Below are 122,670 nucleotides of genomic sequence, written 5' to 3'. Positions count from 1 at the left end.
GGCTTCTCCCCCTCTCTCTTCTCTTCCCCCCTTTATATATCTTTTGCATAAGGCGGGAACTCTTTGTCTCTCTGGGTTTCCACCCCCCCTCACTGGAAAAGCACCAGGTTAAAGATGGATTCCAGTTCAGGTGACATGATCACATGTCACTGCAAGACTTCATTACTCACTTGCCAGCACACACATATACAGGAAGACTCACAGGTAAATACAGCCATCTGCAGACAATGGGAGTCATCAAGATTCCAAACCATCATTAATGGTCCACACTTTACACAATTACAATAGGCCCTCAGAGTTACATTTTATATTTCTAGTTTTAGATACAAGAGTGGTACATTTATACAAATCAGATGATCATACTCAGTAGATTATAAGCTTTGTAATGATACCTTACAAGAGACCTTTTGCATGAAGCATATCCCAGTTACGTTACATTCACTTATTACCGTATTTTCTCTAAAACCAGCTCAGTTACATTATATTGACTTATTATCAAGTTTTTATAAAACCATATAGACTGCACAACGTCACACCCTCCTCCTGAACTTACTGCCAGAGACTTGGACACTGACCATGGCGGAGGCAGTATACCTAAAATTCATTTTTGGGCTCCCCTATGGGGCAGACACTCCTGTGTCCCCCAAAAGGGAAAGAGACCCTGACCCAGCTGTAGGCTCACAGCTTCCAGCTATGAGGGACCTTTCGCTGGCCAGCAAAATCCCCCCCCTTTCACTCAGGTTGGGTTTGCTTCCAGCTAGAGTCCTTGGGGTTTGTTCCCACCGCAGCAGTCACCAGGACCCCAACTTCCAGCTCCAGGATACATGTCTCTGTGCACCTCTTCCACTCCATTACAGCCAGGTCATGCTTCTGGGTCTTAATTGCTTTGTCTCTTAAGTCCAGGCTGGTGGGCAGCCTTTTCTTTTTCCAGGTCAGGCTTTCCCCAGGCAAATTGTACATCAATTTCCATTTATCTTCCCTTGAGACCATCACTTGATGAGCTGGGATACCACAGAGAACACCCTCCTGCCAGAACAGGCACCCCTCCACTCCTGTCTTGCTAAATTAGACACCCCAGTCAGCTTCAGCACAGACAGAGGTTGGGCCACACCCATCTGCAGTTCACTGAAACTGAGATGCACTCAGCTCAGGGGCTTCTTAGTTAACAGAGACATTCCCAGCGCCCATTGTTCAGTCTTTCTGGGCAATTTGCAACTTGTGTAGTTTTAACTTCTATTGATCTTCATTCTTACTTATTTTGCTTCCTTTTCTGTCCCTACTTCCCTTTCCCGAAATAAGCAAACAGAAAATAACAAACCAGTAACCACTTTGTCTGTTTTCCAGCCACCACACTTAAAACTCACTTAAAATCACTACCAGTATCTCAAAGCAATCAGCTGTGCACAGACCCTGCTCGACTACGCCACTGTGACGGGTTGGATCACAGAAACCCCCTTGGGAGCTGCCACCCAATGTGCCAAGACTACCCCTGCTTCTGTTTTCCCTGCCAGCTCAGGACTCCAGCACCCTGTCTTGCTGAGCCAGACACTCCCGTCTGGCTCCAGACACAGACCCAGGGTCTGAATCACTTGTCCCAAAGCTGCAAGTTTACCTGAAAACAGCTCGCAGTAGCGCGCTTGTCTTTAGCACTCAGATGCCCAACTCCCAATGGGGTCTAAACCCAGATAAATCCGTTTTACCCTGCATAAAGTTTATGCAGGGCAAACTCATAAATTGTTCGCCCTCTATAACACTGATAGAGAGATATGCACAGTTGTTTGCTCCCCCAGGTATTAATACATACTCTGAGTAAATTAGTAAATAGAAAGTGATTTTATTAAATACAGACAGTAGGATTTAAGTGGTTCAAAGTAGTAACAGACAGAACAAAGTAAGTCACCAAGCAAAATAAAATAAAATGCGCAAATCTATGTCTAATCAAACTAAATACAGATAATCTCACCCTCAGAGATGTTTCAGTAAGTTTTTCTCAGACTGGACACCTTCCAGGCCTGGGCACAATTCTTTCCCCTGGTGCAGCTCTTGTTGCAGCTCAGGTGATAGCTAGGGGATTCTTCATGATGGCTTCTCCCCCTCTCTCTTCTCTTCCCCCCTTTATATATCTTTTGCATAAGGCGGGAACTCTTTGTCTCTCTGGGTTTCCACCCCCCCTCACTGGAAAAGCACCAGGTTAAAGATGGATTCCAGTTCAGGTGACATGATCACATGTCACTGCAAGACTTCATTACTCACTTGCCAGCACACACATATACAGGAAGACTCACAGGTAAATACAGCCATCTGCAGACAATGGGAGTCATCAAGATTCCAAACCATCATTAATGGTCCACACTTTACACAATTACAATAGGCCCTCAGAGTTACATTTTATATTTCTAGTTTTAGATACAAGAGTGGTACATTTATACAAATCAGATGATCATACTCAGTAGATTATAAGCTTTGTAATGATACCTTACAAGAGACCTTTTGCATGAAGCATATCCCAGTTACGTTACATTCACTTATTACCGTATTTTCTCTAAAACCAGCTCAGTTACATTATATTGACTTATTATCAAGTTTTTATAAAACCATATAGACTGCACAACGTCACAGCCGGTTTCAAGCGGAGTGCCCCAAGGGTCGGTCCTGGGGCCAGTTTTGTTCAATAGCTTCATTAATTATCTGGAGGATGGTGTGGACTGCACTCTCAGCAAGTTTGCAGATGACACTAAACTGGGAGGAGTGGTAGATACCCTGGAGGGTAGGGATAGGATACAGAGGGACCTAGACAAATTAGAGGATTGGGCCAAAAGAAACCTGATGAGGTTCAACAAGGACAAGTGCAGAGTCCTGCACTTAGGATGGAAGAATCCCATTCACTGTTACAGACTAGGGACCAAATGGCTAGGAAGCAGTTCTGCAGAAAAGGACCTAGGGGTTACAGTGGACAAGAAGCTGGATATGAGTCAACAGTGTGCCCTTGTTGCCAAGAAAGCTAACGGCATTTTGGGCTGTATAAGTAGGGGCATTGCCAGCAGATCAAGGGATGTGATCATTCCCCTCTATTCAACATTGGTGAGGCCTCTTCTGGAGTACTGTGTCCAGTTTTGGGCCCCACACTACAAGAAGTATGTGGAAAAATTGGAAAGAATCCCGTGGAGGGCAACAAAAATGATTAGGGGTCTGGAGCACTTGACTTATGAGGTGAGGCTGAGGGAACTGGGATTGTTTAGTCTCCAGAAGAGAAGAATGAGGGGGGATTTGATAGATACTTTCAACTACCTGAAAGGGGGTTCCAAAAGGATGGATCTAGACTGTTCTCAGTGGTACCGATTACAGAATAAGGAGTAATGGTCTCAAGTTGCAGTGGGGGGGGGGGGTTAGGTTGGATATTAGAAAAAACTTTTTCACTAGGAGGGTGGTGAAGCACTGGAATGGGTTACCTAGGGGGGGTTGTGGAATCTCCTTCCTTAGAGGTTTGTAAGGTCAAGCTTGACAAAGCCCTGGCTGAGATGATTTACTTGGGGATTGGTTCTGCTTTTAGGAGGGGGTTGGACTAGATGACCTCCTGAGGTCCCTTCCAATCCTGATATTCTATGATTCTATGTTTAGTATCAGGTGACAAGACCACCTGATCTAGTAGTGTCACAGTTACGTCCCCGAATGCCTTCTAGGATTAGTATCTTCATAGTTTTGTTGTTCCTTCCTGATGGCTCATTGAATTTGATGGCCTGTTATCTGGTGGGTGTCTTCCCAGTACACACCCAGTTGTAATTGTTACATAGTCCATATTTCTAACTTTAGATAGAGAAATGATACATGCATACAAATTGGATGAACACATTCAGTAAATTGTAACCTGCCCAATGATACCTTACAAGACCCATCTTGCATAAAGTATATCTCAGTTATGTCATATTCATATCATAAGCATATTTTCATAAAGAATATGGAGTGAAACATCACATGCACTTTCCACAGTTGCCGCTTTATCACTTAACCCACACTCTATATTTATAGATGCATAGAGTTTAAAGCTGGAAGGGACCATTTGATTATCTAGTCTGACCTCTGGTATATCAAGCAGTTACATTTCACCTAGTTACCTCTGTATGGAGCCCAATAACTTGTTTGGCTAAATCATCTTCCAGACAGGCACCTAAGCCCAGCTTTTCAAAGGTGTTTGAAACTTCTTTTGAAGTTTCCATTGAAATGATTCCATTGAAAAGATTGAAATCAATGCTTAGAAAAGGACTTGGTGCTGTAGAGAGGTGAGGGAGGGTTCCATTGAAGTCAATGGAAGTCAGGAATATCAACATCTTTGAGGATTTGGGCCCCAGTCTTCATTCAAAGTCTCCAGCCAAAATGAAGACTCCATCACTTCTCTTTGTAGTTGGTGCCAATTAACCTTCATCATTAATGTGTGCCTTTATTTCTAACTTGAATTTGTCTGGCTTCAGTTTCCAGCTATTTGTTCTTGCTATGCCTTTCTCAGCTAGATTAATGAGCCCTTTAATACTGTGTATTTTCTCCCTATGAAGGTACTTAGACACTGTAATCAGGTCACCTCTTGATCTGTTTGATAAGCTTAACAGATTTTGTTCCTCCGTGTCTCACTGTAAGGCATTTTTTTCAGCCCTCAATTACATTTTGTGGTTCTTTTTTGCATCCTCCCTGATTTTTCAACATACTCCTTAAAATGTGGACACCAAAACTGTACGCAGTATTCTAGTAGTGGTCTCACCAAGGTAAAATCATCTCTCCACTTACTGCTTCCTGTTTACCTGTCCTTCTAATGTTTTAAAAAATAAATAAAATGCAGTTGTTTTCCCCTCAGTATTGACACTTACTTACAGAAGATGTAAAATGCTGTGGGATAAAAGGTGCTAATTAATGAAAACTATCCCAATGTACTTTGTTTTACTGGAATGCAGTGAATTGGAATGGCTGCTTTATTGGGTTTCAGGGTAGCAGCCGTGTTAGTCTGTATCCTCAAAAAGAACAGGAGTACTTGTGGCACCTTAGAGACTAACAAATTTATTAGAGCATAAGCTTTATTGGGATGACTCCAGATCATTCATTGAATTAGTCTGACTGAGTAGTATAGTAATAGATGTTAACTGGGACAGTATTACCCTGTTTCCCCGAAAATAAGACAGTGTCTTATATTAATTTTTGCTCCCAAAGATGCGCTAGGTCTTATTTTCAGGGGATGTCTTATTTTTCAGAAATGAAAAATGCCTTATTATCGGTGGATGCCTTATTATCGGGGGGATGCCTTATATTACAACGAGAGGCAAAACTGTAAGTAGGCCTTATTTTCGGAGGATGTCTTATTTTCGGGGAAACAGGGTAGCATACATCTTGCTTAATGGAACTGCATTTCACTAGGACTAAGGAAGTGGCATGTAATCTGAATTGCAAAGCTCTGCTCTTTAAAGCTGAAGTTGCCAAAGACTAAGGGAGAAGCTGTCTTAATATAGGTGCTGACACTTTCCATGAAAACTTCTTACTGCAGCACTCTGCTGCATGGAGGAGCCCACCACCTGAATCCCTCTCTGCACAAGGCCTGGCAGTATGGGGGAGGGACAAGTGGGACATAAGTTCTAGAAACTGTAAAATAGTGAAACTGGCTCTTCACAACAACAGCTATATTGAGAACATTTTATTTTCCCTTCAAGCTACTTACAATCTTAGCCCTTAACACCAGGTGAACAAAATGGTTTCTAATTCATATATACAACACTCTGTAAGATTCTATCTAATATCTTTGAATGTTCCCAGTTGGAGTTGTGGATCTAGCAGAGCTCAAAGGGGTATCAGATCTGCTGGAGGATTTAATAAGCCAAGTTCCCCACTGTATGGCTGATTTGTGCTAGGCAGGTGGCCTGCTTTGGCCCTAGAATTGACTGGCCCGAGGAGGATCACCCATATGGGATGATCCCCTGTAGTGTACAGCCAACAGTGGGGGCTCCAGCTACTTTTTCCTACCCCAGATGCCAGTGTGGCAGGGAAAAGGGAATGTGGCTAAAGGTAAGGTGGCAGAGCCAGGATCCACGTATTCCACATCAGTCCTCAGCTGTGTTTTTAGCCCCTTGAAACTGTTTACTGTTGCTGCAAGCTGGAGCAACCTAAGGGTTGCATTGCTGCTTGGATATTACTGAGTGGGGGTGGGCACATAAGAACCTAGGAAAGAGTGGCCAGCACAGATGCTGTAGCAGAGTTAGAAGAGTGCAAAGGTGAGCTTTAAGCCACCTTTGCACCACCAACCCCAGGACCTGCACTCTGCACCAGCCACACCCCAAATCTGGGGCTACAAATCTAAGAAACCTTGTAACCTGTGCCAAGGCATGATTCTAGGATGTATTGACTCATGTGAACTACCTGTAGGGAGAATTTTTCAAGGCCTGTTTAGCTTGCCTACTCTCTCCAGTGAAATGATTCCAGTGCCATTTAGAAGTGCACTAAAAAAGGTAGGGGGAGGAAAGATTGCTCGTAACTCAGAAGCTGGGCTGGGCAAATCAATAGACCATGGAAGTTTCCCTGCACTCTGACGGGAATGAGAGACCATTGTAAAGCCTAGCCTTTGCACCTGGATCACTTTAATGAATTTCCTAAATTCTGCCAGATGTTCTTGTGAAGGCCTTAAAGCTTGCTAGCAGCTGATGAAGCTTGCATCCATTCCAATGGCTAAGGAAATTAATGCCAAAAGTCAGCATCCTGACTCCTCAAAAATAATCCTGTGCAACAGATCTCATAAAAGGCTCTTGAATGAAACAAATGTGAAGTTCCTAGGCCATGAGGGTAAAGAGTTTTCCAAAAGTGAATGACACCTATATTTTGTTTTAGTCCAAAATCTCAAATCATGTTGTCTAATCTACCCTAAATTAATATTTCTCCTCATAAGAACATCAGAGTGATTCTAGGATCACTTGCTGTCTGGTCACCCTAATTACATCCATAAAACAATAAACAGCTTCTAGGCAGGTTTATTTTACCAGGCAGCCACCAATCCTCCATGTGGAGACCCTGAAAGAACTAAAGTACGTCAGGCCATTTGTGCAGGGCCTGTTCCGCTTGGTCATAGTCTCATCATGTACTGAGTGTGAGTGTCCTTATACAAGATGGTTACGTTATGCAGTCTCAAATCCTTTGTGTTCTTAGCTTTGTTGAAAAAGATCAAACCAGTCTCTGGTATTTCTCCAGGAGGTGAAACTTGTTACCCGTAGAAGGGATATGCTTGAAATTGAAGGGATATGCCCCAGTGACTTTAGAGCAGGATTCTCAAAGGTATTAGGTACCTAACTTCCACTAATTCCCTTTGAGGATTTGGGTTGTTAGTTCATGCAGGAAACCCTGTGTCACTGTACATTCGTGGGTCACAATTGAGAATACCGTGGAAGTTGGGAAAAACGCGGACATCTTAGCCTTCCAGGAAGAGCAAGAGTCAGGCTAACACTAGCTCTAATAACGTGAGATTTCATGCAGGGTCTGGGCGAGTGGGAAAAACTGTGAGAGGTTATTTTGACCTTGTGTTAGATAAGAATGGAACGCAGACTGTAGCAGAAAATTGCTAAGAAAAGTAAGATATCAGGATATGTATAAACAAAATGCAGTTGTTGATCATTACTGTATGTAACAAAGGGTATAAATGCTTGCCCTAATTGTTTATCTAAGAGAGACCTGCCTCGGGAGGGGAACCCCTACCGGTGAGTACTCTCCCTTTGCAAGTGTTAATGAAAATAAACTGCCTCTGACATGTTACAATGTAGAACCAATGTGAATGAAATTGTTTTTAAGTTATCCACTGTACCATTGTAACTTCTGTTGCCTACATTGTAACTTTCATTACACTTGCCATTTTGCCTACATTGTAACTTCTGTGCCATATTGTAATTCAAACCCCATTTTAAAACGCTTACTCCATTTTGTAAGGGCTTGCTGCAACCTTCATTTTTGCAAACCCTGCTGTAATTTTATTAGTCTAGTTAAGATGTGTGAATGAGGGATGTATGGGTGATAGAATCAACCTCCAGCACCAGCCCGTCCTGATGAGATAAAGTCCAAATACCAACGGCTGAAGAACTAGACAACAGCCCTAACTCAAGCAAGAAGCATCCACCTTAAAAAGAAACAACAGAAGGAAGATCAAAGCCAGGTCCCAGGCTGACAGTCACGCCTGCAATTGACGGGTGATCAAGTACCAAACCCAGAGGCGGTGTGACACAGCGAAACCTAGAGACTTTGAATCCAAAACTCCTATAAAAAAGAAAGGGTGAGATGAGAGACTTTGGGTAACGTTCTGCTATCAACATCAAGGAGCATCGGTGCGCGCCCGACAGAGACCCGGCTCCTCCTCGTGCTCAGCTTTCCTGGCCAGTTAGCTGCCATGAGCTACAATCCCAAACTGCGAACTCAAACTACAATCAGGACTGGTAACTATCAGCAGCTGCAGAACATTTTGGTGTGTGTGTGTGTGTGAGAGTGTGTGTATAAGCATTGAGGTATTTGCTAATAGTTACAGATTAATAATAAATGTGGCATCTTTTCCTTGACCCCTAAAACGATCCGGTATAAATTTGTGGGATTACATTATTGGTGGAGAATGCAAAAGGGGGAGCAAGCATAGAATCCACAGTTATTATAAAACTGGTGTGCACACCGCCAGCTTTAGCAAGCCTGGCACTATAGGAAAAAGAGTGTAAACTTTCAGTTAATTAACCAAACTCTGAAGGATATAGGAGTTTAGGTTTAAATTGTGTTATACAGGTACATACTAGGAAAAAGAATGTAAACTTTCAGTTAAGTAACCAAACTCTGAAGGATATAGGAGTTTAGGTTTAAATTGTGTTGTAGAGGTACATACACCTTCAGCCGTAGCAGGACTGAGCTAAAGAGGAGAACTTAGTGTTTCTCACTCTGATCCGGGGAAGGATCTAATCCGGGGAAGGATTTGTATAATTGGAGTATGAACCCTCGGTGGTAGCAGACAGAGTAATACAGAGGGAGACTTGGTGTCTCTTCCTCTGGCCCAGAGAGGGTTAAGTTGTTCCTTCAGGAGTTAAAAAGGGAAAATTGCTATTTGTAAGTCACTCCTTTAGGAATTGGAGGTTATAGTATTCTGATATTTATCAGCTTGGTTTCCTGTGTTGTACTTGGCTATGGCAAACTTGTTAGGGAAAATGTTTAGGAAGACACAGTCTAAAGACATCTTTAGAGAAAAACAGGGAACGCTGTCTTTTGTCCAAGAGCCCATGTTGAGTCTGAACTTTTGATGAGCTTAAACTTAACCCAGACTTGATGTCTCTGTCTGAACTTTTAATCAAAGCTCTGACCTGCGAACTACTCATGACACCCCCCTCCCCTTAAGTAGCCATCTCCCCTTTTCTCTTTCTGAATTTACATTTTAACCTGTTTTATCCTGTAGAATCTTGATTGATTATACATGACCATTATGATCTGTTAATCACTTTGTTTACTTCTGTGTATAAATATTGATACTCACCCCTAATAAACTTGCCACACTTACTCTGAAGCCTTTCAAGCTAAGGATAGTGTGAGCCCGTTGATCAACGAATTAGTGTCTGGTTTCTGACAGATTGTGAGCCCATACCAACTCCGCACGAACTCGGGTGCTGGAGAGGTGAGTGAGGACTTGCTTTTTTACCTAACAATTTGGGGGCTCGTCCGGGATTTCCTTCTGGTGCGGTGCCTCTGTCCAGTGGTCAGACCACTCATATACGAATTGGCAGGCGCCACGGGAGATTTCTCCCAGCCAATTCAATACTGAGGGGTCGTGTACTGGACAGCAGGGTAAACGCCAGTTGGAGGGCTCCTGTCAGACACCATGGGTCAAGGGACTAGTGTGCCTCTTGAGAGTCCGTTGGGGATTGTAAATAAGTTATGGAACGAAGGGAAACTCCCAGTACAGACAGGAATGTCTAGGAGGAAGTTGTACACACTGTGTGTAAGGAATTGGACTGGGTATACCGCGGTATTGGCCGACCCGGAGATGAGGTGGCCTTCGTATGGCTCTTTCGAACAGGCTGCCTTAAGAGGAGTAAGGAGCCAGATCGAAAAAGACCATCCGGGACAGTTATGTTACTGGTTTTGTTGGGACACAGCAGCAGAGCTGTGGAAATCTTTAAAAATTATGGCAGTCAGGTATTCTCCCGAGAGTGAACCCCCTCCATGTTATTTCGATGAAGGGTGTAAACCACGGCGTGTTTTGACTCGTCAGTTGGTCCCCACTGCACCTGCCCCTATTCCTCCGCAGGGGGACTCTCTCCAGGGCGCAGAGGGGAATCTGCAGGACTCCAGATCGGAATCTCTGCAGAGGGATAAGGGGGAAATGGAAGGGCACACCTCGGGAGGAGTAATTACTAGGCAAAAGATCAAGCAGATGCAGCAGGTTGCATACCCCTCCCCTGGGGACGCCCAGAGGGTCCGGTCGCATCCACAGATACTTACACCAGGGACGAATACACCCCTGCACCACCAGCTCAGCCCGTTCCCCAGGCCTGGATCAACTACGGGCAACAGCAGCAGCTGCAGCTAACTCAGCCTCCTCAATGACGGTACCCCGGGGGCGAAGGCAAACAATGTGATGGTCTTATTTCCTTAATGTCTTTAGCCGGCTCCTTCCTCACTTTCTCCCCTCCCAGCAAAGAGCCTCGTCTAACCCTTTCAGTCCAGGGACTGCCTGTCTCCTTCCTCATTGATACTGGAGCTACTTTCTCTCTTTTAAATCATGCCCCCTCTCCCTGGCTATCCTCTGAGGTTAAAACTGCAACTGGGGTGGAGGGCAACCCACAGTCTTTGGGACTCACTTTGCCTCTAAATGTTATTTATGCTGATAAATGTTTTTCTCACCGTTTTCTTTTTTCCCCAGCTTGTCCAATCCCTTTGATGGGCCGGGATTTACTCTGTAAGCTTGAGGCTACTTTAACCTGCACTCCTGAAGGGGTAGGATTATTGATGACAGTGTTAGGAGATTCGGCCCCAACTCAGGGTAATTGGGGAAAAAAAAACCCTCTCTCTCCCCTGACCTCACTGACTTGCCTTTAACCCTCTGGGGAATTTCTGACACTGATGTTGGCCTGCTCCTTTCGGCAGAGCCAGTAAGGATTCAAGTGAAGCCCTCCTTAACCCCCCGGCAGTCCCTCAATACCCCCTGTCGCTGGAAGCCCGGGAGGGCATCCGCCCCATTATCGAGGGATTCATTACACAAAAGCTAATCCGCCCTCAGCGCACTCCCTGTAACACCCCTATACTGCCTGTCAAAAAGCCTCCTAAAAAGGATGGAGACCCTATTCGCTGGCGCTTTGTACAAGATCTACGGGTTGTTAATCAGTATGTGGTCCCTCTTCATGCAGTAGTTCCTGATCCAGCTACTATCATCAGCCAAATCCCCTGGGATGCTAAGTAGTTCACTGTTATTGACTTAAAATCAGCCTTTTTCAGCATTCCTGTGCACCCAGACTCTCAGTATCTCTTTGGTTTCACCTGGGAGGGACAAAGTTATGTCTGGCAACGACTTCCTCAAGGCTACAGAGACAGCCCCACGATTTTCAGCCAATGCCTCCGCCACGACTTGGAAGGCTTCACCAGTCCGCAGGGATCCACGTTAGTCCTATACGTAGATAACATCCTATTAGGTAACCGCGAAGAAGCTGCCCTCCGCATCGATGGTAAGGCACTTTTATTATACCTACACACCAGAGGCCACAAGGTAGACCCTAACAAGATTCAGTGGGTCTCACAGAAGGTCCGATATCTGGGCTTCCTGTTAACCCCAGAGGGAAGACAAATGGACCCAGTCCGCATAAAGACTATCCAAAACTGCCCTCTGCCAAACACCAAGAAACAACTTCGAGGTTTCTTAGGATTAATTGGCTTCTGTCGCCCCTGGTTACCGTCCTGCGGGGAGTTAAGCAAACCGCTCCACCGACTCACTGCTAACCTTGCTCCTGACCCTTTGCAGTGGTCCCCGGACACAATCCAAGCCTTTCAGTTACTCAAGGACAGTGTGGCCTCCTCCATGTCTCTCCGCCCCCCCAATTATAGCAAACCCTTTCACCTTTTTGTCCACGAGAGGGGTGGAATTGCTAGTGGCGTCCTTACCCAGTTGAGCGGGCCCCACCATTTCCCGCTTGCTTTTTACTCTCAGCAGATTGACCCTGTCGCTCAGGGAACCCCATCCTGCACCCGGACTCTGGCAGCAGCTGCCCTGCTGATCACAAAGGCAAAGAGCCTGACCCTGGGTCATTTTACCACGGTTTGGACCTCTCATGCCTTGTCAGCCCTTCTGCGTAGGGGCACAACCCAAGTCTTTTCGGCCCATCGTCAGCAACAGCTAGAGGCCGAACTCTTAGAAGACACTAACCTAATTTTTGAAAGGTGTGGGCCCCTTAATCCAGCTACCTTGCTTCCTGACCTGCCAGTCCTCCAGGATCAGCACGACTGTGTGGAAGTAGTTTATAGCATCTTACAGATAAGGGACAACCTGTTTGACGTGCCACTGGACAACCCTGATTGCATCCTCTTCTCGGACGGAAGCTCCTTCTATGTTGATGGCAAGCGTTTCACCGGTTATGCAGTCACCTCTGAATGGGACATTCAAGAGGCCGCCTCAATGCCAGGCAACTGGGGAGCCCAAGCTGCCGAACTCTATGCCCTGGCCCGAGCTTGCCAGTTGGCCGCTGGTAAGACCGTTACCATTTTTACTGATAGCAAGTATGCTTTTGGAGTTGTGCATTGTCACATCCACCTCTGGAAGTTTCGAGGTTTCCAGACAGCTGCCGGTAAACCCATTCAGCACCTCCCCCTCATCCACAAGCTTTTGGACGCCCTCCAAGAACCCTCGGTCCTGGCTGTAGTTCACTGCCGGGCCCATACTAAAGATGATAGCCCCGTCACCCGTGGGAATGCCCTGGCTGACGCCTCCGCCAAGACGGCTGCCGTCTTACCCTTAGCCATGCCCACGTTGGCTATTGCAGCCTCCTCCTTTACTCCACTGCACCCCGTACCAGTACCCGCTGCTGAACTACAGTCGTGGGAGAGCCTCGGAGCCACTCTGGTCAAAGGGACCTGGCTTATGCCGGATGGCCGAGCCTGCCTCCCTCGCTCCACATACCCCGTGGCAGTTCGCTGGCACCATGATAAGGGGGGTCACTACGGCACGCACGCCCTTGTGGACACCATCGCTCGCTTTTGGTATGCTCCAGGCATTCAACCCTACTGCCTGTCAATAGTGAAAGCATGCAGCACATGTCAGCGTAATGGACCTGCTCCGCCTCTTAAAAAAATTAAGGGTGGAAGACCTCCGCCTGCTGCTCCATTTCAACATCTTCAAATTGACTTTGCAGATATGCCAAAGGCTTTTGGAAAAAAGCACCTCCTTGTTTTGGTTTGCCCTCTGACTTCCTGGGTCGAAGCTTTTCCTACTGCTAATTGTACTGCTGCCACAGTGGCGAAGATTCTCCTTAGAGACATTGTACCCCGTTTTGGCATCCCTCTCGTGCTTGACTCAAATCGTGGACCTCACTTTACTGGTCATGTCCTTGGCCGTTTAGAACAAGGACTGGGCATTTCACACTCCTTTCATACACCCTACCACCCCCAGTCTAGCGGGAAAGTTGAGCGTATGAATAGGGAGCTTAAGTTTATATTGGCTAAATACTGTCAGGAAACAGGGCTAAAGTGGCCTCAGGTACTTCCCTTGGTCCTGTTTCACCTTCGTACTCGCCCAACCCGTGTATTGGGATTATCCCCCTTTGAACTACTCTATGGACACCCCCCTTTCAAAGGCGGGGCGCTACCACGTGCTGATGTTTCACTATTGGGAGGGGATCATATGACCGCGTGCCAGTTTCTCTCCCTACAGGCTCGCCTCCATACCCTTTGGAAAGCCTCGCAGTTTTCCCAGACCGTGCCGCTGGAAGAACAGATCCACCCGTTCCAACCAGGGGACTTCGTCTGGGCCAAAAAGTTCATTCGTGGCGACACCCTCCAGCCGAGGTTTACTGGACCCCACCAGGTTCTTTTAACAACCCAGACGGCAGTGTTCCTGGAAGGACGCAAATCCTGGATCCACCACTCCCACGTCAAGCCAGCCGTAGTGGACCACAGTGACGGACCAGCAGCTCTTGACACCACTGAGGACACTGCCTCCGACCAGTGGACCAGCTTACCTCTTTCAGACATCAGACTTAAATTGACTCGGCAAAAATGAGAGGACCTTTTATTCTGACAACTGTATGTTTTTTATTATGCCTTTTTAGTTTATTTTCTGCTTATGAAGATAATGCTTTTATTAGATATTCCCACGAGGTTAAAACTCGTATTTTAGGAAATAGAAGTAATTGCTGGGTATTTACTCAATTTCCAGTAAATGCAGAACAGGGACTCCCCTTCACACCCATTCCCCTGACCACTGCTAATATGACTTGGATGCCACCGGCTAAAGTAAAAGATCCAGTCCAACACAATCTTACATGGGACAAAACAGGAGTGCCAATTAACAGATATCTCAGGGTAACCAATCAGACAGGATCACTGTGTTTTGTTAAAGAAAAGGGGTCAACTTTTGTGGGAACAAGTAAATGCAACATGTATTTTAATGGCACCGCTTTTAGTAAAAATCTTGGCTTCAAGCCTTGCGCATCCCACTTATCCCACATGTGGATCCCTCACCCCAATCCAACTTTTTCATGGGTGGGCAGGCCTTCAGAGTCAGCTTTTAAGAAGCCCTGCTCAGATCACAAGGGTGTCCAACTAATTGCTAAGGGACGTACGATTGCCTTCTACAACTGCTCAGGCAGTACTACCCTGCCCTTTGAAAACACCACTACCAAATTGTGCCTCTGCAGTTCGCACAACGACCCCTCTGCGTTACCAGGGGAACAGTGGTCCAACGGGTGGTGGGTTACCTCCTACTTTGAGAAATGGAATACCCGAAACGCATTGTATGGAACATACTGGGTGTGCGGGCCCAAAGCTTATTACTTTCTCTCCCCTGATTGGGCAGGGTCATGTTATTTGGCATGGCTAACACCGCCTTCTCGCATCTCCCTCACTCCCCCTCATTTTCCCCACGTTCGTAACATCCGTGAAACCTTCAGAGATATTAATATCCGTGATGGTTTGTCGTGGCAGCGGTGGGCTGGTCTCATTAGCTTGAGGGGTGGTGTCATCCGTCTACAGGGACTACTAGAATCTTTAACCAATGAAACTGCGACCCTATTTGAGAATCAGGCTGGGGAAATGTCCCAGCTGCGCCAGTTAGCTTTGCAAAACCGAATGGCTTTAGACATAATGTTAGCAGCCCAGGGAGGAACTTGCGCCCTCATAAATGAAGAATGCTGTGTTTTTGTAAATGACACCTACTATGACACTTTTCAATGTACCAAACATCTAAGGGAAATGGCTAAGAACTACTCCTCTGGCCAGCCACCTTATGATTGGTGGGGAGCCTTATGGAATTGGCTGCCTGGATTTGGGTGGGTTAAAAAACTCTTGGTGGGTATTGTTGGGGCCATAGTAATCCTTATAATACTGTGTTGCTGTATTCAGTGTGTCCCCTCCCTCATAAACTCATGTAGGTCAGTTTATTCTTTTCCTACTTCAGCCAAGGGCCTTACTCTCTTCGAGTTGGCCCAGGCTGAAATTGCCAAGCGGCCCTTGGCTCCTTAAAATGGGGTGTAGCTTTTGGTAAATAGTTATCCCAAAGCTACAAATGGAGGAATGTTGAGTCTGAACTTTTGATGAGCTTAAACTTAACCCAGACTTGATGTCTCTGTCTGAACTTTTAATCAAAGCTCTGACCTGCGAACTACTCATGACACCCCCTCCCCTTAAGTAGCCATCTCCCCTTTTCTCTTTCTGAATTTACATTTTAACCTGTTTTATCCTGTAGAATCTTGATTGATTATACATGACCATTATGATCTGTTAATCACTTTGTTTACTTCTGTGTATAAATATTGATACTCACCCCTAATAAACTTGCCACACTTACTCTGAAGCCTTTCAAGCTAAGGATAGTGTGAGCCCGTTGATCAACGAATTAGTGTCTGGTTTCTGACAGATTGTGAGCCTATACCAACTCCGCACGAACTCGGGTGCTGGAGAGGTGAGTGAGGACTTGCTTTTTTACCTAACACCCACACCCTTTAAACAAGTACTACAGAGGTTTGGACATAGCCCGTGGACGGAAGGGGGGCTGGGAGATGTGTGTACTATTTCAGATTTGGAGGATAGGCTGGCAAGGTATATAATCCTGTACAAGCCTACTCCAACTAAAAGGGATTCACCAGCAATCTGGCTTTTGTGGGACGCATGCAGGGATTTATACTCCCGCTTGGCATTCTGCCAGGAGGAGAATGCCTCCCTGCATGAAAAACTCACTCATATGGAAAAAGAGGCAGAAAGATAGAAAGTGGTAGCGACAGGGGTGCAAAGCCAGTTAGACCTTCTCCGGGAGGCAATCAGGGAGGGCAAACAAAGAGAAAAGAAGTTAGAGGAACAGGTCGGGAAAAAGGAAAAAATAGAAAAAGAGAATCAAATATTGCAAGGCATGGTAAAGAGGTTAACCATAGAACAAAGTAAAGCTCTCCCCGCTAATCACAGCCGATGCGAGTCCCTTATCCAGCACCTTAAACAAAGGCTGGGATTTGCAAACCGCCAGATAGCAGCGGTAACGGCAGGAGAGTGGGACTTTGATCCCCAGAGTGACGTCCCTGACTGGGAAGATGCCCCGAGGAAATCTAGCGAGGTGTGGGAAAGAGAGATACGGAGCAGCAATCCTGAGCCCCAGGGGCCGATTGCAGCCATTAACAGAATTACTGTAACAAGAACAGACACAGCTCTCCAAGCAATGGCAAAAATGCTTGGACCCCTTAACCGGGAAAAATTTTCAAAATGGACTCTGCGTGTGCTGCAATTGGCAGGCAGAGAAGATTTAACAGTCCCTGAACTTAAATGCCTCATGACCGCCTGTGCAGCACCTGAATTACAGGGAGTCATTGATCGGGTGATAAGAGAAAACAGGGAGAACAATACCTTCCTACCCCTGTTTGCAAGCCTAGGGGAACAAATGGGTCGCCGACATCTAATGATACAGGCGGCTAACATGATGCAGGAACCTAATGAAGACCCCAAAGGGTATCTATCGCGCTGGGGACTTATGCAGGTCATGGCAGGCATCACCCACCCTGAAGATGCCCAAGGAGCCCCTGCAAATAACCCTGACACTGTAGCATACGGCACAGACGCCCTGAGGGACTGTGCTGCAACTCTTCTCCCTTACTATGCCAATAAGCTCAGCGTCTGGGCACCTAACCAGCCCGCGAGCATGACTGAGCTCCGGGATCTGATCAAACAGATCACCACTCATTCTGGCCCCGCACTCCAAATAAAAAAAAGAAAGGGCTCCCTTTGTGGCCGCGCTTGAACAAATAACTTACTCCAATGAGAGTGGTAATATGGGAATAGGGGGCTCCCGAGGTCGCTACCGTGGACGGGGAAATCATAAGCCACGGGGACATTATTCATGCTCAAACCCCCGCCCTTCTGAAAAAAATGATAATTTCCAAAGAGTTGAGGGACAGAATACTTATGACTCCACGATCCGCCGATTGGCCTGGCGGGCAGTAATGCGACAGGGAGGTAATTGGGAGCACTGGGACAAAGCCCCAACTCGAGCTCTAGTCCAAGAAGCCCTACAAGCACAAGAGAATCAGGAGCATGTAACTAGCATAGCTACAATTGCCCCCCCAAGCAACCGGGACTAGGGGGGCCTGCTGGACATGAGCACCCCACATAATACAGGAGCGCAGCAATGGGGGCTCATCGGTAAAATGTTCTGGGACTCTGGAGGGAGACCGCACATTTATGTCCAGCAGGAGAACAGCGCTCCTGCACTAGCTTTGATTGATACTGGGGCTGCTGTCTCTTTAATTAAAACTGCCCCACAGGCAGGGGAGAGAGTAAAACAAGTCACTTTAAAAACTTTTCAGGGAAAGCCAAGCACAGGCTGGGAATGGGCACAGGTCCCATTCTCAATACAAGGGTTTAAAACAAAAGGGAACTTAATTCAGACCCCTGACATGACTGACGAAATTATTTTAGGAGCAGATTGGCTGTATCAAAACAACATAATAATCGATTTACCTGGAGGCATATTATGGAAATTAGAAATCCCCTCCAACTGCTCTCACCAGGAAAAGCAGGATCTCATTGTAACCAAAGGGGGAGGTAAACTCGTTGCTGCTCTCACTACAGAGCAAGCCGAGGAGTGGCGCTCAAAATTCCCCACGCTCTGGACTCAAAGTAAAACAGACTGTGGAAAGATCAATGCCTGTGTTAAGATCATAGGTGAACTGGTACCCCCTCAAAAACAATACCCCTACCCAAAGGAAGCAGAAGTCCAACTGATACAGACGGTACAGGACTTGGAACAACAGGGAGTTATTAGAAAAACTAACTCTCCTTTTAACTCTCCCGTATGGCCAGTTCTAAAGGCAGACGGAAAGTCCTGGCGGTTAACTATAGACTATAGGAGGATTAATAAAGGGTCGGTACCCATGGCCCCAATTGTAGCAGACATGACACAGGTTATACAGAAAGTACAAGCCACCTCCAAATACTTCTCAGTGATCAATTTGGCTAACTGCTTTTTTGCTATACCCCTACACCCAGAGTCCCAGGATAGATTTGCATTCACCATAAACCACCAACAATTTATGTTTTGCCGACTACCACAGGGTTTTCAAGATTCCCCCACTATTGCACACAGACATGTGGTAGATATGTTGGATCGTCTGAGACAGCAGGAAAGATCATTTGTCTTCTCCTATGTTGATGATATTCTGATTTTTGGGGACACCAGGGAACAAGTACAAAAACTTACTGAAAATGTTTTGGCATTAATCCAAGAAACAGGGTTTAAGGTAAATTTAGAGAAAGCACAATTGGTGCAACCACAGGTCACTTACTTAGGTATAGTGATTGGGAAGGATCAAGTGGATCAGCGCAAGGTGAAAGCATTACTGGATATGCCTGCCCCTACAGATGTGCACTCTTTATGAGTTCTGCTGGGTGGGTTCAATTTCCTAGGGCCACATATCCATAAATATGCAGAGATTACACTTCCCTTATGGAAGTTATTAAAGAAAAAGACACAATGGGAATGGGGACCAGAACAAGAGTCCGCCTTAAATACCTTAAAACGAAAGGCTGTCTCAGCCCCGGCTTTAGGCTTCCCTGATGAATCAAAACCCTTCGTTATCAGACTAGCTGCAAATGAGTTTGCATTGGCAGCTACTCTCTTACAAAACAATGAGGAAGGCAAACTAGTGCCTGTAGCATACGATTCTAAAAAACTTCAAGGTGCTGAGCTGAATTTTGACCCTTGTGAGCGTGAATGTTTAGCAGCTGTTTGGGCAATCCAGTCTTTTGAACCTCTCACAAGCACAGCACCTATCACAATTCAAAGTACTCATACTCCTCTCAAATATATCTTATCTGGCAAATTGATCGGGAGTAAGGTTTCCAATACACGCATGGCTCAATGGACCCTCATCCTGGTCAATAGAGGGGTCGTTACCGAAACAGTATCTAAACCTGATTTATTGACTCATGCTTTAATTGAAAAAAGGGACTAAGCATGAATGTCCCGAAATTACTTTAGAACAGAGAATTGCACTGGTGGAGGCACCCCCCTTAAGGGATTTAGACACAGTAGGGCAGGAAAAGCATATCTGGTTTACTGATGGCAGCTCGGTAGTAATTAAAGGGAAACGGCATATTAAGTATGCTGCTATAAACTTAGAGGAGGAAGTGATTCAAGGGTATTTGAATCATGGCTCAGCACAACATGCGGAGCTCCATGCCATATATCAAGTGTTAAAGTTATATGAAACCTCTCCCAGACCAATCTATATCTATGCAGACAGTGATTTTTGCGTGAAAGGCATACAGTATTGGATGTTTGACTGGCAATGGAATAATTGGCAGGGAGCAGATGGGAAGGAGATAGCGTACCTAGACAAATGGAAATGGACCATGCTTGGGTGACAAGAAATCCCAATCAGTTAAAAATCCGGCACGTTAAAGCGCACAGCAGAGAGCTCAGTGCTGAAGCCACGTGGAACAGGCGAGCCGATGCTCTCGCTCGGCAGCAGAACGTAGGGGTTGTAACTAGGAGTCAGAACCGCGCTAGCGAGCGCATTTCTGACACTCTGCTGCCATCTAGCGATGTAAATAATCACTGCAGCCGGACCCCGGGAAAGACGGAATGGCAGGAGCTAATCAGCGTGGCACATCAGTTCATGCATGAGGGGACAGAAGGGACCTTAAGGAGGCTAAGGCAGGTAGCAGACTGGGAAGGGGTGGAGGATGATGTAAAAATTGTGTGCAAAAATTGTGTGCGCTGTGCAAAGGACAAAGCCCGTCCCCCGCACTGGCAACCAATGATGCACCAGAGACGGTTGGGACCATGGCACAGAATACAGATGGATTTTATTGATAAGTTGCCTAGAAGTAAAGAAGGATTCCAATATTTGCTGGTTATTATAGATTCATTTTCAGGATGGGTGGAAGCATTCCCCACTAGAGATAACAGTGCTAGAACTGCAGCTAAAAAGCTCTTCACTGAAGTGGTGTGCAGATATGGAACCCCTGAGATCATAGACTCAGATAATGGAAGTGCATTTGTGGGACAAATTTTCACAATGATGTTACAAGCCCTAGGGATCACCCAAAAATTCCACATTCCATACCGACCCCAGTCCTCTGGCCAGGTGGAAAGAATGAATCGCACAATTAAAGAGGCACTGCGAAAAGTAGTAAACCATACTGGTAAGGACTGGCCTGAGAAACTACCTCTGATCTTAGCTGCCATTCGCAGTAGTGACAGGCTGAGAACTAAGATCCAGCCATACCAAATTCTTTTTGGTCAACTGATGAAGTTAATGATTGATCCTGAACATTTTACTATACACCCAGAGGATCATCCTACGGCCAACCAAAATGATTATTTCCAATGGCTAAAACAATTACAAGAGGATAAAATCACATTGCAGTACAGGATCAATCAGGCTATTGAACATATGAATGAGAAAATGCAAAAACAAAGAACCAATGAACCCTCTTTATGGGAAGTTGGAGATCAAGTAATGTATTTAAAATTGGGTAAGAAGGATCACACCTGAGAATCTAAATGGGTGGGTCCATATTCCATAGTTGACCGTCTCAGTCCTCTGGTATATCACATTGAGAAAGATGGTAAACTTAAATGGGTCCATGTATCCCAGATAAAACTGTTTTCTTAATAGTATGTGCTTCATCCCTTTCAGGGCCGGCTTTAGGCCGATTCGGCTGAATTGGGCCCCGCGCCAAGAGGGCCCCACGCTGCAGCTATCAACCCCGCCCCCAGCTCACTTCCCCAGCCCCTCCTCCCCTCCCCTGAACGCCCCGCCCCCTCCCCTGCTTCCCGTGAATCTCTGAAGTCTGAAAAGAAGCAGGGGCGGGCCAGCAGCACAAGGTAAGCTGGGGTGGGGGTGGGGGTGGGGGCGCGGCCCGTTCCCGCAGGCCCCAGCGGCTCTGGCCCGGCCCGGTCCCCGCGGCTCGGGTCGGCTCTGGCCCGGCCCGGTCCCCGCGGCGCGGCTCGGCTCGGGTCCTGTCCCCCCCCCCCCCGCGGCGCGGCTCGGGTCTCCCCCGCCCCCCCCCCCGCGGCGCTGCTCCCCCCGTCCCGTCCCGCGGCGCAACTCGGGTCCCCCCCCCCCTGCGGCGTGGCTCGGGTCCTCCCCCCCGCGGCGTGGCTCGGGTCCCCCCCCATCCCCCCCGCGGCATGGGTCCCGTCCCGGGTCTCCCTCCATCCCGCGGCGTGGCTCCCCCCCGTCCCCCCCGCGGCGTGGCTCGGGTCCCCCCCGCAGCGCGGCTCCCCCCCAGGTCTCCCCCCGTCCCGTCCCGCGGCGCGGCTTCCCCCCCCGTCCCGCAGTGCGGCTCGATTCCTGGGGGCGGGGCTTGCAGCAAGCCCCGCCCCCAGGAATCGGACCCCGCTCTTGCTAAAGTCGGCCCTGATCCCTTTGTAGGTATCACTGGCATCGAATCCCTTATAAGGAATCTAGAGTGCTTCAGCTGATTGCCTCCAACTGGAATACTGGTATTATAAACTAATCAACAATTTTATTTCCCTCTCACAAACTGCACAAGCGTTTACAGGAGAACTCTGCTGGAAGCAAAAATGTTACTATTTTGGGGATTTCTGACACAATTATTCACTTTGGGGACATCCAATGTGCATTGGGGGATCCAGTGGTTCAATTTTACCGCTGGAAACCAGATCCAAATTGTACCAATATCTAACCATACGTTACATGGACCCTTTGAACTACTTACATTACATGTCTGGGTAAATATCACACCTTATGACCATGATTGTATATTTGAGGTTAGCTCACCTACCCAGCCTATAGTGGATCACAATCATCGTCACCCCGTCCTCCCTGGATACCATACATTCCCACCCTTTAAACCAGGACCCCTAGAGATCCGGACAATAACAGTATGGGTAAATGAAACCAAATTAGTAGGAAGTACAACAGTACTGTTTTTAAATGGTCCACAACCCATAAAAATACCCTGCCCTCATTTGCTTAAGATGCAGCCTCCCATAGAGGCACAAGTGGCACCATTAATTGTAACCCTACACCTTTCAATAAACTGGACCAGAAATAATTTAACTCTAAGTCGGCCAGAATGTGCACACTATAGCTCCCCCCTCTTTGAAGCATGGTTCAAATCCTTACAACCAGACCATCCCCTCCCTCGTCAGCGACGAGGGATAACAGATACCTTGTTAGGAGGTATAGGAACAGGGACCGGAATTCTAAATTCGGTAGATCTAGAAGCACTGAAAAATAAGGCCAGTGTGGTGGAAACATTGCATCGTACTATTGCCCAGGGACAAGAGCACCAGATTGCTGAATTGGTGCAAACTGGGGTAGACACAATGAACTTGCAATGGCATACTTGGAAACACGTTAATCAGGCGTTCTGGGCTCAATATGCCACCATGAGGGACATAACGAACAAAACAGCATTAGCATTATGGTGTTCTGAACAACAAATATTAGCTATTATGCTGACAGAAAGGGAAATGGACTGGGTACGAGCTAAAGATATGACAGTCTTAACTCCTCTGCTGATAAAACATAAAAATAACCTTTTCCTCCCTTATGTTTCTGGATGGTACAAGGCCCTGGAATCAAACGTGTATACATCAACCCTCATGGGGCACATCACTATACAAGTAATACGGGTCCAACCACACAAATATAAAGTTACTCTGTGGCCCTTCATAGCCCTCCCAGTTCTTCAGGGCAGACATCTTTGGGCTCCTCGATTGGTGGGAATGTATTTAAATGAACAAGGGGAAATCATAGACCATCGCTTGTGTTCCAAGTGGACTGCACAACAATGGGTATGTCCCACCTTACCAAAATTAGAAGAGCCCTGCTCCTTACAACATAAAAGCTTGGCAACTTGTTACTGGGGTGAACTAAATAACGGTACCACAAAAGTGTATTTTGATAGAAAAAGTTGTGCCTGTGCCATTGGATTAGAGAGGCTTGTATGGCAAGACAAATACATCTCAGAACTGCCTGTAAAACAGTGTATGTGTAATATCACTATATTAAAAACTCCCACCCTAACCTATTACTTCCCAACTCATGAGGATAAAGGAACTAACACGCTGAAGCCACACGGACCCAGGTTCAAACACGCAGTTTGGCTATTTTACATCAGGGATCTGAAATATTAAGAGTATCTGCACAAGCGGAGCAAATCATGACGCACCATTGGTATGATATTTTAAAGGGATAGTCCCCATCCTGGTCTTCAACTTTAACAATTATGTTACATCCAATTGTTGTTTTCTTTATTCTAATAAGCTTAATGTTAATCATAATGTGTGGTATGTGCTGCTGGATGAAAAGGCTCTACTTTAAGCTAAAACCACAAGCTCACATTGTTTCCCAATATATAGCCTTAAAACAATTGCATAAAGTGTGACCCATTCAATACCCCTGGATTGAAGGGTCAAAAGGGGGACAATGTAGAACCAATGTGAATGAAATTGTTTTTAAGTTATCCACTGTACCATTGTAACTTCTGTTGCCTACATTGTAACTTTCATTACACTTGCCATTTTGCCTACATTGTAACTTCTGTGCCATATTGTAATTCAAACCCCATTTTAAAACGCTTACTCCATTTTGTAAGGGCTTGCTGCAACCTTCATTTTTGCAAACCCTGCTGTAATTTTATTAGTCTAATTAAGATGTGTGAATGAGGGATGTATGGGTGATAGAATCAACCTCCAGCACCAGCCCGTCCTGATGAGATAAAGTCCAAATACCAACGGCTGAAGAACTAGACAACAGCCCTAACTCAAGCAAGAAGCATCCACCTTAAAAAGAAACAACAGAAGGAAGATCAAAGCCAGGTCCCAGGCTGACAGTCACGCCTGCAATTGACGGGTGATCAAGTACCAAACCCAGAGGCGGTGTGACACAGCGAAACCTAGAGACTTTGAATCCAAAACTCCTATAAAAAAGAAAGGGTGAGATGAGAGACTTTGGGTAACGTTCTGCTATCAACATCAAGGAGCATCGGTGCGCGCCCGACAGAGACCCGGCTCCTCCTCGTGCTCAGCTTTCCTGGCCAGTTAGCTGCCACGAGCTACAATCCCAAGCTGCGAACTCAAACTACAATCAGGACTGGTAACTATCCAGCAGCTGCAGAACATTTTGGTGTGTGTGTGTGTGTGTGTGAGTGTGTGTATAAGCATTGAGGTATTTGCTAATAGTTACAGATTAATAATAAATGTGGCATCTTTGCCTTGACCCCTAAAACGATCCTGTATAAGTTTGTGGGACTACAGCAACCAACCTAAGAGCGAAGACTGTTTTATTCCTCCTGTGACGGGTTGGATCACAGAAACCCCCTTGGGAGGTGCCACCCGATGTGCAAAGACTACCCCTGCTCCTGTTTTCCCTGCCAGCTCAGGACTCCAGCACCCTGTCTTGCTGAGCCAGCCACTCCTGTCTGGCTCTAACACAGATCCAGGGTCTGAATCACTTGTCCCAAAGCTGCAAGTTTACCTGAAAACAGCTCACAGTAGTGTGCTTGTCTTTAGCACTCAGATGCCCAACTCCCAATGGGGTCTAAACCCAGATAAATCCGTTTTACCCTGCATAAAGCTTATGCAGGCCAAACTCATAAATTGTTCGCCCTCTATAACACTGATAGAGAGATATGCACAGCTGTTTGCTCCCCCAGGTATTAATACATACTCTGAGTGAATTACTAAATAGAAAGTGATTTTATTAAATACAGTCAGTAGGATTTAGGTGGTTCAAAGTAGTAACAGACAGAACAAAGTAAGTCACCAAGCAAAATAAAATAAAATGCGCAAATCTATGCCTAATCAAACTGAATACAGATAATTTCCTCACCAGTTCCAGAGTGCTCCCTTTTACAGGCTAATCTCCTTTTAGCCTGGGTCCAGCAATCACTCACACCCCCTGTAGTTACTGTCCTTTGTTTCAGTCTCCTTCAAGTATCTTGGGGGGGGTGGAGAGGCTCCTTCTTTAGCCAGCTGAAGACAAAATAGAGGGGTCTCCCACGGATTTAAATAGACTCTCTCTTGTGGGTGGAGACCCCCCCCTCCTCCCTCCTATGCAAAGTCCAGCTCCAAGATGGAGTTCTGGGGTCACCTGGGCAAGTCACATGTCCCTGCATGACTCAGTCTTTACAGGCTGAAGCCATTGTCCACATGGTATCTTGCATGTCTCCAGGAAGACTTCTCATGTGGATTGGAGCGTTCCAAGATGCATTGTTCCCCAAGTGTTTCCTGATCAGGTACTTAACCTGGTGAATTCCTTCCTAAAGAAGCTGACCAAATGCCTCACAGAGCTTACTTAGAAATCAAGCAAGCATACAGCCCAAATTCTTAACCTCAAGTGGAAAATGATATATATGTACAAATAGGATGAATAGATATAGTAGACCATAACCTTTACGGAGATATGTTACGTGGCACAGGCGGCACAAAACATATTTCAGTTATATCATACATACATTTATAAACGCCCCCCCATAAAGCCTTATGGGGTATGCTGTCACACCTCCACAATTTGGTGCCGTGACTTAGATGGCAACGCCCTTTGAGACAGCGACAACTACTGCAGACTGTTCCCCTGTGAACCCCATGGTGCCATAATAGAGGTAAGAGACCTTTTGAAATCTCTATTGGGGTGTTGCAGGAGGACTGCCTGTGGAGCCGTCTGTCCCTTTGGGGCTCACGCCATCTGAACTTATTGTTTTGCAACAAGACCAGATGCAGAGCGGTTCTGAGGAATTTGTTGCGGCCCTCAAGTAAGGTTAGTCATTGCGGTTCTGAGGAATAGTTTTTTTGCCGCCCTCAAGTAGGTTAGTTTGATGTGGTGCTGGGGACTTAGTTTGCCACCCCCAATAAGGTTAAGGTTAATACTCCGGTGCTGAGAGGTTTTTACCACCTCAGAAATAAGGGAAATGTTGTATTGAGTCCGGACATAATGAATTAAGATTATTGTTAAATGAGATGCATTGAGATATGGGGAATGAATGTGTGTGTGTGAATGAATGAAAAATGGGGGGTATGAGCTGCTGACTAGGTCTAAAACTAAGCTGACTCCAGCCACCCCAGGGCTACCCCATGTGGGAGTTCTGAAAGCAAGGGCGGTCAGCCGAACCTTTTGACCCAGCGGATAGGAATTTGCACCTTACTTTTGAGCCACTGACCCCAGTGGACCTTTTCCCAGGGAGGTGAGAGAGTGAGAATTTTCTTTAGTTCATGAGCTGCTGAGCAGACAGGAGTGTGTGGGAAATCCTTTCTAGCTTATGAACTGCTGACTTAGCGGACAGGGTGCCATCCCCAGAGAGTGTGAGACCTTTCTTTAGCTTATGAGCTGCTAGCGGACAGGATGCCCTGTGTGATTGGAAAATGGATGGGGGACAGTTTAAGAATTCCCCCTCACCACCAAAGGGCACCCCTGCATATTACATGTATGTGCACTGTGGCCCAAGGACCTGCAGGTATTTAGAAAATTGGAATTTTTACACTCATGATCCATCCTAACAATTCCCACTAGAAGGTAGCTTCGATCTAGATAAAATCATATACCTCAGAGGAACCCTTACATCATCAAAAGCCTCTGATACGCAGTGGGAGCAATTTTTCTATTGGTGGGAGGAAGCTACAACGAGACTCCATGAGTCTCGAATGTGGAGTTTGAAGGACTCCCAGGAAAAATTAAAAACCCAAGTACAGGATTTGATAATGAAATGTAAAGCATCCAGATGCCTCCCCCACCCAAACCACTTCATCAACCTCCTTGGCTCCTTTATATCCCCAGTTAGTTAAGGCTGAAAGGGAGGAGGAAAAGGAATGGGTTAATTTGAAAATTTAGCTTGGCCTAGAGATAAAGAGAAAGCTGCTCTGCGTTCAGCGTCAAGAATCAACACAGTCTGCCTTGATCTGCATGCCAAGCACCAAAAAACCCAGCTGGCTGTGAAAAATAAAGACAGAGGCAAACAAAGGCAACACAAGTTACAGGACTGAGATTACATTTGCAAAGGTTGGCCGCCCAGTGAGACCCAACAGTCTGCCTTTGCGGCCCTGGAGTCGGTGTGGTTTGGGGACGCTGAAGAAGCCACAGGCAGCCAGTCTGGACTGGAATACTGAGCAAAGGTCTCTGAAAGGGACGCTCCAAGAGACCCCAGGGTGGAAAAAAACCCAAGAGTGGAAGCAAGTTGGAGATTTTTTGCAGCATACCTCTGGACAACCCGTGCACAGGGTAATCTCCCATCTACCTCTCTCTCTCTCTGTCTCTCCTACCCCCGGGCCTGGCCAGAATGGGCACTGAGTTTGTGAGTATGAAAGAAGAAGGTTCACGGTGGGTCTACCCTCGATCATTGCAGGACCAGGCAATAAAAGGAGTTGGGGAAAAGGGAAGAGATGTGTACCTGACAGCTAGAGAGAAAATTGAACAGTTAAAACACCAATTGGCTGTGCGTTCTGTCCAGGTGGTAAGCCTCACGGGGGAGGACTCAGGTAGCCTTGTGAGTGATAATGTTTAAGAACAGGACCAAGAGGGGTGAGGGTTAGTTGAGAAGCCCACCCTCCTTGCTGAATTGGTAGTGAAACGAAGCCTGTGCTCATGGAAAAGAATGATGCAGCAAGGGAAAAAGGATCGGGCCCAGACAAGAAGGCAGAGAGCAGAAAGAAAAAAAATGGGTAATGGGTTGGAAACCTTGAAGGCATGGTGGCAGGACTAAGGGAAAGCAGTAAATATAGGCATGGGGAATTTAAACCCCTGGAACAATAATTTGAATGGTAAAATCTGAGTTGATTGGGGTGTTGTTTTGGGACAATAAGCAAGTGATTTAAGTGTAACCCTTCTGCCCATCTAAGTTGGCAGCAACAAGGGCTGGGTTCTGTATCTAGGGGTTCCGTTTCAATAACACAATGCAAAACCGGCTCGAGCCCCCACCCAGTGACCTGGGACAATTACATACCACCCCCTGGGCGCCCCTAAGAGGCAATACTTCCCCTCTCGCAAACACCGAGTCTGAGTGTAACAGGAAATGTTTAATAACATGAGGTAACTGACATCAGCATTAAATTGGAAAAAACACCACAAACAGGATTCATAACACAAACCATGAGCAAAAAACCCACCCCAGCAAGTTGGGCTGTGTCCTTTCCCTTGGGTTCTTGGAACCAGCAACCCAAGGTTCACCAAAGTCCCAAAAGTCCAACAACCCCCCAAAGTCTCTGTCCCTGGTCAGTGCAGCCCCAGAGTTCGGGGGGGGGGAGGCACGCAGGGTGTTAAGGGGCACCTTACGTGATCCGAGGCCGACGGGGTTCCGCCGCAGCCTTCACCACGAGCCGCTCCACTCCACCAGCTGCCCCGTGAGCTGCTCCCGCCATCCCACAAACTGCTCTGGCAGCTGCTCCACTCTGCTCACCGACCTATGAGCCACTCAGCTCTGCTCCACTTCCGCCATCCCTTGGGCCGCTCCCACAAAGCTCCGCTCTGCTAGCTGCTCCTCCAGCCGCTTAGCAATATAGCTTCAGGCTCCCCCACTAGCTAACACAGCCTCAGTGATCTCAGCTCTTAGCAATTTCAGCTCATAGTAGTAGGGGAGCCCCAGTGCTAGTGCACCCATCAGGTACAAATACCTGTCCCCATCCTCTCTCCAGCCACTGGGTTTTGTAACCCATGCCCTTTGTCAAGGAAGTGCTACTTAGGTAATGGTGAAGGACTCCCTCAGTCCTACTGTCATACAACAGTTCCACTGGCCTTGATTCACAGAATCAGGGTAACAAAACTTTATTCTTCCTGCCCCAATAACAGAGAAACTGGGGATCCCACACCAGCCAAAGTAACCACTTTGAGTTGCTGTTGTTTCATGCCAGGCGAGTGGGTGTGCCTATGCAAACAAGATCAGCCCCTGGAGTTCTTTTCCACACTTGCCATAATTCACCACCAGATGTCAGGGTAGAGCTCATCCTGACTCTGCTTACATCCTCCCCCCAGCCGAAAATTTGTCGTCCCGACAAATCACACTCCCTATTATACCAACTCACTGGTTCCCTCCAAAGGGCCTCAGATAGCCCACTTTAGCTTCCACAAGCCTGTGTGCTAAACATATTGGTTCCTCACTAGTCACCCCAGGTGCATCATAAGTCAACCGTTTTACTGGCCTTATTACCCTGTCTCGTCTATTGAGAATCTCTGTTGCCGTGGTTGGGGGGACAGCCTCTTGAACGACAGATGGAGTGGTTTCCTTTGAGGGCCCCTCGGCTACTGGCATAGGCCCCTGCATTTCTAGTTCTAACAGTGAAGGGTCCAAGGTGCCCAGGACATCCTCCACCTGTATGTCTCCACTGTCCAATAACCTGTGTGTGTCATCACATGGGGGTTCCACTAGTGGCTCAGGGGTGTCAGGAATGGGCCTAAATACTTCTGCCATGGGGTTTAGGGCAGAAGAGGAGGAGCTCTCTTTTTATTCAGCTGATCGAGATTGAAATCTTGTCTCCATCCCAGGATACACCATGGTTGTGTCTTCCTCCTCAGACTCACTCTCGGATGTGCTGCATAGGGGTAGGTTAGCTGCAGGGGGCTGGCTGTCCACGTTGGAGGGCAGCTTTGGTCCAGCACCTTCGTTCTGCCCGGTTGCCTTGTTGTGGCCCAACTCATAAGGGGTGCCTACCAGTTCTCCCACAGGGAGCAAAAGGTTTCTATGCACTGTCTTTATCTGCCCTGGACCCTCTTCAGGTTTAATCTTGTAGACCGGCAGGTCTCCTAGCTTTTCCATCACCAAATAAGGTATTGCCTTCCATCTGTCAGCTATTTTGTGTTTGCCAGCAATACCCAAATTTTGCAGCAGGACTCTGTCCCCTGGCTGGAGCTCTTGTAAACGTACCCTAGCATCATATCGCTGTTTGTTGCGGTCTGCGTTCTTCCGAGCAGCAGATGTAGCTAAGTTTCAGAGTAACAGCCGTGTTAGTCTGTATCCGCAAAAAGAAGAACAGGAGTACTTGTGGCACCTTAGAGACTAACAAATTTATTAGAGCATAAGCTTTCGTGGACTACAGCCCACTTCTTCGGATGCATATAGAATGGAACATATAATGAGGAGATATATATATACACACATACAGAGAGCATAAACAGGTGGGAGTTGTCTTACCAACTCTGAGAGGCCAATTAATTAACAGAAAAAAAACTTTTGAAGTGATAATCAAGCTAGCCGAGTACAGACAGTGTGATAAGAAGTGTGAGAGTACTTACAAGGGGAGATAGAGTCAACGTTTGTAATGGCTCAGCCATTCCCAGTCCTTATTCAAACCGGAGTTGATTGTGTCTAGTTTGCATATCAATTCTAGCTCTGCAGTCTCTCTTTGGAGTCTGTTTTTGAAGTTTTTCTGTTGTAATATAGCCACCCGCAGGTCTGTCACTGAATGATGATCCTTTACTCTCACAGATCTTGGGAGACAGACCTGTCCTCGCTTACAGACAACCCCCCAACCTAAAGCAAATACTCACCAGCAACCACACATCACTGAACAAAACCACTAACCCAGGAACCTATCCTTGTAACAAACCCCGATGCCAACTCTGTCCACATATCTATTCAAGTGACATCATCATAGGACCTAATCACATCAGCCATACCATCAGGGGCTCGTTCACCTGCACATCTACCAATGTGATATATGCCATCATGTGCCAGCAATGCCCCTCTGCCATGTACATTGGCCAAACCGGACAGTCTCTACGCAAAAGAATTAATGGACACAAATCTGACATCAGGAATCAAAATACTCAAAAACCAGTGGGAGAACACTTTAACCTGTCTGGTCATTCAGTGACAGACCTGCGGGTGGCTATATTACAACAGAAAAACTTCAAAAACAGACTCCAAAGAGAGACTGCAGAGCTAGAATTGATATGCAAACTAGACACAATCAACTCCGGTTTGAATAAGGACTGGGAATGGCTGAGCCATTACAAACGTTGACTCTATCTCCCCTTGTAAGTATTCTCACACTTCTTATCACACTGTCTGTACTCCGCTAGCTTGATTATCACTTCAAAAGTTTTTTTTCTCTTAATTAATTGGCCTCTCAGAGTTGGTAAGACAACTCCCACCTGTTTATGCTCTCTGTATGTGTGTATATATATATATCTCCTCATTATATGTTCCATTCTATATGCATCCGAAGAAGTGAGATGTAGCTAAGTGATAAGCATCCCGCAGCTTTTCTCTTAGTCGGGATACATATTGCTGATGAGTTTCATAGCTATCTCCATCCTCTGATACACCAAAGCACAGGTCTATGGGTAATCTTGGTTCTCGTCCAAACATTAAGAGATATGGGGTGACTCCTGTAGCATCAATCTTTGTCAGGTTTCAGAGTAACAGCCGTGTTAGTCTGTATCCGCAAAAAGAAGAACAGGAGTACTTGTGGCACCTTAGAGACTAACAAATTTATTAGAGCATAAGCTTTCGTGGACTACAGCCCACTTCTTCGGATGCATATAGAATGGAACATATATTGAGGAGATATATATACACACATACAGAGAGCATAAACAGGTGGGAGTTGAGTTGTCTTACCAACTCTGAGAGGCCAATTAATTAAGAGAAAAAAAACTTTTGAAGTGATAATCAAGCTAGCCCAGTACAGACAGTTTGATAATAAGTGTGAGAATACTTACAAGGGGAGATAGAGTCAATGTTTGGATACAGACTACGGCTCAGCCATTACAAACATTGACTCTATCTCCCCTTGTAAGTATTCTCACACTTATTATCAAACTGTCTGTACTGGGCTAGCTTGATTATAACTTCAAAAGTTTTTTTTCTCTTAATTAATTGGCCTCTCAGAGTTGGTAAGACAACTCAACTCCCACCTGTTTATGCTCTCTGTATGTGTGTATATATATCTCCTCAATATATGTTCCATTCTATATGCATCCGAAGAAGTGGGCTGTAGTCCACGAAAGCTTATGCTCTAATAAATTTGTTAGTCTCTAAGGTGCCACAAGTACTCCTGTTCATCATTCTTTGTGGCATTGTAGGCGTGCACCAGAAATGCGACATGTTGGCTCCAGGTTGCCTTCTGCTCTGGCTGCAAAGTCCCCAACATATCTAATAGGGTTCGGTTGAACCTCTCTGGCTGAGGATCACCTTGTGGGTGATAAGGCGTTGTCCTAGACTTTTTAATTCCCGCTATCCTCAGCACCTCCTTCAGAAGATGACTCTCAAAGTCCCGCCCCTGATCCTAGTGTATCCGGGCTGGAAATCCATAAACTGAGAAATATTTCTCCCACAGTACTTGAGCAACAGTGGTGGCCCTCTGATCACGTGTGGGATATGCTTGCGCATATCGCGTATAATGGTCAGTCACTACTAGAATGTTCCCAATATTCCTCTTGTCTACTTCTAAAGACAAGAAATCAACGCATACCAGCTCCAGAGGTTTGTTGCTGGTGATGTTCTTCAGATATGCAGCCCTCGTGGGCAGAGTTTTCCTTTGAACACATCGAGCGCAGGTCTCACATTTCCTGTGAACATCTTCAGCCATCCGAGGCCAATAGAACCTACTACGAATAAGTTCCAGGGTCCTCTCCATCCCTAAATGTCCAAAGTCATCATGCAGAGCCCTCATGGCCAGGGCTCTGTACTCTTTTGGCAGCACTAGCTGTGCTCGTTGCTTTTGTAAAGGGTCTGTGATCACTCGGTGTAGCACTCCCTGAATCAGTTTTAGTTTGGTTCATTCTCTCAATAGTAGTTTACCCTCCAGGTTAGGTGGGACAACCACAGCTGGGCTTCGCCCCTCCCTTTTTGCAAGCAGTGTATCACGAATGTCAATATCTTGCAGCTGGGCTTCCTGCCAGTCAGCCGCATTGAGCATGGGCAAAGGAGATTGGTCCAACGCAATATAGTTCACTGAAGCAGAAGGCACGCATTCAGGGGGCAGGCCCAAAGCTTCTGCAGCACATCCATGAAGACTCTCCTGGGACTCTGGTTCCCAGCGACTCACACTGCAAATAGCCCTCACTCCATCTGTGGGTATCACAGCAACTCCTGGTGCCTGTGGACGCCTGGACAATGCATCTGCATCTACATTGCTTCTCCCTGATCGGTATTGAATGCTGAAGTCATAGCTAGCCAAAGCAGCCACCCATCTTTGCCCTGTAGCATCCAGCTTAGCACTTGTTAACACGTAGGTCAGTGGGTTGTTGTCCGTCCACACCTGGAACTGAGCACCATATAAGTAGTCTCGAAATTTCTCAGTGATGGCCCATTTCAAGGCCAAGAACTCCAGCTTGTGGGTGGGATAGCGAGTTTCACTATCAGACAGTCCTCGGCTGGCAAAGGCTACAGGTTTACGTCTTCCTTCCACTTCCTGGTACAGTACTGCTCCCAGACCCTCCAAACTGGCATCAGTATGCAGGATAAATGGCTTGCTTGGGTCAGCAAAGACTAGGACCGGAGCATGAGTTAGGCATGTAATGATTTCTTGAAAAGCCCTTTCACATCTCTCATCCCACCGTGGCCCAAATGGTTCGAAGGGACCATAGTGTCTCTGCACAGGAGGCTTTGGGGACCTCCCCTTATTCTTGGTCTTAGATTTGTTCCTGCTGGACTGGTATCCCCTGGTAAGATCATTCAGAGGTTTTACAATCGTAGCATAGTTCTTCACAAATCTGCGGTAGTAGCCACTAAACCCAAGAAAGGTCTTGAGTTCTCTGTAGTTACTTGGACATGGCCATGTAGTGAGGGCTTCTATTTTATCGGGATCAGTACTCACACCCTCTTGGGACACGATGTGACCCACATACTTCACTGAGGTCCTGCAGAACTGGCATTTGTCAATTGAAAGCTTCAAACCATAATCCTCTAACCTATCAAGCACTTTAAGAAGTCTTTCTTCATGCTCCTCCAAGGTTCTTCCAAACACAATCAGGTCATCCAAATAAACTAACACTTGCAGTAAATTCATGTCTCCCACAACTTTCTCCATAAGACGTTGAAATGTGGCAGGTGCTCCAGAAATCCCTTGGGACATGCGTTCAAACTGATAAAACCCTAATGGGCAGATGAAGGCTGTCTTCTCCTTATCTTCTTCACCCAGAGGGATCTGGTAGTATCCACTCCGAAGATCCAACACAGAGAACCACTGGCTTCCCAGCAAACAGTCTAAGGCATCTTGGACTCGGGGCATTGTGTACTGGTCAACCACAGTACGGCGGTTTAGGGTGCGGTAGTCAATACACATCCGGATTTTCCCATTCTTTTTACGGACCACCACAATGGGTGAGGCGTATGGGCTGCGGGACTCTGTAATGATGCCATTCGCAGCCAGCTCCTGAAGATGTTGTCGCACATCTTCCATCTCAGAGAGGGCAATCCTCCTAGATCTCTCCCTGAAAGGTCGAGAGTCATGTAGTCTGATGTTGTGCTCTACTCCTTTTGCACATCCCACATCCCACTCATGCAATGAGAACACCTTGGATCTTTCACAAAGTTTCCTCCTCAGGCGATCTTTCCACTCCTCGGACAACGGTGAATCTCCAAAGTCAAACTTTGCAGGGTCTATTGTCGGAACTTGAGTCTCACACTGCGGTTTTACAATTGATTCAGGCTCGAAGAGATCTGCTATCTTTTGTCCTTGCTTCACAACAACATCTCGACTTGTTTCATTAGCAATCAGTATAGTCACCTTTTCCTGGGCTTCAGCAGGTAGGGTTATGACTCCACTGGGGACCAGCACTCCTTCCGGGAGCTCTCCTTCAACCGACTGCTCTACCATTGCTAATGCCCCTTTACTGCCTTTCAGCCGGGTACTCATGACAAGCACTTCTTGCTCCGTCCTTGCAGGCACTACTAAGGGCGTTGTGCCCATGTACTTCAGTGCCCCAATCGGTAGCTCAGATGTCTCCTTTTTAGCACCCTCAATCTTCCTATAGGCTTCAGCACAAAGCGTATGGATCATCAGGGTATTCAGGTACTGGTCCCCAGCCCGTCGTCTGCAGTAATCCGCGAGCACCTTGAAGAGACTGGAGTTGGTCCCTATCAGCACAGACACATCAGAGGTCCCTTTAGGGTCAGGGCATATTAATGCAGCTGTGTCCACCTCTTCTCTTACCCCAGCAACCTCCTCTGGGAATTCCAGGTGCACTATGACATACCCTTGGTAGGGGTATTCATCCATGCTGAGGCCACACAGACCAACGCCAGTCAGTGGCTGTATAGGCAGGTGCCTAAGCATTTGTTGGTAGAATGACTGAAATATAATAGTCACTTGAGATCCAGTGTCAAGCACGGCTTTACACTCCTCCCCTTCAATCTTCACCATGACCTCTGCTCGAGGCCCTATCAGTCCTGTGGGGATCCCAGCTGGACGGTCTGTTCTGGGGGAATCTTCAAATCCTGCAGGCCTGGGTGGTCCCCGTCCCCGACTCTCTGGCAGCTACCGGATCTCTCCCAACTGATCCTCAGCTTTCCATACACTAAGAAGGGGTTTTCTTCATTATGGCACTTGGCAGCACTGTGTCCATCCTGACCACATCGGTAGCAGAAGAACTGTCCTTTCCCCCTTCGCCCAGATGGGATGGTGGCTCTAAATGCTGACTTCTCCATCGCCACAGTCAGAGGCTCCTTATTCCCGGAAGTCTTAGCTCGGTCAATGGTGCTTTGCAGTTCAGCTATCCGTTCTCTCAGTACCTGCACTTGTTGGGCAAGTTCCTCTGTGGTGCTCACCATCAGTACACTGGCCGTTTGCAGTGGTGTTGTGCTGGCTGGCTCTAATGTTTGGGCTTCCCAAAACTCGCTGGCAGCCTGCCTTTCTTCCTCTTCTCTGACCTCCTTTATCAGCTGGGAATAACTTGGGGGATGTTCCCGTCGTTCTCTTAGCCGGAGATGGAGTAGAATCAGGTTTTGATACTGAGCTCCTCTTACAATTTCATAGAATCATAGAATATCAGAGTTGGAAGGGACCTCAAGAGGTCATCTAGTCCAACCCCCTGCTCAAAGCAGGACCAATTCCCAGCTAAATCATCCCAGCCAGGGCTTTGTCAAGCCGGGCCTTAAAAACCTCCAAGGAAGGAGACTCCACCACCTCCCTAGGTAACGCATTCCAGTGTTTCACCACCCTCCTAGTGAAATAGTTTTTCCTGATATCCAACCTTGACCTCCCCCACTGCAACTTGAGACCATTGCTCCTTGTTCTGTCATCTGCCACCACTGAGAACAGCCGAGCTCCATCATCTTTGGAACCCCACTTCAGGTAGTTGAAGGCTGCTATCAAATCCCCCCTCATTCTTCTCTTCTGGAGACTAAACAATCCCAGTTCCCTCAGCCTCTCCTCATAAGTCATGTGCTCCAGACCCCTAATCATTTTTGTTGCCCTCCGCTGGACTCTTTCCAATTTTTCCACATCCTTCTTGTAGTGTGGAGCCCAAAACTGGACACGGTATTCCAGATGAGGCCTCACCAATGTCGAATAAAGGGGAACGATCACATCCCTCGATCTGCTGGCAATGCCCCTACTTATACAGCCCAAAATGCCGTTAGCCTTCTTGGCAACAAGGTCACACTGTTGACTCATATCCAGCTTCTCGTCCACTGTGACCCCTAGGTCCTTTTCTGCAGAACTGCTACCTAGCCATTCGGTCCCTAGTCTGTAGCAGTGCATGGGATTCTTCCGTCCTAAGTGCAGGACTCTGCACTTGTCCTTGTTGAACCTCATCAGGTTTTTTTTTGGCCCAATCTTCTAATTTGTCTAGGTCCCTCTGTATCCGATCCCTACCCTCTAGTGTATCTACCACGCCTCCTAGTTTAGTGTCATCTGCAAACTTGCTGAGAGTGCAGTCCACACCATCCTCCAGATCATTAATAAAGATATTAAACAAAACCGGCCCCAGGACCGACCCTTGGGGCACTCCACTTGAAACCGGCTGCCAACTAGACATGGAGCCATTGATCACTACCCGTTGAGCCCGACGATCTAGCCAGCTTTCTATCCACCTTACAGTCCATTCATTCAGCCCATACTTCTTTAACTTGGCAGCAAGAATACTGTGGGAGACCGTATCAAAAGCTTTGCTAAAGTCAAGGAATAACACATCCACTGCTTTCCCCTCATCCACAGAGCCAGTTATCTCTTCATAGAAGGCAATTAGGTTAGTCAGGCACGACTTCCCCTTCGTGAATCCATGCTGACTGTTCCTGATCACTTTCCTCTCCTCTAAATGTTTCATAATTGATTCCTTGAGGACCTGCTCCATGATTTGAGCCAGTCCGGTCCGATCCATCTGTTCAGCAGTCACTGCACCCCTCATGACAGCTCTCTGAAGCAGTCTCTCCAGCCTCTGTTTATAGGCTGAAATCTTCTCGCCAATTTGCTGTCGGGAATTAAGGAACTTACAGTAACGGTCTTCAGGGCCCTCTACACTCCCAAAGGTATGATCAAGGGCCTCCAGGCAGTCCTTCACACTGACCCCATGGTCAATGAGCTTCAGGGTGCGAATCACATCTAATGCTGGGCCACTAAGGCTCTCTATTAGACATCTTCGCTTTTCTGCATCAGGTACGGCCCACTCCTGCAGCATTTCAGTGGTATGCTCCAACCAGGGTTCGAACTCCTCTGCCCCAGCAAATAACCTTAACTCACGACAAGAGTTTGACCTAGCATGGGACAACACAACCTTTTCCAATATTTGCCCCAGTGCTTTTGCCCAATCATTGGCTGAGGCTGTGGCCCCTGAGCTAGAGGCTGCAGGGCCAGGGCCCAACAAACCTGACATATTAGCCATTATACAAACAGTAATTTCCTCAAAATATAAACACAATTGTTTCCCAATGCAGTGGAACACTCAACAGGTGCTTGCGAGGGGTACTGACCCAGGGAATCCCGGACGAGCCCCCAAAAATGTAACCCTTCTGCCCATCTAAGTTGGCAGCAACAAGGGCCGGGTACTGTATCTAGGGGTTCCGTTTCAATAACACAATGCAAAACCGGCTCGAGCCCCCACCCAGTGACCTGGGACAATTACATACCACCCCCTGGGCGCCCCTAAGAGGCAATACTTCCCCTCTCGCAAGCACGGAGTCTGAGTGTAACAGGAAATGTTTAATAACATGAGGTAACTGACATCAGCATTAAATTGGAAAAAACACCACAAACAGGATTCATAACACAAACCATGAGCAAAAAACCCACCCCAGCAAGTTGGGCTGTGTCCTTTCCCTTGGGTTCTTGAAACCAGCAACCCAAGGTTCACCAAAGTCCCAAAAGTCCAACAACCCCCCAAAGTCTCTGTCCCTGGTCAGTGCAGCCCCAGAGTTCGGGGGGGGGGGGCACGCAGGGCGTTAAGGGGTACCTTGCGTGATCCGAGGCCGACAGGGTTCCGCCACAGCCTTCACCACGAGCCGCTCCACTCCACCAGCTGCCCCATGAGCTGCTCCCGCCGTCCCACGAACTGCTCTGGCAGCTGCTCCACTCTGCTCACCGACCTGTGAGCCACTCAGCTCTGCTCCACTTCAGCCGTCCCTTGGGCCACTCCCACAAAGCTCCGCTCTGCTAGCTGCTCCTCCAGCCGCTTAGCAATATAGCTTCAGGCTCCCCCACTAGCTAACACAGCCTCAGTGATCTCAGCTCTTAGCAATTTCAGCTCATAGTAGTAGGGGAGCCCCAGTGCTAGTGCACCATTGGCACAAAGTGAATTCAGCTCAGCAGTCAGTAACTAGACTTCTAATGGAATCAAATTTAGCTCTGATATTCAACAGTGGAGAGAGGGGATAGTGCAATTGGTGTTTCAACTCGGGGGGGGGGGGGGGGGGGCATCCCATCAGGTACAAATACCTGTCCCCATCCTCTCTCCAGCCACTGGGTTTTGTAACCCATGCCCCTTGTCAAGCAAGTGCTACTTAGGTAATGGTGAAGGACTCCCTCAGTCCTTCTGTCATACAACAGTTCCACTGGCCTTGATTCACAGAATCAGGGTAACAAAACTTTATTCTTCCTGCCCCAATAACAGAGAAACTGGGGATCCCACACCAGCCAAAGTAACCACTTTGAGTTGCTGTTGTTTCATGCCAGGCGAGTGGGTGTGCCTATGCAAACAAGATCAGCTCCTGGAGTTATTTTCCACACTCGCCATAATTCACCACCAGATGTCAGGGTAGAGCTCATCCTGACTCTGCTTACATAAGGAAAGAGAGTGAGAGGTTAACTCTGTAGTTGCTGGAGGGAATTATCAGTTGAACGTTGTAACAGTGTTAAAGAAAAAGAATTCTTGGTTTCTTTGCAGCCATTCTGGAGGAAAATGGGCCCTTTTCCAAAGAAATGTCTGTAAATAAATCCAGGCAAAGAGACTATGTAATTAAAATCATTTGGCTATGAACATTTTAGTTGGATTAGAGAAAACATATGGGGTGTCTATTGGAATTTAACAACCCAACATGTATGAAAGGAATGTCAAGAAAAAGAACACGTGTAGTGTATATTGTAAAAGGGGTGAGGAAAATGCAAATATGCAATGCAACTTAATTTAGGGTTACCATTCGTCCCAATTCCCCCGGACATGTCCGGCTTTTTGAGCTAAAAATAGCGTCCGGGGGGAATTTGTAAATGTCCGGACTCCCCCCCCATGCAGAGTGCGCGCGGCTAACAGGGCAGCCGGCTGGATGGTGCCACTTACATGGGGCTCCGACAGCCAGAGAGAGCCCCTCCTCCGCTTCCCCTGCAGCAGAGATCATTCCCTCCCTCCCTGCATTCGCAGATCGCCTCCCGCAGTCTGGAGCTCCTCCCCGGCTCCTCCTCCATTGCTGCCCAGCGTGCTGGGATGAACGGCTCAGGCCATTCCTGAGCACGCTCACAGAGACATTAGGTGAAGGCCAACAACAAGGGGGCCAGGGGGTCGGAGAAGGGGCAGGGATAGGGTTACCACATTTCCACAAGCAAAAAAGAGGACATTGGGGGGAGGAGCTCCGCTCTAGCCCCGCCCCTGCCCTGCCCCCATCCACTCCCTCCCACTTCCCACCCCCTGACTGCCCCCCTCAGAACCCCCAACCCCCCCACTCCTTGTTCCCTAACTGCCCCCTCCTGGGACCCCTGCCGCTAACTGCACCCTAGGACCCCACCCCCTATCTAAGCCGCGCTGCTTCTTGTCTCCGGACTGCCCCCTCCTGAGAACCCCCACCCTAACTGTCCCCATGGACCCTACCTGTCCCCTGACTGTCCCAACCCTTATCCACACCCCCGCCCCCAGACAGACCCCCGGGACTCCCATGCCCTATCCAACTGCTCCCTGTCCCCTGACAGGACCCCCAGAACTCCCGACTCATCCAACCCCCTCTGCTCCCTGCCTGCCTCGACCCCTCTCCACACCCCTGTCCCCCTGACAGCCCCCCCCCGAACTCCCGACCCATCCAACCCCCCGTCCCTGTCCCCTGACCAGGGCCGGCTTTAAAGAGCCCAGGAATCAGGCTGCGCTCCGGCCGGGGTTGCGGGGCTTGGGGCTGGGCCGGAGGTGCTCGGCCAGGGCTGGGCCAGCATGCTCGGCCAGAACCGGGGCTGCTGCCCTAGGGCCCGAGGCGGGCCAGACCGGAGCTGCTGGGACCGGAGGTGCTCGGCCGGCTGGGCTGGCGCGCTCGGCCGGAACCGGGGGCCGCCGCCTTGGGGCCCGAGCCGGGCCAGAGCCACTGGGGCCAGGGCCGGCGTGCTCGGTTGGAACCGGAGCCACTGCTTAGGGGCCTGAGCTGAGCCGGGCCGGAGCCGCTGGGGCCAGGGCTGGAGCCGCTGGGGCTGCCGGGCGCCGCTCAGCCAGGGCCACGCCTCCCCAGAGCTCTCCTCCTCGCGTCCCCCCCAGCCTCAGCCCCAGCTTACCTGCTACTGCCTCCCGCCTGCTCCTGCTTTTTTTCAGACTTCCCGCGAAGATCTGATTCGCGGGAAGCAGGGGAGGGGGAGGAGCAGGTGGGTGGAGCATTCAGGGGAGGGGAGGAGGGGGAAGACAGCTGCGGGGCTGGACAGCGTGGTAAGGCTGCAGGGGATGGGGGAGCCAGGAAGGGGCTTTGGCTGCTGAGTGGCGCTTGGCCGCCGCTTTTCTGTCCATAAATAGCCGACCGGGGGGAAATCCCGGACATTTTTAGATTTTTAAATATCCCCCCCGGACGGCAATTTATAGACCAAAAAACTGGACATGTCCGGGGAAATCCGGACATATGGTAGCCCTAGGCAGGGAGGTTTTGGAGGGGGCAGTCAAGAGACGGGGGGGGGGGTCGAGAATTCGGAGGGGGGCTTTCTGGAGGGGGTGTAGATAAGGTTTTGGGGAGTCAGGGTACAGGTGGGGGTAGGGTCCTGGGGGGCAGTTAGGGTGGGGGGGTCTTAGGAGGGGGCAGTTAGGGGACAAGGAACAGGGAGGCTTAGGTAGGGGGTGGGGTTCTGGAGGGCAGTTAGGAGCAGGGGTCCCAGGAGGGGACAGTCAGGGGACAAGGAGCGGGGGGGGGTTGGGAGTTCTGGGGGTGGGGCTGTCAGGGGGCAGGAGTGGGGAGAGGGATCGGAGCAGTCAGGGGACAGGGAACAGAGGGGTTTAGATGGGTCGGGAATTCTGGGGGGGCTGTCAGGGGGTGGGGAGTGGTTGGATGGGGCATGAGAGTCCCAGGGGGCTGTCTGGGGGTGGGGGTGTGAATAAGGGTTGGAGCAGGTACAGGTAGGGGGGTAGAGTCCTAGGGGGCCAGTTAGGATGCGGGGAGAGTCTCAGGAAGGGGCAGTCAGGGGACAAGAGGCAGGGAGGCTTAGGTAGGGGGTGGAGTCCTGGGGGGCAGTTAGGGGCAGGAGTCCCAGGAGGGGGCAGTCAGGGGACAAGGAGCTGGGGAGGAGGGTTGAGAGTTCTGAGGGGGGCGGGAAGTGGGAGGGGCAGGGGCAGGGCTAGGGCAGGATGGGGGCGGGGCTAGGGTGGGGCTCCTCCTGTCCTCTTTTTTGCTTGCTGAAATATGGTAACCCTACTTAATTAAAAACTTATTAGGCTTCAAGGGGCTACAATAGGCGGTGTTTTCCTTTTTGGATTACTGTGTGTTTTTGAATACAGGAGTTAAAGGTAACAGGCAATCAGAACTCTGGTAAAAGCTAATGAAAGTTTTAACCTGTGAATGGCTCTGGACCTAAAAGGAGCCAGAAAGCATCTGTGTGCTAATGCAAATTGCCAAACTGATAAGGTAGAAGCCACTGAAACCTGGCCTGCCTATGAAACAAACACAGAAAAATATGGGGGTAATTCCTCTGTCTTGCCTGCAATCAGCAAGGGTATTTGTATAAGGAAGAAATATTTTAAACAATGACTGATTGCCCCAGAAGGGGTAGAAATATGTTTTTGTCTTTTAGAAAATTAGAGAAAGCTAATGTCAGCTAAAGAGCAATCCAACATACCATGCATTTACTGGCACAATAGAAAATGTGTTTTGTGTCCTGTGTCCTTGTGGTGTTTTGTCTTGTGGCTAGAGTTGTTGTGTTTAATTTTCTACAGGACAGCCTAGTTTAAAACCAAATGGAAGGGTTAGAGCTAATTGCAGATACTTGTTTATTCAACTTGGAATACAAAGTGGTTTGGATACTATCAGGAAATACTAAGGTTTTGGTCCCAGGACATCTACATCGAGCATATCACTGGCCACCGCCAATACCGAGAGTGAGCCGGGGAGACCTCGTGCACCCACACACACCCCCTGCTGGACCCTATCCCCTGAGCCCTAAACCCACCAAACCTAGCTGAATCCCGCCACGTGAGGGTCACCCCACCCCCATTACCCAGCCCGCTTACTTATACTCATGACTGTCTCTACCTCCCGTATGGGTGTTAGACCCTCACCGCTTATCGACTGTTTCCTGATCCCGCCCACCGGTTACCCACCCCTCATTGGGGACATTGCAGTGTGTATATACTATGTGTGCTGCCCAGCCCCAAAACACCAACATACCCCTATACTCTGTATGTTACCCCCAATGACCAATAACTAACGCTTCAAATTTTCTGTATCGTTTATTTTTTTTCTAAATATTCTCTAATAAAATTTATATATGTGACAGAGGCTGCGCAAAGCTGAGAAATGTTGTTGGAGTACTGCTGGGTGCACTTTACACCCTGATTACCTTTGTTTATCTAATGGAGACCTGCCTCCGGAGGGGAACCCCTGCCTGTGAGTACTCTCTCCTTCCAATGAAAATAAACTGCCTCTGACATGTTGCAACCACACTAAGGCCTGGTCTACACTACGGGTTTAGGTCGACTTTAGCAGCGTTAAATCGAATTAAGCCTGGACACGTCCACACGACGAAGCCCTTTCTTTCGACTTAAAGGGTCCTTTAAACCGGTTTCTTTACACCACCTCCGACGAGGGGATTAGCGATAAAACCGGCCTTTGCGGGTCGGAATTGGGGTAGTGTGGACGGAATTCGACGTTATTGGCCTCCGGGAGCTATCCCACAGTGCTTCATTGTGACCGCTCTGGACAGCACTCTCAACTCAGATGCACTGACCAGGTAGACAGGAAAAGACCCGCGAACGTTTGAATTTCATTTCCTGTTTGCTCAGCGTGGAGAGCACAGGTGACCACGCAGAGCTCATCAGCACAGGTAACCGTGATGGAGTCCCAGGATCGCAAAAGAGCTCCAGCATGGACCGAACGGGAGGTACGGGATCTGCTCGCCATATGGGGAGATGAATCAGTGCTAGCTGAACTCCATAGCAGTAAAAGAAATGGCAAAGTATTAGAAAAGGTCTCCAAGGCCATGAAGGACCGAGGCCATAACAGGGACACACAGCAGTGCCGCGTGAAAATTAAGGAGCTACGGCAAGCCTACCACAAAGCCAGAGAAGCAAACGGAAGGTCCGGGGCAGAGCCGCAAACTTGCCGCTTCTATGGCTGCATGCCATTCTAGGGGGTGCAGCCACCACTACCCCAACCGTGTGCTATGACTCCATCAATGGAGAAACACACAGGGAAGACGGTTCGGGGAACGAGGAAGATGAGGATGGAGGTACTGTAGGTAGCTCACAGCAGCAAGGAAGCGGAGAAACCGGTTTCCCCAACAGCCAGGATATGTTTGTTACCCTGGACCTGGAACCAGTAACCCCCGAACTCACCCAAGACCCTCAGGGCACACAGGAGACCTCTGGTGAGTGTACCTTTGTAAATATTTGTAAACATTACACATGGTTTAAAAGCAAGCGTGTTTAATGATTAATTTGCCCTGGCAATCGCGGCCAGTACATCTACTGGAAAAGTCTGTTAACGTGTATGGGGATGGAGCGGAAATCCTCCAGGGACATCTCCAGAAAGCTCTCCTTGATGTACTCCCAAAGCCTTTGCAAAAGGTTTCTGGGGAGGGCTGCCTTATCCCGTCCGCCATGGTAGGACACTTTACCACGCCAGGCCAGTAGTACGTAGTCTGGTATCATTGCATAACAAAGCATGGCAGCGTATGGTCCCGGTGTTTGCTGGCATGCAGACAATATCCATTCCTTATCTCTCTTTGTTATCCTCAGGAGAGTGATATCATTCACGGTCACCTAGTTGAAATGGGGTGATTTTATTAAGGGGACATTCAGAGGCACCCGTTCCTCCTCTTCTGAACAGAAATGTTCCCCGCTGTTAACCACGCGGTGGGGGGAGGGGTGAAGTGATCATCCCAGAGAATCGTGTGTGTGTGTGTGTGGGGGGTGGTTTACTTGTGTTTGTGCCGCATGTTAACCGGGAAACCGCAGCCCCTCCTTTTACATTGAAAACCCATTTTAAACGGACAACCCAATTCATCCTTGATATGGGAAATGCGCTGCTGTTTGAAACCTTTCCCGCATGTTAAGAAGGTTAAAAAAGCCAAAACACTGTGGCCTACCATGGCTGCCTGCAAGCCGAAATATGCGACCTTGTAATGAAAGAGTGTACCCATTGTTCTCTAAAATGTGTCTTTTTTAACCACCTCTCCCTTCTCCTCCACCAGCTGCAAATGTTTCTCCTTCGCAGAGGCTAGTGAACATTAGAAAGAGAAAATGGAGGACGAGGGACGATATGTTCACGGAGCTGCAGATGTCCTCCCACGCTGATAGAGCACAGCAGAATGCGTGGAGGCAGTCAACGTCGGATATGAGAAAAGCACAATATGAACGAGAGGAGAGGTGGCGGGCTGAATGGCGGGATGAAAAGAGCAAGTAGCGGGCTGAAGACGATAGGTGGCGTCAGCTTGCAGACAGACGGCAAGAGTCAATGCTCCGTCTGCTGGAGCATCAAACTGATATGCTCCAGCGTATGGTTGAGCTGCAGGAAAGGCAGCAGGAGCAGAGACCGCCGCTACAGCCCCTGTTTAACCAACAGCCCTCCTCCCCAAGTTCCATAGCCTCCTCACCCAGACGCCCAAGAACACGGTGGGGGGGCCTCCGTCCACCCAGTCACTCCACCCCAGATGATCGCCCAAGCATCAGAAGGCTGGCCTTCAATAAGAGTTAAAGTTTTAAAATGCAGTGTGTCCTTTTCCATCCCTCCTCCCCCACCCATCCCAGGCTACCTTGGCAATTATCCCCCTACTTCTGTGAGGAACTAATAAAGAATGCATGAATGTGAAAAAACAATGACTTTATTGCCTCTGCAAGCGGTGCTCGAATTGGGGAGGGGAGGGTGGGGTGGGGTGGTTGGTTTACAGGGAAGTAGAGTGAACTGGGTCGGGGGGGGGGGGTTTGGAGGGTTCATCAAGGAGAATCAAACAGAAGTTTCACACAGTAGCCTGGCCAGTCACAAAACTCGTTTTCAAAGCTTCTCTGATGCGCACCGCGCCCTGCTGTGCTCCTCTAACCGCCCTGGTGTCTGGCTGCGCGTAATCAGCGGCCAGGCGAGTTGCCTCAACCACCCACCCTGCCATAAAGGTCTCCCCCTTACTCTCACAGATATTGTGGAGCGCACAGCAAGCAGCAATAACAATGGGGATATTCTTTTCGCTGAGGTCTGAGCGAGTCAGTAAGCTGCGCCAGCGCGCTTTTAAACGTCCAAATGCACATTCCACCACCATTCGGCACTTGCTCAGCCTGTAGTTGAACAGGTCCTGACTCCTGTCCAGGCTGCCTGTGTACGGCTTCATGAGCCATGGCATTGAGGGGTAGGCTGGGTCCCCAAGGATCACGATAGGCATTTCAACATCCCCAACGGTTACTTTCTGGTCCGGGAAGAAAGTCCCTTCCTCCAGCTTTCGAAACAGACCAGAGTGCCTGAAGACGCGAGCATCATGTACCTTTCCCGGCCATCCCACGTTGATGTTGGTGAAATGTCCCTTGTGATCCACCAGGGCTTGCAGCAGCATTGAAAAGTACCCCTTGCGGTTTACGTAGTCGGTGGCTTGGTGCTCCGGTGACAAGATAGGGATATGGGTTCCGTCTATGGCCCCGCCACAGTTTGGGAATCCCATTTCGGCAAAACCATCCACTATTGACTGCACGTTGCCCAGAGTCACTACCCTTGATATCACCAGGTCTTTCATTGCCCTGGCAAATTGGATCACAGCAGCCCCCACCGTAGATTTGCCCACTCCAAATTGATTCCCGACTGACCGGTAGCTGTCTGGCGTTGCAAGCTTCCACAGGGCTATCGCCACTCGCTTCTCAACTGTGAGGGCTGCTCTCATCTTGGTATCCTGGCGTTTCAGGGCAGGGGAAAGCAAGTCACAAAGTTCCATGAAAGTGGCCTTACGCATGCGAAAGTTTCGCAGCCACTGGGAATCGTCCCATACCTGCAGCACGATGCGGTCCCACCAGTCTGTGCTTGTTTCCCGGGCCCAGAATTGGCATTCCACGGCATGAACCTGCCCCAGTGACACCATGATTTCCACATTACTGGGGCCTGTGCCTTGTGAGAGGTCTATGTCCATGTCAATTTCCTCATCACTCTCTTTGCCGCGCTGCAATCGCCTCCTCGGCTGGTCCGGGTTTCGCCTTGGCATGTCCTGGCTCTGCAAATACTCCAGGACAATGCGCGTGGTGTTCATAGTGCTCATAATTGCCGCGGTGATCTGAGCGGGCTCCATGATCCCAGTGCTAGCTATGGCGCCTGGTCAGAAAAAAGGCGCGAAACTAGTATCTGATGGACTAGGAGAAGGAGGGAGGACGGGAGGGAGGGAGGGCCGAGTGACGACATGGCGTACAGGTACAGGAACAGGGAATTAAAATCAAGAAAGGTGGCTGTGCATCAGGGAGAAACACAAACAACTGTCACACAGAATGGTCCCCCCAAAGATTAAACTGAAAACCCTGGGCTTAGCAGGCCGTTGATTTCACGGAGGAAGGGGAAGCAAATGAATACAGAACAAATCTATTGTTTACATCTTAAGCTGGCAGCCGACGGTGCAGCATGAGTGATAGCCTCTGCAGTACGATGACGACGGTTACCAATCGTAATATATCATCGTCTACCAAAAGGCAAGGGGCTGCTGCTGTGTAGCAATGCAGCCCCACGTCTGCCAGCCCCACGTCCGCCAGCACCCAGATCGCCCTCGGCCTCTTCTGGGTGCTTAGCAGACAATACTGGGCAATTGGCAGAAAATAGTATACTACGACTGGTAGCCATCATCATCGAGACAGTAGCATGTCTGCCCAGGTGCCCATGATTGACAGCCACTGCTGTACGACGACGACGGATACCAGTCATAAAATACCATCTCCTACCAAAGGGCAAGGGGCTGGTGCAATGCAGCCCTACGGCTGCCAGCCCCACGGCTATTACTCATGCTACACCGTCTACCACCAAAAGGCAGTTAGCAGCTGCTGCTGTGTAGCAATGCAGTCCCACGTCTGCCGGCACCCAGAGGACATATGGTGACGGTGAGCTCAGCTGAGCTGAGCGGGCTCCATGCTTGCCGTGGTATGTTGTCTGCACAGGTAACCCAAGTAAAAAGGCGCGAATCTATTGTCTGCCATTGCTGTGACGGGGGGGGGAGGGGCCTGACGACATGTACCCAGAACCTCCCGCGACACTGTTTTGCATCATCCGGGCATTGGGATCTCAACCCAGAATTCAAAAAAAAGGCGCGAAAGTAGTATCTGACGGACTAGGGGAAGGAGGGAGGGCGGGCCGAATGACGACATGGCGTACAGGTACAGGGAATTAAAATCAAGGAAGGTGGCTGTGCATCAGGGAGAAACACAAACAACTGTCACACAGAATGGTCCCCCCAAAGATTAAACTGAAAACCCTGGGTTTAGCAGGCTGTTGATTTGACGGAGAGAGGGGGAAGCAAATGAATACAGAGCAAATCTATTTTTTACATCTTAAGTCGACGGTGCAGCGTGACTGATAGCCCTCGGCATCTTTCTGGGTGCTTGGCAGCAAATACTGGGCGCTTGGCAGTTAGTGTATTACGATGGCCTTCAGGCCTATTGCACGATCTGCTGCTCAGGGAAGACTCTGCTAATGTGCGATGAGCCAACTTGTAATAGGACGGTTACCAGTCGTAATACACCATCTACTGCCAAAAGGCAAGGGGCTGGTGCAATGCAGCCCCACGGCTGCCAGCACCCAGATCGCTGATGAAGGCTACCAGTCTACTGCACCGTCTACCGCCAAAAGGCAGTTAGCAGCTGCTGCTGCTGTGTAGCAATTCAGTCCCACGTCTGCCAGCACCCAGAGGACATATGGTGACGGTGAGCTCAGCTGAGCTGAGTGGGCTCCATGCTTGCCGTGGTATGTTGTCTGCACAGGTAACCCAGATAAAAAGGCGCGAATCTATTGTCTGCTGTTGCTGTGACAGGGGCGGGGGGGGGCCTGACGACATGTACCCAGAACCTCCCGCAACACTGTTTTGCATCATCCGGGCATTGGGATCTCAACCCAGAATTCCAAGGGGCGGCGGAGACTGCGGGAACTGTGGGATAGCTGTGGGATAGCTACCCATAGTGCAATGCTCCAGAAGTCGACGCTAGCCTCGTACTGTGGACGCGGTCTGCCGACTAGAGCACTTAGAGCATTTTATGTGGGGACACACACAATCGGCTGTATACAACCGATTTCTATAAAACCGGCTTCTATAAATTCGAACTAATTTCGTAGTGTAGACATACCCTAAGAGTGAAGACTGTGTTATTCTTCCACAATACCAAATTCAGTTCATCAAATGAAAAGTTCTGATCTCAAAGGATCAGCCACACACCCAGGTCAATATATAACTCAGATCTTACTCAATAATCACATTGTTGCCAATTCTGTAGTATCTAAAATCTAAAGGTTTATTTATAAAAAGAAAGAAAGAAAGGTGAGAAGTATGTTACAGGTATGTTAGCAACAAGAAGAAGGTCAGGGGAAGTGTGGGACCCTTACGGAATGTGGGAGGCAATCTAGTGACAGATGATGTGGTGTGACGAAGTGGGACTGTTCCTAATGTTTCCTCTGAATACTGTGTGGGTGCCTCAGTTTCCCCTATGCATTTCTTAAGTCTCCAGTGTGCATAAATGGCTGACACTCTGTATCCTGGCAACAAATGCCTGGGGCCCTTCCCCCCTGCAAGGGAATAGCTAAAGGTGAACAAAGAGATCAGGTGACCTCCTGGCCCGGGAAAGAGACAAAGGCCAGAAAGGAGGGGCTGGAAGGGGTTTCAGTTTAGAACTGGCTGGGGATGGAAAGTGAGGGCAGATGGGGTTGTCTGGGTTGCTGGGCCCCAGAATGGACCTGGCTGAGGGGTCCCGTTCTCTGGACCTACAAGCTCTGTTTTTGATCGTGTTCCTGTCATCTAATAAACCTCTGTTTTACTGGCTGGCTAAGAGTCACGTCTGACTGTGAAGTGGGGGTGCGTGCAGGACCCTCTGGTTTCCCCAGGACCCCGGGGGAAGGGGTGGTATGGGGGTGGGACGAGTGTGGTGCAGGGGCGGAGCCAGGGGCAGGGGTGGGGTCAAGCACCCACCGGGAACAGTGGAAGTTGGCGCCTATGCTATAAAGTGGATAGAAAGCTGGCTAGATCGTCAGGCTCAACGGGTAGTGATCAACGGCTTGATATCTAGTTGGCGACTGGTATCAAACGGAGTGCCCCAGGGGTTGGTCCTGGGGCTGGTTTTGTTCAACATCTTCATTAATGATCTGGATGTGGGATGGATTGCACCCTCAGCAAGTTCGCGGATGACACTAAGCTGGGGGGAGATGTAGATACTCTGGAGGGTAGAGATAGGGTCCAGAGTGACCTAGACAAATTGGAGGATTGGGCCTAAAGAAATCTGATGAGGTTCAATAAGGTCAAGTGCAGAGTCCTGCACTTAGGATGGAAGAATCCCATTCACTGCTACAGGCTGGGGACTGACTGGCTAAGCAGCAGTTCTGCAGAAAAGTACCTGGGGGGATTACAGTGGATGAGAAGCTGGATATGAGTCAACAATATGCCCTTGTTGCCAAGAAGGCTAACAGCATATTGGGCTGTATTAGTAGGAGCATTACCAGCAGATCAAGGGAAGTGATTATTCCCCTCTATTCGGCACTGGTGAGGCCACATCTGGAATATTGGGTCCAGTTTTGGGCCCCCCACTAAAGAAAAGATGTGGACAAATTGGAGAGACTACAGTGGAGGGCAACAAAAATGATTAGGGGGTTGGGGCACATGACTTATGAGGAGAGGCTGAGGGAACTGGGCTTATTTAGTCTGCAGAAGAGAAGAGTGAGAGGAGATTTGACAGCAGCCTTCAACTATCTGATTGGGGGTGTTCCAAAGAGGATGGAGCTAGGCTGTTCTCAGTGGTAGCAGATGACAAATCAAGGAGCAATGGTCTCAAGTTGCAGTGTGGGAGGTCTAGGTTGGATATTAATAAAAACTATTTCACTAGGAGGGTGGTGAAGCACTGGACTAGGTTACCTAGGGAGATGGTGGAATCTCCATCCTTACAGGTTTTTAAAGCCTTGACAAAGTCCTGGCAGGAATGATTTAGTTGCGGTTGGTCCTGCTTTGAGCAGGGGGTTGGACTAGATGACCTCCTAAGGTCTCTTCCAACCCTAATCTTCTATGATGCTATGATTCTATGAGAGTTAAAATTGGTTAAAGGAATCAAATATATACACTATATGCACCCACTAGTATAAGTCCATAGTCCAGAGGCTTGAGCAGGAAAGAGGCAAAATGAAGATGTTTCCAGGGCCTTTTATAGCTTCTGTAATGTGGAGGGAAACCCATTGTTTCAAACAAAGCCCTCAGCACAGCTAGTGGAAAATTATGGTAAAAGATGGAGTTTGGAGTCACATGAGCAAATCACATGTCCATGCTTGACTTCGCTTAGTCATAGCAGGAAAGTCTATTATCTGTAGATAGGCGTCTCCCATAGTCCATTCTGAGTTAATGTTCCTTGATGAGCCACATAATTTGGTAAATACCTTGTGGACCTTACTCCAGGAGCAAACATTTGAAATCTAGATATAGAGCCAAGCTCTGTCTGCTGCAGGTACCACCCCCGCAGCTCCCATTGGCTGTGGGAGAGGGAGATACCATCACTAGTCGCCAGGCAGAATCAGCCATGGAGGCAGCATCATTAGTTGCTGGACAGCGTCAGCCATGGAGGCAGCATCACTAGTCACTGGGCAGAGTCAGCTAGGGCGGCATGAGGCCAAGGGAGTGAGGGAAAAGGGTGGGAAACAGGCTGGGAGATGGTGTGACTCGTGAGGCTCCAATGACAGCACAAGGGGGCATGCTGCCTCCGTCCCCCCTTCCCGAACTCAGAGGATGGAGGCAATGTGCCTGATGCCTGCAGATAAGACAAGGTGAAGATAAGAAGAAAGGAAAGAGGTTCTTTCTAGCTGTTGGCACTGCAGGTCTGTGTAATGAAATGGGGCCCTTTATTTAGTTTTTTACCCACTGTCCCATGTAATGTTGGTAGGTTGTGTAGGAGAGGGCCATCTCAGCAAGAGCACCAGGAGGCACTGAACCTGATGGGAGCATAATCCCAGACACATAGGGAGGATTAGAACCACCCACTGCCCCATCTCTTTAGGGTAGTAGCCATGCTCCTCACCCCCTGCATCTGACCAGTGGGCAGACATGACTGTGCCTCCTCCTCAGCTGCTTTTGTGCTCAAGGAGGCCCAGCCCAGCAAGGTCCTGCTGTCAGCAGAGCTGAACTATGGGAAAGTGGAGCAGGAACTGCCTCATGGTAGGATGGTTTTGGTGAAAGTGCTTGGTGGTCCCTGAGAGACCAGGTTTCTATTCTTGGTGCTGCCTCTGCCAGTGATGTCCTATGTGACCTTGGACAAAGCCTCAGTTCCCCAGCTGTCACACAGGGATAATAATAACCCATTGTGCCGGGATAATAATAACCCATCTCTCTCTCTCTCACACACACACACACAAATACCGCCAATTCCAAGATAAGTGGACTGTTGATTATTTTGTCATTGAGTACAAACAAACTGCCTCATGCTTGGTCTGCAAAGACAAAATTGCTGTTTTAAAAGACTACAATATCAAATGACATTACACAGTGAAACATGCACAGCAATATGATAAATATCAGGGAGAAGAGAGAGAGAAGATGGTCTTACAATTGAAAAAAGAATTAGCAAAGCAGCAGCAGCTTTTTCAGAAAGTGAGAAAAGAGTCAGAATCAGCAGTTTTGGCAAGTTATATCATGAGTGAAATGATTGCTAAGTGTGGGAAGCCAATTACTGATGGTGAATTTATTAAACAATGCTTTATTAAAGTCAGTGAGATTGTATGTCCCTGATGTCCATGATATTGCTGAAAACATCTCTCCTATCTCCAAATACAGTAGCAGAGCATATTCTTGAGTTCTCTAAAGATATCGATGGGCAGCTCATCGAGAAAAGCACAGCTTTCCACGCATATTCAATCGCACTTGATGAGAGTACCAATTTGACCGATAGTTCGTAGCTTGCCATATTTGTGAGAGGCGTTGATGAAAACTTTGCAGTAACTGAAGAATTGCTCAGCTTGTCAACAATGCGCGGTAGAACAACGGCCAGTGAAATTTTTCACTGCCTCAAAGAAGCACTGGAACAACGTGTTCTGCCATGGCACTTGTTAGCAGGCTTAACCACTGACGGGGCCCCAGCAATGACTGGCAAAAAAACGGACTGGTAGCACTAGCCCAAAGAAAGATGGCCGAGCAAAATGCTGAGCAACCAATAGCGTTACACTGCATCATTCACCAACAAGCACTGTGCAGTAAATCTTTGAAATCTGACAATGTCATGTCCGTTGTTGTGAAATGTGTGAATTCCATTTGCTCCAGGGGCTTGCAGCACAGTTTCGTACTTTCTTGGAGGAAATTGAATCTAAATACGGTGACTTGCTCTACTTCACTGAGGTGCGCTGGCTAAGCAGGGATTCACTGAATTGAAAGAGATTCATTGAATTGAAAACAGAGGTGAAAAGATTCATGGAAGAAATTAAAATGCCTGTACCACAATTTGAAGATCACAAATGGATGACAGATCTTGCTTTCCTTGTTGATGTAGCACAAGAGCTGAATATCCTAAACCTGAAGCTGCAAGGTCCAGGCCAGGTGGTGACAGTAGGGTGACTAGATGTCCTGATTTTATAAGGACAGTCCCGATTTTTGGGTCTTTTTCTTATATAGGCTCCTATTACCCCCCACCCCTTGTCCCAATTTTTCACATTTGCTGTCTGGTCACTCTAGGTGACAGCAGTGTATGATAATGTGAGAGCATTCACAACTAAACTAAAATTGTGGACAAATCAGATTTCTCAGGGGAATCTCACTCATTTCCCAGCATGCAAGTCACTTGTGGAAGAGCTGGGCTCTGAAATACAGTTCAGTGGTTCTGAATACACTAATAAGCTTGACCTGCTTTTGCAAGAATTTGATCAGCGGGTTGCAGATTTCAGAAAGCACAAAGAAAGCTTCATATGTTTGCTAATCCATTTTCTGGTGATGTGGCAACAGCACCATGTGATTTACAAGTGGAACTCATTGATATGCAGTGCAACATATCTTTAAAGACTAAATTCAGAAAAACTGAGGATGTCACAGAGTTCTTCAGACAGCTACCACCATCTTTCCCAAATCTTTGCAAAACCTTTAGAAAAATCATGTCCTTGTTTGGCAGTACTTACATTTGTGAGAAACTTTTTTCCACAATGAATATAAACAAGTCAAAATACTGAACACAACTATCTGATGATGCACACCTTGCTGCAATCCTGAAGTTTTCAACTGCTCAGTCACTGAGGCCAAACATCAACAAACTGACCAAACTGAAATGTTGCCAGGTGTCTGGCAAACACTAAAAACGCTCTGGCAGGCAGAGAATTGTATAAAGTTGTATAACAGTTTTATTATTTCTAAGAAATTCGAAATAAACATACACTATAAACATTTTCTTTTCTGATCACCGTCTTCAGTGACATTATTGGCTCGCTGGGAGGATTTGAGGTCTGTCACTGGCCCTAAGGTAAATTATTTGAGACCCCTGGTCTAGGTTCTTATAATGCATTCCTCGCTGTAGTATCAGAGCATTGGCAATACTGTGTCTCAGTTACTAGCGTGACTTGAGGCCTAGGACAGAATTTTTACACGTGGGTGGGGGTGGGCAGTGACTCCAGCAGTGCCAGACCTGGTCGGGGGGTTGCCACCGCAGTGCTGTCCCTGGTGTGTGTGTGTGGGTTGCCCTGGCAGCAGACCATGGCTGCGGGGAGAGGAAAGGTGTCGCTGACCACGGGACAGTCGGTGGGTACTGTCCAGCGTTGGGGATTCCCCCCTTGATAAGCCTCTAACACACCTCTCCCCCCTCGACTGTGACCTTCCCTCCCCGCAGTGCCCCAGCACTCGCCCCTCCCTAGGGGGTGTGCTTCCTATTGCCCCGCCCCGCGGGGCAGTGCCATTCCAGCTCCCCCGCCCCGAGCCTGCGGACTGTGGAGGCGGCGGCTCCGCGCACTGCACTGTGGGTCCCCCTCCTGCCCCTGCCTCGCTATGGCGCTGTCGCGCGCGGAGCGCTGCCTTGTGCTGCTGCTGCGGCTCCTGTCGCGCGCCTTCCTCGTGCTGCTGAGCCTGGCGGCGCGCGCCTCCGCGGCGCTCGCCCCTAAGCCACCAGCGCTGCCCCCGCCGGCCGGGGCGCCCACCGCGCGCTGTGTGCCACCGCCGGGCCAGCCGCTGCTGCTGCTGTCGGCAAGGCAGCTGGCTCGGCGCATCCGCCGCCGGGAGGTGAGAGCGGGGGGACGGGGGCTGCTGGGATTTGTAGTTCGCCTCCCGGGAGGGGCGCCCTTAGGGCAGGACTCCTGGGTTCCCTGCCTAGCTTTCCGCCTCGTGCGCCGCAGTGAAGTGGCCGCTGTGCGCTCCGCTCCCTTCTGGCATCCCCGGGATAGAGGGGACCCGCTGCGCTCCCCGCCCTCTCTTGCCCCTCCCGGGTGTGTGTGTGGGGGGGACCCGCTACATACACTCGCTTCACCCTCCTGCCCCGCTGAGGTGGGGGAGATCCTCTCTATAGCTTGGCATCGTGCCTGCCTGGGGTGGGGGGCACCCTCTATATACCTGGCGCTGCACTTGTGGGTAACAGGTGGGAGTCCCAGTGCCAGGTGTGTACTGTGGGATGGGGTATATGCGTGCGGGGTGAGGGCTGCCCCATTTCATCCCTTTGCTGGGCTTTTCTCAGCACCAGGAGAGAATACAGACAAAAGGGGCACCAGGTCCCAGATCAGGCTGCCTTGGCCAGGAGCCATCCAGGTGCACTTTCCTATGGGAAAGGACTAGTTCTCTCTTCTTCCTTTTGTCTGATAGATCATCCTGAACATCTGCTGGGGAGAAAGAGATCTGGCTGACATGATCAGTCTGTTGACTCAATAGTAGGTGAGAGGAGGGGCTGTCTGGAGGGCTGATCATGTGGAACATATGAATTCCATAAACTGCCAGCTAGACCTCTTCTTTCCTCTAGTAATGAGCTGATCGGCCTTGGCAAAACAAGCCATCCCTTTCTCCTGGTCAGGACACTACATAGTCCCACTTGGGCAGAATAATCCTTGAAATATAGGCAGTTCTGAGAGACGAGGGACTTTTGGGAATTCTGTATAGGGGAAGTGAACCTGTCATATAATTCTCAATGGAGGCATGCCTTGATGGGGGAATGTGTCAACATACAATGCAGAAGTAACAGGTTCACCCTAACAAGAGCAGTGCAACATCCAGAGACTGCAGTGTAAACCTCAGTGTCTTGGCTAAATTCCATCTCTTGTCACTGCATTCCACCGATTCCCCATGCCATTTTAAGCTGGACATGCTTCTTATTCTGATCCGTGGTGTAGGGTTCCTAAGTGATCTGTAGCGAGAGGCCGTGGTGGCTGCATTTCTATAATGGCTAGCTGATCCCTATGTATTGAATTTGCAATGGAGAGATCCTGACTTTCTATTCATTTGAATGGGAATTCCAGGGAAATGGCTACTGGGGTGCATGGGTGTTTTGGGGGAAATGAAGCGGTGAAGGAGGTAAGTGACCGCCACCCAGTGAACTGTGATATAGGGGCTCAAGGGAACTGAAAGGCAGTCCCAGGAGAGTAGTAATTTAGTTCCCTCTCTTCTTTTTCTCAAATCTCTAATTGCCCGAACATCCTGGTGACCAGCAGCCTCCCTCTCGCCCTCTGTCCAGCCACCCGGTCCTAGTTGTATCTGTTATTATCGTCTTTTGCAGGTGAAATGCACTGATGTTGTTCAGGCTTATATCAAGAGGATTGAGGAGATAAATCCGCTTGTCAATGCAGTTGTCAAGGCCAGGTGAGCCAGGGGAAAGGTGGGAAATGGACTTTTCTAGAGTCCAGTTTAGCAGCTGTTACAAGCCATGATTGGCAACAGGGCAAGATAACCAGCCTCCATGTGAGGTTCTTCACCTTTCCAAATGTGATCACCTCCCCCACCCCCCATGTCATGCTTGCTGGGGGAGGGGGTATGTTAGGACCGAGTGAGTTGTCAACCAGACATGACTTATGCAACGAATCAGTGCTGAATGCCTCAACCATCTGTTAGAATTGCAAGATTAACCCATAGTTTAGGTGAAAGTAATTGTCACTGAGTCCTGGGGAGGTTGTGATAGGTGGAGGAGCTCTGTTCTTCTTGCTCATAGTACATACTTTCTTCGCTGACATTTTCTGTAACTATAAGCAATATACACCTAGCAAGTAATTAAACTTGACCAAGTGACTGTGGCCTTAATGGATCATACATGTTCCAGTAATATGTAACTATCAGTGATCATTCTCCAGATCAGAAGTGTTGGAATACAAGACAGAGGCCATTCTGTTCATAAAACACAGTGAGAACTGTTTAAACAATTAACATTCACAGCATGTTCTCACTGTTTCCATGGTTAAATAGAGGATTCAGGGCTATCAACCTTATATCTTTTTATACCAGCCCTGAATTCACTGAGCCTCTTGCAGCTATTTATATTTGCTCCATTTCTCTTTACCCTCCCTGTACTCCTTTGCAACAAGGAAGAGGCTAAAAATATGAATGATTTTTTTTCTTGCCTTTCACAGGCAGAATCCAGAATAGTTTTAAATCAGTCTAATCATTTTAAAATTTGTGATGTGTGTGTGTGTGTGTGTGTGTGTAAATTATCTTAATTCTCTATTCTAATTGAATAATTACTTACAGTATTGATGGACAGAACTTTTCTGTGTCACTTGAGTCACAGAAGTCCTGCAAACACAAGCTTCCAGGTGAGAATACTGTACTTTCTAATTCCAGTGAGGCTGGAAATGCCATGAGCATGGCGTGTCTCCCAGGTATTCTGCTGCTTCCGAGTGGTTCTAGGAAACAGAGGCAGCTGCTTCATTTCAGGGTTTGCATCTATGTTCAAGTTGGTTCTTACTTTGTTGGGACTAGTTCATTCATCCTTTTTTCAGACTCACATGCAGAAGAAACACAGAAATTTGGGGTAGTTCATCTCTAGCTATTGATGAATGGATGTTATGATATTTGGGGACCAATCACACCTAGTGGTGAATGCATTTAATTGCAGGTCTGTCTACCCTAAAGATGTTGCATAGATAGGACATATACAGTGTTCAATTATTTTCTGAAAAAAGTAGAACTGGTTAGGTTACCAATTTCTGGTGTGTGTGTCTGTCATTCATTGTGTGGGAGCAGCCTGATCTATATCTGTAAAAGTATTGAAATAAGGTGGCAATCTGCCTTGTACTTCATATACCTCTTTTCTTCTGAGAATCGCAAGGCATTATACCAATATTAATAAACTTACTGCCCCAAATCCCCTGTCTTACAGATGAGGGATTCAGCCAAGCTCACACAGTGAGTGTGTGGCAGAGCTGGGAATGGAGCCCAGATTTCCTGATTCCTGGTCCTTTGTCTTCACTCCCCACCCCCTCCCTTGTTCAGGAGCTGGCCAGAGAAAGGCTCACCATGGTTTAGGGATAGTGATGGGGGTAGAGAAATGAGTAATGGGTTGCTTCATGTTGTTTCCTTTACAACCTATCTGCTTTAACACATTAACCTACTTATTTTTCACCAAGTCCTTTTCTTTCTTTGACCACCCCCATCTAAAGGGCTGATCAGCCCACTCAGATGTTGGTTGGGATTTGGTTAGAGATGGACTGGGGGTTCATCTGAGTCCAGTCAGAGACTGACCAGTTTTCTCTCCCCTCCCTCTCCTTACCAACCGTTCCCCTCAGGTTCGATGCAGCTCTTCAAGAGGCCCACCATGTTGACAAACTGCTCTCGGAAGGTCATGGAGATGAAGATTCCCTGCAGGAAAAATTTCCCTTCCTGGGGGTTCCTTTCACCGTCAAGGAGGCCTTTGCGCTGCATGGTGCGTATACACACAGGCTTTACAAGCTGCTGTTTGGATTTACTCTGCAGCCTGTTGTCAGTTTGCTCCTTTCTCATGAGGGTCGTGGCTTTGACATGGAGGCCAAAGTGGTGGAGCCAGCTAAACTGAATCCAACTGCCTCTTGAGAGAGACAGGGTGGGGGAGGTAATATCTCTTGTTAGACCCACTTCTGTTGTGTTTGAGCTTACACCGAAGTTGGTCCAATAAGAGATATTACCTCACCCACCTTGTCTCTCTGATATCCTGGGACCTGCATGGCTACAACAGCACTGCAAACAGCTTCTTCCCGTCAGTCTCTTTCCTCTCCCCTTTGCATGGCACTGTATTAGATCCACTGTGTGGGAATGTTAACTGGCCCATTGAAGTTCAGCCATTGCTCCCTAAATATTTGCATTCTCCCTCCTAGCATGAGTTTCCCTGGACCACCTCCTGGAACACTCTTCATTTCCTCTTATTCCATCGCTTTCAGTGCCATCTCAATACTTCCTGCTCAACTGCATTGAGGTTCTCTCCTTTTGTAGCCTAATTTTTCATTTGCTAGTCATTGGTCACTCAGGTCAGGTCTGTGTCTTTTTTGTTGATCATTGTTCTGTTAGTTTGTTTTTTTTTTTAATACTAGATAGGCACATTAAAATATTTGAGATCAGTGGTTAGTATCCCTTGCCCAGCACTTTGGTTTTACAGGTGTTCTGTAAATAACTGTAAAATACCCATGTAGCTGAACTTCACAAATGAATTCACTTGATGCCCTAAGAGTTATTGCATTTATCCTCCCCAGTGTGCACAGTAGATGTCTTCCAGGCCATTCTGCTCTCCTTCCATGTGTGGAACCTAGGAGTGCACAGAGCACCCCAATTATATGTAAGGAGATCAGAACCCCTTTGAAGTGCAGATTGTCTAAGGGATTATTAACTAGTTTCTTCACTAGATAGAAGCAGCAGTGTTATGGTGTGGGGGTGGCATATTTTGGTAAGTGTGCTTAGCTGTCTTGTTTACATTCTGTAGGCGCCGATTAGTTAGATTTTGTTTTTCATTCTGATCTTTTCATATTTTTACAATTGTTTTGTTTGAAATGTGAGAGCTCAGGGTTAGGTGCCCTTTTACTAATCAAAATAAATAGCAAAAACATTCCCTGCATGTTACGATCTAGTGTCCTGATAGTGTTCTGAAAGGTTATCTTATTGCTGATGAGTTCTTCATAGGAAGGAGATGTACTTCTATGTGTTCTCCAGATTGCATCAGGATTGTGACACAGATTGCATAGCAGTCTTATTCCCAGCGGAGCGAGCGCCAAGATAGGGATTTTTGAAAGGTTTCCTCTCCCTGGGGCGGGAGGATGTGGATCCAAGCATCACTGTTAGGGGATTTGGGGGTATCAGGCATGCTGTCTCTGGGTTTGGGGAATTGGCGATCTCTCCTAAAATCAGTATTGGTCTGTTGGGGATGGAAGCAGGATGAGGCCCTTGTTATTTCATGGGGATGAGACCTCCTTCTGGATCTTGGTAGCATATGGAATGATCGCCCATCCATAGGATCTCACACTGGCATAGTTTGTAATCTCAAGGGGATTGTTATTGCATCTCTGACCCAGGGCCGACTCCAGGCACCAGCCCACCAAGCATGTGCTTGGGGCGGTGCCTGGAGGGGAGCGGCGCGGCGGGGCGCTCCGGCCCGAGAGCGGGGCCGCGACTGGGCTCGCCGCCCTCCCCCCGGCGCTCCGGTTGGGGAGAGCGGGGCCCTGGCCAGGCTCGCTGCCCTCCCCCCGGCGCTCCGGCCGGTCGGGGAGAGCGGAGAGCTCCGGCCGGGCTCGCCGCCCTCCTCCCGGCGCTCTGGCCGCCGGGGAGAGCGGAGAGCTCCGGCCGGGCTCGCCGCCCTCCTCCCGGCGCTCTGGCCTCCGGGGAGAGCGGAGAGCTCCGGCCGGGCTCGCCGCCCTCCCCCCGGCGCTCTGGCCGGTCGGGGATTGTGGGCCCGCGGCCGGGCTGGGCGCCCTCCCCTGCCGTGCTGTGGGAGGTCGGCGGGGGGGGCGGCGGGTGGCTTTTTTGCCTAGGGCAGCAAAAAAGCCAGAGCCGGCCCTGCTCTGATTCACTATATCTGGTTTTTATCTTGTCACCATAGGGATGCCAAACACCTCTGGCCTGGTTAGCCGTCGCAACTTGATCTCCGCGTCAGACGCTCTGGTGGTGTCACGGTTAAAGCAAGCTGGTGCAATTCCATTGGGTGTGACCAATTGCAGTGAGCTGTGTATGTGGTATGAGTCTATCAACAATGTCTATGGCAGAACAAACAACCCATATGACCTGCAAAGGATCGTGGGTGGCAGCTCAGGTGAGGATCCAGGAAGCCAATACGGTAGTGCACAAATGAGTTTGCCAAATTCCTCTTGTTGATCACTTTGTACTTTAAAAGCTCTGCAGATGGTTAATTGGTTAGCTACAAACATAGCTGTCATATAGCATGTGGGCAATCTGATAGGATGGGAATTCAAAGGTGAACGTTTTGGCTATTGGGCATTGTGACAGACTGTAATATCCCGAGCAAATGTTATGGAATTAAGATACATTTTTTGAATTAAGTTAAACCATATTGAATTAGGGTTACTACCTTTTGAGTATATTGTATTAAAAATGCAACCATGTAATGTGATGGTGTGGCATTGTATGTACCTTCTCTAGTAGCGAGGGGGTATGCTAATGAACTTCCTCTGGCATCACCCCTTGAAGAACACCCCAGCCCCCCGGGAGAGATATGCATACAGGGAGTTCTTGGATTTACGATGACCGACTTACGTCTGACGCCACTTACGACGCTTTTCAGTTGTTTCGCCCCATGACGCTCGTTTCACCCTTATGATGAAAGCCGGCAGGGAGAACAGCCTACATCACATGCTGAGCCTCTGCCAATCTCGATGTCACTGTTCAAACTTTCTGATTGGCTGAGCCCGGGGCTGGGAGACAATTAAAAACAAGCAGAAGGCTACCTGGCAACAAGCTACTCTGGCCGTGGAAGCCAATCAGACAAGCGACTGCAAGGGACCCCTTCCAGCTCCATTCATTGTAATACAACCACGAAGTTATTTACAAGCAACTCTGTAAAAAGCAAGCCCAATTGTGCATAGTATGTTGCCGGCATTCTGAGCAGCTGCCTGCCTTGCTGCCTGCCTCCCTGGCTTTCTGCCTAGCCTGTCTCCCATCATTGAATGCAGTGCATCTGTGAATAGGAGCATATCCAACATGTACAGCTGCTACAGAGAAATTTACAAGGAGAAGAGGAGAACATTTGTCCAAACCTTAGACACTTTCTTTAAGATACCAGAGAAGACTCCAGAGAAACCTGCAGCCCAGACTTCAGAGAAGCCCCCAGCCAAGAGCCCTTCAAAAAGTTCTGGAAAGTCAAAGCATATGTGATTTTATACATTTATTTGAATGCTGTTTACCAAACATTGATATTGCTACATTAGTCATCTATAATTCATTTAGTACAAAAATCTGGGTTATTGTGGTGAAAATAGTGTATCAAGCCTTGGTTCAGGAACCAATCCCCCTTTATACTATTGATTCCTATGGGAAAAGCGGTTTCGGCTTACAACGTTTCGACTTACAACACAATTCTGAGGAACAAATTGTGTCATAAGTCTGAGGACTCCCTGTATAGTGGTTCAAACTGGATTCTCCTGTGATGAACAGACAAAGAAAAGACTTCTGGATAAAAGCCTGATTTTTAAATGACTCAGGACCTTCTGCCTGATCCAGCAAATGGCCAGGATCCTTAGGGGAGGATTGGAAGGACTTGGTTCTTTGAGGCCCCATAAGACCGTGTGCTTGTTCTGTGCTGAATCTCTGGTGAACTTGTAACCACAAAGAAACCCCGAGGGTGAGGTGATCACTGGTAAGCTTATTAGTAGGCATGAAGGTTCTTTTATTGATTATAATGTTTTCTCTGTAATGCTTTTTGCCTTAAGAATAAAGTAGATTTGCATTGGAAGTGCTGTGTCGTAACTTATATCTGTAATAGTCCCTCAGTTATCAGTCTCTGAAGAGAAAGCAAGCAGGTTTTTTTAGGTCGACTGTCTGTGCTGGGAAATACACAGTGGAGGCAGGGAACTGTTCACCCTGGATGCCCCAGTCTGGAGGGAGAGAGATACATGTCTCCACTGAAGATAGGCAACTTCTAGGGAGCTGGAAGCTTGAGAGTGGATGCCCTCACTGGACCCCGGGGGAGAAATACAGGAGCAGTTGCACTGACCTGTGACATCTGTGGTGGCAGTGATGGAAACTGTAACAGTGTGACTTGCATAAGTGCAGTAAAAGCAAGTTCTATAGAAGGAAAAGCACAGAGGAGAAAAAAGTCTTTTTGGGAAAAGGAATAGTGAAAAGAGAGTTGGGAAAATGGATTGTCAACAGCTGCAGACAAATGGGCTGATTGAGCTATGCAGAGATCAGCTTGAAGACAGAACAAACTCATAGTGAGTTGATTTGCTCTATTCTAAAGACCAGTCAAGAAACAATGCCAAGTTTGAAGAGAACCTCCAGCCTGCTGGCAGAGGGCCTAGCAGATGGGGAGTGTCTTGGAGCCAACACCTTGGAGAGAAGCAGGGATGAGACTGACAGATACAGCAACTGTGTTCTGTCCAGACCAAGAACACCACTGCAACAGGAATGGTGGACAGCCCAACATCTGGAGCCAGGCAAGCTCCAGCTAGAGAGGGATCAAGTGTGTGTGGAAACCAGCAGCTTGCAGACTGGGAGCAGCAGTGTCCGTGTGAGAGAGAAAAGAGGGAGAAGCAGCATCAGTATGAGGTGAGAGAAGAGGACAGGGAGTACCAATATCAGATCGAGTTGAAGAAACTGCATCAGCAGAACCATAGCCAAGTAGGTATAGCCAGTCCCCAGTTACCTGTCCCCATGGGTGGTGTAATCTCCAAATTACTTGCTCGACATAGGGAGTGTGATGACGTGGATCCTACATCCTTTTGAAAAGGGGTGTGAATTGAATAAGGTGGGGAAGGTGGACATGGCACCTGGCTCCTCTGTTGTCTGGGACAAAGGCCTTGGACACTTTTACCCTTATGTGAAGGAAGGACTATAAATATTATGATCATTGTAAGCAAGCTTTGTTGCAAAGGTTTGAGCTGACCCCTGCAGTGTATAGGAGAAGGTTTCAGGAAGTTCAGAAAAAAGGGAACATCACCTGTGCTGAGGTTTCACCTCAAATTAAGGGTTATGTAAGGAAACGGGGAGCTGAAAGCCTGAGAGTGTGTGTCCTTCTGCATGATTGAGGGGAGATGCAGTTGCACTGAACAGTGACGGATATCTCCTCTACTTCCCGTCTGGTGTCACTTCAGGGCTTCCTTGCTGGAGTAGCTTCATGCTGGCATCAATGAGTAGTTCTGACATGTTTATACAAATTGGGCAAATCGCATTGGCAAGAAGCTGCTCTTCTCCCACTGGTCCCCTTGTGCGTGTGTAGCTGGAGGCTCCTGTTCCATCTGTGTGCGCGATTGCTTCCCACTCAGATGGTTGGTTATCACTGCCAGAGTGGTTCTAGCAGAGTCCTGAGAGATCACCTTATTATCTTTCACTCCTCTGGCCCACACTTGGGCCCCCCTCCTTCTGGCTGAGCAGGTGTAGACAAGACTGTATTTGGAGGGTGTTCAGAACTGACCAGAGGGGTTGCTGTTGAGTGACGCAGTGGCTTTCAGGGCGCTCCTCATGTCTCTGGGGGCAGGATATGCTGCCTCAACAGAAAGTACTTCTAGCCTTCAACAGCTTAGGGCATGAAGCTAGTGTCTGGTTTTGAGTGCAGTGAATTAAGATGGAAGATGGGGGATTGCTGGCTGGCAGGAAGGAGATGTCAGCAAAAAGTGAAAGAAAGTCACTCAGTGGAAGAGAGAAGGAGAAGCTGTTATGAGCAGAAGCAGTCTCTCTTACTCTGTGTATGTACAGCTCCTAGCACAATAGAGCCTGTCCTCGGTTGGGGCAGGTTCGCACTGCTGTAATATATATAAACAATGGTAATTATAACCCCAGAAATCCTTGTCATCAGGGTTCTTTTGGAGGTGGGGCTGGGGCAGAAAAATCCTGCGTAAGGCTTGTGAGAGTGGAGGAGCCAAGGATGAATGCATCCAGTGTGGCTGACTTATGGGAGAAGATGGGGATGCAGAACAGCCACATGCACCATAATACATCTGGCTTCCAAGAATGCGAGTTACATCTGCAGGATGGGAGACTGTCTTGGAAGCAGTGACTCAGAGAATGACTTAGGGGTCATTGTAGATAATCACCTCAACATGAGCTCTCAGTGCAGTGCTGAGCAGAAAGGACCGATGTGATCTAGGGATGTATAAAAAGGCAAACATCAAGTAAAAGTAAAGATCTTACCTCTGTATGCGGCATTGGTAAGACTACTGCTAGAATAGAATAGAACAGTGTTCTAGGATCCTCACTGCAAGAAGGCTGTGGAAATACTGGAGAGAGTTCAAAGGAAGGCACAAAAGTGATCCAGGGGCTGGAAAACAAACCTTATGATATGAGGCTTAAGAAGCTCAGTCTGTTCTGTTTCTCGAAGACAACGTAGTGAGTGGGGTGGCTTGGTCACCATGTATAGGTACTTACACATGGAAAAGAGGTCTGAAAATGGGGGGCTTTTCAACCGTGCTGACAAAGGCATAACAAGACCCAGCATCTGGAAGATGAAGTTAGACAAATTCAACCTTGAAATAGGATGCAATTTCCTATGGCAGTGAGGGTGGCTGGAACAGCTGACTGGTGGGAGTGGTGGACTCTTCATTGCTTAGAGTCTTTAAAACAATATTAGCTGTCTTTCTAAAAGATATGTTTTAATTCAGCTGCTGGGAGATGTTCTGCAGCTAGGTTCGTGGGATTTGTGGTGGACAGTTGTGGTCCCTTCTGGCTTGGTAATCTGGGTCTCCATGTTAATTCCCTTCTTCCTGGACCCTGGGGAGAACAGGATTGCCTGCATTGCCCTCAGCATACTCATAAGACTCGCAGTTCTGCATTTAAATAACTATAATCCAATCTCAAGCTTCAGGGCTTCAGCCAGTTGCCTGCAGGGATCAGGAGGGACTTTTTCCCCCCTATGCGCAATTGGTGCATTCTGGTTTTGTTTGGTTGTTTTTTTTTTTTTTTTTTTTTTTTTTTTTTTTTGCCTTCTTCTGAAGCAACAGAGATTCTTCCTAGGTGGAAATGGACCACCTGGACTGGGTGGATTCTTCATCCTTCATGGAGGAGAAGAGGCTGAAAGTCTGACAGCATACAAGCACAGACTTTCAACTGACCAGTTATTTTTGCAGAGGCACCAGGGGATGGAACTGTGTGTGTGTGTGTGTGTGAGTGTGAGTGAGTGAGTGAGTGAATCTTGCAGGTTCTCTTACATTGCTTCTGCCTCTGTACCAGCTCGTTGCTGCAATGCCAGTGGGTCAGTGCTCTGAAGTTTAGAGAATCGGCTTTTTTAGATGCCTGGTTGGAGTGTCTTGCCCACATGCTCAGGGTCATACTGATCAGCAGATTTGGGGTCATGGAGAATTTTTCCCCCAGGTCAGATTGGCAGGGATCATGGGAGGTTTTTCCTGCTGCTGCAGCATGAGGTGTGGATCACTTGTTAGGCTCATCTGAGAGTATGTCACTTAATTCCCTGCCCTCACATGGGCCTTGGGCATTGGTGGCACCTTGGTCTCTCCTGGTCTCTGCCTGTGGCACCAACAGTTTAGTCTCCTGAGGACTGAAATAGGAGAAGTAATAGGGCTCAGCTTGGAGGTTTTTGGGTGAAAGTTAGCAGCCTGTGATAAGCAGGAGGCCAGATCTGATCATCGCTTGTGGCCTTAAACTCTGTGACTTTTTGCAGGGAGAACAAGCAGAGCTCCTTTGTTCTGCCACAGGCTAGCTGGCTGCCACAGCGGCGAGCATGAAGGCAGCATTACGCAGTGGGCATAGGGAAAAGTGATGTCTCTGGCTTTTGTTGTCATGCAGGTGGTGAAGGCTGCGTCCTGGGAGCTGCCTGCTCCGTAATCGGGGTGGGCTCAGATATCGGCGGCAGCATTCGGATGCCTGCTTTTTTCAATGGAGTCTTTGGACATAAACCCACCACAGGTACCAAGTGTCCAGGATTGAAAATTTGCATCTTCTCTCTCCCCCGTCAGCAAAGACACTGGATGTTTTCCCACTGGCAGGGTAACCACAGGCATCAGTGTGGGTGTGTGGGGGGAGGTGTTCCGTGTGCCCCCTTGTGATGTATATGTATCTTTTTGAGAGAGGATTTTCAGTACTAGCTTATTGTTGGATGCTGGAAGTTAAATTCCTCCCCAGTGTAAGCCCCTGGAAACTAGTGGAGTTACACCAGAGATGAATTTGGCCTGAGAAGTTAGAGACCCTTTCTCCTATATTTTAGGAACCAGAAGCTGAGACTGGCCAACAGGGAATGGGTCACTCAATGATTGCCCTGTTCTGTTCATTCGCTCTGACGTATCTGGCATTGGCCACTGTAGGAAGACAGGACACTGGGCTAGATGGACCATTGGTCTGACCCAGTGTGGCGGTTCTTATGAGTGAAACTCAGGGAAAGTGTGGTGACATCAGACCTGACGCACTAGATACCAAATCCTTGCAGTAGACATTGACGGGGTCAGTGTTTCTGACTCAGCAACAAAATGGCTGGGTGTTCTTGTAGCTACAGCCTCTCATTTTTCTGTGAGCCTCTCATTACCATGAGGCTCTGTCAAGTAACATAGTGGCTGGATGATCTAGTGTGGCTGGACTGTAAGCAGCCAAGCGGCATGCTGCTCTGGTCTGTTTCAGCTGTGCACTTTTCCCTCCAAGTGGCATGTGAATCATATGAGCATGTGAATGGTGCTCTCACATGGAGGAATCCCAAGGGCAGCTCTCCTGTGACAATCACCTTGGCTGAAGTTGTGTTTGCAAAGATGCACTCTGCCATGTGATGACTAACTCATGTGCCTCTGTGCTTCTAGGAGTGGTCCCCAATGATGGTCAGTTCCCCAATGCTCTGGGCGTGCGGACGGAGTTCCTGTGTACGGGTCCCATGTGTCGCTATGCTGAGGACCTGAAGCCCATGTTGAGGGTCATGGCTGGGCCTGGAGTCAGAAAGTAGGTTGTTCTTATCACTTTGTGAAACTCATCGTTGATCTCAACCCTTTCTGGCCAGTAAGGCATATATCTGATTATTTCTGATTACTCCTTTCATGTGCCCTATGTTAAGCAACTGGTCCAAACTGGTGGATGACCCTATACTAGTCTATCAAGAGGGGATGTCTTAGAATTCAGGTTGCAGAAATCTTTAAGTCTTCATAGCAAAACTCAGGGACACAAACGTGCAGCATCTTGCACAACAGAGTTGCTCCTTCAGCAGCGGTGCCAGCTTGGCACCTGACACCTGGGATTAGTCTCTGTATTGGATCTTCTGTGTGCCAGTGCCATAGGCATTGACTCCTCACAGGCAGTCATCCCTCCCCCTTGTGAGTGGTATACATTCTGTCTATTTGAAGCTTCACACAGGGAGTCCTCTGCTGCAGAGTTTTGGTGGGAGTGAAATATACTGCTTGAATAGCTCTCTGCACAGGGCTCAGAACTTGGGAAATGGCTTAAAATAAATGCAGTCACTGTACAGTATCTTATAGGTTACTTCTTCCTCCTTCCTGGCCAGATTTTTACAGCCAATCCACCTCATCCCAGCCACCATGACCCTTACTGGCTGCTCTTGGATCCCTCTCCCTGCTCTTCCCTCAGCACATTCAGGTGTAGTCCTTTCATTCCAGCAGACAAAAGCACACTAGCCAGTTGGGGGCCTGTGCTTTTGCTCCCTGAGGCCTCCCTATCCTGCATGGAAGAGAAGAGACTGAAAGTCTGACAGCAGACAAGCACAGACTTCCAACTGACCACAGTTATTTCTGCAGAGGCACCAGTGGTGAGAACAGGGGAAAACCTTGTAGGTTCTTCTACTCTGCTTCTGCCCCTGTACTGGCTCATTGCTGCATGTGTTCTTTACATGTCCGTGTTCAGCTTTGTGTCTACCTCCTCACTAGCTGTCCAATGCACATTCTGAGTGCTGTTCCTAACGCTTGCTGTTGGCTGAGTGATCTAATGTGGAGAGGCATCTTGGGAGACCAAGATTTACTTAAAAAATAAATGTGGAAACTGCTGACCCAGTGATTGTGTGTGACACTGAGGCAAGCAGTCAGATGTATTTGATGCCGACACCTAGGTATTTGTATGTCAGTAGCAACTGTCTCCTTTCTAACATGACAGAGGTAGTATAACTTCCCGAGGAACTTTAGCAAGTGTGTGAGCAGTGTTTCCATCTAGGGAATAGCAGGAGATGGAGACTTGTGACCCAGGTATTGTTCCTTCCACCGCAGGCTGAAGCTGGATGAAAAGGTGTCACTGGAGAAAGTAAAATTCTACTGCATGGAGCATGATGGTGGTTCAGTTTTCGTGTCCCCTGTGGACAGGGAAATTCTTCAGGCCCAGAGAAAGGTAAGAGGGACTTGGTTATTCAGATGTTCAGATACCATGGTGAGAAGCATGGTAGACAAACCTGGAGGGAAAGGTTCAGAGAGTCAGTTGGATAAGAGATGACCTGCTCTACCTATGTCTGTTCCATCTCTTGTTTATCGTGGCCCTTATATGCTAGTACTTTTGAATGGGATGCTAATCAGTTGAATCAAGAGCATGCAGGCAGGAGGCCTGAAGTTAGCTATGATTAAGGCTACATTTTAGTCATGGGTATTTTTAGTAAAAGTCATGGACTGGTCATGGGTGGTAAACAAAAGTTCACAGCTGGTGACCTGTCCATGACTTATACCCGTGACTAAATCTTGAGTGCTCTTGGGGGAGGGTACTGCGGGTGCTCGGAGGCACCGCAGGACCCCCACTGGTTGGGGATGGCAGGCTCCCTACCTGGCTCCGTGCGCCTCACCGGAAGCGGTGACTTGTCCCTTGGCTCCTAGATGGAGGTGCGGTTAGGGGGCTTTGCGCGCTGCCTCTGCCCCAAGCGCCGGCTCCACAGCTCCCATTGGCCGGGAACCTAGGAGCTGAGGGAGGGACATGTCGCTGCTTCCAGGGAGCCCTCTGAGGTAAGTGCCGCCCAGAGCCCTCACCCCCTCCCGCGCCCCTGCCCTAGCCCTGAGCCACCTCTCACACCCAAATTCCTGCTGCTGCTGGGGGCGGGGCAGTGGCGTGGTGGTTCGAGATTGCCCCAGCAATGGCTGGTACAGCTGGTCCAGGGGCTGCCCAAACTGCTCAGATGGCCCCTGAGCCAGCTGTACCAGCCACTGCAGAAGTCCCGGAGGTCCTGGAAAGTCACAGAATCTGTGACTTCTGTGACCAACTAGCAACCTTAGATATGATGCAAGTCATAAACCAAATGAGTTTGGTTGACTGTCTAATCTCCAGTGGAAGTTTGTTCACATTATATACTCCTGGGGGAATTCTGCACCATTGCACATGCGCAGAATTCATGTGTCCAGCAGAATTTTATTTTTTTCTGTAGAAAATACATTCTGCCCCAGAAATGCTGCAGTTCTGCCTTTCGCCCACCAGAGGCAACTGTGGCACCAGAACAGCCAACAGTATGAATGCAGTGGGCTGTACTGGTGCCACAGTGGCCTCTGGTGTGGAAAAAGGTGGAACTACAGCAGTTCCTGTGAAGAAAAAATATTCTGTGTGCGCGCAGTGGCGTAAAATTCCTCCAGGAGTACAAGTTCATCACAGCACCTGGCCTATTAGGACAGAGTGGGGCACACGGGGCTGCTGTGGAGGGGGGAATCACAGACTGGAGTTCAGAATGGCTAGTGAGGGGGACAGACTGGGGCATGGGCTTAGGAGCTAGTGGGGTGACAGTGTTGAACCAGGAGCTGAATGGGAGTGGGGGCTGCAGAGACCCATCGGAATGGAGTGTGTGGGGACAGGGGCAGATGTGCCTGACAGAATGGGAGAGGCTTGGGATCAGCCGGGGTCTGCATGGAGGAGGCTCCCCAACTCCCTAACAATCCTGCTCCCCCCTTCCCCCACCAAAAAATACCCATTCCATACTTCTCCCAACCACACCCAACAACTCTCCAGGTTTACTCCAGGCTCTTTCCATCTCCCTCAGCTCCTCCGTTACCCCTGACACTCCCAAGCCTTTGTACTGCTTCTGACAGGTGCAGGAAATACAGTTCTGTATTGTAATTTAAATGAATTACTCCAAGTTCTGTATTAATATGCCTAGTAAGGAATCTATTTGTCAAAAAAATGACCAGAATCTTTTTTTTTTTTTTGGTCTGTATTGTTACAGACATACTTGCTGACAGGTATTTTGAAATAAATTACCAAAATAATTGATACTGGTATGATTACAGTATGTTATTTTGACAAATTAAATATGCAGAATTTTGCAGAATTTTTAAAAATATTGTGTGCAGAATTTTTAATTTTTGGCACAGATTTCATCCAGGAGTTAATTAAATTATAAAACTACCAAATAATTTGCATCACTGTCAATCTCTGCACAGAGGAGACCAGGACTGAAATAGCCAGGGCATATTACAAATTGAGATTGTAGTGCATTGGCAGAGTTGTATTCGGGAAACTTGGCACTTACTGTATACATCATTAAGAGATGGGATCTGACCTAATGCTGAGCCAGCAGCACACTGCTGCTTAGGTCCTGTCCTTCAGATGAGATGTTAAACAGGTCTTTTTACTTATTTCTAGTACCAGTTTATGTTGAATTTTAAAGATCTGACAGTTCTAATGTCCAGCTTTTGGACAAGTCATACATGCAGAGTAAGCCATGAATTCTTTACACAAGAATAGGCTGTCCAATGTTCTTGCCAAATTCCAGTTTGGATAATTATATTTTACCTACATAAGTCTCCTTGTTTATATTTGGCATTTTTTTAGAAGGGAAAGAGCCATAATACTAGTCATAAAAATGTAATGTTTATAAAATCCAAGGGTGGGTCTTGAGCCACAGCTGTGTGTAGAATGCCTTACCCCTTTTGCCCGCACAGTCATTGCCCAGTAGAGTGTTCTTCCACTGTACCTGATGATGAAAGATGCTATATTAAAAAAGTCCTGTTCTGTTGTGGTCCCCTTGATGCTAGCTTTGGGGTACCCTGACTTTGTTCAATTGACAGTTGCAATGGGAATTTTCTAGGGAACATCAGATCTTCATCAAATGGAGCAGACTCTACCTGTTGGCCTTGAATATGGAGACTTACATGCCTTGGACTTGTAGTACCCAGCTAAATAATAAAAATAGGGGTGGTTCCACATCCTGTGTGACAACTCTGTGGGCTGTTTGGCCCACTGGCCTTAGCTACCTTAGCTTTACCTAGACCCACCAATCTCTCATTGCTTCTGCGAGTAGTGAAATATCACATAACATGATGGATACTCTCTTCCCCTTGTATTTCCATAAGGTGGTGGAGCACCTGGAGACTCAGTGTGGGGTCCAAGTTCAGCATATAACAATCCACAAGATGAAGTACGCTTTCCAGATCTGGTCTGCTATGATGTCTTCCCGGGACAGTGATGGGCAGGTGCGTCTGATTCTGACCAGGACACAAGCATATTGCAGCGGAGAGGAATCTGTCATTTGTCAGTAGAGAGAGAGGGGGACGTGTACATGCTTGATAGGTTTTGGACCCAGCTGCATGTCTCCTCTCTTCTTCCACTGTCTCGCTCCCCACTTCCACCTCTATCTTCGTGTAACTTTAAGCATTATCCTCTTGCGTCAGCCACTCGTGAGGTGACTGTAAATCTAGTGATCTAGCAGGTGAGAGACACCTTTTAGCATTCTTGCTTTGGTCTTTTCTGTGCAAGTCCTTACAGACGCAGCTAAGCAGGTGGTTTTCTAACTAGCTACCTTGCTTTCTTTTCACTGTTTTCACTGTTAGCAGCAGAGGGGTGATGCAGGTCAGGACTGAAGTGCATTAACACTGCTGGGAAGTGGAGACAGGCAGGACTGAAACTAAAGATGCTGTTTATAAATTCTATAGGCAATTGCTTGACAACACTTGTTTGTTATGAAATTCACTCGAGACCAAATAACCAATGTCAGTTAGGTTTATTGCTATGAGCCAATAATAATACAGGTATCAGAGGGGTAGCCGTGTTAGTCTAAATCTGTAAAAAGCAACAGAGGGTCCTGTGGCACCTTTGAGACTAACAGAAGTACTGGGAGCATAAGCTTTCGTGGGTAAGAACCTCACTTCTTCAGATGCAAGTCGATGCATCTCATATGAAAATTATCAGAGATTGATCTACAAGATCTGCATTCTTCAGATGCAAGTCGATGCAAGCAGATCCATGTAGCGTTGTTACAGTCACTTTACGCAGAAAGTCTGCTCCCAGAGTTACATGTTTCAGCTGGTTAGTATCTATAGGATGATTTTACAAGTTACATATTCCTTTACATGTCACTAAAATTCAACCCATCAGTTTGTCGCAGTTCCTTAATAATAATAATACAGTACAGGAAAAAGATTCTATGCGATACTGGTCTCCAGGAGCAGATCCATGTAGCGTTGTTACAGTCACTTTACGCAGAAAGTCTGCTCCCAGAGTTACATGTTTCAGCTGGTTAGTATCTATAGGATGATTTTACAAGTTACATATTCCTTTACATGTCACTAAAATTCAACCCATCAGTTTGTCGCAGTTCCTTAACTTGTTCTGTTCCTTTCGTTATCTTTGTTTTGGATACTAGCATTCCAGGTTCTGGTCTGTGAAGGTTCCTTCTTGGTTTGCACCAGGGTAGAACAATCATACGTCTTGTTCTCTTCCTTTGGCACATTCCAGTACTGGTCCATGAGAATAACACTCTTCCTGTTGCTATGGTAAAATACTCATAGATCCTGATAGCTTTCCTATCTACTTAAGCCAAGGTTTACTTCAGCTAATGCCAGGTGTTATGGGATACTTACTATAACTGAACAGTATAAGCTAAGTTAGGTTATATAACTGCTATGATATTTGTTCTTAACACTATTTGTGCTTAATACATACATACATCATCCACACTATATATATATATATATATATATATATATATATATATATATATATATATATATGTATGTAATAGCCAGCATATAGAGGTCAACGGTGCTGCAAGTTAGTGTTAATTTTCATTGGCAGGTCTGTATGATACAGCTTTTGTATTATAATACCTACCTGCTCTGTGCTTCGCTTAAATTGCTGGTGTCCATCTTCTCTCACTCATTTTATTTATTACTTCTGATTCTTCTTAGTGTTTGTCCTGAGCTCCAAGCACTGTACAACAGTATTTCATGTCAAAATCCCATAGCATACTTAATGGGCTACATATGCAAATAGCAAAAAGGTTCATCTCCCTGAAAGACACAATCCCAAGCAGCTCTGCCATGTCCCCATTCCATCAATCTTCCTCTTCCCAAGATCAAGAGAGAAAAGCACTAACTTTCATGTAAAAATGGTGAACATCCATAAAAAATATTTACTTCTGCCCCTCTTATTGCATCATCCAGGGTACACCATCAGAAGTAGACAGTGCCAGTGGTTGAGCACTCTCCTTGCTGATGAGGATTTCCCCACAGCCAATACAAAATCTCCCTGCCAGCTAAAAATATACCACCTCAATTGCTCCTTTCTTCTTTATGTGGTGGGCCCTGTCAGTTGGTTTAGCAGTGCGTAGGAAACCTGTCCACGCCCCATGTGAGTCTTGTATTTAACAATACTTTTCTGTTCAGCTATAGATGGGGATTGGTCACTTTTGGTGCAGTATGTGGTCTCCCCACCCTGCTCCACAGAGAATGCAGATAATCTTGTAGATCAATCTCTGATAATTTTCATATGACTTTACATTGTGCCTCTTCATATAACCTTGTGGTGGGTCTACCCACGTGTGACCTCTGTTTTCATGGAACTTTGTATCAAAGCCTCATTTAGAAACTTTGCATTGCCCTTGGTATAATATTATAGCCCCTAAGGATAGAATAAGATAGAAGAAAAATTTCTTTTTGCTAGCAGTAGAACAAGAGCTCTCCCCCCCACTCTTAATCAATTGCCCTGTTGAATAAATAAGGTGTGAATGAGCAAGGCATGGAAGGCAGCACCTCCAGACAGCCTCAACTGTTGGAGAGGGGCTGGGAGCCAGACCCAAGGACAATAAAACGTGTCAAGTGGGCTCATTAAAGACAAGCAGACATACTGACGGCCTCGGGGGTTAGAAGCAAGCACCTTCTTTTGGAAACACCCTCTTTGCAGCATTGGGACAACACTCAAAAGAAAGCAGCACAAAGGACCAATGGACACAGACACAGAGTTTGAATCTGGTATAGATTTGCATAAGAGGAAAGCTGCTATAAAAGTGAGGTGTCTTGCAAAGGACCCCGGGTCTCGTCTTGTCAACATGGGAGCATCGATCCGGATCGGCAGAAGCCCGGCTCCACCCCCTCCCCCATCTAACTCACCTGGCCAGTGAAGTTAAGGGGAGCAACTAATTGGTAACAACAAGACGGAGTGTGTTTGTGTGTGTGTGTGAGTGTAAGTGTAATATATTATATGCATATAATACAGTGTTAATGAATACATGTATTACTAATAAATGTGGCGTTCTGCCTTATTCCCCCTGAAAAGATCCTGTGCAGTACTTTAAGTACAACAATCTGATGACTGTGATAATGCTGCTGATAATGAGGGGTTCAGAGCTTTCTCTTATCCCACCACTCAATGCATATTAACTACAACCCCCTGCCAGCATTGATGTGATGTATGTGTTAATTGCAGGAAGCACAGCTGTTCACAGACCTGCTTGGAGATCATGGGAAGCCCGTATGGCCGCTGTGGGAGCTGATGAAATGGTTCCTGGGGATGTCTTTGCACACCATCCCTGCCATTGGTAAAGTCAAGCCATCTCATTTAATGTGGCTTTCCATTTAAAAAATAAATATTGCACTTGTTTATAATCCTAATTTACAGCCTGCAGCTATGAAACCAGATCTCTTTGTAAGATTATGATTGTTTGGCCAGATTCCAACTTGGGTAAATACATTCTGCCTCCTTAAATTCCTCCCCAGCTCTTCCAGTTGGAAAAGGTATCTATCCTTCACATCCTATCCTAGACAATAGCGATGTGCTGTTATACACAGTTGCCACATTCCACTCAAAAGATTGCTGCATTTAACAGGGCATGAGTGATTGTCTAAATAGTATAGCGTATACAGTGCCATAAGTGATGTAGCACTTGGAGGAGGTAAAGGATATGTATGTTTGTGGCATATGACTGAATAGAAAATATTGGTAGCTGTGGTATGGAGTTGGGTGGGAGTTCTGTTTTCTGGCTATTGAGTTTTTTACTGGAATGTTGCCTCTTCGTTCCAGTTTTGGATTGGGTTTTCTCTGGGCTCAAGGCAGGTACAAATTATTTCTAATAATATATAGTAAGCGTCTGCAAATATTTGAAGTATGCAAATGCCAAAGATGAAGAAGAATTATTTAGGATGATTCTTTGCAAAGGAAAATATAAATAGAATATTAGGAAAAACTTCTGAATATTGAGGTCATGAGGTTTATCTGGCTATGGCATAATCTCCTGAGGGAAATGGCAGAAACCTCATTGCTTGAGTCATTTAAAACTATATCAGATAAAACATTGGACAGTGTATTGTAGGGTGTGGTCTCATACTGGCAGATTTTGTGGGAAGCACAGGGGAAAAGTAGACCCAATAATCTTCTAGAAATTATGGAATGCAAAGATCTGGTTGTTCTAGATTCTCATCTGGGTCAGTCCATGCTTCTGGGAACATCTCAATGGGCAGGGGATGACATGCTCCTGATGATACTGTGAGAAGACAGGAGTATTTTCTTTCTGACTCAGATTTAGAATGGGTCTCTTTAAAACACAAAAACTCTCCAGGTGACTCACATAGAGCTGTTTGAACCCTTTCAACCTTGAATTCTTTGCCATTACATGTAACAAATGTGGGTCTTAGACATTAAGGAGTTAGTAATAATCTTCCCAGATTCTTTGGTCAATATGGAGAGGAATGTCACATTCAATCATCCTGCATGTACAGGCAGCACCTGCTCTAGCCACATGCAAGCCAGGAGGGAGACAGTCTCCTCCCACCTGCTCCTGGAGCAATTCCCATGCTCCCGTGTCTAGTCTTGCTAAGAAGGGGATATTTGCCCACGGTGCTTTGTAAAGGAGACTACACTTTGTGATGTGCTGTCTCTTGTTTGCCTCCCTGTAATGCTGCATGTGTGTGTGCTGTTGCCCTATAGCCCTGGCACTGACAGAGAAGCTGATGAAACTCAACCCTGGTGGGAATGCCAAGCTGGTGAGCATGGGACACAGCCTGCGGACTGAGATGATGAACTTGCTGGGGACTGATGGGATACTTTTGTACCCTTCCCACCCCATAGTGGCACCTAAGCACTACTCTCCCTTGGGGATGCCTTTCAACTTTGCGTATACAGGTGAGCAGCCCTTGAGTGGTGGGAGAAAAGCTGGCAATCTCAGCTGTGCCAGAAGTAATTGGATAGCATTGCACTATCTCAAAAGGCCTGTTCCCAGTAGTGAGGGCAATCAAAAAAAGCGGGGCATGGAAGGGGGCTCATGAGAATCTTTCCTTTTAAAAATCGGGAAAATGTATTCACAGGTTCGAGAGAGCAGTCTAGCCATGTGCTGTCTCACCCTGGAGAGCTTTCTCACCCGGGATGCACTGCGCCTCTCACTTGTGCCGCAAAGCAGTTGGTACCAAGCAGTGGTTGTGTTGGTGGTCCCTTGGCCCATACTCCTAGATGGGGAGCTCTCTGGAGCAGGCCTATTTTTGTTTTACTCCTTTGTATGCCCCTTAGGGCCTCTCAGAACCTCTAGGGGCTACAGTAGTGTAGATGCTACTGCAGAGCTCATTCTGAGATGTGATTTTTCTGGTTGCACATCAGGAGACTTGTGCAGATACTCTGCAGGGGCATTTCCCTTGCACCTACGCATTAATTGAAGAGTAAACCTTTAGAAGAGTGGGAGCAGAAACCCACTTATCTTTGGGATGAACTCTTGAGTTCTTGCTTCTGTGTCGAAGGAGCCACATAAGTGCTATCTGAACACAACACTATATCCAGGTTCACGTGGGTGGAGAGAGCAGCGTGAATGACCCTCCCCAAGACATTTTAATTGGGGCAGTTACCTTGCTAATGGAGTTGTAGCCTGTGGCAGGTACTTCTCCCCACCCTTTAAGTGATGGGCAATGTCTACAACCACACTTTAAATCCATATGGCATTTCTGGGCCTCCTATTGGTGATGTCCATTTGACTAAAGTGTGACTGCAGTAGCATGGGAACCCTCATATCAGGGAACCTAACTGGTCGCCTTCATCCTCTTTACAGGATGGGTGTTAAAACTGTATCACGTATGCCCCTTTCTAGCGAACATCCAAGGGTTGCCACCCATCCTGAGATTTCCAGGATTTGCCCCATTGATATGGACATGGCTTTCTCAAGTCTTGAATCCCTTTATCTCAGTGTTGCACTATGATGCAGTGTGGTTTTGGAACAACTTGACACTGTATAGAACATCATCATGAAAAAGGGCCTCTCGAGGTCATCACCTTTTGATGCACCGTGGTGATGTTGCATGACTGTTGTCATCTCATGTGATGCAGTAGTTTGACCTTGTGAGACAAACAGTTTAGTGGCACTTGGAGATATACTGCTGGTTGGAGGCTCCAATATGCAGATTTATCATTAAAATCGGCAGATTCCTAGATTCTAAGGCCAGAAGGGACCATTGTGATCATCTAGTCTGACCTACTGTATAACACAGGCCAGAGAACTTCCCTAAATTAATTCCCGTGTGAACTAAATCAGATCTTCTAGAAAAACATCCATCTTGATTAAACATTTTCAAACTGTCCTTGCAGTCTGTACTGGGTCAAACTCACTGCTTACTCTGTGAACTCTCCAGAGGCCACAGCAAGTGACTTGGGTGAGAATGGATTACTCACATGACCAAGGATGGAGCACTTTGTGTCTATTCTGATCTGCCCTTCTCTTTCTTTCAGCTGTTTTCAATGTCCTGGGCTTGCCTGTCACCCAGTGCCCACTGGGCTTGAGCAGTGAGGGACTTCCCTTGGGAATTCAGGTGGTGGCAGGCCTGCACAATGACCATCTGACACTGGCTATGGCTCGATACCTGGAGAAGGCTTTTGGAGGCTGGGTTTGCCCTGGAAAATCATAACACTGATTCCTAGGACCCCCTCATGGCAGGAAGACGGAGACAATCCTTTTCCCAAAAGCTAGCAATGGGCATCAGTACCTGTTTGGATCCGAACAGTAACACTCCCTCCCACACAATCCAAGCTCCTTTCTGGAGCAGCGTGGGCAGGCTAACTCAGCCAGGACCAAGTGCTCATTCTCCTCTAATCAGTGGCCAAGTGCTACTGCTCAAGCTCATGTTTTCAACTGGAATTTTCTCCTCTTCCTGCAGACGATGATGAGAAAGGGAAGGAGCGAGCAAGTGAGTATCCCCAGCCAGCTTCTTTCTGTAGGAACCTGAGTTCTCATGGATTCTGAATGGAAGGCTCATGCCCTTGCTGGGGGAGATGGTAGCATGTGCCCAGATTAGGTGGGCTGCCATTGTGAGACCACTACTCTTTATTTTCAGTTATTTTCTTTCTCTGTTATGTTCGCCTCTTAAAGACAAAGGAAAGGGACCGGGAGAAGGGGCGGGCTGGACCGTGGGTACTAAAGGGTTATTTAGGGAATAATCTTCCAGCATGGTGCCTGCTGGAGAGCAATGTTCAAAACTCCCATGAATGTGTAAACTTGCTTGCTGTGCTGCTGGGATGCTCTACTTTCTTATTTCCTGCCTAACTTAACTGTCCATGCACAACAGAGTCACTGGTTACCTGCAGCCCAGCTGAGCTGAGTCGAAGTGAACAGATTTTTGTATTTCCCCCACTAACTGCAGAATGGAAAAGGGTTGCATGTGGTGTGTTTCTGCTTTAAAGCATTTAATGCTAAAGGCAGTGCGCGCAGCCTGGTAGCACCACCTCCTGTCCTCCATGCACAGCTGCTCATTCAGGGGCAAAGGAAGCACTGGTCTTTGACCTGCACACTGACAGCCATGGAGCTGAAACCGTTTGGGCTCAGAGTGAACTCTTGCTGTGAGAGACCTGCTCCGCTGGGATCATTATTGCATCAGAAAAAGGGAGAAGACATTTCTCCCAGTGTCATGAGATGGCTTCCCCAGCTCTTCCTTTCTCTTCCACTCCATTGGGACAGTAGATTGTGGCTAAGCTGCCTAAGACACTTTTCTGAAGGAGATGAGGGAAAAGAAACGGTACTGCTAGATGTAGAATTTTGTCCTCCTTTGGCTCTGGGCCCTAATTCTATGTAGCCCCCAAGTGGGCATGCACAAGCACTGTGGGCTACCAGCTGCTTCTTTTGAGCAATGGTGTATGTTTAGCAAATGTAAATAACTCAGCTGGTATTAAAGAGATTGCATTCCTCCAGTTCATGGCATAACTGTGTCCTCGTTGAAAGCTTGCAATTGTTGCCATATGGTCCCAGGCTTTGTGGTTTCACTGGATGCCACCAACTAAGTGGCTTGGGCCGAGTATGTTCCTGCACATGAGACTCCAAGGAAAACTGAGGGCGCTGTTCCCCTGAACCATGTCCCAGTATCATGGTGGTTTGCAGTATTTCACATGAGATGTGATTTGAAGCTGTTTCCAATTGTGGTCGTTAAAAGGTCCCATGGTGTGCACGCACTCCTGTCGAGGGCTAGCTTATCCAAATTCCAGCACATACAATCACATTAGCGTGTGAACTTAGTCCATGTTTTTCCTTATGTCCTCTTCCTAACCCTTGTTTTGTTGTGGTGTATGTGGAGTATAGTTATCACCCACCACTCCAGAGGTGGCTGCATTTCAGTGGTAGAAAAAAAAATTGGTTATATTTCTAAGTTGTGAAAAAACAAACTAAAATCAGCCAGCACTGCCTGATGAGTGTCTCCTTTAGTTATTCCCCTTGTTATTGAACAGAACATTTTAAAATTTTGCTTCTGGTATTTGATGGTTACCATGTTTAGATTCAGTCACAAGTCAGCAGCATCTATTTGTTTGAGAGGCCAAATTGCTAAATGTTGCAGATCATGTACTCTGTGCACATACTCTTCACTTTTTATTTAAACCAATGCCCTAATTTTGGTCATATCCAGTTTCTTAGCTACAAGTAGATGTGATGTGTTGTTACCCCCGGGGTGCAGTCTGGGAGCTGTTGGAACCGCTGTGCCCCCTAACAATTCACCTGGGTTGGCCTCTCTCACACTGCTCTGCTGCTGCTAATAGCCAGCCTCTCCAGGCCCTGTTGTCACCCAACACAACAGCAGGTGGCGCCACACATCCAGCTGAGTTACCTGGGTGCTTTACCGAAGCCATTTAAGGATCAACTACGGAAGCACCAGCTCCCCAGCCTTGCACCCTTATTGGAGTATAAACCCAGAATTATACTGCCTTGCACTGCACAGGGATATATATGGTGCAAGCTCATTAAATTAATCCGCTTCCCTTGATGTGGGGAACAAGCTGAGATTTTCCCAAACACTTCAAAAACACACTGGTTAAGATAAAACATAAAACAAGTTTATTAACTACAGAAAGATAGATTTTAAGTTATTATAAGTGATAGCAAACAGATCAAAGCAGGTTACCTAGCAAATAAACAAAACCGCAAACTAAGCCTAATATACTAGACAGATAGGATTTGAATTAGCAATATCTCACCCTGTCTGATGATACAAGCAGGCTTGTAAATTCTTGAGGCATAGGCTGCCTTTGCTGTGCAGCCTGGGTTCCCCTGGCCCATTCCAAGTCTTTTGTCTTTTAGAGGTTCTTCCAGGTGTTGAGTTGCGGGGGAGTCAAGACAAATCATGTCGTCACTCCCCACCTTATATAGACACTCCCTATGGTGGGAACCCTTTGTCCAAGCTAAGTTCCCAGCCCAGTTTGTGGAAAAATACAGGTACCAAAATGGAGTTCAGTGTCATGTAGTCTGGTCACATGCCCTTGCATGTCTTGCTAAATCATAGCAGCCATTATTCATAGGCTGGCTGAAGGGTACCCAGGCGAGGACAAACCTTTTCCATGGTCCATTGTCTTTGTTGATGGCTATTAGCACTGTCTAGCTCAGGGGTCGGCTACCTTTCAGAAGTGGTGTGCCGAGTCTTCATTTATTCACTCTAATTTAAGGTTTCGCGTGCCAGTAATACACTTTAACGTTTTTAGAAGGTCTCTTTCTATAAGTCTATAATATATAACTAAACTATTGTTGTATGTAAAGTAAATAAGGTTTTAAAAATGTTTAAGAAGCTTCACTTAAAATTAAATTAAAATGCAGAGCTCCCCGGACCGGTAGCCAGGACCCAGGCAGTGTGAGTGCCACTGAAAATCAGCTTGCGTGCCGCCTTCGGCATGCGTGCCATAGGTTGCTCAACCCTGGTCTAGCTTCTTTATTGTTGTACCTGAAAGGCTTGTTGTGGATGTTTCCAATTTCACAATATCTTTCAGTAACACACACTGATGTTGCACTCCATACGCTTTATGAAAATATGCTTATGAATGTGAATATGACAACTGGAATATGCTTTACGCTAAATACCCATTGTATGGTATCATTAGAAAGCTTGTATTCTACTGAGTGTGTTCATCCTATTTGTTTGCATGTATTATTTCTATGTCTGGAGTTAGAAAAATAAGATATAAACTTGTATTACTGATGTAAACATTTTAAGTGGAAGCCATTAAGAGTGTGTCAGAATCAATGAACTTTATTTACCTGCAAGCCTTCCTGCGTACATGTGGGCCAGCGCATGGCTAATGAAGAATGAGGTTTCATAGGGACATGACCATGTCACCTGATACTGAAATCCATCTTAAATCTTGTACTTTTCCATTTGGAAGTAGGGGTGGGGGCCAAGCACAGACAAAAGATTCCCGCCTTGTGCCAAAGCTATAAAAGGGGGTGGAATAGGACAAAGGAGGCTGCCAGTCATGAGAAAACCCCTGCTTACCACCTGAGATGTCTGCTGGAACGAACAAGGACCTGTACCAAGGGAAAGGATTGGGCCCAGATTAGGAAGGAGTCTAGTCTGTGAAAGAAGTTTATTGGAACATCTCTGAGGGTGAGAGATTACCTGTAATCAGTTCCTTAATGTATTAGGCTTAGACTTGTGTGTTTTTGTTTTATTTTGCTTGGTGACTTACTTTGTTCTGTCTGTTATTACTTGAAACCACTTAAATCCTACTTTTTATACTTAATAAAATTTCTTCTGTTTATTAATGAACCCAGAGTAAGTGATTAACATCTGGGGGCGCAAATAGCTGTGCATCTTTCTCTATCAGTGTTCTAGAGGGCAGACAATTTATGAGTTTACCCTGTATAAGCTTTATACAGAGTAAAATGGATTTATTTGGAATTTGGATCCCATTGGGAATTGGGTGTTTGGATGCTGGAGAGATAACCTGATGAACTGTTTTTGGTTAAAGGCTGCAGCTTTGGGGGCGTGGACCAGACCCTAGGTCTGGAGTAGCACGTCTGGCTCAACAAGGCAGGGTCCTGGAGTCCCAAGTTGGCATGGAAAACGGGCTCAGAAGTAATTTCAGCACATCAAGTGACAGTCCCAAGGGGATCTCTGTGACCGAACCCGTCACACACACATAGCAAAACTTCATAACTTCACATACAATGGTAACACATACAAGCCAATGAGATACTAATGTTTAGCAGTTCAAGACTTTTAGGATGATACCCCACAAGGCATACTTTGTACAACACACATTCTAATTACATGACAGTGGTGAATATGGGGGTGCCAGGGTATTGCTTTGGGGCACAGAGTCTCACAATAGAAACGTCCTGGGTTCTGCTTGTTCAACCTATTGTAGAAAAATAATGCCATTGTTTAATGACCTCAAAGGAAAACCCCTAGACAAAGCAGATATTGTGATACCTCTGCAAAATTCTACCCCAGGGCCAGTGAAACAGGTTTTTTCCCCCCATACAAGCAATCATGTTAAATGTTTGGGCTCATAAGTTTTCATGACAAGTTTTCAAGGCTATAGTAACTCCATTTTTAAAAAAATCATGTTTATTGCTTTGAAAATCAGGAATATACAAAAGGATCCCAAAGCATTGGTGCAAATTCTCATGTGTGAAACAGGCAAGGTTTTTGGATACAAACTGAGGAGGCTGCTTGTCCTCAGGGTAATCAAGCTATGATTTATGGTCCTGTAACGATGCCAATAAATCGGGTACCATTAATACTACTCTGGGAAGCTCTTTGAACTCTTTGAATAAGAGCAGAGATGAGTGGGTATCACTGTGCTAATAATGGGGTCTCGTACTGAAGGAGTCCTCTGAAATTCAGAGGCAGTTGGCCAAATGATGTCCCACCTTTAGAGGTGTCCTATAGTGGGGAGGGTGTAGGAAGCTTTCTCAGACCTTTGGTTCTGTCTAAAGGGGGGAGGGAGTGGAGGGTCCACGCCTGGGTGGGATATGGGTGCAGATAGGATCCTTTCTCCATGGATAGTGCTGGCCAGGCCTGTTGGTCAAGTGTAGCAATAGGCACGTCCCAGCACACTGCCCTCAGTGATCAGACAGTGTTATGCCTTGCTAAGCTATAATGCCTGCTGACCACCTCCACTGGGCTTAGACCACCTCCTCCCCTCCACAGCATGGCTCAGCCTCACAGAGGGATAGCTGGGACCTGTTTACCTGGGACGGAAGACAAAGGACAGGGGAGGAGCTGTTGGGGCCCCTGATATAGGATGCCCATCTGGAAAGTGCAGGGTCTTGGGACTGGAGACAGAGAGCAGGCAGAGCCTACCTGGATGCAGGGGAGACTCAGATGTACTGTGCTGAGGGAGGCTAGGCCTGAGGGCCCTGGAAGTTTCCTATGCTATGTTCAGACGCTTAATAAACCCTCCTGTTTTAAGTTGGTTGAGAGTCACTCTGTTATAGAGAACTGGGTTGCATTATTCCCTCTGGGAGTGGAGGTCCCGGGGCTCCAGAGCAAGTGGACTCCCTGAGGGGGCCCATGGCGAGAGAGAGGTGTGCTAAGGCTCAGAGAGGTGTGGTTCCAAGAGGTGGAGGGGCTTAACCCCCAAGAGAGAGTGGACCCCCAAGAGGGGCTGTCACACTGAATGGGGTTCCCCCCAGGGACTGTACGGGGTCAAGAGTGGGCATGACCTGTGAGTCTGTGACACAGCCATCTCTGGGGTGGAACAGGGCAGCAACACTATACAGAAAACTTTAAGGCTAAAAAATGTTGGACAGCACTTAGAATGGTTTTGGCCAGGAAACATGAGCAAGGCATTGCAAACCATTCACTGGTCCAACTGAAAACTCTCTATTTTGTCAAACACTCAAATTTAATAAAATAAAAAAAAATGTTGTTGGACCCTTAGAATGAAGATGCATTTCCAAATGAATGCCTGCTTGGACACATTCAAGCATGCTCGAGTGATAGGCAGTATTAAAGAGTTAATAGACTGAGGATTTGCTGTGCTGTAGGCTTCTGCATGTGTCATAAATATTTGCTTTGACCTTACAATGCTATTCAGAGGTGTGTCAGATTAGCAAGTGAAACTGGCAGCCACCATTGGCTTTGACAAATACAACAAAGAATGTTAGGCTAGGCTGTATTGTTTCACCACTTGCTGAGGTCATTGCTGGCTCAGGAGAGGAAGGCAATGGTGCGGATAGAATTAGCGCACTGTCCACCTGAGCCATGCATGAAAACATCAACAAGGAAGGAAGAAAAGGAGACGAAACCAGGAAAAGGACATGAACCACAGAAGTCATTCAGAGTGCAGTTGTTGGTAAGTTGTCGCCCAAAGCCTCTCAGAGCCCAGCTGCGGGGACTGCTCGCTTGGAAGAGAGACAGATGAGACAGAGAAGGATCTGTCCTCAGGTATGTGAGGGGAGGGAGGGAGTCAGATGTAAAGGACTGTCCTTCCAGTAACCCAGGTCCTGCTTTGACAGAGCTGTTTTTGTTCTCCAAAGACCTGGGGATATGTGTGTAGCGCATACGACAGGGGCATAGGTGCTGGAACTAGGAACATAGGTGCTGCCACACCCCCTGGCTTGAAGTAGTTTCCATTATATGCAAGGTTTACACTTTGGTTCAAGGGCTCTCAGCACCCTGACTATAAATATTGTTCCAGTAAACAATTTTTTTTCCACGAGGCCCATCTCTGCAGCTGCAATAGGCCCTGTGGCCCACTAGTAACACTTCTTGTGGAAAATTTTAATGTAATATTACATACACATAATCCTCCTGCCCATCTAAGTTGGCAGCAATAATGGCCGGGTTCTGTATCTAGGGGTTCCGTTTCAATAACGCAATGCAAAACCGGCTCGAGCCCCCACCCAGTGATCTGGGACAATTACATACCACCCCCTGGGCACCTCTAAGAGGCAATACTTCCCCTCTCACAAGCACAGAGTCTGAGTGTAGCAGAAAATGTTTAATAACATGAGGTAAACGACATCAGCATTAAATTGGAAAAAAACACCACAAACAGGATTCATAACTCAAACCATGAGCAAAAGACCCACCCCAGCAAATTGGGCCGTGTCCTCTCCCTTTGGTTCTTGAATCCAGCAACCCAAAAATCACTCAGAGTCCTCAAAGTCCAACACCCCCAAAGTCTCTTGGGTCCAGAAACCACCCAAAGTCCCAAAAAGTCCAACAACCCCCAAAGTCTCTGTCCCTGGTCAGTGCAGCCCCAGAGTAAAAGGGGGGCATGCAGGGTGTTAAGGGGCACCTTACGTGATCCGAGGCCGACCGGCCGTTTCTCCATGGGGTTCCGCCGCAGCCTTCACCATGAGCCAGTCCACTCCTGCCGTCCCACAAACTGCTCTGCTCTACGAGCTGCTGTGCTCCACTCACCGACCTGTGAGCCGCTCCAGCCATCCTCACAAATGGCTCCGCTCACTGACCTGTGAGCTGCTCCAGCCGTCCCTGCAAACGGCTCTGCTCACTGTTCCTTGGGCCGCTCCAACCATCCCCGCAAGGCTCCGCACCGCTCCTCCAGCCACTTAGCAATATAGCTTCAGGCTCCCCCACTAGTTAACACAGCACTTTAGTGATCTCAGCTCTTAGTAACTTTAGCTCTCTTGGGAGTTCAGCTCATAATAGGGGAGCCCCAGTGCTGGTACACCATTGGCCCAAGGTGAATTCAGCTCAGCAGCCTGTAACTAGACTCCTAATAGAATCAAAGTTAGCTCTGACATTCAACAAGGGGGGGGGGAAGGAGGAGGAGGAGGAGCAAAATTGGTGTTTCAGACCCTCAAAGGGGGCCATACCATCAGGTACTACACTTGGCCCACAGCTCAACAAGCCAGGAAGCAATACCTGTCTCCATCCTCTCTCCATTCACTAGGTTTTGTAACCCATGCCCCTTGTGAAGCAAGTGCTACTTATGTAATGGTGAGTCCTTCTGTCATACAACAGTTCCACTGGCCTTGATTCACAGAATCAGGGTAACAAAACTTTATTCTTCCTGCCCCAATAACAGAGAAACGGGGGATCCCACACCAGCCAAAGTAACCACTTTCAGTTGCTGTTGTTTCATGCCAGGCGAGTGGGTGTGCCTATGCAAACAAGATCAGCCCCTGGAGTTCTTTTCCACACTCGCCATAATTCACCACCAGATGTCAGGGTAGAGCTCATCTTGACTCTGCTTACATCCATATGAACTATAACACTGTAAATCAACTTTTTGTGGCCGTGGCGGAAAGAATGAAAGATCTCCCGGTGTCTTCTCAACGTATCTCGTTGTGGATCACATCCTGCATTCGGGAGTGTGATGGCCTGGCGAAGGTGCCCGCCTCGCCGATTACTGCCCATTCCACCAGGGCACAGGCCTCCTTGGCGGTTCCTGGCGCAAGTCCCCACTCAGGAAATTTGCAGGGCAGCTACGTTGTCCTCGATACATACATTTACGACGCACTATGCAATTACACAACAGGCCAGAGACGGGCCGTGCTCCAATCTGTGCATGACTGGAGGGCAGGTAATGGAATGGACATGAACAATCACTCAAAGAAGAAAAAATTGTTACTCATTTTCTCGTAACTGTTGTTCTTCGAGATGTGTTGTTCATGTCCATTCCATTACCTGCCCTCCTGCCCCTCTGTTGGAATAGCCGGCAAGAAGAAACTGAGGGGGTGGAGGGTCGGCAGGGCCCTATGTTGGGCACCATGAAGGCACCACTCCAGGGGGCGCCCAGGCCGACCCTATGGACGCTGCTAGGGGAAAATCTTCTGGCTGGCGTGCACACGGCACGCATACTCCTGCTTGGAATGGACATGAACAACACATCTCGAAGAACAACAGTTCCGAGAAAGTGAGTAACCGTTTTTTACTCTAGCTAGGATAAAAACTCAAAAGGGATAGAAACGCTCAAGCTCCAGGGCATCAGGTAACTATTAATTGCCATGTTTAGGCAGAAACTTTCCCTAGAGATGGGATACTTCATAACTACATGCTGAAGCAACTAGTATTGTCCCCTGTTGGAGACAGGATGCTGGTTTGAGCTGAGGGACAATTTGTCTTCCTTGTGGTTAAATAAACTCAAAGTCTGGGATGCTGCAGAAATGGCCACTGATTGACAAAGCAAAGAAACCATGATTCTAATAGCCCAGTCAGGGCCGTGTGTGTTTCACTAACACACCATGGCATTCTTGAGAGTATCTGCTGCACCAGCTGAGCTGATGCCAGTGGACTCCCTCATCTAGTAGCCTTCCATCCAGATTGGGCTTGCCCTCCCCAGTGCTGTCGCTTTGAGACTGGGTGTTCAAATGCTCCTTCTCCCCTGCAGGCAGATTCACCTCCCCAAAATCCCAATTCTTCCCATGCTGCAAAGGGAAGGGGGAGTTCCTGCCTGCCCACACTTAGCGCACGCATCTCTCAGAACAAAGTTCTGCTCTGCCTTTGAACCATCACTTCGGCAAGGAGGAAGCAATTTCCCCAGCACAATCTTAAAACTATCTATAGTATTTCTAAAAAAGTTTAAAGACCAAAGGAGAAATGTGTGTGCTACAGAGGTATTGGCAGTGCTTTGGCTGGCCTGCACAACTCACTTGTTAATCACTGCTCATGGGTAAGATGCTGATAACAACTTCGTACCACACTGCACTGTGATGCCCTGAGGAGATCCCCTTCTGGATTCCACTTTGGAATAATCAAAGCAATGTCTAGCTCCCTATCCCTCCTCCCACAGCTCAAGCACCCAGCCCTGGTCTTTCTGCAGAGGACAGTGCTTGCTAGGACAGTGTTTTGGGGTAAAATCTTGGCCCCACTGAAGTCAATGGCAAAACTCCCACTGACTCCAGCAGGGTAACTTTTGAAGAAAGGGTGGAAAGGGCCATGACATCTGGTTCACCTTCAGGAAAGGGGTGAGGTTGAGCAGGGGGTTGGACTAGATGACCTCCTGAGGTCCCTCCCAACCCTGATATTCTATGATTCTATTCTATGATTCTATGATACGAGAGCAGTGTGAAAGCTTGCCATGCCCCTGTTCTGTAGATAAATGGAGGTTCAGGCTCCAAAGCTATCAAGCAGGCTCTGTGTTCACTCAGAAATACTACATGTAGCTGTGCTCCTTGCACCAGACCTGATGTGGTGAGGAATAGAGACCCTTGTTCATCCCTCCCACTTTTCCCCCCAGACATACACATTACAAGCAGGGCCCTACCAAATTCACAGTCCATTCTGGTCAATTTCACGGTCATAGGATTTTAAAAATCATAAATTTCATGATTTCAACTATTTAAATCTGAAATTTCAAAGTGTTGTAATTGTAGGGGTCCTGACCCAAAAAGGAGCAGTGGCGTGGGGGGAGAGGGTTTGCAAGGTTATTGTAGAGGGTGTTTGCAGTACTGGTACCCTTACTTCTGCACTGCTGCTGGCAGTGGCACTGCCTTCAGAGCGCCAGCTGCTGGCCAGGATCCCAGCTCTGAAGGCAGAGCCACCAGCAGCAGCGCAGAAGTAAGGATGGCTTAGTATGGTATTGCCATCTTTACTTTAGCGCTGCTGCCTGCAGAGCTGGGCCCTCAGTCAACAGCTGCCACTCTCCCGCCACCCAGCTCTGAAGGCAGCCAGCACAGAAAGGTGGCATAGTATGGTATGGTATGGTATGGTATGGCCACCTTACAGCTGCACTGCTTCTGCCTTCAGAGCTGGGTGCCCAGCCATCAGCCGCTGCTCTCTAGCCACCTAGCTCTGAAGGCAGCGCATAAGTAAGGGTGGCCATGGGCGCCAGGTTTGTATAATTTTTGGTGGTGCCCAGAATGGGTCCCAGCCCACCCTGCTCCACCCCGCCATCTCCCAGCATCGCTCAGGGGAGGGAGTGAAAGCCGGAAAGATGCGGGGCAGAGACTTGGGGGGGGAAGGGGTGGAGTGGGGGCGGGGCATGGGCGGGGCAGGGGTGGGAAGACGTGGGGCGGGGCAGAGCGGAGCAGAATGGGGCGGGCTGGGGCCAGGTCACTCGCTGCTGCCAGGACCAGGCCCCCTGTTAATCCCCAAGGCCACCCTGGACTCCACGTCTCCCCAAAGCGTGGGGCCCCCCAAAGCATGGGGCCTGGGATGGTTGCCCTGATCCTTCCTATGGATGGAATGGTTCTGAAAATATAAGCCCAAACATTGGTGGAGCCGGGCCCAACTTCTTGAATATTGGTGGAGCACGGGCACCACAGGCCCATATAACTCACCACCTTTGAGGGTGGCAATACTGCAATGTTCCTAAAAATAACCTTGCAAACACCCACCCTCCTACCCCCCCGCCACTCCCTTTTGGGTCAGGACTCCCAATTTGAGAAACGCTGGTCTCCCCCATGAAATCTGTATAGTATAGGGTAAAAGCACACAAAAGACCACATTTCACGGGGGGGAAACCAGATTTCACGGTTTGTGACATGTTTTTCGTGTCCGTGAATTTGGTAGGGCTCTAATCATGAGGGATTCCCTTAGCTCTGCCCAATCCTGAGCTGCTTGGGATTTCCCCATCTGCTGTAACCATTTGCAGGCCACCTGGAGAAGTCTGTCCAGGGTAGTCACGCTATCTCACACCTGACTCAGCAGCAGCCCAGACTCAACACTGCCCGTCCCTTCCCTAGGGGTATGTCTACACTACGAAATTAGTTCGAATTTATAGAAGCCGGGGTTTTATAGAAATCGGTTGTATACAGCCGATTATGTGTGTCCCCACATAAAATGCTCTAAGTGCTCTAGTCGGCGGACCGCGTCCACAGTACCGAGGCTAGCGTCGACTTCCGGAGCATTGCACTATGGGTAGCTATCCCACAGCTATCCCACAGTTCCCGCAGTCTCCGCCACCCATTGGAATTCTGGGCTGAGATCCCAATGCCTGGATGATGCAAAACAGTGTCGTGGGAGGTTCTGGGTACATGTCGTCAGGCCCCTCCCCCTCCATCACAGCAACGGCAGACAATAGATTCGCACCTTTTTACCTGGGTTACCTGTGCAGACAACATACCACGGCAAGCATGGAGCCCGCTCAGCTCACCATCACCATATGTCATCTGGGTGCCGGCAGACGTGGGACTGCATTGCTACACAGCAGCAGCAGCTAACTGCCTTTTGGCAGTAGATGGTGCAGTAGACTGGTAGCCTTCATCGGTGATCTGGGTGCTGGTAGCTGTGGGGATGCATTGCACCAGCCTCTTGCCTTTTGGCAGTAGATGGTGTATTAAGACTGGTAACTGTCCTATTACAAGTTGGATCATGGCACATTAGCAGAATCTTCCCTGAGCAGCAGATTGTGCAATAGGCCTGAAGGCAATAGTAGTACACTAACTGCCAAGCGCCCAGAAGATGCCGAGGGCTATCAGTCACGCTGCACCGTCGTCTTACGATGTAAAAAATAGATTTGTTCTGTATTCATTTGCTTCCCCCTCCCTTCGTCAAATCAACGGCCTGCTAAACCCAGGGTTTTCAGTTTAATCTTTGGGGGGACCATTCTGTGTGACAGTTGTTTGTATTTCTCCCTGATGCACAGCCACCTTTCTTGATTTTAATTCCCTGTACCTGTACGCCATGTCGTCACTGGGCCCGCCCTCCGTCCCGCCCTCCCTCCTTCCCCTGGTCCGTCAGATACTAGTTTCGCGCCTTTTTTCAGACCAGGCGCCATAGCTAGCACTGGGATCATGGAGCCCGCTCAGATCACCGCGGCAATTATGAGCACTATGAACACCACGCGCATTGTCCTGGAGTATATGCAGAGCCAGGACATGCCAAGGCGAAACCCAGACCAGCCGAGGAGGTGATTGCAGCGTGGCGAAGAGAGTGATGAGGAAATTGACATGGACATAGACCTCTCACAAGGCACAGGCCCCAGCAATGTGGAAATCATGGTGTCATTGGGGCAGGTTCATGGCGTGGAACGCCAATTCTGGGCCCAGGAAACAAGCACAGACTGGTGGGACCGCATCGTGCTGCAGGTGTGGGACGATTCCCAGTGGCTGCAAAACTTTCGCATGCATAAGGGCACTTTCATGGAACTTTGTGACTTGCTTTCCCCTGCCCTGAAACACCAGAATACCAGGATGAGAGCAGCCCTCACAGTTGAGAAGCGAGTGGCGATAGCCCTGTGGAAGCTTGCAACACCAGACAGCTACCAGTCAGTCGGGAATCAATTTGGAGTGGGCAAATCTACGATGGGGGCTGCTGTGATCCAAGTTACCAGGGCAATGAAAGACCTGGTGATATCAAAGGTAGTGACTCTGGGCAATGTGCAGGCAATAGTGGATGGTTTTGCCGAAATGGGATTCCCAAACTGTGGTGGGGCCATAGACGGAACCCATATCCCTATCTTGGCACCGGAGCACCAAGCCACCGAGTACATAAACCGCAAGGGATACTTTTCAATGCTGCTGCAAGCCCTGGTGGATCACAAGGGACGTTTCACCAACATCAACGTGGGATGGCCGGGAAAGGTACATGATGCTCGCGTCTTCAGGCACTCTGGTCTGTTTCGAAAGCTGGAGGAAGGGACTTTCTTCCCGGACCAGAAAGTAACCGTTGGGGATGTTGAAATGCCTATCGTGATCCTTGGGGACCCAGCCTACCCCTTAATGCCATGGCTCATGAAGCCGTACACAGGCAGCCTGGACAGTAGTCAGGACCTGTTCAACTATAGGCTGAGCAAGTGCCGAATGGTGGTGGAATGTGCATTTGGACATTTAAAAGCGCGCTGGTGCAGCTTACTGACTCGCTCAGATCTCAGCGAAAAGAATATCCCCATTGTTATTGCTGCTTGCTGTGCGCTCCACAATATCTGTGAGAGTAAGGGGGAGACATTTATGGCGGGGTGGGAGGTTGAGGCAACTCGCCTGGCCGCTGATTATGCGCAGCCAGACACCAGGGCGGTTAGAGGAGCGGAGCAGGGCGCGGTGCGCATCAGAGAAGCTTTGAAAACGAGTTTTGTGACTGGCCAGGCTACTGTGTGAAACTTCTGTTTGTTTCTCCTTGATGAACCACCCCACCCCACCCTCCCCTCCCCACTTCGAGCACCGCTTGCAGAGGCAATAAAGTCATTGTTTTTTCACATTCATGCATTCTTTATTAATTCCTCACACAAGTAGGGGGATAATTGCCAAGGTAGCCTGGGATGGGTGGGGGAGGAGGGATGGAAAAGGACACACTGCATTTTAAAACTTTAACTCTTATTGAAGGCCAGCCTTCTGATGCTTGGGCGATCATCTGGGGTGGAGTGACTGGGTGGACGGAGGCCCCCCCACCGTGTTCTTGGGCATCTGGGTGAGGAGGCTATGGAACTTGGGGAGGAGGGCTGTTGGTTAAACAGGGGCTGTAGCGGCAGTCTCTGCTCCTGCTGCCTTTCCTGCAGCTCAACCATACGCTGGAGCATATCAGTTTGATGCTCCAACAGACGGAGCATTGACTCTTGCCGTCTGTCTGCAAGCTGACGCCACCTATCGTCTTCAGCCCGCCACTTGCTCTTTTCATCCCGCCATTCAGCCCGCCACCTCTCCTCTCGTTCATATTGTGCTTTTCTCATGTCTGACATTGACTGCCTCCACGCATTCTGCTGTGCTCTATCAGCGTGGGAGGACATCTGGAGCTCCATGAACATATCGTCCCGCGTCCTCTGTTTTCTCTTTCTAATGTTCACTAGCCTCTGCGAAGGAGAAACATTTGCAGCTGGTGGAGGAGAAGGGAGAGGTGGTTAAAAAAGACACATTTTAGAGAACAATGGGTACACTCTTTCGTTACAAGGTCACATTTTTCCTCTGCCTGCCGGTTTGGTATGAGAGATCACTTACGCAGTGCCCCAGGCAACATATTTCGGCTTGCAGGCAGCCATGGTAAGCCACAGTCTTTTGGCTTTTTTAACCTTCTTAACATGCGGGAAAGGTTTCAAACAGCAGCGCATTTCCCATATCAAGGATGAATTGGGTTGGCCATTTAAAATGGGTTTTCAATGTAAAAGGAGGGGCTGCAGTTTCCGGGTTAACATGCGGCACAAACCCAAGTAAACCACCCCCCCACACACACACCCGATTCTCTGGGATGATCACTTCACCCCTCTCCCCACCGCGTGGTTAACAGTGGGGAACATTTCTGTTCAGAAGAGCAGGAACGGGCACCTCTGAATATCCCCTTAATAAAATCACCCCATTTCAACCAGGTGACTGTGAATGATATCACTCTCCTGAGGATAACAAAGAGAGATAAGGAATGGATGTTGTCTGCATGCCAGCAAACACCGGGACCATACACTGCCATGCTTTGTTATGCAATGATTCCAGACTACGTGCTACTGGCCTGGTGTGGTAAAGTGTCCTACCATGGCGGACGGGATAAGGCAGCCCTCCCCAGAAACCTTTTGCAAAGGCTTTGGGAGTACATGAAGGAGAGCTTTCTGGAGATGTCCCTGGAGGATTTCCGCTCCATCCCCATACACGTTAACAGACTTTTCCAGTAGATGTACTGGCCGCGATTGCCAGGGCAAATTAATCATTAATCATTAAACACGCTTGCTTTTAAACCATGTGTAATATTTACAAAGGTACACTCACCAGAGGTCTCCTGTGTGCCCTGAGGGTCTTGGGTGAGTTCGGGGGTTACTGGTTCCAGGTCCAGGGTAACAAACATATCCTGGCTGTTGGGGAAACCGGTTTCTCCACTTCCTTGCTGCTGTGAGCTACCTACAGTACCTCCATCCTCATCTTCCTCGTTCCCCGAACCGTCTTCCCTGTGTGTTTCTCCATTGACGGAGTCATAGCACACGGCTGGGGTAGTGGTGGCTGCACCCCCTAGAATGGCATGCAGCTCCGCGTAGAAGCGGCAAGTTTGTGGCTCTGCCCCGGACCTTCCATTTGCTTCTCTGGCTTTGTGGTAGGCTTGCCGTAGCTCCTTAACTTTCACGCGGCACTGCTGTGTGTCCCTGTTATGGCCCCAGTCCTTCATGGCCTTGGAGACCTTTTCTAATACTTTGCCATTTCTTTTACTGCTGCGGAGTTCAGCTAGCACTGATTCATCTCCCCATATGGCGAGCAGATCCCGTACCTCCCGTTCGGTCCATGCTGGAGCTCTTTTGCGATCCTGGGACTCCATCACGGTTACCTGTGCTGATGAGCTCTGCGTGGTCACCTGTGCTCTCCACGCTGGGCAAACAGGAAATGAAATTCAAACGTTCGCGGGTCTTTTCCTGTCTACCTGGTCAATGCATCTGAGTTGAGAGTGCTGTCCAGAGCGGTCACAATGAAGCACTGAGGGATAGCTCCCGGAGCCAATAACGTCGAATTCCGTCCACACTACCCCAATTCCGACCTGCAAAGGCCGATTTTATCGCTAATCCCCTCGTCGAAGGTGGTGTAAAGAAACCGGTTAAAAGGGCCCTTTAAGTCGAAAGAAAGGGCTTCGTTGTGTGGACGTGTCCAGGCTTAATTCGATTTAACACTGCTAAAGTCGACCTAAACCCGTAGTGTAGACCAGGCCTAGGATGCACTTTCTGTCCTATGGGCAGCTCTAGGCAGACAAGAGCAGGCTCTGTGTAGCAAATCACAACAGTGAGGGCTGGAATTTGTCTGGCCTCACATCAAGGCATGGCGTGGCATGGCGTGAAGACTAGCCTGCCCGGGGTGACACACAGCAGCACGGGTGCTCCCTGCAGATCTCTGTGTGTGACTCATGGCCAAAGACAAGCCAGTCGGTGAGTCACTCACACCAGTGGTTGCCATGGAGACAGTGGTGTGCTGGTTTGTGAGCCCTGTGCCTGCAGGGGGTAGGTGGCAACCACAAGATACAGATTCACGTGACATGGGCATGCCTTCCCCAGCCGTCTCGCTCTTTTCTGGCTGTGTTTCACTAGTCCTGGTTTCCAGTCCTCTCAGATATTTGCATTTGGCATGAGTAACCCAGTGAGGGTTGTGCCCTTCTCTCTCCATTCCTCCCTGCAGGTGACTGGCTCCAAGACGCACATGTAGGACACAGGGACAGATGGAAGTGGCTGTGCCTGGTAGCAGTGCAGGACCATGCCTGTTGTATTGAGTGTGCTTCTCCTCCTCTTTCATCAGACCCTCCTACTGGGTAAGCTCCCTTGTGACACTGTGACCTGGCAAGGAGAGGGTGGCTATGGGGTACTAAGGGATTCACAATCCTAGGCAAAAATGGTTATGCAGCCTCAGGACAGCTGTGCAGTGTTGGCCCCATAGGATCTCTCTCTGTCAAATACCTGGAAAACCTAAAGGTACAAGCTCAGTGAACGGCGCAGTGGCTTTGCTACTGAAGAGTCCAAGTAAAGGCTGACCTTTGCTATAATCAAAAGAAAAGATTTCTGACAGCCTGCCTTGTTAATATCCTAACAGGACAAATCGTTCAAACTCTGCATAGCTTAGAGCCTTGTTACTGATAAGCTATTGACAGTTTATTAGGAAAAAAATACTTTAGTGAAAGCGTGTGGCTGATGGGATAAAGAACCCAAACAGCAAGATCCCTGGGCAGTTTGAAACTATAATTGAGCATCTGTGTGGAACGCAGAAAGGAGAAACTGAATAACAATAGAGTCCTCTGTGTACATATGGATTATATACGTTATAGGGTGTGCATACATGCATGATATGTACGCAGTGAAATCTTTCCCCACCTCCATAAAGAGATGACAGAATTTTTTTTTATCACATTGGGTTTTTTCTTATGCAAAGTAACTTTTTGACCAACACATGTTTTCCTTTGAATTGAAATTTTGGCCACAAAACCAAAACCAAATAAAAAAATCATTTTTTCATTTTGGGGAGGGTTTTACTTTCCTTTGTCTCCTATTTTTCCACTTTTTTCCAGTGGTAGAAAAAGAGAAAGATAAAGGAGGTTTTTTTAAAAAAGAGAAGAAAAAGAAAACCTACAACTTTTTTTGGTGTTCAGGTTTTAATTTTGTTGGGAAAAATTAAAAATTCAGCAAAAAAATTCAAATGAAATGGATGTTTTATACTTTGATCTATTTTTTTTAACACAAAACATATAGCATTTTTCAAACAGTTCTAATTCTAGGCAGACTGTGCACTAGCTTCCCCCACCCACGCACTTCTAGTTCATCTATGCAGGCCAGCAAAGCAAGGCCAGGAAGCAGGGACACTGCACTAGACTGAGGCTTTGTTTACACTGGCACTTCCTTGGCAAAACTTTTTTGTTCAGGGGTGTTAAAAAAACACCCCCCCCCGAACAACAAAAGTTTTACTGACGAAAAGTGCCACTGTGAACAGCACTTTGTCAGCAGGAGCACTCTCCTGCCAACAAAACCGCTGCCGCTCGTGGTGGATGGAAGTTTTTTGTCGGCAGGAGACCCCTCTCCTACCGACAAACAGCAGCTACACGACACACCTTTTAGCGGCACGGCTGTAGCAGCACAGCCATGTCGCTAAAAGTTGCGTAGTGTAGCCATAGCCTAAGACTGGTCTGCACTCTGCAGGTTTGTATAATCACTCTGTGTGCGCTTGGGCATAATGGAATATCAGGTTGCTTGAACCTCAGATTCCATGGGTGTAACCAAGAGCAGAACTAATGCTAAGTACTGTTGTTGCTGAGGAAATAAGACAATTGTGCAGGATAAATCCACATGCTGCAGTGATCTCCTTAGATACTGAAATGTTATACTTTGGGTATCCTTAATATGCTGCAGGTCTCTGCCTGACAGCTGACCAATAGGAAAGCAGCACTCTCTTCCCTTAGGTTTATAATGCTATTGATCTGCTTTCCTTTGTTTTCATTTCAAGGGATGCTGTCTCCTCCACAGAATGTGACGCTAACATCTGAAAATTTCCATATTCTCTTGGTGTGGGAGCCCGGTTCCGGCTCAGGCAATGGCACCCAATACGAGGTTCAAAGTTGCCAGCGGTATGTTACAGCCGTGAGCAGACTGACTCTTCTTCAGCAAGTTTTGTGTATTCCTAGGCCCATCTTTAACCTCTCTGCATTCTAGGGTCCTAGTTTCTTAACGGTCAGGTTATCCACCCTTCTGGACCCTTGCCTGGCTTCCCTCTTCTACCTAGAGCTGGGCGAATAATTGATTGTTAGATTCCACGACAGTTTTGAAAAATCAAACAAAAATTCAGTTCAATCCAAGCCAAATCCAGGATTGCGATCATTTTCTACAAATCGAAAAAAATCCATTTTAGGTCAAACATTTTTAAAGGGCTAGATTCACAACCTGGAGGATAGAGCAGGAGATGGTGGTGGTGGTGCCCTTCTTATAATGTGTAGGGTATGCACCCGAGATGTCCCCAGGTTCAAGTCCATCTTCCAATGGCTAATTGTTTATACAAAGTGGAACAGTTTCAACAGGAGAGACTTGCTCCAGATTATCCCAAAGCCCAGTCATTAGAGCACTGCCTGAGGCAGAGAAGGAGGAATTAAACCTGGGTCTCCCAGGTTAGGTGAGTGGCCTAACCACAGGGCTGAAGGTTATAAGGAGGGCACCACCGGCAGCCATTTTATGAATGGTGTCTGAGTCCTGAATAATAAATTTTGGGCAAAAACCATTCAGACAGTTTGTGTCCAATTTGTGAATAATTTCAGGTTGACTGAAACTGTATTTTTCAGAGAATGAACTATTTGAAACATTTTGGTCAAGTCTAATCTGGCCCAATCAGCCCAGCCAACAGCAGACATGTGAACCTCCCACCAGAAAGGGAGGAACTGAGGAGGAAGTGAGACCACTATGGCAGCCAGAGGGTTGTTTTTTAATTAAGTAAAAATATATGCATATTTTCTGACCCTTTCCACTGGCCAAGATTGTAGTGGATGGGGTTGAGGTGGAGCAGAGGATCAGTCTTGGCTATTCCCTCTTCAGTCCACAAGATTCCCATCTGACTCACTTGAGCAAGGTCTTTCCTTCTGTAGTCTCCCTGTCTGAGGGGGGATTAAGTGGAGCTGGGAGGAGGTGGTGGGTTAGGGTTGCTGATGGCTCCTTCTTGTTGCGTTACTGTGGCTGCTTCCACATACAGCTCTTCTAACTGGACCAAAGTGGACACCTGTTGGAGGAACAGCACCAGATCATCGCACACATGCAAACTGCACTTCGAAGACATACACAAAATGTACTGGGCCAGGGTGAGAGCCATGGATGGAGCCCAGATGTCCGAATGGGCCATTTCCAATGAACTACAACCGTACAGAGACAGTAAGGACCTTTGGGAGCCCAAGGGCAGGAGGAGGGGCATAGCAGTGAGTGTGTGCAGGGAGATTCCCCAGGGTTTGAGTTCCTGGAGGTGGTGTCCTGTGCTTGCTGGGGGAGCAAGATGGGAGGGGTTTATGGGATGTTTGACACTGATGGGGAAAGCAACGGGGTTCCGAGAAGGTAGGAATGATCTACCAGAGTGGAAGAGGATAGTGATTTAGGTTGCAGTGTTTTGAATAGGCCTGGGGAGTACAGGAAAGATGAAATCCAACTTCTGGGAGAAATTGTGTGTGTGTGTCGGGGGTGGGAAGTTTTGGGTTGGATGGCCGTGGTGGTCACAATCACACCTGGCCTTGGAATCTGTTGAGTCTCCCTGTTCATCCTGTTCTTTCATGGGCCATGCAGAGATCAGGATATGGGGTTGGGAAGGAATTTTTTTCCTTGATGCACAATTGTATTCAGGGCAGGATCCCCTGGGAGAATAACATGAAGGGCAAAGGGGTCCAGGAGAGCTGGCTGTATTTTAAAGAATCCTTATTGAGGTTGCAGGAACAAACCATCCCGATGTGTAGAAAGAGTAGTAAATATGGCAGGCGACCAGCTTGGCTAAACAGTGAAATCCTTGCTGATCTTAAACGCAAAAAAGAAGCTTACAAGAAGTGGAAGATTGGACAAATGACCAGGGAGGAGTATAAAAATATTGCTCAGGCGTGCAGGAGTGAAATCAGGAAGGCCAAATCACACTTGGAGTTGCAGTTAGCAAGAGATGTTAAGAATAACAAGAAGGGTTTCTTCAGGTATGTTAGCAACAAGAAGAAAATCAAGGAAAGTGTGGGCCCCTTACTGAATGAGGGAGGCAACCTAGTGACCGAGGATGTGGAAAAAGCTAATGTACTCAATGATTTTTTTGCCTCTGTCTTCACACACAAGGTCAGCTCCCAGATTGCTGCACTGGGCAGTACAGCATGGGGAGAAGGTGACCAACCCTCTGTGGAGAAAGAAGTGGTTCGGGACTATTTAGAAAAACTGGACGTGCACAAGTCCATGGGGCCGGATGCGCTGCATCCGAGGGTGCTAAAGGAGTTGGCGGGTGAGATTGCAGAGCCATTAGCCATTATTTTTGAAAACTCATGGCGATCAGGGGAGGTCCCAGATGACTGGAAAAAGGCTAATGTAGTGCCCATCTTTAAAAAAGGGAAGAAGGAGGATCCGGGGAACTACAGGCCAATCAGCCTCACCTCAGTCCCTGGAAAAATCATGGAGCAGGTCCTCAAGGAATCAATTATGAAACATTTAGAGGAGAGGAAAGTGATCAGGAACAGTCAGCATGGATTCACGAAGGGGAAGTCGTGCCTGACTAACCTAATTGCCTTCTATGATGAGATAACTGGCTCTGTGGATGAGGGGAAAGCAGTGGATGTGTTATTTCTTGACTTTAGCAAAGCTTTTGATACGGTCTCCCACAGTATTCTTGCCGCCAAGTTAAAGAAGTATGGGCTGGATGAATGGACTGTAAGGTGGATAGAAAGCTGGCTAGATCGTCGGGCTCAACGGGTAGTGATCAATGGCTCCATGTCTAGTTGGCAGCCGGTTTCAAGCGGAGTGCACCAAGGGTCGGTCCTGGGGCCGGTTTTGTTTAATATCTTTATTAATGATCTGGAGGATGGTGTGGACTGCACTCTCAGCAAGTTTGCAGATGACACTAAATTAGGAGGCGTGGTAGATACACTAGAGGGTAGGGATCGGATACAGAGGGACCTAGACAAATTAGAGGATTGGGCCGAAAAAAACCTGATGAGGTTCAACAAGGACAAGTGCAGAGTCCTGCACTTAGGACGGAAGAATCCCATGCACTGCTACAGACTAGGGACCGAATGGCTAGGTAGCAGTTCTGCAGAAAAGGACCTAGGTGTCACAGTGGACGAGAAGCTGGATATGAGTCAACAGTGTGCTCTTGTTGCCAAGAAGGCTAACGGCATTTTGGGCTGTATAAGTAGGGGCATTGCCAGCAGATCGAGGAACGTGATCGTTCCCCTTTATTCGACATTGGTGAGGCCTCATCTGGAATACTGTGTCCAGTTTTGGGCCCCACACTACAAGAAGGATGTGGAAAAATTGGAAAGAGTCCAGCGGAGGGCAACAAAAATGATTAGGGGTCTGGAGCACATGACTTATGAGGAGAGGCTGAGGGAACTGGGATTGTTTAGTCTCCAGAAGAGAAGAATGAGGGGGGACTTGATAGCAGCCTTCAACTACCTGAAGGGGGGTTCCAAAGAGGATGGAGCTCGGCTGTTCTCAGTAGTGGCAGATGACAGAACAAGGAGCAATGGTCTCAAGTTGCAGTGGGGGAGGTCCAGGTTGGATATCAGGAAAAACTATTTCACTAGGAGGGTGGTGAAACACTGGAATGCGTTACCTAGGGAGGTGGTGGAGTCTCCTTCCTTGGAGGTTTTTAAGGCCCGGCTTGACAAAGCCCTGGCTGGGATGATTTAGTTGGGAATTGGTCCTGCTTTGAGCAGGGGGTTGGACTAGATGACCTCTTGAGGTCCCTTCCAACTCTGATATTCTATGATTCTATGATTCTATGATTCTGGTTGTTGGTTTTTTTCCACCTTCCTCTGAAGCATCAGAGATCAGCCCTGGCTAGAGACAGGATACTGGTTGGGGTGGACCAGTGCTCCGAGCTGATACAGAGAATCCTCTGTCTTAGACGCCTGGCTGGTGTGTCTTGCTCACATACTCAAGATCTAACTTATTATCAGACTAGGGGTCAGGAAAGAATTTTGCCCCTGGTCATGCTGGCAAGGACCTTGGAGCTTTTTGTCTTCCTCTGCAGCATGGGGCCATGTCTCACCTGATCAACTCCCTGCTATGGAAGGGCCTCAGGCTCTGGTGACATCTCGGTCTCTCCTGATGCCTGGCCTCACAACAGTTTAGTCTCCTGAGGATTGAAATGCTTGGATTTGACTGAAGTTGTTGGACTCAACACAGTGTGTTTGGGTGGAATTTAATGGCCTGTGCTATTCAGGAGATCAGATTGGATGGTGTAATGGTCCCAGATGGCCTTACACTGTATGAAGTTATGCAAGGGGATCATGAGGCAGTAGTGAGAGTGGATAGAGTGGTCAGAGGAGGGCAGGTGAAATGAGGACATGTTCAGGCCCTGGGAGTGAGAGATTGAAAATAGAGGGAGAGAGAAGGGTTGAGAGCGGGAGCTTGAGAAGTGAGGAGGAGATGGCATCAAGGGGCCAGGTTTACAGATTAAAGGTGGATAGTGAAAAATGCCCCTCTGAGTCAGAGATGGGGTGGAGGAGGAGGCTGGCTGGGAGAAGGTTCTTGCTGGATGGATGTCCTGTCCTTGATGAATCCCATGAGATCCTGGTGAGGGGAGGGGTGAGAGTCCAAGGCAGGGAACATTTTCTCTGGAAAGATGGGGATGCCTCTCTCTGAGCTAATGCAGATTCACATTTTGAATGTGACTGAAGGTGCTGAGATGCCCCAGTGGTGACCACAGCAGACAGCTAGACAGACAGGGACACAAAGAACAGCTGCTGGGCAGGGGTAGACCTAGGAGTCCGTGCAGAGTCATCCTGCCAGAAAGGAGCCAGCTGCTAGCAGAGTCATGCAGAGTCCCAGACAGAGAGAAGGACCAAGTGTCTTCCAAGCCATACTTATGTGTCCCAGAACCTTCCCCCAACCCCACAAGGATGTCCCTGTGGAGAAGTGAATGAGGAGGGTTTGTGCATAGCAGGTTGCCTGAGTCACAGCAGGGGAGGCTGGGGGAGGAGTTTTTTTTCTCATTCTTCCTTGTAACTGCCTTGTGTTGTTTGTAAGCTTTTCTGAGGTCACAACCTGCTCATATCTCATTGTCAGATCTAGGAGAGCTGGTTACTCCGGGCAGTCTCCCCAGGCACTTTCCTGTTTGTAGCCATTCTGCTGTGCCTGCTCTCTCAGGGAAGGCAACGTATCTCAAGTGTTCCTTTAGGTGCGTTTTAGGGCCAGCCAGAGGTGAACAGGGGTATTTTTGAACATGGATTCAGGTGGCATGGCTTCATTCTCTGACTGCAGAGAAGTAAATTAGAAGTAGAGAACTGCCCAGCCAATATGCCTTCACTGTAACTTGTAGGGACCCCATTGAAGGGTGAAAGGTTAGTTCAGTTCCATGCCCATTCATTCCTTGGCCATTTGCTGATATTGCTGTTTGTAATGATGGATTTACATGGTTGACGTATGTCCCACCACTAGGAACTAGACTGAGACCACCTCCTCATATCACATGGGCTGTTCATCATCTGTCAAATGATAACCCCTGTCACTCACTGTCAACCTGATCCTGATTTGAAAACAGCAACCTGGATGAGACAGGACGCAAGCCATTTCCAATCCTAGAGAGACAAGGTGGGATAGGTGACATCTTTTATTGGACCAACTTCTGTTGGTGAGAGACAAGCTTTTTGAGCTCTGTCGAGCTTGTGTTCAGGTCCTGAAGAAGATGAGCTCTGTGTAGCTTGAAAGCTTGTCTCTTTTGCCAACAGAAGTTGGTCCAATAAGAGATATTACCTCACCCACTTTGTCTCTCTAATATCCTGGGATCAGTACAGCTACAACAACAAACAAATTGCCAAGCCTGTAATCCTGGACAGGTAAATTCTGATTCCAGAAGCTTTGTAGATGATAGTATATCAAATAGATGGAGACACCTTGGTTTTCAGATACTAGGTGAAGATGTAGATGTAATACTCTAATTTTTACCTTTTGATCTGAGTAAATTTAACATGGGAGTGAGAGTCTACAGTTGCCACTTGAGGGATTTTGTCTGACAGTAGAAAAGCTCAGCTGCTGTCATGACGTAGTGAGGCACATTGCAGTGAAATATGATGGTTTGTTGTATCGTCATGTTGACATTGTCATGGCTGGATGCAGGGAGAATGTCATACAGCCTTTCGAGGGCCTCAAAAATGACTTCAGGATTTGTGAATGCTCGCAGGTCATCCAGAAGTACAGAAGTGGGTGTCACCCTTTGGTGCCAGGTGCCATGTTTGTGTGGAGAAGTGCCTCTATTTTCTAGACAGAGTTGGAACAAGAAACTATCTGGGGAGGTAAAAGGAGCTCTTGAAGAGCATAAGGTTGGAATTTCTGGCTTCAACTATCTTTAAAAGAAAGGGCGTAGGAATCCCAGCAATAGAGGATGATACCCTTGGAGTCTAGCTGGAGAAGAAGATTGGGCAACGTCTTTTCTGTGTCCAGTCTAGACAGAATTAGATATGGCCAGTCTTCCTGAAAATCCTTGACTGACTTAGATTGTAACCTCTTTGGGGCCCAGACCAACTTTCCATTATATGCAGTGTAACTGAGACACCTCCAGGGTGTGGTGTTCTGTCCCCTCTAATGGCACCAAGACCACTGAGAGAGATAGAGATATATAAAGTCTGCTCTACAGCCTTAGCTAAGAGCCAGTTGGCTTTTAGCTCATGCGGTAGAAGCTCATGCACTAAACTCTAGAGGTCCCAGGTTTGATCCCACCCACTGGGGTCTGGCAATGTTACAACAGCGCCTAGCACAATGAGGCTCCAGTCCTAGAATAGAGCATCTGAGCACTATAGTAATACCAATAGTAATTAATAAATCCTGGGCACAAATCCCTATAAAAATTGTGAACTTGTGAATCTCAGTGAAAGGGAAGTGTTATGATACTTTGCAGAAAATATTCCAGAGAACACTGCCAAGCAGAATTAGGGACATCTCTGGACTAGAGACATTTCTTAGCATTTAAAAAAAAATCCTGTGTTTTTAATCTCTCCAATGGCTTTTGAGTGTGCAGTTTCCATGTCCCATATTATGTGCCCATCGGTTGGTTTTGGTTAAGACATTAGCAAAAGCTGAAACACAGTGGTTAGCACTGCAGTTGCCACTCTTGCAGTATATTTGCACTGAGCATGCTCACACTGTTGCATGTTGGTTGGTATGTGTAGTGTGTGTGTAAAGGCTGCATATTGAATAGGGCTGATTAACTGAGGACAGGTGCATCACTGTTTGGGAAGGAATGGCAAAGGGGATGGGGATTAAAAGTGGTTGGTGCCACTATTAACTGAGTTAATGCCTCTTTCCTTTATTCCAAGCTTTCTGCTATTGTACTCTATCTCGGATGTTCAAGTGAAACAAAAACATAGTCGCTTTGGGAACTTCTTGTTTCATTGTAAAACTCATGACTTAATGGGGAAAAAGAGCTGGAATAAATGGACTGAAACACACTGTCTGAAAATAACCCAGTTAAAGGATTCTGTTACTGACTGAAACTCCTACTGAGCTTTGACAGTGAAGCAAGGGAGTGTGAGATGGAGAGCTAGATTCACTTCCCTTTCAATGGTGCTGGGTTGAACTATCCAGATCAAACCAAAGTTAAGAGCAGTGAGGGAGCCATAGAGACTGGATCTTCCGCTGGCCACGCAGTCCTTCCAGGTGATGTGTGGAATAGCCCAGGATGGAATAACAGTATTAAGTCCTAGGTAGGATGGAACAGAATAGCACAGAATAGTCAGGGATTGAATTTCCCCCATAGGAGCGTTTGCTTAGGACAAGGCTGGGGTTCATTGGTGGAGCAATGGAGGTACTGAATAATCACCCTGACTGAATAAATTCTCCTCTTGCTCCCAGGCTGAGGATTTGTGACTGACACAGTGAATCCACACAAAGATGGAATTCTAGAGACAATTGAAAATTTTCTATTGCAAAAGGCTAGGGTTAGGGTTAGTCCAATTGAAAATAGCTTTTTGATGAACTGACAGTTTTTTGCAGACATTTCTAGTTTGGGATTATCAGTTTTTTGACCAAAACCTGAAAAAAATGTAGAAACATTTCAATGAAAGTGGGGGGGGGGGTCAATTTCATTGAAATGATACACTGGGGGGAAAATAATTTCCTAAGCAACTCTACTGAAATCCTATCATCCCAGGAGCTGGGTGTCTCTTCAGGATTGAGTAATCCTGAAGACCAAGTCCCATCTCAGGTCTCTATGTGCAGCCAGAGCTTGAGCCTTAGCTCTACTTGAAGATTTATTTTATACTATAACTCCAAGTCTGAGTTGTAGAGTCCTGCTGGGAAAAGCCAGCCCATCTGGCTCTTGAGATAAAATACGCTCAATCCTTCTGCCCAACAAGGCTATGAGCTACAGTAGTGGTCTCCAACCTTTTTACACCCAAGATCACTTTTTGAATCTAAGGGCAACCCAGAATCTACCCCACCCCTTTCCCAAGGCCCTTCCCCTTCCCCAAAGCCCCGCCTTGCTCACTCCATCCCCCCCTCACTCTGTCGCTTGCTCTACTCCACCCTCACTCACTTTCACCGGGCTGGGGTAAGGGGTTGCGGTTTGGGAGGGGGTGTGGGCTCTGGGCAGGGGCCGAGGGGTTTGCAGTGTGGGAGGGGGCTCTGGGCTGAGTTGGGGCAGGGGGCTGGGGTACAGGAGGGGGTGAGGGGTGCAAGCTCTAGGAGGGAGTTTGGGTTCAGGAGGGGATCCGGGCTGTTGCAGAATGTTAGGGTGCAGGAGGGGGTATGGGGTGCTGGCTCCAGGAGGGGGCTCGATGCTGGGGGTTGGGATGCAGGAGGGGGTACAGGGTGCTGGCTCTGGGAGGGGGCTCAGGGTGGGACTTGGGGTGTAGGAGGGGATTCAGGTGCAGGAGGGAGTATGGGATGCTGGCTCCAGGAGGGGGCTCAGGGCTGGGGGTTGGGGTGCGGCCACTTCTGGGAGCAGCATAGGGCCAGGATAGGCAGAGCGTCTGCCTTAGTGGCAGCCCCACTGCACTGCCGGAGATCGCGATCAACTGGGAGATCCTCTAGGACTACTTGGTGACCACTGAGCTACAGAGTTCCAGTGGAATATTCAAAAATTCCTTGGACACTTAAATTCCTTGGACTTTCAGGCTGCCTAGAGGCAGCAGTAGGCTTAATGAGGCCTGAGATGAGTGTAATCTGAGAAGCACAGAGCAGGTTGACAGGAAACAGGTGCTAATGGGAAGAAGTGAGGTTTTTTACCCACGAAAGCTTATGCCCAAATAAATCTGTTAGTCTTTAAGGTGCCACCGGACTTCTTGTTGTTTTAATGGGTGGTAGTCAACTGAAAATTTGCAATAGTTTCTGTAGCTTCCAGACGTGGCATATGTCACCACCGGACAGCACTACTGCCAGACCTACCATGAGAGAGGATGAAGTTACCAAACTCTAGACAGGAATCTACAAAAAAAGAAGGTGATTAGTTCTAAGAAAATAAGTAGCCTGACAGTTGTGCCTTTTCTCTTTGATTTTCACAGCGATTGTGGGTCCCCCGATCCTGACTCTTATGCTGGTGAATGAGAATCTGACCGTAATTCTGTCCATGCCACTCACCCCTTATCGCAGGAGAAATGGCACTTACAAGTCAGTCCAGAAAGTGCTACTGAACTGGAAGTACCGGATCAGCCTTTCCGAAAAGGGTGTTCACATCAACAATGTAAGCAACAACATTCACAGTGTGTTGGGAGGAGAAGAGGAGGTTACACACTTCTGTGTGATGTGAGGATGGGCAGAGTGGTGGGTGATTTCAGATATTATGCTGGGTGAACCTCACAGGGGGCAGGGGTTGGGTTTGTTTTGGATAGAAGAATGTCAAAGTTTGGATGCTTATTTGAGCTTCCTGAGTCAGCAACATTGGGTTGGAAATCTTATGGAATCAGGCTTACTGGTCCTTCAACTTCTGATCCCAGCTGGCACCCTTCCTGGTGGTGGTTTGGTACCTCTGGTTCTGGGACGCAGATGTTTGGAGATGGGCAAGAAACTACTCTTGTGGACATTTCAAAAGGGATTGAGTTTGTTTCTAGAACTGGGTTCTAGCAAAAGCTTGAGGATAGGGGTGGTTTCTTATTTTTCCAAACTAGTTCACCCATCCCTAATCAGGAGATGGAGAGGGAACTCTTGTAAGTGAAGGGCAGAGAGACTGGAATGCTCAGAAGCCATTAAATGGCATGTGTAAAGACATCAAGAACAGAAATGTGGACAGAACTATGGATTAGGTATGGAAAGTACTTATTAGAGGTGATTAAAGACCCCTGAGTGATGGGGTAACATAATCTGCACTGGAACTAGCTGACAGGTAGCTGCAGAGAGCAAAATGCAGAGTCAGGAAAGATCCAGAGAAAGGCAATGAAGAGAGACTGACAGAGCAAGAGTAGTTAAGTCAGAGAAGAGTTGAGGAAGAGAGGGTGTGACAGAGATATATAAAGTAATGAATGTGAGGGACTGGTAAATCAGACACTTCTATTTTCTCTTTCTCCTAATGCAAAGGGGACACTAAGTGGAATGAAAAGGCAGCAAGTTTCAAACTGACATAAATAAATGTTCTTTTTGCATAATGAACACATCGGATTCCTTGCTACAAGATACTGAAACTAACAGCTCAACAACGTTCCAGAAAGCATTAGACATTGGGCTACTGTGTTCATCAATAAGAAAAATGACTGAAATTACATTAGCTAAGATAAAAATGCACATGGGATATTAACATGCATAAATCAGCCACTACCTATTTCTTCAAAGGAAGAAACTGATCCCACAGCCATGTTATTGCGGAATGATCCATTGGGGAGGTTTTAGACCAGGGGTGGGCAAACTTTTTGGCCTGAGGGCCGCATCAGGGACTAGAAATTATATGGCGGGCTTTGAATGCTCACAAAATTGGGGTTGGGGTGTGGGAGGTGGTGCGGGCTCTGGGGTGGGGCTGGGGTGAGGAGTTTGGGGTGTAAGAGGGTGCTCTGGGCTGGGACCGAGGAGTTCGGAGGGCAGAAGGGGGATTAGGGCTGGGGTAAGGGTGCAGGTTCTGGATGGGGTTGTTGGCTCTGGGGTGGGGCTGTGGATGAGGAGTTTGGGGTGCAGGAGGGTGCTCTGGGCTGGGATCAAGGGGTTTGGAGAGCGGGAGGGGGATCAGGGCTGGGGCAGGGGGTTGGGGCATGGGGAGAGGCTCAGGGGGTGCAGGGTCTGAGCGGCACTTACCTCAAGTGACTCCTGGAAGCAGTGGCATATCCCTTCTCCAGCTCCTATGTCATGAAGGTAACATGAGTGAATTTTTGCTCCATGATGCAGTTGTTAGGCAGGTGCTATCATGGCAATGTCTCTGTCTCTCCTTAAGGTGTCCTTTCAGCCAGAGGGCAAGATAACTTCGCACACATTTGAGTATCTGAAACCAAATACCGATTATTGTGTCACAGCCCGTGTGGTCAGACAGCAAAGCAAGGTGTCTGTGCAATGTATCAAGACTCCAGACAGTCCAGCAGGTAAGACAGCTCCAGGGCAGTGCCACTGCTGTATTCCCTGTTCAGACTTCTGGTTTAGATCTGGGGATGGATTGATTGGTCAGGGCCATGGCCATCAAGTACAACAGAGACGGAGAATTGAGTCTGTGAGCAGGGCCGGCTCTGGCTTTTTGGCCGCCCCAAGCAAAAAAAAAAAAAAAATGGGGCGGCCAGAACGGCAAAGCAAAAAAATACCTGCGGTGCGGCCGGAGCGCGGGTGCAGGGGGAACCGGCTAGCGGAGGGGAGGGAGAGGGAGCGGGTGGGAGAGAGAGAGAGAAGGGGGGTGGCCAGGGCTACAGGGGGGCGCTACCACGCGGTCCCTCCCACCGTGCCGCACCGCCTGCCGGGAGGGCTCCGCGGAGGGAAGGTCGAGGACTGCTCTGCCAGGCTTGCTGCAATGCGCTCCAGTCCTCCACGCTGCCACCCCCTACAGGGCGGCCGGAGTGGAACAAAAAAAACCCAACCAAACAAAAAAAAAGCAGCCATGCCACCCAAGGATTGGGCCGAATGCCACCTCGTTCAATCTGTCGCCCCAAGCACCAGCTTGCTCGGCTGGTGCCTGGAGCCGGCCCTGTCTGTGAGAGGATGGTGACCTGATAGGCTGTGTGATTGAATTTGTTGAATCTGCAGAGCCCCATGAGCATAGAGAGTCATTGCTCCCACGCATAGGTATGCGCAGCACATTTCATTAGGGTGTGCACCCAGGGAGCCCGCCCCCACCCTGCCCCCATCCTCTCCCTCCTACTTCCCACCCCCTGACTTCCCCCCTGCTCCTTGTCCCCTGACTACCCCCTCCTGGGACCCCTACCCCTAACTGCCCCCCAGGACCCCACCCCCTATCTAAGCCTCCCTGCTTCTTGTCCCCTGAGTGCCCCCCTAGGACTCTATGCCCTATCTGTCCCCTGACTGCCATGACCCTTATCCACACCCTCGCCCCCAGACAGACCCCCAGGACTCCCTCGCCCCATCCAACCACTCCCCGCCCCCTGACAGGACCCCAGAACTCCCGACCCATACAACCCGCCCTGCTCCCTGCCTGCCCCAACCCCTCTCCACACCCCTGCCTCCTGACAGGCCGCCCCCCAGAACTCCCAACTCATCCAACCCCCCCCAGCTCCTTGTCCCCTGACCACCCCCTCCAGAGACCTCCCACCCTAACTGCCCCCCCAGGACCCTCCTTGCTCCCTGTCCTGACCCCTATCCACCCCCTGCCCCCTGACAAACCCCGGGACTCCCATGCCCCATCCAACCCTCCCATGCTCCCTGACTGCCCCCTCCAGAGACCCCCCACCCCTAACCACCTCCCTGGGACCCCACCCACTATCCAATCCACCCTGCTCCCTGTCCCCTGACTGCCCCCCCTTATCCAACCCCCCCCCCCCGGCCCTGGACCCCTTACCATGAGGCTCCTAGCAACATGTTTGGCTTCGCGCAGAGCCAGACACGCTGCCCCGCAGGAGCGGGCAGCCCTGCCCCTCAGAATGCTGCGTGTGCGGCGGCATGGCTCCAGATGGGCGGGGAGCATGTCTGCCTCCCCGCGGAGCCAAACACTGTCCCACGGGAACGCGCAGTCCCGGCCCCCACAGCACTGTGCGTACGGCGGCATGGCTCCAGGGGAGGGGTCAATGCAGGGGAGGGGCCGGCGACTTGCTGTGCTCGGCCACACGCTGCGGCCTGGGAGCGCAGACCCCGCAGCTTGCCATGCTGGGAGAGTGGGGCCATTTGCCCACCCCTGCATTAGGGTGTGCCTGGGCACACCCGGCACACCCCGTGCGCACGCCTATGCTCCCACAATGTAACATGGCTGGAGGTTTGCTAAGCATTCCAAACCATGTTGTTTCTGAGGGTAGCCATTTAGAGATGATAAAGAGTTAACTACAGATGGCATGTTGTGCCCCTCTTACCTGGATTGCAAATAGCACTCAGGTGCTAACGTCCTCCCACCCACCCTGTAGCATGTCTGGCCATTGAACAAGACCCAGCTGTGGGCATGTTCCGGTAGGAGAACAAATAGAATAATAGAATTTCAGGGTTGGAAGGGACCTGAGGATGTCATCTAGTCCAACCCTCTGCTCAAAGCAGGACCAATCCCCAACTAAATCATCCCAGCCAGGATTTTGTCAAGCCTGACCTTAAAAACCTCTGAGGAAGGAGAATCCACCACCTCCCTAGGTAACCCATTCCAGTGCTTCACCACCCTCCTAGTGAAAAAGTTTTTCCTAATATCCAACCTAAACCTCCCCCACTACAACTTGAGACCATTACTCCTTGTTCTGTCATCTGGTACCACTGAGAACAGTCTAGATCCATCCTCTTTGGAACCCCCTTTCAGGTAGTTGAAAGCAGCTATCAAATCCCGCCTCATTCTTCTCTTCTGCAGACTAAACAATCCCAGTTCCCTCAGCCTCTCCTCATAAGACATGTGCTCCAGGTCCCTAATCATTTTTGTTGCCCTCCACAGGACTCTTTCCAATTTTTCCACATCCTTCTTGTAGTGTGGGGCCCAAAACTGGACACAGTACTCCAGATGAGGCCTCTCCAATGTCGAATAGAGGGGAATGATCACGTCCCTTGATCTGCTGGCAATGCCCATACTTATACAGCCCAAAATGCCATTAGCCTTCTTGGCAACAAGGGCACACTGTCGACTCATATCCAGCTTCTGGTCCACTGTAACCCCTAGGTCCTTCTCTGCAGAACTGCTGCCTAGCCATTCTATCCCTAGTCTGTAGCAGTGCATGGGATTCTTCCGTCCTAAATGTAGGACTCTGCACTTGTCCTTGTTGAACCTCATCAGATTTCTTTTGGCCCAATCCTCTAATTTGTCTAGGTCTCTCTGTATCCTATCCCTACCCTTCAGCATATTTACCACTCCTCCCAGTTTAGTGTCATCTGCAAACTTGCTGAGGGTGCAGTCCACACCATCCTCTAGCAAAGGAGAGCAAAGTCTGCATGATGCAAGAGTGACTTGCAGGCTCCAAGAGGAGCACAGCTATCATGAAGGATTTGCCAGTGGCTCAGCCACTAGAGCTGCTTTGGACCAGTGGCCCTCATTGGAGATGGGGTAGGAGGCACACTTTGCTACATCTGCTCAGAAAACCTGTACATCAGTGGACGAGTACAAGTCCAGTGTTAAAATAATGAGGAGCAGGGGGAGTGCAGTTCTCCCTCTCCCCTCATTCTCTACAGCCCATGGTGCAGCAAGGGCACCCTTTCAGTCAGTGACCACGCCCCAGCTGGCTAATGAGGGGGCGCAGAGTAGCACCTCCTTTGGTGTAAGTGACGGGGGTAACTCACACTGCTTGGTATGACACCCATGTGGCGTGTAGCAGTCCGAGTGATCAGGCCCCGAAAGGTGGCTCAGTGTGAGCATTTCTCCCTCCCCCCGCTTGAACTGTTCTTAATTCTTTTCAGATTTCCTCTGGGACCTTGTTCTTGTTCTGGTTGCCCTCCTCATGCTGCTTCTGCTGAGCGCCGTTTGCTTCTATTTCCTCAAGCTCTACATGTATTCAAGCATCTCGAAAATGCCCTTCCCCAAAACACTGGTGAGTGAGCAACAACTCCTGTCAAGCGTCAGTAAATGGCACTGTATTGTTACACTGCCGAGGCCATGCAGCAGCTAGGCTGTGCACTGGCTGGACATCCCAAGCCCTGTAATTCTTACAGAGCATGCCTCCTGTTCTGGAACTGGCAGCTCTTGGGTCGCTCTGCTGGGCTGTGAATTCACACGGATATGTTTGGTAGGGATGAACAGTGATTGACTAGGGAATCGTTGAGTGAATGAAATACCTAACGGAGAGCACTGGAGGGAGTTTCGGGAATGAGACAAGAGGGGAAGAATGGAGAATAACAAAGAGGGTGGAGCTGAGATATTTTCTAAGTAGGGCTGTCAATTAATCGCAGTTAACTCAAGCGATTAACTCAAAACAAATTAACTCATATAAAAAAGTTAATCACGATTAATCACAGTTTTAATCACACTGTTAAATAATAATAAAATACCAACTGAAATGTATTATAAATATTTTGGATGTTTTTTCTACATTTTCAAATATATATTGATTTCAATTGCAACACAGAATACAAAGTGTACAGTGCTCACTTTGTATTATTATTCTTGATTACAAATATTTTCACTGTAAAAAGATAAACAAAAGAAATACTATTTTTTCAATTCACCTCATGCAAGTACTGTAGTGCAATCTCTTTATCATGAAAGTGCAATTTACAAATCTAGATTTTTTTGTTACATAACTGCACTCAAAAACAAAACAGTCTAAAACTTTAAAGCCTACAAGTCCACTCAGTCCTACTTCTTGTTCAGACAATCACTAAAACAAACAAGTTTGTTTACATTTACGGGAGGTAATGCTGCCTGATACTTATTTACAATGTCACCTGAAAGTGAAAACAGGTGTTCGCATGGCACTGTTGCAGCTGGCATTGCAAGGTATTTACGTGCCAGATATGCTAAACATTTGTATGCCTCTTCATGCTTTGGTTTGAAGGTTGCACTATCTTTTGGTTTTTTTACAGTGCAAAAATTTGTAATAAAAATAATTATATAAAGTGAGCACTGTATTCTGTGCTGTAATTGAAATCAATATATTTCAAAATGTAGAAAACCATCCAAAAATATTTATACTAAATTTCAATTGGTATTCTATTATTGTTTAACAGTGTGATTAAAATTGTGATTAATCACAATTAATTTTTAATTGGATTAATTTGTTCTGAGTTAATTGGTTGAATTATCTGTGATTAGTTGACAGCCCTAGTGCTAACTACTTACGTTAAACATTTGTAAATTGTATGGTAGAGATTGCACTACAGTACTTGTATGAAGTGAATTGAAAAATACTATTGCTTTTGTTTATCACTCACCATGGCCAACAAAATGGCAGATGACATTCAATGTTGATAAATGCAAAGTAATCATAGAGTCATAGAGTCATAGACTTTAAGGTCAGAAGGGACCATTATGAATATCTAGTCTGACCTCCTGCACAATGCAGGCCGCAGAATCTCACCCACCCACTCCCACAACAAACCCCTAACCTATGTCTGAGTCATTGAAGTCCTCAAATCATGGTTTAAAGTTTTCAAGGTGCGAATCCTCTAGCAAGTGATCCGTGCCCCACGCTGCAGAAGAAGGCAAAAAAACCCCAGGGCCTCTGCCAATCTACCCTGGAGGAAAATTCCTTCCCGACCCCAAATATGGCGATCAGCTAAACCCTGAGCATGTGGGCAAGACTCACCAGCCAGACACCCAGGAAAGAATTCTCTGAAGTAATTCAGATCCCACCCCATCTAACATCCCATCACAGGCCATTGGGCATATTTACCGCTAATAGTCAGATCAATTAATTGCCAAAAATAAACTTATCAAGGTTAGTCTTGAAGCCAGATACAGTAACTCCTCACTTAAAGTTGTCCCAGTTAACGTTGTTTCGTTGCTGATCAATTAGGGAACATGCTCATTTAAAGTTGTGCAATGCTCCCTTCTAACATCGTTTGGCAGCCGCCTGCTTTGTCTACTGCTTGCAGGAAGAGCAGCCCATTCTAGCTAGCTGGTGGGGTCTTGGAACCAGGGTGGACCGGCAACCCCCATATCAGCTCCCTGCTCCCCTAAGTTCCCTCTGCTGCAGCCACCCAGCAGGCTAGCAATTGCAGCTGCCCTCCCCCCACTGCCATGTGCTGCTCCTGCCCTCTGCCTTGGAGCTGCTCCCTGAGACTCCTGCTTGCTGTGCAGGGGAGAGGGAAGAAAGTGGGGAGCTAATGTCAGGGTTTCCCCCTCCCCCCTGCTCCTGCACCCCGCTTACCCCATCTTCCATAAAGCAGGGGGGACACACCAGGGCTCAGGACAGAGGGAGCTTGCAGCAGCTGGTCTCAGCAAGCTGATCTAATTAACAAGGCAGTGCACTTAAAGGGGAAATGCGCATATCTCTCTCTCACACATACCCCATCCCTCCATTCCTGCTGCCTTGTAGAGTGAGAGTTAACCCTTGAGGGCTCAGCCAATTATTAGTTCATCATTTAGCAGTAAGGGAAATATCCCATGCTCTGACTCCTCCACCTCAACCAAGCGTCACAATCATCATCACTGTGTACCAGTATTAAATTGTTTGTTTAAAACTTATACTGTGTGTGTGTGTGTATATATATATGATATAGTCTTTTGTCTGGTGAAAAATTTTTCCCTGGAACCTAACCCCCTCATTTACATTAATTCTTATGGGGAAATTGGATTTGCTTAACATCGTTTTGCTTAAAGTCGCATTTTTCAGGAACATAACTACAACGTTAAGTGAGGAGTTACTGTATGTCTTTTACCCCCACTGCTCCCCTTAGAAGGCTGTTCCAGAACTTCACTCCTCTGATGGTTAGAAATCTTTGTCAAATTTCAAGTCTATACTTTCTGATGGCCAGTTTATATCCATTTGTTCATTGGAAAACATCCACAATGGAAAACATAATCCCAACTATACATACAAAATGATGGGCTCTAAATTAGCTGTTACCACTCAAGAAGGAGATCTTGGAGTCATTGTGGATAGTTCTCTGAAAACATCTGCCCAATGTGCAGCGGCAGTCAAAAAAGCAAACAGAATGTTAGGAACCATTAAGAAAGGGGTAGATAATAAGACAGAAACTATTATAATGCCGCTATATAAATCCATGGTACGCCTATACCTCGAATACTGTATGCAGTTCTGGTTGCCCCTTCTTAAAAAAAAAAAAAAAATTAGAATTGGAAAAGGTAGAGAGAATGGCAACAAAAATGATTAGGGGTATGGAACAGCTTCCATATGAGGAGAGATTAGTAAGACTGGTACTTTTCAGCTCAGAGAAGAGATGACTAAGGGGGGATATGATAGAGATCTATAAAATCATGACTGGTGTGGAGAAAGTGAATAAGGAAGTGTTATTCACCCCTTCACATAACACAAGAAGCAGGGGTCACCCAACGAAACTAATAGGCAGCAGGTTTATAACAAACAAAAGGAAGTACTTCTTCACAACGCACAGTCAACCCTGTGGAACTTATTGCCAGGGGATATTGTGAAGGCCAAGATTATAATGGGGTTCAAAAATAGAATTAGTAAGTTCATGGAGGATAGATTCATCAGTGGCTATTAGCCATGATGGGTAGAGATGATGGGGGGAGGGATAGCTCAGTGGTTTGAGCATTGGCATGCTAAAGTTGTGAGTTCAATACTTGAGGGGGCCACTTAGGGATCTGGGGCAAAATCAGTACTTGGTCCTGCTAGTGAAGGCAGGGGGCTGGACTTGATGACCTTTCAGGGTCCCTTCCAGTTCTAGGAGATAGGTATATTTCCATATATAGTTAAATTTAAAAAACCCATGCTCTTTGTGTGTCTTAGCCTCTGACTGCTGGAACTGGACATAGGTGTAGTTTGATGTCTATATTGCGGGGGAGGGGGCAGCTCCAGCTAGGACAACAGGGCCTGGCGTGGGGGGCAAATTCTGCCCCGAGGCTTGCAGTTGGGGGCGGGGGGGGGCAATACCCCCTCCTCAAACTGCACCCATGCTGGATGACAGGGATGGATCACTCAATAATTGCCCTGTTCTGAACATTCCCTCTGAAGCACCTGGCACTGGCCACTGTCAGAAGACAGGACACAGGGCTAGATGGACCATTGGTCTGACCCAGTATGGCCGTTCTTACGATATGTTAGTGACGAGAGTGGTATAAATGACTAGGCAGGGAGACAGTTTCACTCGTGTCTCATTTTGAGACAGTCCTTTACAGAGGGTAGTGTCAGATTGTTTTCCTATTCCCTGCCAGTTTATGTACTGGAAGTTATTGTTGCAGTCATAAGTTTATGCTGGAAAGTAGAGTCGTTTCAGCTGAAACTGATACATGTGTAGTAACTAGGAACAGGGGAATGGGAATGAATTGCTGTGGCTGTTACTGGTGTCAACCATGAGAGACTCACTTTAGCAAACAAACCACTCCAGAAGGTTTCTCTTGTGGTTTATGATTTCACTGGGCAGTTCCTCACGGTTGTGGGGCTTCGGGGTGCAGTTCTCCACAGTTGGAGATACTGTAGTTTATTCATGTGTTGAAGCACATGTCTGTGGTGCTCATTGCCATCATATGTGAGTCTCTGTTATTGCTTTGTATTGATTTGTTGTTCATTTTTGGCAGGCTATTCTGAATGAAGAGCTAAATGTGAACCTCTGGAACAAATCACTTGCCCATGACCTCGAGGGTGCCTCTATCACGCTGATCTCAGTGGCTGGGCTTGCCTCCAGTGGTAACTCCCCAGTGGAGCAAGAAAGACTCCAAATCCAGCTACTTCCGGAAGACTGCCAGGCCTGGAAGGAGGCAGGTTACTGTGCTAATGGGTTTAGTCCAGGCTACTGTGAAAACGTGGTCTCTTCCAGTTCCTCGGGCCAGCTGGAGTTTGCTGGAACTGTAGACTCTGAAGCCCCCTTGTCATCAGCAGGACAGATGAAGGATGGATATGCAGGTGAAGGGAACTACAGGACAGCTCTGGAGGCCCAGCTTCCCATGGGCCAGTTGGTGTTTTCTGAGCAGCTACCTCCAGTGTCAGCAGCACTGGCCAGAGATGGTTATATGAGTGACAGGGACTACCGGCCTTGCTCAGAGATTCAAATTCCTCTGCACCTCCAGGTTTATTGCAAGTGCTCATCTCCAGTATCAGAAACCTGCAGTGTTTCACCACCAACCTGCAGCCTCAGGGACCTTAAAAAGAACACTGATGGCAAGAGTAGAGGGTGGCCACCCATGGACTGGGTTGATATTCCTCTCAGCTCTGTGAAACTGCAGGTCAATGAAGAAACACAAAACTACCTTGCTCCTTTTCCCAGGCACTTGTACAGTCACACTGCCGATAAGACAATGAAGGACAGCAAAGCAGACTTGTCAAGGTTGGGTCAGAGTGATGTAGAACAGCATGAGTACCTACCTGTGAGCCAAGAGCAGCATGGCCTCCCAGAGCACACAGAGCTTAGCGATGACCCCAGTGGGGAGCCGTACCCAAAGACTGATGACACTAAGATCACGACTTTCTATAGCTATGAATTACGCCCTCAAGTGCTTGTCCTGTAGCTAATGATGCTGGAGCTGGAAAGAAGACATTAGTGTACAGGGAGATTTCCCATATGTTTATCCACGTGCAGGGGGTCTGATTCTGGACTCACTTGTAGTGGTGTGAATCAAGATTGACTCCACTGAAGTGTTATATACATAAAACCAGTAAGATCAGACTCTGGAATTAGGCTGAAACCAAAACCCTAGCTCCATGAACCTTCACCTCTGAACAGCAGCCCCGCAGTTGGAAGTTCACTGCCCCAGGCGATTGGACTTGGCTAAGTGACCAATAGAGATAGTTTGACCTGTGAATTTAGATACAGCCTTTTGGTTCAGGCCCACCTGCAATAGAAACCAGCGGAGGCCTATGGTTTTGTCTGAGTTTTAGTGTGAGTTTGTGGGTCCATCTGAACCTGAAACTTAAGGAAAACATAAGGTATGTGAAACCCACACAAAGCAAAAATAAGGGAAAGGCTCTGAGTGGTTCCTGAGACCTGATCGACTCACATTTCTCATACAGCTTTAGTGACAGACAAACTAAGGGGGTGACTTTCTCTCTAGTATATGTATATATCTGACATGAAGCTGGAAACATTGAATGTACATTGTAAGTATCTCTTTCTTAGAACACTAATTTATTATGGAAATGTCTCTCTTTCATGCTCTGTCTTCTGCGTCACGCAAGATCAGTCCAGTTTTGCATACATTACACAAAGCTATAATATGCTGCAGCAAATGTATGAGAAATATACTAGGAAAATTGGGGGTTTCCCTATGGGGAAAGGGAGCCACTTGCTTTTCAGAACCTGCTTTATGTGTTGCCATCACCTGTGAAAAGATAGTTGTTTCAATAACTGTTTTATAACAACAGTTGGTTGGTTTTTATTCCCTTCCCTGCTCCAGAATTTTGCGGTTATTTTGGGGTTAGAGTAATGGGTTCTGTTATCATCTTTTGCTAACTATCTGATCTGTTTCTGAGGTTGCACTCCAGATTAGCTCCATGGATGAAATCCTTGCTCCACTGATGTCAGATTTCACCCATGCTATATGCAATATGAACTTTGATAGATTGTAAGCCCTGGAGCATAGTAAGGAGATACCTGTCAACACCAGGCTGGTGGGGGAAAATCCAAGAAGGCCCTGTGGAAGAAGGGGGCAGGGTAGAAATGGTATCAGAGAACAGGGGAGAAAGAAAAATCCTGGCTGTCCTACGTTTTGTTGATTCCCTTGTTTTAATGAGAGTTTGCTGACTGATGCATGAGTCTTCCCCAATATTTGAGGTGACAAAAGCGCATTCCTTCTCTGTAACCCTCTGTAGGGGCTTTGGGTGAAAACACCATCTTAGCCTTAGGAACAGGGGCATTCCGAAGATGCTATATTAATTGATTCATCATCCTGCTCTCTGGCTTTCTCTTCTGCTCTGTCTGCCCCTTTCTCTCTGAAAGCCCTTTGTTCACAGATGTACAATTGGCACCTGGCTATGTGGTTGGAATGCCCTTTTCCACTGATCTCCACATGCATTGATACCAGGCCTCATTTCATTCTGAAATCTGGGATTAGCTGATTCATCTGAAGAACATATCGCACCACAGTGTAATTTTTCTGGCATACGAGATCTTGAAGGCAGGGAAAGGGGGCTACCCAAAGGGGTCCTTCCTGACTCACATCAGAAACAGGAGATGAAAGCATCAAGCACTTTACCTTCCCCTGCCAGGTTTTCACAGCACTTCCATGAGCAAGTATGAGACATGGGGCCCATCTTCTGGAAGTGAATTGTGTTTGGGACATGTGCTAGGCATGACCTCCTCAAGTGAGAGTCTCAAAGAGACCTAAAGGAATCAGGCACCCATTTCCTTTAGACCCCATTGAAAATCCCACCCCCATGGTGTCATGGTTTCCTAAGGCTACATCTGCACTGAAACCCCTCACTCCAGCAGCAGCGAGTAGGGGGATGCGAGAAGGAGTCATCCACATAGGGGGGAAATACCAAAAAACCTACCACAATAGCATTTAACTTCAAAAAGGGGAACTACAAAACAGTGAGGAAGCTAATTAAATGGAAAATAAAAGGAACAGTCACAAGAGTGAAATGCTTGCAAGCTGCATGGAAACTTTAAAAACACCATAATAGAAGTTCAAAGTAAATGTATACCTCAAATAAACAAAAAAGTATGAGAATCAAAAAAAAAAAAAAAAAAAAAAAAAGCCACCATGGCTAAACAATAGAGTAAAAGAGCGGTTAAAAATTGGAAGTCAAATCCTACTGAGAAAAAGAGAAAGCAACATAAATTCTGGCAAATCAAGTTTAAAACTATAATTAGTCAGGCCAAAAAATATTCAAAGAGCAACTAGCAAAAGAAACAAAAACTAACAGCATTTTTTTTTTTTTGGTATTTCCCCCCTATGTGGATGACTCCTTCTCGCATCCCCCTACTCGCTGCTGCTGGAGTGAGGGGTTTCAGTGCAGATGTAGCCTTAGGAACCCATGACACCAGGGGGGTGGGATTTTCAATGGGGTCTAAAGGAAATGGGTGCCTGATTCCTTTAGGTCTCTTTGAGACTCTCACTTGAGGAGGTCATGCCTAGCACATGTCCCAAACACAATTCACTTTATAGTATATAGTAATGTATATAGTACATTACGAAGAATAGAAGTGCATAGGAAAAGCCACATTGGCCAGACCTATGGTCCCTCTACTCAAGTATCCTTTTTCCAACAGTCGCCAATGCTGGATGCTTCATAGATTCAGCAAGTCCAAGGCCAGAAGGGCCCACTGGAATCATCTAGTCTGACCTCCTGTGTGAAACAGGCCAGAGACCTGCCCCACGGTAATTCCTAGGGCAGAGCTTTTAGAAAAACAGCCCATCTTGTTTGAAAACTTGTCAGACAATGGTACTGGAAACCTCTGAACATCTTTAATTATGCAAGTCCATAGCATGGTGTGGAGTGGGGTGAGTGAGGGGGGAGATTTATTTGTACAGAAGCTTGTTAGCTTTTTTATTTAAATTATACTAAAAAGCTACATAATTAAATATACTTATATCTGACCTTAACCAGATAACATCAACAGATGCATAATGGACTGTGAAGTCATTACAGAGC

The 122,670-nt window shown here is 47.8% G+C and overlaps 2 protein-coding genes across 3 annotated transcripts; both read left to right on the top strand.

The window, feature by feature from the left end:
* Nucleotides 1-55,574: 55,574 nt before the first annotated feature.
* Nucleotides 55,575-83,793, top strand: FAAH2 (fatty acid amide hydrolase 2). The gene is made up of 11 exons (XM_054039730.1): nt 55,575-55,816; nt 57,294-57,376; nt 59,293-59,429; nt 61,566-61,775; nt 67,436-67,555; nt 68,434-68,569; nt 69,838-69,955; nt 72,886-73,005; nt 76,235-76,346; nt 77,732-77,926; nt 79,511-83,793. The coding sequence occupies exons 1-11, from the start codon at nt 55,586-55,588 to the stop codon at nt 79,684-79,686; spliced, it is 1,638 nt and encodes a 545-aa protein (XP_053895705.1). The 5' UTR covers nt 55,575-55,585; the 3' UTR covers nt 79,687-83,793.
* A 2,422-nt stretch (nt 83,794-86,215) lies between these two features.
* LOC128843306 (interleukin-20 receptor subunit alpha-like) lies at nt 86,216-121,157 on the top strand. 2 transcript variants are annotated; one of them, XM_054040061.1, is made up of 8 exons: nt 86,216-86,329; nt 96,957-97,086; nt 98,766-98,886; nt 99,996-100,171; nt 108,472-108,650; nt 110,322-110,466; nt 113,900-114,030; nt 118,659-121,157. In XM_054040061.1, exons 2-8 carry the CDS (start codon nt 97,032-97,034, stop codon nt 119,583-119,585), a joined length of 1,734 nt encoding a protein of 577 aa, XP_053896036.1. In that variant the 5' UTR covers nt 86,216-86,329; nt 96,957-97,031; the 3' UTR covers nt 119,586-121,157. The 2 variants fall into 2 exon arrangements, with proteins under 2 accessions (XP_053896036.1, XP_053896037.1); XM_054040062.1 differs by having other exon boundaries at nt 86,216-86,421.
* Nucleotides 121,158-122,670: the final 1,513 nt, after the last annotated feature.

The sequence above is a fragment of the Malaclemys terrapin genome, chromosome 9, assembly GCF_027887155.1.
Source record: "Malaclemys terrapin pileata isolate rMalTer1 chromosome 9, rMalTer1.hap1, whole genome shotgun sequence".
Lineage (NCBI taxonomy): Eukaryota > Metazoa > Chordata > Testudines > Emydidae > Malaclemys > Malaclemys terrapin.
The sequence above is the reverse complement of the archived record's forward strand: the minus strand, read 5'-3'. Positions and strand labels throughout refer to the sequence as shown.

Coding starts and splice junctions, on each gene's coding strand:
- FAAH2 (XM_054039730.1), top strand. CDS start 55,586: ATGGCGCTGTCGCGCGCGGAGCGCTGCCTTGTGCTGCTGCTGCGGCTC. Junction 57,377..59,292: donor AATGCAGTTGTCAAGGCCAG/GTGAGCCAGGGG, acceptor CGTTCCCCTCAG/GTTCGATGCAGCTCTTCAAG. Junction 73,006..76,234: donor CCCGGGACAGTGATGGGCAG/GTGCGTCTGATT, acceptor TGTTAATTGCAG/GAAGCACAGCTGTTCACAGA.
- LOC128843306 (XM_054040061.1), top strand. CDS start 97,032: ATGCCTGTTGTATTGAGTGTGCTTCTCCTCCTCTTTCATCAGACCCTC. Junction 108,651..110,321: donor AGGGTGTTCACATCAACAAT/GTAAGCAACAAC, acceptor TCTCTCCTTAAG/GTGTCCTTTCAGCCAGAGGG. Junction 110,467..113,899: donor GACTCCAGACAGTCCAGCAG/GTAAGACAGCTC, acceptor AATTCTTTTCAG/ATTTCCTCTGGGACCTTGTT.